Source organism: Lepidochelys kempii, chromosome 7, assembly GCF_965140285.1.
Source record: "Lepidochelys kempii isolate rLepKem1 chromosome 7, rLepKem1.hap1, whole genome shotgun sequence".
Classification (NCBI taxonomy): domain Eukaryota; kingdom Metazoa; phylum Chordata; order Testudines; family Cheloniidae; genus Lepidochelys; species Lepidochelys kempii.
The window spans coordinates 92,595,340-92,739,518 of record NC_136386.1 but is presented as its reverse complement, the minus strand read 5'-3'; the positions used below and the strand labels follow the sequence as shown (position 1 = coordinate 92,739,518).

At 42.1% G+C, this 144,179-nt stretch overlaps 2 protein-coding genes and 1 long non-coding RNA gene across 10 annotated transcripts; 1 reads left to right on the top strand and 2 right to left on the bottom strand.

Moving 5' to 3' along the window:
• The first annotated feature begins 28,025 nt into the window (after positions 1 to 28,025).
• On the top strand, positions 28,026 to 29,949 carry FGFBP3 (fibroblast growth factor binding protein 3). The gene is made up of 2 exons (XM_073354935.2): positions 28,026 to 28,113; positions 29,063 to 29,949. Exon 2 carries the CDS (start codon positions 29,166 to 29,168, stop codon positions 29,931 to 29,933), a length of 768 nt encoding a protein of 255 aa, XP_073211036.1. The 5' UTR covers positions 28,026 to 28,113; positions 29,063 to 29,165; the 3' UTR covers positions 29,934 to 29,949.
• Positions 29,950 to 38,967: 9,018 nt separating this feature from the next.
• LOC140915350 (uncharacterized) lies at positions 38,968 to 41,166 on the bottom strand. The gene is made up of 2 exons (XR_012160138.2): positions 40,346 to 41,166; positions 38,968 to 39,137 (listed from the first exon to the last, which is right to left on the bottom strand). It is a non-coding gene; the product is annotated as an uncharacterized LOC140915350 (long non-coding RNA).
• Positions 41,167 to 57,231: 16,065 nt separating this feature from the next.
• TNKS2 (tankyrase 2) lies at positions 57,232 to 127,471 on the bottom strand. 8 transcript variants are annotated; one of them, XM_073353834.2, is made up of 27 exons: positions 127,177 to 127,471; positions 116,035 to 116,259; positions 115,369 to 115,464; positions 114,979 to 115,015; positions 114,454 to 114,529; positions 112,895 to 112,989; positions 110,168 to 110,234; positions 102,883 to 103,069; positions 101,996 to 102,117; positions 97,497 to 97,588; positions 97,333 to 97,411; positions 92,616 to 92,787; positions 91,881 to 91,978; positions 91,236 to 91,381; positions 88,911 to 89,076; positions 88,319 to 88,538; positions 79,173 to 79,282; positions 77,990 to 78,178; positions 76,931 to 77,183; positions 76,127 to 76,209; positions 75,270 to 75,390; positions 70,657 to 70,754; positions 69,176 to 69,250; positions 66,810 to 66,915; positions 62,060 to 62,246; positions 59,800 to 59,956; positions 57,232 to 59,482 (listed from the first exon to the last, which is right to left on the bottom strand). In XM_073353834.2, the coding sequence occupies exons 1-27, from the start codon at positions 127,376 to 127,378 to the stop codon at positions 59,420 to 59,422; spliced, it is 3,522 nt and encodes a 1,173-aa protein (XP_073209935.1). In that variant the 5' UTR covers positions 127,379 to 127,471; the 3' UTR covers positions 57,232 to 59,419. The 8 variants fall into 8 exon arrangements, with proteins under 8 accessions (XP_073209935.1, XP_073209938.1, XP_073209940.1 ...); XM_073353837.2 differs by having other exon boundaries at positions 91,881 to 91,960; positions 127,177 to 127,470; XM_073353839.2 differs by lacking the exon at positions 59,800 to 59,956.
• Between the last annotated feature and the right edge of the window lie 16,708 nt (positions 127,472 to 144,179).

Sequence of the window (144,179 nt, the reverse complement as noted above, 5' to 3'; positions counted from 1 at the left end):
ACTAGACCTGATCTTTCACTGAGTTCCCAAGGGGGAAGTCAGCTCAGATCTAATATCAAATCATTAGGTTCTGCATTTTAGCAATGGGAGGTTGATCCCAAAGACTCAGATAAGAAATTTTTTTTTTCTCCAAATGTCTCCTCTGTGAAATATGGGGCAATGGTGAAGTATGTGCACACCCTTCAGCAAAGAGACACTAAAGTGGTTGCCCCTGCTGTTTAGCCAAAGGCTTTAGCCTAAGAACAAGGTTTTAGACTATCATAGTGAGAGAAGGCCTATAAACAGGCAGACTAATTTTGATTCTAGTTTTGTACCTCTATAACTAGCTAAGTGATAAGAATACACCTAAATTCTTAAAGTGTAGGCTTTTGCAGACAGGCTTGAATATCTATATCCTAACATTTCCTTCTACTAGGGCATTATCACCTCCACCAAGTGTGTTTATTTGTCAGGGCAGACAGCTTCTTCAGGTAATAGATGACTCTTTAATCTAGAGGTGAAAGGTAGAATGAGATTAAAATGGTTAGAAGCGGAAGATAGACGAATTGACTAGAAATAAAGTGGAACAGTGAGGGTGGAATAGTTTACCACTGGAATAGTTTACCTAGGAACATGTTATATTCTTCATCTCTTGAATTCTTTAAATCAAGATTGATTGTCTTCCTAAAATATATGCTATAACTCAAACAGATGTCCTGAACTTGATATGGAAGTTACCAAGTGTGGCTCTATGCCTTGTGTTATGCAGATGATCAGATTATATTATAATAGTCCCTTCTCACCTTGAAATCTGTCAATCTATATGAAACCATGAAGCAGCCTTCTTCTGGACAGCTAGCAATCTTTTTCATCCAGATTCATCAGCTGCTAGAGACAGTGTCAGAGCACATATGATTTCTTCCCCCACATCATTTTCAAGGACAAGATTTTAGACATGCGACATGACCTGAACCACATTTATAATACACCTCTTGACTGTATAATGTTTTGAGGTCTTAAATTCCTTAAGAGATTGCAGGACAATTTCAAAATTCATTCCTTGTATTAATTGGGATGAAATCCAACTAATCACAGCTTGGATCCTTGAAGGATATTTCCTTTCTGGAACTTCTAGAGGTAAAATGTTCTACATTAATGAGTAGTCCTTGTGAGGGAGTCCTATTCTCATAGCTTTGAAAAAGTGTTGGCAAGCCATCGGTTGAAGAAGTCTTAGTTAATTTGACTACAATCATAATTATAGGTATAAACGAGTGTTTAAACTGCTGATGACAATCGAAGTCCTAGGGAAAATGGCACAAGTGCTGGCTTTTATACTCTTAGTACTTGGTCCTGCAAGCACTTCAGACTGAGTGAGTGTAACACTCACTACCATGAATTGGCAGGATTACTTGCAGTAGTAAGCACTACATTTGATCATATCTATACTTACTACTTCTTTGAGAGCTATGATCTGGGTTATGTCACTGCTACCTATATATTACTCTTTAGACTCAGGCAAATATATTACTACTGTAATCTAAGCTTTTCAGAACATTCCACTAACTACAGCTTTGTCTAATAAATGTAGGTGTTTCATTTCTGAATACCTCTGGAACTTTGAATATCTTTACATGATTTATTTAGTCTCACATACAATAAGGATTGCTGTAGAGCTGTTTTCATATATTTAACCATTCAAATCTGGTCCTCAATAATGTTGAGCTTTTGGTTTATTAAACTAGCAATCCCAAGGACAGAAACAAATATGATATTTTGTATATGATGCTTTGTAACTTGGTTATCTACATTAACCATGATTAAATAGGTTTATTCAAAAGTATAACCATTTTCAAACAAAAAGCAAGAAAATTATCTTGATTGTTGAAGACGAAAAATATTTAGGGGAGATAGAACAACTGCTAATCATATCCAAAGATTAAGCTTTCATTTCACAAGAAACAAGTAGTAGTATTTCAAGTCATATTCAAAAGGTTAAGATTTTATATATAAATACTCAGCTGTTTCATAATATAAAACATAATAACCATATAATCGATTCCTGCTTACAAATAAAAAAGAGAAACGGGTTTTTTTTTAAACACAAACACTCAATGTAAAAAACAGTAATCTGCACATACTGTATATAACACGTTTCATAGAGGATGTTAAAATACTTTAGAAAAGCAATAAATAACATGGTCCCTATTTTATAGGTGTGAAACAGAGGCACCGAAGTTTAAATGAGTTGCCTAAGGTCACAAAGTTCAACACTGACAGTTAAGAATGGAATCCAGGCTTCCTGACTTTAGTTCTATATTCTAACTGCTACACAATGTAATCAGATATTCTTCAAACTTGTGCATTCCTTTAAAAGCCCTTAACAGGTTTTTTAAAATAAAAAACTACTCTCCGTGAGATCTGTATTAAAATCTTGTAATGGCAAAATCTGGTTACCAAGCTCCCATAGATAAAACTCAGTGCAAGTGGAATGAACGTAGGAGTGTCTCTTGTACAAGATAACCTGCAGTCTTTTTGATACCTCTGCACAATTTTCAGCTACAGAGCATATTCCACTGCACAGTCTGAAACAAAAACAACAAGGAGTGGACAAAGACTAACATGACTACCCGCTGAGTCTAAAACAAGTTTATCCTGTCACACAAGATTGTCTAAGCCAATCTCAATGTCACCCTTTTTTGTTTACAGTTTATCTCGGAACACTTTATTCTATACTGGACCGTACTATGTTATTCAGGATCTGCCTGGCTTTATCATATGAACTCAGTTATCACAGGTTTATAATTCAAACATAAAAGTTAATTCCAGAGTGAAACTTTGTACAGAAAACATCAGGCAGGAAGTGGACCTTCTGTAAAAAAATTGTACAAAATCTATTTCCGTGGTTGGTAAGTCTTAGTTTAAATTTAAAAATCCCCAACAATAAACCAAGTGTACTTTTGCGTGATCCACTCCTGATGCAATACTAACATACTTCCTCATAGTTCCAGTGACTCCCCCACTAAATACACCCTGTCCCTAGCTCCAAACAGAGGCCATATCTTAAAGCTGCAGCCATGTTTCTAAAAGAAATTACAAAATAGCATTTCAGCAAGGATACCCAGGTTCTAAAAGAAGCTGATGTGAAATTACTAGGATGCCCATTCCGTCTATTTGTCACGGTACCTGAAAATAGCTTCTGTACCAGCGGGCTTGGAGGATAGCAAATGTTGTACCTATATTTAACCGCGACACAGGGGGGTCACCAACAGAGGATAATGAATGCAGGACTTCTGCATCTAAAAGGATGAGCATATATGCCTGTGCTAAAAGTCTCAGCTCTGTTAACTTGAGGCCAATAACAGATTCATAAACCTCTATGTGATCCATTGTGTAACCACAGGTTACATAAAAAAGGCCCTAGGAGTGATCCAAAGAAATTACAGACAAGTCAGCCTGCTACCTGCCCCTAGTGAGCTTCAAGGCAGTAAGGATCCAGCTCCTCAGAAGGATCCAGCCCATGGTGAGAATAAATTACAATTTGATGCACAATATTTCCATATATCAGCTGTATGTATACACATGAATCAAGAGGAACCTGTGGTAGTAATTGAGGCCAAACAAACCTACTCTACTAGTTAGCCTAACTGGTGAAAAGTGGATAAAGTTTCATGAATGGATAAAATGATTGGTTACTTAAAACTGTTTAAGAAAATGTGAGAAGGAGACAGACTGAATTAATGTAAACAGAAAGGGTCTACCAATACCATTCAAGGACTGGGTTAAGATTATGACTGGTAAACAAAATTGGTTTGGCAGAAATTAGGCTTAATTAGTTTGCCCATCAATGAGAAGGTCGATTGGCAACCTTCAGGGGAGAAAAGTTTTTATTTTTTATTTTTAACCATTACTGCCAGAACACCAGACCTCAATGCTCCACTGGGGATGCTTGACCATCATTGCTGCACCAATGACGACCTGAGCCAGATGCATTGAGATCCTGCTCTGTCTTCCCCTCCCTGATGTACTCTTCTCTATCCCCCATTATCTTCCTCCAGTCCTATCACTCTCTGCTGGCTTTTCACTTGATCCTGAAATCAACAATACTGCATGCCATCAATATAGGGACATTATATGGCCAATCCCACTCTTCCTGGGCTGAGAAGTACCAGTGAAGGAGAGGGACCTCAGCAGATCAACTAGCTGTCTCTGACTCAGGAGGAGAGCGAGGATCCAAAACAACTGCTATCGTGGCTGACCTGCAGGCTCAAAGCACACATCTGACAGACCAACCGCCTGTATCCTGAGAACATCAACAAGTCATATCTTCCCCCATCTTTACTATCCTCTCTCTTCTCTCCCTTCTGTGTCTCTGTTTTGTCTAAAGCAGGAAAGGGATTATCATTCCTGACTCAGAAATGAACAACAGAACTTAACCCTTTCTTCCCAACCAAGGAAGGCTGTTCAACTAAATAAGAGACTTTAACCAATATTCAATATCTCCAAAAAAGGACTTTAATAGGCTTTAAGTAAGTTTGTTTGCATAATTACTCGATTACAGATTCAATGTGTTTTGCCTTGTTTTGATTTTTTTTCTTTTCTGTGTTTCAGTTAATACATTTCTGACTTTTGGCATGAATTTCCTCATATGTTTGCCAAGATGCTACGGTCTCTATATACCAAACCCTGAACCTTGTTTGTCACTGGAAAAATGTAGGGACTGGTCTACACTAAAAAGTTACATCCGCATAGCTATGCCTCTCAGAGGTGTGGATTTTTCACACCCCTGAGAGACCTAGTGAAGTCAACCTAACCCCTGCTGTAGATTATCTTAGAATTTTCCTAAGAATTCTTCTGTCAACCAAACTACCACGTCTCAAGGAGGTGGATTACCTACAGTGATGGGAAACCCATCTCATCGCTGTAGTGGGGGGTCTACATTGACACACGACAGTGGAGCAGCTGCACTGCTGCAGCTGTGCCACTTGTAGCATTTTAAGTGTAGACATAGCCTCAGTGTCCCTTTGATAACTAAGCTCCCAGCGTTGGCAAAACAGCTTGTAACTATGGATGGATCCTAGAAGTAGCATCTTCAACACTCATAGCTAGTCCATTGTCTTGTGATCATCCAAAATACTTGCTGGGAGACTACTTACCTAAAGTGATTGTGTTGCCTTCCTGCTAATTTTTTGAATGGCCCCCTATTAATCTGTCAACACATTTACACAAGAAAGCCCAATAACCCAACAGGAACTGTCTCAATAACCAGGTCACATACCATATTTATGAAATTATTACAGTTCAGTATTCCTAGACTATTACATAGTTGGCCCACAACATGGGCCTCTCCAAATGAGAATTTGACCTCTCTGTCCTAGATATTTGGGAAAAAAACCAGGCCCTCTCCCCAGAAAGTTAGTTAAATTATATGTGATATCAATTTTATTGTTCATTATTCAACTTTAAAGGTATTCAAATTTGAGACTGATAATATGGTTCACAACATTGTTCAATTTCAAGTGACTTGGAAAGCTACGAAGGCCTCTGAGTTGGATGTTACAATGTGCAAATTATCTCCATTAAGCCACAGCAGATTAAACCTATGTTTGATACTTAGCTATAGCTTTAGGTTGTCTTTTCTTTACCCTGTCTTTTGCAATGATGTAGTTTCCACTTATGATGTGCAGACAGTCCAAATCTCAATGGTGGGAAGGTAATTCATTTCTGACACTGCTATAAAGAGATTCTTAACTCATAACTAATTCATAATTCATATAACAATTATATATAGCATCCTATTTCAAATGTTTTATTCTTGCCTTCAATACAATCTCAAGTTTTCTTCCAGGACATTTCAAATCAGTCACAAATAGTACTTGTAAAGGTAATCACTAACTTCACCTTAGTTCAAACCACACAATGTACAGCAGTCACGATTCATATTTTTCAGTCTGCAAGGATGACAGTTTACCCAGAATATCCTTTTCTCTACACAAATATATATATTTACACAGTCTTATTAGTGGTTACATCAGATTATACACATTTAAAGAGCTGGTAACAATAACAGTAGTAGTTTTATTTCAGTTGAAAAGAATTAAAGTAACAAAGCATCATGGCTATTCTTATTTATTTGCCAGAGTCAGAACAAATCTACTGTTCACTACTCAACTGAAAGCAAAATAGTAATGAATGGTATCTGATGAACTGAGCACAAATCCAGAGTTACTACTACCACTACTTAATGAGATCATGCTGTGTTAGGGAGATTTGGAGCTAGCCTGCATGCAGTATGGAACCATAGCATGGAATCCGTCATTAATCTACACTGGTTTCATCCCTGCCAATATGGTAGGATATGACAGCCCAGAACTGCAGCACCTTTCCTGCTGAGATGGAGAGGACAGGACAGGATAACCAAACAACCTGAGACCCTAGGTCAGCCAGCTGGGGGGCAGCAGGGGAGCAGGATTAAGTCATCAGGACTCCTCAGGTGTCAAGCCTTGTGCCTTTGGCTCTCCTGGGGTGGAATTCTGCAATCCTCCTAGTCTCAGACTGGACCCTGGGCTACAGTACCCTATGTATCAACCAGGCTTACCCAGATGTCTGAGTTTGGGCACCTGCAGTTTTTCCCTTCAGGAGTCTGGCCAGTGATGAATATACTGACCACACAACCTTCTTAACCCACAGTATTGTTTATTTAGAGGTAGGAAAAAATATTTTAGAAAAAAACAGGATTTTATAACAAGAAACAGCCTACACATCAGTCACCTAAAAGGCTTATCATCCCCCAATTGCATCCTATGCAAGCCTAACGTCTAACACTCCCAGCAATGTCCTATGTGCCCCGCTGGTTTCCCCCAAACAACTAGTGCTTCTCTTGAGAAAGGTCCCCTTTTAATCCTGCCACAGTTCTTTTGTTCTTTTTCCATGTTCATGGGCCTTTTCTTGTCCTGGTTCAAACCACTTTTGTAGGTTGGCTGGGAACAGAGACAAAGTCGAAGCTAGCTATAGTTCTGGCATTTTCTCTGAACAACTTTTAAGTGTTTACTGAGAAATGGCTTTACTGAGCCTTTTCCTTCCTGCCTGTTTTCTCAGACAGACTCCTATTGAGCTAAACCAATATTGTCATAAAGAAAACACACTGACAACCAGGTCAACATATAGCATTCATAAATAATTACAGAGAAGACTGAAAAAGAAATTCAGCTGTTCTTGGTATGTGTTGGCGCTGGCTATTTAAAGGGAACAGTTACTGAGCTTACATTTATTATTCCATAGAAGCTGACATTGATTTAGGTCAGCACCAATGCCATTTCAAAAGTTAAGGTAATTTTCTTTAATTGGTACTTCCAGTCTAAAGGTTTATTTTAGACTTTCCATTAGAGAGTCTACACTGAGGACAATACCATCATGCAAAAGGAAAAAAACTCCTCTCAACTACAACCTGTGTGAACACAATGGGCCTGATTCTCTTCTCACATGGTGTAAACCAGGAGTAAATTCACTGTAGTCAATAGAGATGCATCAGTGTAAAATTGGTATAAATGAGGTAGAAACAGGCCCAAAGCGCTTCATGAAGTTATTAACAACATAGCTATTCTCATCCAATTTAGCTATGTCACAGCCTAGTAACAACCAACAAACACTAGGATCAGCTTCAGTACACACAGGTTTGTTTTTAACAACTGTTGACAAGACTATATGAAATAATTGTCATACATATTAGAATAAAGGGCTAAGAGGTAATAGTACTTTGACCTTTCTAGTTAGATTCTGATTTGATCTTTTGGTTTAGAACCAGTTTGAAACTGGAAACCAAAAACCAATTCTAATGCTCTAGTTCTTAAAGTTCCCTAAGAAACAAAAAGAGGCAAAAACATCACATGACGTGCAAAGAATGACTAGTCCTACAAAATATTATCAAGAAATGAATGTGTAAACTAACAAAGAGCAGGATGATGAATAGTAAAGAACCCATCAATGTTACATTCACAAAGCTAAAGAGGGAAAGCCTGAAAAAATGAATTATTGTTCTGGTACAAATTTGTTAACTGAGTTGAATATCTGGAGTAGCAAAATGATATTTAGACTCATTTTGTCTTGTTAATAATCTGGATTATATTAGAAATTATGTCTCTACTTGTTTGTGTTAGATCTGGCCAACTATACCATAACCCTGATTTAATTGATAGTACTAATTAGTTTCCATAATTTTCATTCTGGTAAGCATACTCAGTTTGTAGATGTCCTTCAGATTCATGAATTCTAGTACCAACTGAGCAGTGATTTTTCATTAGTGTGCTGCCAGGCTTCAGCCTATATTCTAGATGGGTTAGAAAAGAGACTACTGTTTTATCATAACCAAGAAGGTACCTTACCTGCAGTAGCACGCCTACCTTTCCATTACTTTTGATCTCTCACTCACATTGAGATTTACAGGACAAAGAAAATCCTTTGCTCAGGTAAGTGGCCCTTCAAAAAGAAGATTTGTGAATATGTCACTTTGCTACAGCACCTGCCTCTTACAGTGCACTGCTGCATTTATTCCATGTGATGAGGATGTCCGGGGGCCTTTCGCTTGTGCCCTTTCACATGAGGATTTATATCATACTACTTTTCTCTGTGACTTTCTGCATTCCCTTTGCTAACCAGGCTAATTTTGAATCCATTTGAGATTTTTCCATTTTATATCTATTTTTCTTGCATAATCTTCGAAGAGAAGTCCTAAACCTGGACCGTGACACGTTGTATTGCTAAATTGATTATGATATCACAGACTGATCATATGCTCTTCATCACAGAATCAAGAAAGAGCCTGTAAAGAAGAAATTCCTTTTTAAATAATAACAAAACACAAAAATTAGATAAGTAGCAAAAGCAGAAGAAAAATTAGTCCTTTCACAGGTAGGTAGATTTGTGGTTATGTGTAAACATTTTTCCAGTGTGAAATTCCCTTTTGAAATGTTTGGAAAAAGTTAATTGATTTTAATAATTCAAAATCCATCAGTCACTGCCATTTTTAGATGGACATTATCAGGCACCTATTCTTTCTTGCGACTTCAACAGCCATTGACATTTCCTAACAGGGCAATGTGGCTGCTCAGATCATTCTTTGAGCCCAATTTTACAGTCCCTTGCACACACAAAATTCCCATTGAAGTCAATGGGAATTTTGCATAAGGATCTGAAGAATTAAGGTCCTGCATAGGTGATGTAGCCTTCAGGGGAAAAGAACTAGGCACTCAGCTCTTCATTCCAAGAAGTTGCATCCATAACAGTTGGCAGTTCTACTCTTCCCCACAGACAATACAATGTATTTTGGGGACATCAGCTTATTTCATACGTATTTTCTTATAGAAACATTTACAGCAGCTAAAGGATTCTTCAGTATATTGGGCCCAATCCTTAGCTTCACTAAGGTCACTTTGTGCCACAATAATACATACATTTTTTCAGAGTGCAAAAGCATCATAGTCACATCACAATGGACAGTAAACACAACATACAAGAGTCATTGTCCAGCAATCTTCCCCCATGTTCTGCAGCCTTCACACTGCTTTGAGAAGCATGCAATACCGCATCCTGTCCAGAAAACCACATTGGCAAACCACACTCACCATAGGTATCCCCTTCTCTGGCACCTGACACCAGTCTCTGCAAAATTTGTTTCAGCAACCTTCCTCTGTTCATCTGACCCACATGTCCTGAAAACTCAAGTTTTCTTTGTCTGATCATCTTGATATTAGGTTATGCATCTGGTTATGCTGTAAATTTAGGCAATTACCTCCTTATTAGTCATGTAAAAAATAACTAATGTGCAGCAATCGCTGTAGCATTTCAGTTGGAAGGCAGTAAGCCTCTTAATATCCTGTTTCCTTAATATCCATGGCTCACATGCATATAGCAAGATGCTAGAGACAAGAGACTGCAGCAATTTCATTTTATTCTTCATGGTAATACCTTTGTTTCTCCAAACATGGCGAAGAATCACTGATGCAGCAGGTGAGTCCAATTCTATGTGGGATCTCTAAGTGATGTTTAGCGTCCCTTGTAGTCATGGTACCCAGGTATTTGAACTGTTCATTGCACTCCAAGCTCTCTCAGATTCCATCTGCTAAAATGAGAGATTCAGTGCTGACATTTAAAGTATCTTCTTCACTAGCTTTAGAGTTAAAGTCCCAATGAGATAAATAGAAGATGGGGCAGAGGAGTTCATGCCTTTTCAGCCCTTGTTTCAGATGGTCAGCAGATTCAGGAAGATGATAATCTGCTGATTTGTGTTCAGTCTACACCAGAAGGTTTTCTTTGTAACCATGAGGTTTAAAAAAAAAAAAAAAGTTAAAATTCTGCAGAAGCTGAATGTGTCAGGAATGTGCCACATAAATACATTAAGTGGGCCAGATCTGGTCTAGACATTTGACAACGCTGGTTTAGCGTTATGATCTAGTCTTTAATCTATCTGCATCTCAGGCTTCCCACCTGTAAGAGCGGAACCATTTTCACAGGGGTAATAAGGATGAATTACTTAGCATTTCCATAGCACTTTTAAGATGCAAAACATTTACAAAAGTATAATGTAATCAACAATGGTTCAGTTTGTTTGTTTTTTTAAATTGAGGAAACAATTTGAGTGTTTTCTGTTTTGCACTGTGTTTAAGAAGTGAAGAAATTCCTACTTAAAACAGACCAGTGCTTTCCTATCTAACTAATTTCTTTTTATACATAGTGCAGTTGTGGGACTCTCTGGGCTCCCCTTGTGAATAACTTCTTGGCCCACGTATCTGGAAAAAATAAGAATACTTGAGGTATAACAGATGACAGTTTGGAAAACAATTAAACAAAAACCAGATGGGACAATAATATTTTGTGCATACATTCTTTTTTAGTGCTTCTCGCCACCCCAGCACTGCCAGTGTGAAATGTTCCAAATATAGCAGGAACATGCTGAAAGTTGTTGGAATCTGTTCCTCTGAATACACTGGGTAGAGAATACTGGGACACATTCAAGGCAAGGTTATACTGCATAGCTGTGGGGATTGAAGAGAGTTTACCTGCATGGAGGATATTTATAAAATTAAATCTGAATCTTTGTTTTTCAAAATGTATTTTCCCTACAGTGTAGTTTGTCCCATTTAAAGGGTATTTGTTTCTTCCCAACCGGGCCCCCGATCCTGAATTCCTTGTGCATTGGCACTCCTACTGTAGTCACTTGGAATTTTGGGTGTGCAAGAAATGTATTATGAGGCCTTAGAAGGAAAGCAAACAAGGATGACAGAGGCATGACTAGTTCCTTATTACTAATTTTATATTGCAGTGGCACCCAACAAGAGGCATTTGTTTAGCACGGAGGAGATGCAGTCCCAAATTGATGACAATCTAAAAAGAGAAAGACAGATGAAGGAGAAAGAAAGGGGAACAACTTACAAGTAGAGTATTTACAGGTCACTAATTTTCGGACAGGTGCTCTATAGTTCCCTACATTTACGGCAAATAAAGGATCACTGTTAAAGTAATTGCTTACAAAAGTGGGGTTTAGCTAAACATTTGCTAACTAGGCCCACATTTGGGTCATACTGGAAACTACCCTTCTACAAACTGAATGGACAGGGAAGCTCTTATTTTATTCATTGAATGATACAAGACAACGGAAGTTTGCAACTCCACTTTTTGATCCCTGTTTCCCAATTAGGTAGTGTCTTTCCTTGATGTTTTTTCCCTACAATCTTTTCTATATGGTGCTTATGCATATTGTAGCTGTACATATTGAAAGGTAATGTTATGTTTTCTCTGATTTTGTACAAAAAAAAGTCAGTCAAACTCCATCCAGAACTCTGGTGTATTTGCAAATTATTTAGTGCAAGAGCATCCATAATCTTCCTAGATTGTGAGCTTCTGGGGCAGGACTGTCTTTGCTTGTACACTGGCGAATACAATAAGCCACTAATCCCTGTTTGGAAGCCTGAGTTGCAACCACAATACAAACAATAAATGAAATACAACATTCTACGCAGCCAACACAGTCATCTTCCTTTTTTATGAGAGTATCCAGTTTTGAGAGCTCATTCTTAATCTTTCCCTGTTTGCTGTAGAGGATGTTGATCAGGTGGTTCCACAGTTTCTTCACACAACAGAACCACTAATCCAGGAACCTATCCTTGCAACAAAGCCCATTGCCAACTGTGTCCACATATCTATTCAGGGGGCACCATCATAGGGCCTAATCACATCAGCCACACTATCAGAGGCTCGTTCACCTGCACATCTACCAATGTGATATATGCCATCATGTGCCAGCAATGCCACTCTGCCATGTACATTGGCCAAACTGGACAGTCTCTCCGTAAAAGAATAAATGGACACAAATCAGATGTCAAGAATTATAACATTCAAAAACCAGTCAGAGAACACTTTAATCTCTTTGGTCACTCGATTACAGACCTAAAAGTGGCAATTCTTCAACAAAAAAACTTCAAAAACAGACTCCAACGAGAGACTGCTGAATTGGAATTAATTTGCAAACTGGATACAATTAACTTAGGCTTGAATAAAGACTGGGAGTGGATGGGTCATTACACAAAGTAAAACTATTCCCCACCCCGCACTGTTCCTCAGACATTCTTGTCAACTGCTGGAAATGGCCCACCTTGATTATCACTACAAAAGGTGTCCCCCCCCGCCCTCTCCTGCTGGTAATAGCTCACCTTACCTGATCACTCTCGTTACAGTGTGTATGGTAACACCCATTGTTTCATGTTCTCTGTGTATATAAATCTCCCTACTGTATTTTCCACTGAATGCATCCGATGAAGTGAGCTGTAGCTCACGAAAGCTTATGCTCAGATAAATTGGTTAGTCTCTAAGGTGCCACAAGTACTCCTTTTCTTTTTGATCAGGAAGGTTTTCTGTCTGTTTCACACATTAAGCTTAGTCATTTTGGTCGATGATGGTAAAGCTTGTGGGGATTTTACTGAAACTGATAAGTTATCTTATGGCAGAAATTCAATATTGCTTTGAAATTTTCCACTCTAACCCTAGAAAAAACTAGTCAGTGTTTTGAGAATAGTAATCATCTTTACATTTTGGCTGCCATGCAATTATGGTGGGTTTTTTCCATGTCAAAAAAGTCTGCAAATAATTTAACTGTGTCTGCCAAAACTTAAAATTTCAGAATTTAAAATAAATCAAATTTAACAGTGACCTAGAGAAGAATTCTGGGTAATCTCAAATGCTTGTCTCCTTCACCACCAGAAGTTGGTCCAATAAAAGACATTACGTCACCCAGCTCACCTCTCTGTCTAATATCCTGGGACCAATCTAGTTGCAACAGCACTGCAAACAAATGTAACAATCACAGAGCCCTTTCACGGAGCCTGTAAAATATGATCTCTTATGCCTATAGCGAATGGTGTGTTCAACCTGCAGTGCATGGTTTTATGTTAGCAATCTTCTGTCATCTTTACATTATGCCTGGTGCCTCTGGAATAATAAATGTGATCTTTCACACAATTTGAAACCAGCGTCAGCAACATTTTAATAGCTGAATGTTGCAGAATTGTAAGTCTTTTAAACTTCAGCAGCTCTTCTCATATTAATGCTGAAATATTTTTCATAGCCTTATTATTGTATCTTGTTCATCTTCAAGTGTTATACAAGAAATAAGTAAGAAATGGACTCAAGTTGCAATGTTTGGATCCAGAATTTGAACACCCCAAATTCGGGGGATGTTTAGATCTGGGGTTTTAGCTCAAGGCTATCCCTAAAATAAATAAGAAAAAAATCAGCTGCAACAAGGGCCCATCTTGTTTCCCACAACATTCATCAGTTTTCAACCATTGCCACAGAGTCACACTGTGTGTGAGTATTCACCACAACTGTGAGGATGCATGTTCTGTTTCTTTAAATCTGTTGCAGGAAGTCAGGCAGCACAGGCTGGAAAGGATTCCTTGCCTATCCCCCTTCCCTTCCCCCCGCCCCCCATCAGTGTTAGAAGAAATCAACTCTTTCTGTGATTTTTTTTTTTAACCATTGTCATATGACAGGATGTCAGAAGTTTTCTTATTTATGCTGATTCAAAGTGGGTTAAGAAAAAGCCAGAGTTCAACTTTTCACAAGACTTTCAGTTTGATCAGCCTATGCAATAGCCCTAGTGGAAGGGGCACTTGAGCAGATTCCAAACCACAAAGCTTTACAAAGGAATTTGAAACATAGGTCAGCTCATTACTTTATGTAATGAGGAATGAAGCTGAAAATGTTAGCTATGTGCTGCCCCAGAGGAAGGAGATGAGTAACTATGACATCATTCTTAAAACATTTGATGAACATTTCATTCCAAAAGGAGATATAATTCTCATATGTGAATGCTTTTACCAAAGGGTACAAAGGCCCAGAGTAAGCATGTTAATCTTTATATGAAAAAACAAAGTGACATTAGGAAGAAGAATACATAAGACCTTCTAATAGATGAGATTTTTTAAAAAGGAATTTTCAGGAAAAAATACAAACTTAGAAAAGTTACTGAGTTTACTGTGGGGCAGGAAATACAAGGGACATGGCAATATGAGTTTGTGAACATGCAAGTCAGTCAGAAAGCAAGTAGTAGAATTATTGTGCAAGAAAAAAGGAAAAGGAAGCACTATTAAAATCTCTTAAAAGCACAATTTCCTGAGCACAGTGTAACAGGCATGGCATGGGAGAACACAAGATGGAGGAGTCTGCTCAGCTAATGACCAGATGTTCAGGAAACGTTAGAAAAAAGGAATATGTCTGTCAAAGCAAATAAATCAGGGAGATTCCTATTTTCTGGGACCTCTGTCCAAAGACAACATTCATTAACAGAGTGGGCTGTTAATCTCAAGATTAGCATACTGCTAAATTTAAACAGATTCATGAGCAGAGGTGACTGATTTGTAAAAACTTTTAATGAGGGGAGTCTTAGGGTCTACACTACGAAATTAGGTCGAATTTATAGAAGTCGGTTTTGTAGAAAGTGTTTTTATACCGTTGATTGTGTGTGTCCCCACACAAATGCTCTAAGTGCATGTAGTCGGTGGAGTGTGTCCACAGTACCAAGGCAACCGTCGACTTCTGGAGCTTTGCACTGTGGGTAGCTATCCCACAGTTCCCGCAGTCTCCGTCGCCCATTTGAATTCTGGGTAGAAATCCCAGTGCCTGATGGGGCTAAAACATTGTCGCGGGTGGTTCTGGGTACATATCGTCAGGCCCCCGTTCTCTCCCTCCCTCAGTGAAAGCAAGGGCAGACAATTGTTTTGCGCCTTTTTTCTTGAGTTACCTGTGCAGACGCCATACCACGGCAAGCATGGAGCCTGCTCAGCTAACCGTCACTGTATGTCCCCTGGGTGCTGGCAGACGTGATACTGCATTGCTACACAGCAGCAGTTTATTGCCTTTTGGTAGCAGACAGTGCAGTATGACTGGTAGCCATCATCAACGTAGTCCTGGGTGCTCTTTTAACTGGGCACCTGGGCAAACATGGGAGTGACTCAGCCAGGTCATTTCCCTTGTTTCGTCTCGTGGCGATTGAGTCCTACCGGCAGTGCACTGTCTTTTAACCTGCAGCTAGCAGAAGATGATGGCTAGTCATCATACTGCACCGTCTTCTGTCGAGCACCCAGGTGTTGACGATGGCTAGTGGTCGAACTGCACAGTCTGCTGCCAGCAAGATGTATAAAGATAGATGAAGTGGCTCAAAACAAAAAAAAAGACCAGATTTGTTTTGTATTCATTTTCTCCTCCCTCCCGCCCTCTGTGAAATCAACGACCTGCTAAACCCAGTTTTGAGTTCTATCCTTAAGGTTTTGAGTTCTATCTTTGAGGGGGCCATTCAGTTTCTCACAAAGCCACCCCCTTCGTTGATTTCAATTGGTAAGCCAACCCTGTAAGCCATGTCATCAGTCGCCCCTCCCTCTGTCAGGGCAACAGCAGACAATCGTTCTGCGCCTTTTTTCTGTGCAGACACCATATCACAGCACGCATGGAGCCCGCTCAGATCACTTTGGCAATTAGGAGAACATTAAACACCACACGCATTATCCAGCAGTACATGCAGCACCAAAACCTGGCAAAGCGATACCAGGCGAGTAGGTGATGTCAGCGCGGTGACATGAGTGATGAGGACATGGACAAAGACTTCTCTCAAAGCACGGGCCCTGGCAATGTGGGCATCATGGTGCTAATGAGGCAGGTTCATGCGGTGGAACGCCGATTCTGGGCTCAGGAAACAAGCACAGACTGGTGGGACCGCATAGCGTTGCAGGTCTGGGACGATTCCCAGTGGTTGCGAAACTTTCGCATGTGTAAGGGCACTTTCATGGAACTTTGTGACTTGCTTTCCCCTGCCCTGAGGCTCAAGAATACCAAGATGAGAGCAGCCTTCACAGTTGAGAAGTGAGTGGCAATAACCCTGTGGAAGCTTGCAATGCCAGACAGCTACTGGTCAGTCAGGAATGAATTTGGAGTGGGCAAATCTACTGTGGGGGCTGCTGTGATGCAAGTAGCCAATGCAATCAAAGATCTGCTGATATCAAGGGTAGTGACCTTGGGAAATGTGCATGTCATAGCAGATGGCTTTGCTGCAATGGGATTCCCTAACTGTGGTAGGGCCATAGACGGAACCCATACGCATATCCCTATCTTGGCACCGGAGCACCAAGCCGGCAAGTACATAAACCGCAAGGGGTACTTTTCAATAGTGCTGCAAACACTGGTGGATCACAAGGGATGTTTCACCAACATCAACGTGGGATGGCCGGGAAAGGTACATGACGCTCACATCTTCAGGAACTCTGGTCTGTTTCAAAAGCTGCAGGAAGGGACTTTCTTCCCAGACCAGAAAATAACCATTGGGGATGTTGAAATGCCTATAGTTATCCTTGGGGACCCACCCTACCCCTTAATGCCATGGCTCATGAAGCTGTACACAGGCAGCCTGGACAGTAGTCAGGAGCTGTTCAACTACAAGCTGAGCAAGTGCAGAATGGTGGTAGAATGTGCATTTGGATGTTTAAAAGCGCGCTGGCGCAGTTTACTGACTCGCTTAGACCTCAGCGAAACCAATATTCCCACTGTTATTACTGCTTGCTGTGTGCTCCACAATATCTGTGAGAGTAAGGGGGAGACGTTTATGGTGGGGTGGGAGGTTGAGGCAAATCGCCTGGCTGCTGGTTATGCACAGCCAGACACCAGGGTGGTTAGAAGAACACAGGAGGGCGCGGTGCGGATCAGAGAAGCTTTGAAAACCAGTTTCATGACTGGACAGGCTACGGTGTGAAAGTTCTGTTTGTTTCTCCTTGATGAAACCCCCCACCCCTTGGTTCACTCTACTTCCCTGTAAGCTAACCACCCTCCCCTCCTCCCTTCGATCACCACTTGCAGAAGCAATAAAGTCATTGTTGCTTCACATTCATGCATTCTTTATTCATTCATCACACAAATCGGGGGATAACTACCAAGGTAGTCCAGGAGGGGTGGTGGAGGAGAGAAGCACCAGGATGGGTGGTGGAGGAGGGAAGGACAAGGCCACACAGCACTTTAAAAGTTTAAAACTTTAAAACTTATTGAATGCCAGTCTTCTGTTGCTTGGGCAATCCTCTGGGGTGGAGTGGCTGGGTGGCTGGAGGCCCCCCCACCGCGTTCTTGGGTGTCTGGGTGAGGAGGCTATGGAACTTGGGGAGGAGGGTGGTTGGTTACACAAGGGCTGTAGCGGCGGTCTGTGCTCCTGCTGCCTTTCCTGCAACTCAACCATATGCTGGAGCATATTGGTTTGATCCTCCAGCAGCCTCAGCATTGAATCCTGCCTCCTCTCATCATGCTGCCACCACCTTTCAGCTTCAGCCCTCTCTTCAGCTCGCCACTTACTCTCTTCAGCCTGCCACCTCTCCTCCCAGTCATTTTGTGCTTTCCTGCACTCTGACATTGTCTGCCTCCACACATTCGTCTGTGCTCTGTCACTGTGGGTGGTCAGCATGAGCTCAGAGAACATTTCATCACAAGTGCATTTTTTTCACCTTCTAATCTTCGCTAGCCTCTAGGAAGGAGAAGATCCTGTGATCCTTGAAACACATGCAGCTGGTGGAGAGAAAAAAGGGACAGTGGTATTTAAAAAGACACAATTTCTAGAACAATGGGTACACTCTTTCACGGTAAACCTTGCTGTTAACATTACATACATAGCACATGTGCTTTCGTTACAAAGTCGCATTTTCCCCTCCCCTCTCCCTGTGGCTAACAGCGGGAAACATTTCTGTTCAGCAACAGGCAAAGAGCCCAGCAGGAATGGGCACCTCTGAGTGTCCCCTTAAGAAAAGCACCCTATTTCAACCAGGTGACCGTGAATGATTTCACTCTCCTGAGGATAACACAGAGAGATAAGGAACGGATGTTGTTTGAACGCCAGCAAACATACACTGCAATGCTTTGTTCTACAATGATTCCCGAGTATGTGCTACTGGCCTGGAGTGGCAAAGTGTCCTACCATGGTGAATGGAATAAGGCTGCCCTCCCCAGAAACCTTTTGCAAAGGCTTTGGGAGTATATGCTTTTAAACCATGTATAGTATTTTAAAAGGTATACTCACCAGAGGTCCCTTCTTTGCCTGGCGGGTCCGGGAGGCAGACTTGGGTGGGTTTGGGGGGTACTGGCTCCAGGTCAAGGGTGAGAAACAGTTCCTGGCTGTTGGGAAAAATGGTTTCTCCGCTTGCTTGCTGTGAGCGATCTACAACCTCATCATCGTCATCTTCCTCATCCCCAAAACCTGCTTCTGTGTTGCCTCCATCTCCATTGAAGGAGTCAAACAACATGGCTGGGGTAGTGGTGGCTGAACCCCCTAAAATGGCATGCAGCTCGTCATAGAAGTGGCATGTTTGGGACTCGGACCCGGAGCGGCCGTTCACCTCTCTGGTTTTCTGGTAGGCTTGCCTCAGCTCCTTAAGTTTCACGCGGCACTGCTTCGGGTCCCTGTTGTGGCCTCTGTCCTTCGTGCCCTGGGAGATTTTGACAAATGTTTTGGCATTTCAAAAACTGGAATGGAGTTCTGATAGCATGGATTCCTCTCCCCATACAGCGATCAGATCCCGTATCTCCCGTTTGGTCCATGCTGGAGCTCTTTTGCGATTCTGGGACTCCATTATGGTCACCTCTGCTGATGAGCTCTGCATGGTCACCTGCAGCTTGCCACACTGGCCAAACAGGAAATTGAAATTCAAAAGTTCGCGGGCCTTTTCCTGTCTACCTGGCCAGTGCATCTGAGTTGAGAGTCCTGTCCAGAGTGGTCACAATGGAGCACTGTGGGATAGCTCCCGGAGATCAATACCGTCTAATTGCGTCCACAGTACCCCAAATTCGACCCAGCAAGGCCGATTTCAGCGCTAATCCCCTTGTCAGGGGTGGAGTAAGGAAATCGATTTTAAGAGCCGTTTAAGTCGAAAAAAAGGGCTTCATCGTGTGGACGGGTGCAGGGTTAAATCAATTTAAAGCTGCTAAATTCGACCTCAACTCCTAGTGTAGACCAGGGCTAAGAACAGCCTAGGTAAGTCATTTAACCCATGTCAGCTGTGCTGAGAATTTTCCTCTGCTGCTGTTTGATGTACTTTTCTATTCCTTAGCAAGGAAGCATATGTTCATCTACAAATAATCCCTGGTGTTATAAAACTATTTCTAACTGTCATCTGTTTTTGCCAACAGTTGCTGAAAGGAGGCCAGAAGGAGAATAGTGCTTCATGAAAGCTGCTTTCCAGTGCTATAGCTGGGCTACAGAACTCATTCAGAAGATCATTTCCTTTAGCACAACAAGACAAAACTTTTAAAGACTTCAAAATAAAAATGTGGGTATTACAAGGGAGCTTTGGGGCCTGATCTTGCTAGGTGCCTGCTGACATCAATGGGAGTTCAGGGTGCTGGGGACTTTGCAAGATGAAGCCATAGAGGTCCACTTCTGGGCTTTCCTCTGAGAGGGTTGTAGCTCCTTTTGCAGTGCAAGAGGGCGTTTTTACTCTGCAGGAGGGGCAGGCTGGGAAATATTTAGACTCCTGCCTCTGTACTGTGCACAACTGCTGAGTGCCCAGGCTGGCTTGCACAAAATAGCTATTCAGATAAGTCAGTGTAACAGGGGGCTTGGAAGGCCAGGCCATGTAGGGATTGGTGCGCCTGATGTCCAGCCCGTTGTGTCCTGATCAACATGCCTCAGTCTTTCAGAAAGTGGAGGGAGGCTGACCCACGCCCTCCCACTCCACAGGACCCCTGAACAGGGGGAACTCTGAGAGCGTCCAAAGCCACTGTCCTGGGCTACTTCCTACCAGAGTCCTTTCAGTTTGGGGGAGGACGACCCTTAAAGTCCAGTTTGCTGGGGCAGTTTGTCTCCCATGGATCTGGGCAGTGCCCTGCTGCAGTCCCAGGATCCTTTGGGCAGGGCAACCATGAGTTTCGTGAAGCCAAACCCCACAATGTCTCTGGGCTGCAGTCTCCCAGTTACCTCAATTGCTAGAGGCTAAACCAAATTTAAGTCACTTCAATTCTGAATCAGCATGTCCATATAAGGGTTACAGTGATTTAACTATCTACTATAAAAGTTAAGTCAGATTAATTTTCGTGTGTGGCTGCATATATACAAGCCCCATTATATTTTTAGCTGTTATGGTTGCAAAGGAAAGCTTGAAAATGTGATCCAAATGTAACTGATGCTGGGATGCTTGCCTGAATCTGCAGACAGAAAAAAGAACAGAAGCCATTAAATCCAGGGGGAAACCATCTGGTCTTGCACCCACCTCCAGGACAGGCCTGGCCCCTATTGCTCTGGGAGGCAGCAGGATTGGTTTATTAGAAAGCATGGATGCCCCCACTGGACTCTGTGGTATGGGTCCCACTTGATGAGAGTCAAATGCACCACAGGCCTCTGCTCCTGTCCTTGGCTCCACAGGTCAGACTGGGTTGGAGAGAAAAAGTGGTGATCCTTTCCCAAACACCATCCACCAAAATGAGTTGCCACTCAGTGGATTGAGAAGGTCTATAAATTCCCTTTATTACATGCTTTGATAGTAGTGAAATAGTCAGCAATGCAGACATGCCAAAGGTAATTAACTAGCATTTGAGTTACCATCCCATTGAAATGAATGGGGCAGTTCACCCCTCTTGGTGCTTATTTCTGGCTCTCTGCAAATGCAGGCAGGCACCACTTCATGTGTTTACATTGCATCATGTCAAGATTTTCTCCACTACTATAAAAGTCTCTTTAGAAAAAAAAGAAAGCTTAGATTCTGGAGAACAAGATGGCAGCACAAAGATATACCACATTACAAAGTCACCCCTATTTGAGTCTTGCTTTAACTGCAGGCAGTGTGAACAAATTCGGTGTTTTAGGTCATGTCTGCACTACAGGCATTACAGAAGCACAGCTACTGCACTGTATGGGGTTAATTATCATGAACTTAAAGAAAGGGATGTGTGGTAATAAAATCTGATGATGGTACAGGTCAGAGGAAGAGAGTTCATACAAGAGAATAGGACAGCACAATTCAGCAGGATGTGGTTAGAAAAATATTTTTGATAGCTATGGAGTACAGAAATGTTTTGTTGTATGCACAAAGAGCAGTTATTTCAACTCAGATTCATCTCTCCTGCATGCCTGTACAATTTACTTTCAGGTACTAAACTTGTGTCTGGTGTTTTTAGTGCTTGACACTAGATGTCTCTCTTGTGCTGAGAAATGGTGCTCTTTCAGAAGCAACTGGTGAGCAACCAGCATTTCCAAAGACAGAAAATTGTCTTTCTGCCACACCATATTCTGAACGGTAGGGTTTTGGGACAATACTGCACACTATAATATACTGGTCAAAACCACTATTTAGAATACTGGTACTACGGTGTTTTGGATCACTACCGTAGAGTACTTCTGTATTTTTAAAATGACCTAAGCCCAGGGCAGGGAAAGTCTCTGCTCTGATGGAGCGTTTGGGCTACAAATATGTTACAGCCAATATGTTGGTTTGTTCATTTTTGAGGTGGGTTTTGTAGGGAGGAGGTTAGCGAAAGAGAGAGATGAAGGAAGAGGGGACATTGAAGGGAGGGGGAATATTGACTGGAGGGGGAAAAAGGAGAAGAGGATGGAAGATGGGGGCCATGGAGGACAGGTGGAGGGAGCCTGAAATAAAGCGACGACCAGGAAGGGGGTAGGAAGGAGTTGGTGCAAACAGCCAAGCAGCAGAGGGGAAAGAACGTGGAGAGTAAAAGCCAAACACAGCCCTCAGGCACTGATGACATTATCAGCATCCAAAGCATGCCCTCCCTCCCCCTCGCCGTAATGGCATATCTCTGCTCCTGCCATCTTAGTTTCGGGTGGGGGGGGGGGGAAGACACGGGGACCCTTCCCATCAATTTCTTTCTTCCAGGAGCTTGCAGGACTGTGGGCAGGAGTGCAGCTGCATAGGCCACCCTGCAGTTATAGGTCCAGGGGTCCTAACTAGGAACAAGCAGACATGTAGTTTTGCAACTGTAGCGAGTGAGTACAGTCTCCCTGACAGATGAGGAAGAGAACTGTAACTGCCTGCTGGTGGGCAGAACCGGGATACTTGCAGCTGTTCTGTTGGAAGCAGAGACGGGACAGGAACCAGAACTATAAGAGGCAGGTCCTCCAGCTCAGTGGGAGGAGAGCTGCTAGAGGAGCAGGATGTCTCCCCCTGGCTGCTGGAGCTTGGAGCCGATGGAGGCCACTACTGCGCCAGAGACCCAGAGGACACCTGCCGGTTTTGCTGGCTCTTTCGCCAGACAGCTAAGCTCCCCTTGACTATTGTGTTGCTCGGCCTGACTGCAGGCCAGAGCTCTTACCGGATTGCTGCCCTGCCCTGAGTGAGGGCCCTGGGCAGACCGACTCACTACTACTCTCCCTAACATCAGGCCAGAGCCATTTACTGATTACAGCCCTGTCTTGATTGAGGGCTCCAGGCCTATGGACTTACTGCTACCCTGCCTGACTGCGGGCCAGGACCATTAACTGTGTGCTGCCCTGCTCTGGCTGAGCATCAGGACTACCAGACCCAATTGCTGCCCAGCCTGGACTGAAGGCTGGGGCCTATTACCTGTAGGCTAATTCCCCACTGAATGGAGTCGCTCTAGGAACATTACAGCAAAAGGGTAGGGTCTCCCTCCTGGACAGGGAGAGAACTGCAACCACCTTACAGCAACTATTTTAAAAGTAGTAACGAGGAATCCTTATGGCACCCTAGAGACTAGCAAATTTATTTGGGCATAAGCTTTCGTGGGATATAACCCACTTCATCAGATGCATGGAGTGGAAAATACAGTAAGCAGGTATAAATATACAGCACATGAAAAGATGGGAGTTGCCTTACCAAGTGTGTGTGTGGGGGGGGATCAGTGCTAACGAGGCCAATTCAATTAGGGTGGATGTGGCCCATTCCCTGCAGTTGACAAGAAGGTATGAGTATCAACAGAGGGATATTCCCTCTCCCACTCCCAGTTTTTATTCAGGCCTAGTTTGGTGGTGTCAAATTTGCAAATTAATTCCAGTTCTGCAGTTTCCCATTGGAGTCTGTTTTTGAAGGTTTTTTTGTTGAAGAATAGCGACTTTTAAGTCTGTTATTGAGTGTCCAGGGAGATCAATATGCTCTTCTACTGGTTTTTGAATATTACAGTTCTTGACATCTGATTTGTGTCCATTTATATGCAACTACAGGTACTTGGTGGTTAGCTGTCTGTGGTTTTAGTAAAATGTCTTCAGCCATGCAGCTTCAAGTGGATTTCAAACTAAGAAGCACTGGAACAGTTCAGAACTGAGACTGGAGATCTCCAGGTGCTGTAAGAAGTGACCTAAGTGCAGGTTGTATTTTTCCCACTGAATTAGAAATGGGATAATCCAACACATATTTGTGCATACCAGTTATTTGAATCAGCAGGTGATTTAACCCTGTTTATTTGCAAATATTTAGATGAATGTTCCCAAGCACAGCCCTCAGGCACTGTTCTCAATTATGTTCATGGAAACAAAATCATCATGAATGCTAGTACAAATTTCTTACAAGTATCGACCCAAAAAAGCAATCATGGTACTTGGAAAAGAATTGTTTTATTACAAAAAACCCATATAAGATTAATTGAACAATTACAAATAGAGAACACATAAAAGCCACAATCTATTCCTGGATAATTTATGGACAGAGAAAGAATTCCTCCAGTTTAAAACCAGAATCTGATCAGAATGGCACTACAATTGCTCTCCATGTAACTCATATCGCTAAACTCATTTCCTATTTTCCCCCTCAAACTCACTGGCATTCATGTGGTATGGCACACAACTGCTAAATCCCCTTGTTACAGATTAATTATAAGGCATCTCAGTCCTGCAGTGAAAGATTTTACTGTATATTTTAGTGATTTTTGCAATTCTATTTTATTTTTGTAGTAATACATTAGCACAAAGGGCTTGATGGTATGTAGTAAATTAAATTCAAATGGTCATTGCTGGGGAGTGTTATAAAAAGGCAAAAACAAGCTGAGCAATCATCTTCACTCTATGTGGGTCTTAACAAAAATTTCATGAAGAATTTATGGCTGTTGCATAACTCAGCCACCCATCTTCTGAGCTGGATGAGCAGAAGGCATATGATACTGTCTCTGCACAAGTTGCATTGGTTCTCTGCTTACTACTAGATCCAAGTCAAATTTCAGGTACTCATCTACTAAGCCCTCAATGGAATAGGACCAGATATCTCAAAGATTGCCTCTCTTTCTAATACTGATGACCATTTGGTGGACTCTGATTAATGGAAACCAGGTTTGAACTCCAGGGAGTTGGCAGATGAGCCTTCTCAACAGCTAGCCTAAAGCCAAAGGAGAACTCTCCCAAAAGATATCAATGAGAGTTCTATACGACCAACATCTTCAGAAAATGCTGTGCTAGTCTATTTTATGCACTTGTTGTTCAGTGTCAACAATAATGTGCTTCACAGAAAAACAAGATAAAGTCCCAGCTCTTCAAAACATTCACGAACCAACTGAAGTAGAAGAAAAATGTTGTAGCACACTCCAAAACAGAAGCCAATGATTAACCAAAGAACAGAATGCAAAATTGCCTGTCACTTCTAACCTAATCATACTGAATTCTGTAACTCATGTACAGCACCTTGATACCATGACAACAAGCTCTTTGGAAATGCTTATAGATCTAATACATTTTTGTACAGAATTTACAATATAGATGGGAATGTGAGACTCCTTTAATTCATACTATAGCTATTTGTAAATCAGGCAAAAACACTGGTTCAGACCCTACTGTGACAAAGTTCCTCCTCTACCTTGGTGGGTCTTGCACTTATTGGCGGATTTGCTCGCCTTGAAGCTCCATGGTAGCCCTCAGTTTGGCCGTTTTTGTGAACCCACAGTCCAGGTCAACTCCTCCTATGTCTGACCAGGAGTTGGGAGGTTTGGGAGGAACCCGGGCCTGCCCTCTACTCCGGGTTCCAGCCCAGGGCCCTGTCTAGAGTGTCTCCTGGAACAGCTGTGCGACAGCTACAACTCCCTGGGCTACTTACCCATGGCCTCCTCCCAACCCCTTCTTTATTCTCACCATAGGACCTTCCTCCTGGTGTCTGATAATGCTTGTACTCCTCAGTCCTCCAACAGTATGTGTTCTCACTCTCAGCTTCTAGTGCCTCTTGCTCCCAGCTTCTTACACGTGCACCACAAACTGAAGTGAGCTCCTTTTTTAAACCCAGGTGCCCTGATTAGCCTGCCTTAATTGATTCTAGCAGCTTCTTGATTGGCTGCAGGTGTTTTAATCCACCTGTCTGTCTTGTCTCCAGAAGGATCCTGATTGTTCTGGAACCTTCCCTGTTACCTTACCCAGGGAAAAGGGACCTACTTAACCTGGGGCTAATATATCTGCCTTCTATTACTCTCCTGTAGCCATCTGGCCCAACTCTGTCACACTACCTTGCTTGCATATCTGGAATTCCCAGGGCAATCAACAGGACTTCCAGCTGAAGTTAACCAGAATTTTGAATGCACAAAAAAATACAGGAACAGGACCATAAATTACATTTTCAGCCATGGCAGCTCTTGATACTTCTTCTAGAAGTACTAATAAAGAAGAAAATACCAGCTGGAAGAACAGATATTAGATTATTATTATTATTTATGTAAAGTATTTTGGGGAAGGATCTTTTTGTTCTGTTTGTAAAGTTCCAGCACTATGCAGGACAGGTCCATTACTGGGGCTTCCAGGTGCTACCACAAAACACACACACACACACACACACACACTCTATGAGCATTTAGGCAGACTTTCCCTCCAGCCCTAGAAACCCTGATGGGAAAGCCCCTTTTGGTGATTGTACAGCACACTCATACACAGTACCTTTGCCAAGTATCTTTACTATTATTATTTCTTACCTTAAGTTCCAGGTACAATGCAGCATGGTGACAGGGATCCTTCCTGCTCCCTGGCTCAGTCTTTTATTTAGCTTGTTTTCTTCTGCAGCCTATCCAGCAAGTGAGCTAATTAGCTCATTATAGTCCCCACAAGTGCAAGTGATCCCCTCTAAGGGTACGTCTACACAGGGATAAAAGACCTGTGGGCCAGGCTGGGTTAGATCAGCTGACTCAGACTCATTGCAGTGTAGATGTCTGGGCTCAGGTGGGACCCCAAGCTCTGGGACCCTCCATCTTTACAGGGTCCCAGAGCTCAGGGTCCTGTCTGAACCCAATTTTTCAACCCTGGAGTTTGAGCCCCATGAGATTGAATCAGCTGACCTGGGCTAATCACAGTTTTGTTTTGAACCCTATGTAGATCTGACCTTCCCAACTCAATCACACTACTTAATACCTTCCTACTCTAACTACACCCAGTGTCCTGTGTGTTCTAAGTGACCAGGGTGCTGGCTCCCAAAAGGAACTCTATTTATAACTGCTCACAGCACCCTGTCACAGTCCAAAATTAAAGAAATAGCAAACGCACATATAGGAGAAGCATTCCGAGATATCTTTTTACATATTATTTTATTCTGAGAAAATTACGTTCACCCATCAAATGTTCAAGTTTCAAAAAGTATCCAACGTCTAGAGAATACAGAAATTGTTGCTGATGTAAATTCTAGTAGCCCTTCTGCTCTCTCAGGCATACACGGAGGATTGAGAGGAATGGGGTTGCTCTTGCTTCTGGAAAGGGTGGAGTATTTTTTGTTCAAATGCGATTGTCTGGTTGGGGATTGATTTGTTATATAGATCCAGGCTGGCTTAGACCAGCATTGTCATTATAGTGGTTTTGCACAGGATACATATTTTACATTCTGTCCCAGTACTTAAATCTTGACGGACAGACACTTTCAGGCAAATTAAATAAATGAGTGTTCATAAAAGATATGAGTTTAATTAAAATGGGCAAGATTCACCCTGATGTAGATAGAGCTCAATAACAGTTGTACCAGAATAACTCCCTATGTGTCAAGTATCAGAGGGGTAGCCGTGTTAGTCTGGATCTGTAAAAGCAGCAAAGAGTCCTGTGGCACCTTATAGACTAACAGACATAGTGGAGCATAAGCTTTCGTGTGTGAATACACTCTTATTCTGGAATAGAATTGCCTTCTTCAGATTTAGCTTAATCCACTTTCAGTCACCAAATGCTTATTCTAAAATAAGTGTCCACATGAGAAATTATTCCAGAGTATTAATTCTGAAATAGCTATATCAGTAAATTTCCAAGTGTAAACAAGCCCTAAGAATGATTTCTTTAACATTATTTTGCAGTTTCATCAAAGCAAATAAAACAAGAGTCAATAGCACACTACCATACCAAACAAGTGAATAACATTTGATTAATTAAACACATTGCCTTATAAACAATGCAGCATATAGGTTTATCATTGAATGGAATAGTGTAAACATTATGTCAAAGAAGTTCTGTTGTTCTGTTCTGTTCAAGGACTCCCTCTTGGTGGGTGGGTGTATGTGTATGTTTGCATGCACCAGGCTAGGGAGGGGCATAGCCTGGGGTAGCCACTCCTATGCTATTGATAATACATTCATGCTCCATACACCCCTCTAACAGAGACTAATCCTACATGCAGACTCACACACTTTTCTAGTAGACTACTCCACCTCACACAGTGTACGGTAAGTTTAACCAAAGAAGGAAAACGGGATCTGATTTTGTGAGGAATAGTTTTGTTTTGAGATGTGTTTGTTAGTGAATTCTGGCCACACATTCTCTCTGATGCTGTAATTAGAAATATTTGTTTTCCCATCATGTTGCCAGTGGCCTTGTATCCATATTTACAAACATCTTTCTGTTAAGACTTCGACACTTAACTAATTTAGAGAATTTATTTTGCACTGGGGAATACAGCAAAGAGAAGCTTAGAATGCAGTGAAGAGGTTGTTAAGTTGCTTTAGCCATGTAAGAAAATGAGAGATCATAAAACTTGAAAACAATATTGTAGAGAAAAACCTTTGTCTACCATTGATGGTGTTCTAAGAACCAATCTGCATAGCATAATCTGTCAAAGCAAACACAAAGCAGAGTTTTGTTACTGCAAATGATGGCATTGTCTATCTTCAGTATATCGATTTCCAGTTTGTGTAATAAAACCACAAGTGAATACCTCAGGAACAGAAACTGTTTGTCCTAAAACCACACATCTGTGGAGAGTGCAGAGATGCGGTGCCTTCTGTAATTAACAGTGCCAATTTCTGAATAAGACTAAGAGCAGCACATCCCTGGGTCTTATATTTGATTAGGATTTAGGGAGCACTAATGAATTAATGTTCGCAGAGAGATTTGAAGTAAACAGCTACATTCATGACAAGTATTAATGTCTATTATTACCGAAGGCGCTGCCTCAGCAACCTTTCAGATACGCTTTATAAAGGCGATATAAATGCTTCAGAGGTAATAACAACGACCAAACAAATAGTTATGAATGACTGATCTAGCGGGGCATGCCCAATGCTGATGTGCGTGTGCTTGATGAGAGATGCATATTAATACCAATTAGCCACGCCTGTGGCTGTGTCGCTGTGCTGCATGCCCCCTGCTAAGTGTGCGCCCTGTCTGTCTCTCTAGGGCTCTGGGGATGCCGAGGGCCCCTCGCTCCTTCGCCGGGACTCTCCATCCCTGCTGCACTTGCAGGACAAAAGGCAGCCAGCAGCTCCACTGACCTAATGAGATGAGGGTCTCCCGGGCCGTTCCACTGAGCCTCCTGCTCCTGGGCTGCCTAGGGGGCGCCGCCAGCGGGCAGGCCCGAGGGGCCGGTGAGAAAGCGGAGCGCCCCGCGCCCTGGGCGCAGTCCGGGCAGTTCTCTACCCGGGAGCAGCGTGTGTGCAGCTGGCAGCTGGTCCGAGTGGAGGAGGCCACCGAGCTGCAGCTGAGTTGCCAGGCGCCTGGAGAGGGCGGCAGCGAGGGGCTCCGGTGCGTGTACCGGGGCCAGCCGGAGCGCTGCGCCGCCTACAGCGCCAAGAGCCGCCAGTACTGGAAGCAGATCCTGGGCAAGCTGCGCCGGAAGCGCCACCCCTGCCAGGACAGCAGCCCGCTCAAAGCCCGGCTCTGCAGCAGCAAGAAGGGGCCGCCCGAGGCGCACCTGCGCCTGGCACCCCCCAGCCCCAGCCCTGCAGCGCCTGCGGCCGCCGGGGGCCCCGCCAGAGGCCGAGCCAAGGGCCAGGGCAGCGCCCAGGAGGCGGCTACGCTGCAGCAGCCGGGGGCCCCCAGCGCCAAGGCGATGAGCAGCGGGGCACACGCTGGTGCCCTGGAGAAGCGGGGCAAGGCGAGCAAGAGGAAAGGGGGTCCCGACTCCCCGGTGCCCCCCGAGCAGCGGCAGCCCACGGCTGGGGGGAACCCGGAGCCGCCCACGGAGCTGAGCGAGGACCTGGCCGAGACCTACTGTGCGGAGCAGTGGCACTCGCTCTGCAGCTTCTTCCTGAACTTCTGGAACGGCTGAGGGCGCAGGGCGGTGGCGGGGGAGACGGGCGGGGTGGGGGGAAGGGTCGCACCCAGGCGGGCAGTCGGGTGGGGGGGGGGTAGAGCTGGGGGTAGGAGCGTGCAGCCGTGGGACACCCGGGTGGGGGGGAAAGGTATAACTTACTCATTGGTACTAACCCTGCAGCCGCTGCTCGCCCCCGGGCGGGGGGGGAAGCTGTGGCCAGGCCTTTGCACGGCGGGTTATTGGCTAACATGACTGATCAGTCCCTCCTTCCATACTAAACAGGCACCAAGCCGTGTGTAGTCTGCGCTCTATTTCAGCGATTTCTGCTCTAGGGGTGAGGTGTTGTTAAACCCCTCGGAGATTTTCGGTATTGTCACGTTTACTCGCTGGGAAAGGGCTTCCCCTTGTTCACCAGGAGCAAACATGTGCTAGGGAGTTGTATTGCAGAAGATGATGTGTGCAACATTAATAAAGGTGCAACTCTTGTACAGCAGTGTGTGTGTGTGTGACCCCTGACTTGCCAGAACCTGCTTGTGGCTGTGATGCTACAAGGGAGCCCAACCAAGGAGTTGAGGAAGCAGTGCCTTACCTTAACTGACAGTTAACAGGATTGCCTGAAGGTGGATAAGGGCCAGGAGATCCTGAAAGACTTCCCGAGGTGGCAGGACCCCTACACAGCACTGGGGCAACAGTGAAATTATACCCCTTTGAGTATATTGTGCGAACCTTTCATCCTACTGAAACCAGCCATTCATACAAGACTTAGTTTATTTTCTAGTCTATTGTGAAAAGCTCCAGAGAAACAACAGTCAATATTTATGTGGCTAAATAGCTGTCACCAGAAGCTATTGCTTTCTCTGTTCCTTGGATTCTGGAGCTGCTGAGAAACACTGAAGAGGACCTACTTTCTCTAGGTGCCCTGGGAATATGCTCTCTCTTTTCCTCCACCCATGCAAATAAAACATTTTTCAATTAATATACATTAAAATATACTATTGAGTCACAATTTAGGTAAAAACAACAAGGAGTCCGGTGGCACCTTAAAGAGTCATAGATTTATCTACCCAGATAAATCTGTTTGTTAGGCTTTAAGGTGCCACTGGACTCTCTATTATTTTTGTGAATACAGACTAATATGGCTACCCTCCTGATACTTGACAATTTAGGTACTTTTTTCTTAGCTTATCATTTAACTCTCTTTATCTGGCTGGTATTCTTTTCAAGGTGACATCCCCCCCCCCCTTCACTCTCACCTTTTCATAGCACTTCTGCAGCACCATTTGCATCAGTTTTCAGAAAATAAAGTGAAACAGTTGTCTCTGTTGACCCAGCCTGCACCTGCTTTTCCTCAGGAAAGTGTCAGTTATTACACTTTACTTACTTATGGCTTCACTTATATTTAGTCTCACATTCATATTATTTCCTACTGTGTGTGATTGTATGCCCAGCCATGGAAATCCTCAACCATGTAACTAGCCTTTCCTCAGTACCTTAATGGGACTGCTTGCAAGAAGAAGAAGAAAAAAAGAGAGGGGTTGTTGAGTCAGGTCCACACACTAGTTATGCTGAATTTTGTAAATATAAATGTAGGGCCCAAGCCTACAGCTGCTTATGCACATGAATGATCCCACTGAATTGAAAGTTACTCATGTACATAAGTGTTTACAGATGTAGTTTTAATCCATATTAATTGCCTCTCTTCTCATTTCAAAAGGTGTGGCAATTTTTTTTTTTAATCAAAGACCTGTACTTATAATAGCAAAGTGCTATGTTTTGGCTTGAATAGGATCATCAAAAAGAGCAGCAATATAAACAAAATGTTGATCTTATTATAGAAACCATCAGTGGAAAACCAGAATTGCTACATACTGTGACAAAGTTCCTCCTCTACCTTGGTAGGTCCTGAGCTTATTGGGGGATTTGCTTGCCTCAGATTCACAAAAGCCCTCAGTTTGGACACTTTCATGGCTCAAATCAGCTGTTCACTCAGATAACCTCATCACTGGCCAGCAAGGGGAAAAGGAGAAGAACAACCCAGGCAGTCTCTGCTGATCCACCATGTGGGTCAGGGAACAGCCCAAAGACCTTCCCCCCAGGTGGAACCCACAGTCCAGTTCAACTCCTCCTGTGTATGATCAGGAGTTGGGAGGTTTGGAGGGAACCCAGGCCCACCCTCTACTCCAGGTTTCAGCCCAGGGCCCTGTGGATTGTAACTGTCTAGAGTGCCTCCTGGAACAGCTGCGTGACAGCTACAACTCCTTGGGCTACTTCCCCAAGGCCTCCTCCCAACACTTACTTTATCCTCACCACAGGATCTTCCTTCCTCCTGGTCTCTGATAACACTTGTACTCAGTCCTCCAGCAGCACATCCTCTCATTCCCAGCTCCTTACATGCTTCTCCCTAACTGAAGTGAGGTCCTTTTTAAACCCAGGTGCCCTGATTAGCCAGCCTGTCCTAATTGATTCTAGCAGCTTCTTAATTGGCTCCAGGTGTCCCAAGTAGCCTGCCTCCCTTAACTGGTTCCAGCAAGTTCCTGCTTGTTCTGGAACTGCCCCTGCCATCTTATCCAGGGGAAAGGGATCTACTTAATCTGGGACTAATATATTAGCTGGGGCTAACATACCATGGTGTGATTTAGCCCCCTGTAATCCTTGTGTTCCTGATTTACTGCTGCATTTCTATTGGGTTTCATTTCCCCTACCTTCAACTTTAGCTGGACTACAGAGTTAAGTTTATGAAATAAAACAAGCTAACCCCCCCCCCACACACACACACACACAAATCACTTGTTACAGTTTTGGTTGCACTTTCCTCCTCACCTTCTTTTTTATGCACTCCCTATCCGTGGCCCCACAAAGTCATGGGAGCTCCTGGTCAACCTCCTCCCAGCCCTGGCTAAAATGGCCATCTATAAAACCAGGGTGAGGAGGTTGGCCGATGGAGCCTGCTGTGACTGTGGGGCCTATTTCTGATCCTCTGTCCATTCATGTATCTGGGCAGAGTTCCTCTGTGCGGCATCCACTGACACCCTTGACGCCTTTGAGGAACATTGGGTGCTGTCCGGGGTTCTCTGCTCGGTGTCCCTGTCCAGTTCCCTTTGTTTGACCCTTTGACCACACTCCTGACCCTGGTATTTCATTAGTTGTCCCCTGTACTCACATTTGGTTTCCAGGTCCTGTGGATCCCCCTCTTAGGCTGGGGCGGGGGAGGGGGGGGAAGAATCCTTTAGCTTCCGCCCTCCCACGTTTTGGATTCCAATAGGACTACTTGTTGTACCCAACTGGCCTGGGTCTATCACAATGCATAGACACAGTTATGAAGTGAAATTGTAAAAATGGAATTGGTCAGTTTAGAGGAGAAACTATTAAGAGCCACATGATAGAATGATACAAAATAATGAATGGATCAGAGAAGGTAAAGTTATGAGAGGGTAAAAAGGAGCACTTAATAGAAGAATAAGGGGATGGCCAATGAAACTGAAAAGCAAAACAGTTTAAAACTGATGAAAGGAAATACTTGAAATAAATTGCATGTGGAACTTATTGCCACAAAATATTAAGGCCAAGAGTTTAGCAGGATTAAAAAAGAAGTGGGTGTTATTTGGATAATGAGAACATTCAGTTACTGTAGACAGGGTAATTTATTGTGTCTTGATATAAATCCTCATACTTTCAGGACATAATCAATGACAAGGGGACAGGGCTCAGTAAGAAACTTTTCTTAATGGGCAGATTAATCCATAACTGTCCCCCATGTAGTTTCTTGCACTTTCCTCCAAAGCATCTTATACTGGCTACTGTCAGTCAGCATACTGGACTATATGGACCATTGGTTTGATCTGGTATGGAGATTCTTATGTTGAAAGCAATGGGGAAAAAATCCATGTGTGTTCTTGAAACAGTACCCCAGAGTGCAGCAATTAGACCATCCCACAATATAGAAGATAAGAAATTAGAATACAACATTAAATATAGCTGAGCAACAAAACAATAAACTGTATTTGGCATGCAATGCTATAAGTTGTAAACATCTCTAATGTTTTCACTTGTGATCTCCAGCTGCTAAGCTACTGAAATATAGTTGCTCTGAAGCCTCCATTAAAATCAGGATTGGGGAGAGGGAGAAATATGAAGGGAGCCTATTACATGGAATATTCATTCCTTAAGGGGTTTCCACAGGAACTATCTGTGGATCCAGATAAAACCTCGTTCAACAGAATGGCCAAATCTCCACTGAATAGGTTTAAAAGATGAAAGATTTTGGCACCTTAATATTCTGTTGAATACCATCCTCAATTTGTGCACTTCCTTCCCAAGTCAGACCACATGGAAATTAAAGAATTTACTTACTGAAAACATGTACCAAAATGTGTAAATTTCTTCTTTTTACGTGTCTACTTAAATAACATTTTTTAACAGGCCTATATTTTTCTCTGCCAAACTAGACAGTTCAGTTTTTGCAGGCCAAAAAAAGGAGGCAGAGGCAGCTTTAAAGAGAAGGTATTTTTGGTTCCAAGGAGTGATTTACATCTGCACACAATGAACTTTGAAAATTTTCCAAAAATGAAAGTGTGTAAATCACTCTAGATAAGGACATGAGGAAGGATTGCAGGATTTCCTTAACATTCATTTTGTCACAGGATAAAAAAGACTTGATATAGAAACAGAACAGATTCTAAAAGATTCAAATGCTTCTGAAAAGTAAAGGTTACTTACCTTGAATAGCAACATTCTTTGAGATGTGTCCCCCTGTGGCTGCTCCATGTCATGTGTGTACACCTGTGCACTCCGGATCAGAGATTTTTCTTCAGCAGTGACTGTGGGTATGCAACTGTGCCCTAGGCACCCTCAAGCTCTCCTACAATGCCATACAGGGCAGGGCGGACCCACCACTAACACTCCAGTTCCTTCTCAATTATGAAAGTCCAATAAGAGACTCCAAGGCAGAGGGGAAGGAGGTTAGGTTGTGGATCACCTACAGAGAAACACATCTCGAAGAACTCCAGTTACCGTACAAGGTGAGTAACTACTCCTCCTCCGAGTAGTGTTGCTGGGGTGTTCCCCATCAGGAGACTCCTGAGCAGTACCACCATGATGGAGGAGGGTGCTGATGAGGTGGATTTAGTGCAAATTGTAGAACAGCCACATCAGCTCTGGAAGCAATCACAAGAGCATAGTGCTAGAAGAATGAGTGTAACAAAGACCTGGTGGCTGCTTTGCAGATGTCTGGGATAGGTATGTTGCTCAGCAGGGCAACAGAGGAGTAAGCAATAACTCTCAGAGAGGGGAAAACCCCTGAGGCTTTGTAACAGGTTAAGATGCATCTGGCAGCCCATCTGGACAATCTTTGAGTGGAGATTGCCTGTCCTTTAATTCATTCTGCAATTGACATATAAAGAACCTAGGTTCTTTAGGTGAAGCCCTAAAGAACCTAGTCCTGTCTAGGTAAAATGCAAGAGCTCTTCTTACATCCAGTGTATGAAGGCTCATTTCTTCTTATGAAGAACCCTCTAACCCTACAAAAATGAACTGCATAAATTAGATTATTTAATTGTGGGTAGGCAGTGAGTTATTTTAGCTACACAATTTAAGAAGCCACAGCTACCATCATTTTATCAAATACAGAATTTTATTATATTGTGTGCATAAAAATATTTTAATCATTTACTAGCTAAATTTATGAGTAATTTGCTGGACACTGGCACCCTGAATGTTCTCAGGGGCTACAAAGTTTATTGTGGTGTAACATACAAAAGAAACTCACATGCCTAAGGTCACTATATCTTTTTAATAATAACTTGGCAAAATTTGTTTCACTGGACTTTCCCCATCTCCCATCCCTATTACATCTTTCTCCTTCAGAGTTTGAGAAACTTGCCCAAACCTTCATATCTAACATGGTCTTTTGCTTGAACTAGGCTCACTTCATTTCAATGCATTTCAAGATATGTATCTGGATGGAAACAAAGCACTGAAAGGGCATGACATTTGATATTTTAATAGGGAAGGACAAAAGATGATGCTTTAAGAAATTATAACTTCTATGTCAGTGCAAGATTATATTGCTAGGGAAAGGATTCTGTGGAAGTCAACTGGGAAAAAAAATCTTGATATGGCTAAACTACAGAAAGTTTCCCCAAGAAACTTCAGTGGCCATGAAATGTAAAACAATGTAAATGATGGCCTGAAGCTGTTGCTACGCAACTAGTGCTCCAAATAAATGGTGAAGCAGTTCCAGACCAGTTTGTAGTTTGACAGCTGGAAACAGAGCTGGCTGGTCACATGACAAAGTTTGGGCTGCAGATCCCAAATCTTTGATCAGTAGGTTCTTTTGTTTTTGTGCACAATGACCACAATGGGAATTATTCTTTTCCTAGCTTCTGCCTAGCTTAGGCATTTAAATTGAAAAGGGGGAAGGAAGTGTTGGGGAAGAATGCCTGGGCAAGATGCCACTATTTATTTGTTGAACAATCTAAAAATGTAGTTCCTATTAAGTGTCTCAGAAACTAAATGTTTACTGTAATTGCCATGATGCTTCCTGTGTGTCTTCCTCGTTCTGCTCACTGTCAGGTCTGCCTGGGAGATTTGTTTAGCTTTGCCAGAAGAGACCAGTTTCTGACTTCATCTACCACATTGTTCATACTCACTGGCACTAAAATGTTGTGGATCCATTCTTAGTGCAAAGAACTGGTGTAATGAAGTCTAGTGAGCAATCCCTAGTCTGCTTGGAAGTGCTCTCCCTGAGAGGGTCACTTAAGCATTAAACCTGAATACTCCCTTCAACTTACATGGAAGAGATTGAGTGAAAAACTCACATTAAAATAAGGCCACTGAGTCTTTAATTGTCAATTACAACTAACAGAATAGTAGAGCTGTACATTATCGTGAAAGAGCAAAAGCCATAGATCAGATGAATCTCCTCCATATGAAATTGCAGCCATTTCAATCAATACACTTTATACAGTATGTGCCCACTGTTACATGTAGATTGCTTCAATACATTATGGGTCCTGCCCTATATGTGAACTACTCATGACTTTTATATAAAATAGAAAATACTGGTATCTATACAAGCAAGCGCTTTCTAGGACCCTTTTCTGCAACTCCCACTGAAACATTTCAACTGCTCGCTCACTCTCATTTTGAAACTGAAATCTGTGCAGAGGGTTAACCTGTACTTAACATCTGGAGTTGTGCTCAGTTTCTGACCTCCGCCTTTCAGTCTAAGGTTATACATAAGGATTTTCACAATGATGGAACTGAAAGTACTAGCAGTTGGGCTCCCATTCAGCAAAACGCTGAAGCATGTGTTTAAGTCCCATTGGCTTAAAGTTAAAATTAAGTATGCATTTCAATACTTGGTTGAACTGGGGCCTTAATCAGGACAGCAAAGTTCTTTAATTTTCACAGATCTCTGTGTGAGAAACTGGTTTGAGGAAAGGGAAATCAGATTCATATTTCTCGATAACATGATCTATGTTTAGCTTGTATTGGCTTGAATGAGTCTTTTCCCCTGCAATATGACTCCATTTGTCCTGATGGAATCCTTAGTAATTTCCTCATTAGACCTAACACAGCTCAGTGCATAAACTTGTTACCAGTACTTACCTAGGGAGAAGATTCTACAGTAATATGGTTCAACTGGTGGTCAGTGTCTTCTTGTTATGCACATCCAAGCTGAACATCATTCTACAGCTTGGAAAGTGTAACTACATGTGGGATACTGAGAGACTAAGGTAAACTGTGGAGAACAGAGAGGTTAGTTGTCAGGATTCTGAAAACAGATATAAGCTGTGATTTTAATTGTTTTCCAGCAGCACGCGGGGAGATGAGAGCTTGTTTTGAATTTCAGTCTCATCATTACCTTTACAAATCCATTTGTACACTTACAACTTGGGACAGACTAGACGATCATAATGGTCCCTTCTGACCTTAAAGTCTATGATTCTGTGACAAGTGAGGAGCCAGAGTCTTGTCAAATGATCTCTATTCAGATAGATTCCTATTGGCTACATCCCTATACAACAGTACATATGTAAATTATTTCACATCTAATTAGTTGTAATTAATGTTTTCTGCATGGGTTCAAGATCCAATGGTTTGAATGTGTATCCTCAAAATTTTAAACTTTTTTTCATACATTTGCATTGTGGAGCAGTGCGCCAGAATCAAGCCCTTAACAGAACAATAAGACAGGGGCACTGGACAGCAACAATTTAAATGAAAGCAAGTTGGGTTACTGAATCTTAAGTCTTTAGTGACTTCTCTTTAAATAACTCTAATATAATATTGCCCTACTTTGCTCCGTGAGCCTTTTACTGAAACTCACAGAAAAATCAAACAATACAACAGGCATTTCCGCAGCAGACTTTCCAATTTTCACTACAACCTTACTCCATTAATAATTTGGATTTAAGGATTTCATGCTCAATCCATAAACATAATTACATTTGGGAAGTTTTTAAACAGAAGGTATTATAGAGTTTAGATTAATTTTCCCCGTCACCACAGTGTTTCACTAAGGGAGGGGATCTATCAAGTACAATCATGTAGAAGATATTATACAGCTTTAGAAATAATTCAGGCTCGTAGGGCTTAATGTGGTTTGGTATGTGCCTTGCTTTGTTAGATTTGTACAGTCTCTGTTACCCTCAGTGTAAGGAAAATATTTTGTTCTATTTATTTCAAGCATTCAGAAGGTTAATGATGCATGTGCCTTGGAGGGGGGGAAAGGGCGTGAGAGGGAAGGCTGCACCATCCTTAACTCAGCCCACATTCCAGCTTTCTGAATAGAAGAAATGGCCTGATCGCTATGGTGTGATTTTTACTCATCAAAATGCAGCCTTCCCACAGAACAGGTCCCTCCCGCCTTCTCCTGGAGCACCACGTGCCTCGCAGTCACATTACATTCCACTTGACTCAAACACAGTCTTGAATGATTACAAAGAGAAACACTGAAAATTCTCATGGTCTTAGAAAATTAAGAAAATGCACAAATACAGCAAAAATAACTTCAGCTTCATAACAACAAGGACAAGGTTACACCCTGTAATCTGGAAGTGTTCTTTATTAACCCTTATAATCTGAAATTGTATACATGTTTATGCTCGATATTAATGTGTACCTTATGAAGGGGATGTTGCATGATGCTGGCTTGCTGTACTTGTCTTGCTGTTAGACTGTATTGACTTCACTTTGGCAGAAGTATATTTCAATTGGCTGTAATGAAAAACATATGTAACACTGTAAGGCTATTGCATTCATACAATGCGCCTTTTTTGTGGAGCACAATGTACATAATATTTTTATTATGTACAAACCATAATGAACATTTAAATGTTACTTTTAGAATTTAGTTAGATCACCTATATATATTCTATCATTAAGTCTCAGATGAAATCTAGAACCTTTTAAAATAAAACTCTTTAGGATTAAACCTGATTTTAATTTCAGATTTCTATTTTGGCTAGATTTTCCATTTTAAGACTTCTCAAAATCAGAAGACATTTAATGAAAGAATTTTTATGAACATAACTATGGTAAATAACTTTTTGTAATATATAAATATAAACACACACACACACAGATTATACTGAATTTATCAAAGAAAACAAGTAAAAAAGATTGGAGTCTATAAAAAAAGATCCAAATCTTAAAGTGCAATGTTTTACTTAAGATTTATGCAGAATAGTTGTTAATTTACTGGAAAACTCTTAAAGGATTTGATCCTGCAAATCATACTCACATAAATATTCCTTATTCATATGAGTAGTCACAGTGAACTCAATGGGTTTACTTACATGAGTAAGAACTGGGCCACAAAAGTGTCTGTAGAATATGAGGTCTGAATTAAAAAGATAACAGAATCTTGCACAGTTATGCTTTTCTAGTAGCATTTACTGTAAATCACATTCAGCTTTGGAACTACAATTATATTAAATACATCAAAATCAAACCTCAGCTAATCTAGAGAGACTTTGGAAAGGGAGATCCAATGCAGGAATTTTTCAAAAGCTTTTTTTTTTTTTTTTTTAAAGAATTATAAAACTATAATACACTTCCCAAAAGACCTGCCTTGACCAGCATAATGATTTGCAATGAAGCAGACAAGACCTAAAAGAAATGTACATAAAACATGCACACTGATTGCAGACCATTTTTTTCTTTTCACAGCAAAACCTTTCAAAATTATACATCTATCATTGCTATTCTGTTGACAGGAGAGGATTGAGGCGGTGGCAACACAGTGGAATATCATTTCATGTTAGTAGAGACAAGATGTTAAGGATATAGAAGTAATCTTTTGTCTCTGCCCAAGGACAAACAGTATTAAATTCATATGCATGCTTCTGTCCTGACAGCAAAGGACTTCCACACAACACTTACTGAGGGTTAATAGCTCTTTGAGATTCTACTCTCTAATGTACCTTGGCATGAAATGGTCTCTTGTGATTCATCTCCCCTTTTAATAGTAGCTCCAAGACTACAAGCACTTTTTTTTTTAAAGTTCTTTTATCTCCAGCTGAAGCAATCTGCATTTTCATTGGATCCGAGACCACATAGCGTGAACATTTTTTTCCTTTTCAGTTCTATTCTCCAGCAGCCCTCAGCAGACAGTTAGGCAATCTGAAGAACCTATTGAATACAGGGCACAATGTCATGCCACCCATAGAGGGGCCAATAAGGACTCTCTTTTCGACCATCACAAGGAGAAATGTACATATTGACTGTATTTTAACAGCTTATAGAAGCATTGTAAACCTCTGTGAGTTGACTGTAAATAGTAAAGGAACCTTAAGGGCTTTATTCCATTGTTTTTTTGTTATTTTTTAAATTTACCTTTGCTAAGTTTTCATGGTGCAGGAGTCACACGGGAACATTAAATATCAGCAAACATCTCTCTTTGCACTTCAGAAGATTTGTTTGGTTCCAATTAAAAAAAAATGAAAGCACGAATCCTCGTGTCTGTCTTTGGAGTGGACAGTACAACTCAGAGTTCCCTTCATAACCAGGCCCTCCTAAGACCCAAGCCAGCTATGTGCCACGTTGGTCTGTAAGAGCAGTCCAAGGCTGATCACGCTTACGCTGGCTGCCAACACTCTAACGGTATGTCTACACTGCAGTTAAACACCGGCGGCTGGCCTGAACCTGAACATCTACACTGCAATTTTACAGCCCCAGCCCTACAAGCCCGAGTCAAGTGACGCAGGCCAGCCATGGGTGTTTAACTGCAGTGTAGACATACTTTTAGGGCAGAGGTCATAAGAACATAAGAATGGCCATACTGGGTCAGACCAAAGGTCCATCCAGCCCAGTATCCTGTCTACCTACAGTGGCCAATGCCAGGTGCCCCAGAGGGAGTGAACCCTACAGGTAATGATCAAGTGATCTCCCTCCTGCCATCCATCTCCACCTTCTGACAAACAGAGGCTAGGGACACCATTCCTTACCCATCCTGGCTAATAGCCATTAATGGACTTAACCTCCATGAATTTATCCAGTTCTCTTTTAAACCCTGTTTAAACCTCCTTCACAACCTCCTCAGGCAAGGAGTTCCACAGGTTGGCTGTGCGCTGAGTGAAGAAGAACTTCCTTTTATTTGTTTTAAACCTGCTACCCATTAATTTCATTTGGTGTCCCCTAGTTCTTATATTTTGGGAACAAGTAAATAACTTTTCCTTTTCACTTTCTCCACACCACTCATGATTTTATATACCTCTATCATATCCCCCCTTTAGTCTCCTCTTTTCCAAGATGAAAAGTCCTAGCCTCTTTAATCTCTCCTTATATGGGACCCATTCCAAACTCCTAATCATTTTAGTTGCCCTTTTCTGAACCTTTTCTCATGCCAGTATATCTTTTTTGAGATGAGGGGACCACATCTGTACGGAGTATTCAAGATGTGAGCGTACTATGGATTTATAGAAGGGCAATAAGATATTCTCCATCTTATTCTCTATCACTTTTTTAATGATTCCTAACACCCCCTTTGCTTTTTTGATTGCTGCTGCACACTGCATGGATGTCTTCAGAGAACTATCAAAGATCTTTCTCCTGATTAGTTGTAGCTAAATTAGCCCCGGCTCTGCAGCTCCCATTGCCCAGGAACCACGGCCAATGGGAGCTGGGGGGGGGGGTGCCTTCATACAGGAGCAGCACATGGAGCCAACTGACTGCCCCTAAGCCTAGGGGCCTCTCCATATAACAAGCCAAACAATTATTAGAAATCTTAACACCTCTGAACTCTGAAGATGTTCAAAATCTCTTCTACTTCAGACATTTCTATAACGCCCCTCACCACACCATCTAATTTTTGACATTGTGGCCCAAACCCAGACATTAGTTTTTCAATTAAGGCATCTCAGTAGAATGAAAACCCCAACTCTTCTCTGTGTAATGAAAACCTGAAATCAAAAAGCCCAAAACACCGACAGAGTTATTTTAAAAGCAGTTACAAATAGTAACTTGTGTGTATAGATTGCTATTCTTTCTAGTGGATTAACGCGTGCGCCGTTACTAATATTACCCCTTGATTTTCCTCCAATAACTCCATAAATTGAAAGCCTGAAACCTTGGCAAGTCCCTTTCTCTGCTGCAGCCACACACACTTCATGATACACCTTTCTCTGTCTGTGAGCTTGTACTTGTTCACTAAGTGAATTATGAGGAGTGAGATGTGTCACAATAAGTGTCATGGGACCACCACTCACTTTGAGCTGCCTGGATCACCTGCTTATTTGGAATGGAGCCTCCTCTTGGCTGTGATGAGGCTATGAACAGGTAGGCCTTTAGGGAGACTAGTCATGCAAAGCTTAACACATTTTATAAGGAACTTGTGGGGTTTTTTTGTTTTGTTTTTTTTGGAAAACGGTTTCTACCCCATCAGCTGGATACAACTTATGTATTTTTAACACTCTACTGTTGCAAACAGCCTTCAAGAAGTAACCATGCCTAAACAACTTATTAAGAATCTCTTACCTGTAGTAACGTTTCTTCTAGCTAAGATATCAAGCCTTCATTAGGAACATAGAGAGATAACCTTGTTGCTGCAGCCACAGAGCTAGGACTTCTGATAAGGAGGTTTTCTTTGCTTTTATATTGGAACTGAAAAGAGATTGGCTGAAAAGAGAGGAAAGACTCCACCTAAGTTTCACTCCTAATGGAGGTGAGGCTACAGAAATGGGCCAGAGGGGACTGGAAGGGGAGTGTGGGCAAACTTGCCATATACGGATTACTAGGGGAGAATATCTAACCAATGTTTTTTCAGTTCTAAGGTATTTAACTCTAAGAAAATGTTGTATATATCTTTATCAGTAGGTTTTCAACTTTGTTGTTTAACACTTTCCTTTTCACTCATGCTGGAATATCACTATTACCACAGGCTTGTTCTGTTCTACATGTAGGTACAGTAACTCCTCACTTAAAGTCGTCCCGGTTAACGTTGTTTTGTTATGTTGCTGATCAGTTAGGGAACATGCTCATTTAAACTTCCGCAATGCTCCCTTATAACGTTGTTGGGCAGCCGCCTGCTTTGTCCACTACTTGCAGGGAGAGCAGCCCGTTGGCGCTAGCTGGTCGGGGCTTGGAACCAGGGTGGACTGGCAGCCCCCCAATCAGCTCCCTGCTCCCCTAAGTTCCCTGTGCGGCAGACCGCCCAGCAGGTTATCAATTGCCAGCAGTTCAGCTGTCTCTCGCCCCACTGCCTTGTGCTGCTCCTGCCCTCTGCCTTGGAGCTGCTCCTGGAAGCCTCCTGCTTGCTGTGCAGGGGAGGGGAGAAGAGGGGGACTAATGTCAGGGTGTCCCCCTCTCCCCCTGCTCCTGCCCCCCGCTTACCCCATCTCCATAGAGCGGGAGGGGACACGACAAGACTCAGGATGAGGCAACTTGCTGGTAGCAGCTACTGTCTCAACTTGCTGATCTACTTAAAAAGGCAATATACTTTGAGTGTGGTCAGCATACGTAAAGGGGCAATGTGCATCTCTCTTTCTCTCAGACACACACACACAGGGTGTGTATCTCTGTCTTCCCTCCCTCCATTCCTGCTGCCTTGTAGAGTGTGAGGCTACATTAACAACGTGTTAACCCTTGAGGCCTCAGCCAAGTGCTAGTTCATCATTTAGCAGTAAGGCATTCCCTGGGAAATATCCCACCCCCTTCCACCCTCTGACTCCACCACCTCATCCAAGCTTTACAATCATTGCTGTGTACAGTTTTAAATGGTTTAAAACATATATTATGTATAGTCTTTTATCTGGTGAAAAAAAATTCCATGGAACCTAACCCCCCCTAATTATATTAATTCTTTTGGGGAAATTGGATTCGCTTAACATTGTTTCGCTTGAAGTCACATTTTTCAGGAACATAACTACAACATTAAGTGAGGAGTTACTGTATTGCAAAATCATTTGACTATCAAAGTTGAAGTACATCACAGGGTATATCTGGACTGCAAGGATAAGATGTGACTGTAGCTTGTGTAGTCATACACAACCTAGCTTTTGGGGAAATGCTGTGTACTTTTTGAGGATGGGAAGCATTTTTCTTTAGACTTCTTTAAGTGGTGAAATTAAACTTTTTGAAAACTTTGGTAATTACTTGAAATATTTTTATGTAATGTAGAAAGATACCTTGCATTTAATCTGCCCCCCCGCCATTCTTGGGGGGAAAAGTTAATTCACACTGTCAGCAGGTATCCCTTCCCAACTCTAGTAAGCATGGTTAATGCAGTTTTACATTAAACTTTTCTGGATCATGCAGCTATTGAAGAGCATCCATCCCTGCATAAGGATAGAGTTCACGAACTATAACTAGTGCTCTCTATTTACATTAATGTTTTAATTAGAAAATGTCAGGCTAAAAAATCAGTATTTCTACTTGGAATACTAGGGGAGCTGGGATCTCTGTAAGAAAGCAAGGAGTAACTAAAAACAGTCGGATGTACAGGGAGGGAGGAAATACAGAAATCATGTATTAAAATGAGCCACAAAGACACAATACTAATGTGGTAAGTCAGGGCAATATGCAAATAACTGCATGTCCCAGAAACTCTAATCCTATCAAGAATGCCTAGGATGTTAATTTGACCATCTTTCACAGCTCATAAATCTATCCACTGCAAAGCCAAGCTGCCAGATGCCATCAAGTAGCACTTCTTTCAGGCTAGCGGCTTCAGCATAGATGCCTGGATCATGCCTCAGTAAAGACTAATAAAGAGCTTTGTCTGTGTGGACTTGAGAGCAGCTTCTCACATTTTGCTACAATAGAGCAAAACAGTGGGAAATGTGAATGACTGATTGTCAGAACTGGTGGTCTCTCTTGTGCTGTCTTCGCCATACTGAGCTATACATTTCAAACTGTTAATATGCAGATGAATCTATCTTACTTCCTAACAATTAATAATATAAACTACTGGAGGATTAGTTTATTTAATCCTCAACTATAAATACAAATTTAGCATAGTTCCTTTTATGTTAAGCAGACAATCCTTTTATATTTAAAACTCAAATATATACCAAACTGTTTCTGTTATGGTGTGATTTAATTATTTTATTTCATTCAGTGTTTAGACTGGAAATTATCCTGTTTTAAAGCAGAGTAATTTACATTTTCCTCTGAAACATGCATCACTTCTACCATTCACAGTGTCATTTTAAACTCTGTGTCTAGCAGTCTAGGATTTTGAGTTTGAACCAGGAAACATCCATTCTTGAGCTCTGTGCCTTTAAAACATACTTTTACAGAGTGGCTTTTCAAGAACCCAATTAAAGAGGGTGAAATGACAAAGGTTGTTCGCACCAGGCTTTCACCTTTGCATAACGGGGTTCAAATCTGACTTTGATCTACAGTGAAAGGAGTTTTTCAACGGTTCCCACTGGACATTTGTTCACATCACAAAACCACCACACAGAACTACCACCACTTTGGTGGTAGTTCACAGGAAGAAACCAAGCCAAAGGGCCATATTTGATATTGAAATAGACCTGGCCCTAGAAGAATCAGAGGAAAAAACGGTTACTTACCTTTTGTAATTGTTTTCTTCGAGATGCGTTGCTCACGTCCATTCCACATGCACCGGCGCTGGCTCCGGCGCCCTCTGGAGTGGTGCGCATATGCGCCAGTGTAAGGGGCGCTGCCAACCCTCCTGCACCCTCAGTATCTTCTTGCCGGAACTCCTACTGAGGGGAAGGAGGGTGGGTCATGGAATGGACATGAGCAACATCTCAAAGAACAGTTACGAAAGGTGAGTAACCATTTTTTTTCCCTTCAAGGGCTTGCTCATGTCCATTCCATTGTAGGTGACTCCCAAGCAGTACCTCTGGAGGCGGGTAGGAGTTCATGGATGTGTCGATTGCAACACAGCTCTGCCAAATCCAGCATCATCCCTAGTTTGCTGGGTAATGGCGTAATGCATTGTGAAGGTGTGTATCGACGACCACATCATGGCTCTGCAAATGTCCTGGATGGGGACGTGAGCCAGGAAAGTGGCTGACGACACCTGAGCTCTTCTGGAGTGAGCAGTTACTATTGGCGGAGGTGTCACCTGCACCAATTCGTAGCAGGTACGGATGCAGGTAGTGATGCAGGAAGAGATCCTTTGGGATGACACTGGGAGGTCCTTCATTCTGTCAGTCACCACAGTGAAGAGTTGAGTTGATCTGTGGAAAGGCTTAGTACACTCCAGGTAGAAAGCAAGGGCATGCCTGATGTCTAGGGTGTCCAGAAGTCTATCTTCGTTAGACGCGTGCGGCTTTGGACAGAACACCAGAAGGAAGATGTCCTGGTTGACATGGAACTGCAGCACCACCTTTGGCAGAGAGGGGACACAGCTGGACCTAATCCTGGTAAAACACCCTGTATGGGGCTCCGATGTAAGAGCTTTAATCTTGGAGTCTTGCCTCGCCAAGAGAGAGCGAGCGGCTTGAAAGGAGGACCAGTAAACCTGGAAAACCGTACATTGAGATTCCATTGGGGAACTGGATCCCAGATCGGAGGAAACAGCCCCTTGAGGCCCTTGAGGAACCTGATCGTCATCTTATGTGAGAATACTGATCTCCCCTGGACATGCGAATGAAAGGCTGATAAAGCCGCCAAGTGCACCTTGACCAATGAAAAGGCAAGGCCTTGGAGCTTTAAATGCAGGAGATAGTCTAGGATGGATTGTAAAGAGGCACTAAAGTGATTTTGTAAAGAGGCTCTGAAGCCCAGCAGGAGAAGCACTTCCAATTTGTGAGGTAGGTAGCTTTAGTGGAGGAATTTTCTGCTTTCCAGCAGAACCTGCTTGACCTGTGCGGAGCAGGCCTGCTCCTTGGGACTTAGCCAGGCAGCATTCACCCCGTGAGGTGGAGAGAGAGGCGAGGTTCAGGTTCAGCAAATGTCCGTGATCCTGAGACAGCAAGTCCAGACAGCTGGGAAGAGTTCATGGGGCTGCCACTGCCAAGTCCATGAGAGTGCCGGACCAATGCTGGTGAGGCCAGGCCATGGTGATCATAATGACTCGTGCCTTGTCCTTCTTGATCTTGAAAAGGACCCTGATGATCAGCAGGACTGGCAGAAAGGCATACATGAGATCTCTGACCACGACAAAAGGAAGGCATCTGACAGAGCCACCATTGAGACCTTATAACAAGCAGAATTGATGGCATTTTCTGTTCTGTCTGGTGGCGAACAGGTCCACTTGGGGAGCTCCTCACCTTTGGAAGAACATCCGGGCAACCTCCAAGTGGAGGGACCACTCGTGGTGATAGAAGGACCAGCTGAGGCAATCCGCCAGCGTGTTCTGCACCCCGGGGAGACGAGAGGCTTCTATGTGGGTAGCATACTGGTTGCAGAAGTCTCAGATAGGAAGAGCTTCCTGACACAGGACTGAGAAACAGGCTCCCTCTTGTCTGTTGATGTAGAACATGGAGGCCATGTTGTCTGTCAGTATGTGCACCACTCACCAGATAGAGGAGGAAGGAACACCTCGCATGCCAGGCGGATGGCCTTGAGCTCTCTGACATTTATGTGACACAACAACTCCTCCTGCGACCATAGTCCTTGAGTTTGAGGGCACTAAGGTGCACTTCTCAGCTGAGGTCAGATGCATCCGACACCAGGGACACTGTGGGCTGTGGAGGCACAAATGGAACCCCTTCCATCACTGGATTTGGACTGCACCATCATGGGAGGGAAGACGAGTAACCGGGGCGGGACCATGAGGAGTCTTTCCAAGGGGTGTCTGACTGGGGAATAGACCGATGACAGCCGCATTTGAAGGGGCCTCAGCCGCAGCCTTGTGTGCTGGACTACATAGGTGCATGCAGCCACGTGCCCTAGGAGTCTGAGACAGACCTGAGCTGTAGTGAGCGGGTGTGTGGTGACTTGGGCACTCAGAACTGACATTACTCTGAATCTGGCTTGTGATAAGAATGCTGTGGCTTGGGTAGAGTTGAGGACTGCTCCGATGAACTCTGTCCTCTGAACACTAACCAATGTTCGTTTACCAACGGGCCTAGGGTGCGACAAGTGACTCAGAGCACCTCAATACTGCGCTGAACCTGCCCTTTGGAGTGACCCTTGATGAGCCAGTTGTCCAGATAGGGCTAGATCTGGACCCCCTGATTCATGAGGTAAGCTGTGACTACTGCCTTGCACTTTGTAAATACTCTTGGTGCTGTCGCTAGGTCAAATGGGAACGCTGCAAACTGATAATGTGTCTGACCAAAAACCATAGAAATCTTTTGTGGCCGGGAAATATTAAGATGTGAAAGTAAGCGTCTTTTAGGTCAACGGCTGCATACCAGTCTCCAGGAAGGGGATGATGGAGGCCAGGGAGACCATATGGAACTTCAACTTTTGGAGATATTTGTTGAGGTCTCACAGGTCCAGGATAGGGCATAGGCTCCCTTTGGCCTTTGGAATGAGAAAGTACTGGGAGTAAAAATCTTTCCCTCTTCATTTTACGGGAACTTCCTGCATGGCTCCCAGCCGCAGGAGGGCTTGTACCTCCTGGCAAGCAATTGCTTGTGAGAAGGGTCCCTGAAGAGGGACAGGGAAGTGAGGTTGGAAGCGGGGGATAGAACAAAATTGGAGAGTATATCCTGCTGCCACAGTATTGAGGCCCAGCAGTCCATAGCTATGGCGGTCCAAGCGAAAAGGTAAGGCAACAAATGGTGGGAAAATAAGGGGTGAGACAGATCCTGGTTCGAGGCTGGGAGGTTGCCCTCGAGCGTCCCTTCAAAATGACTGCCTGTTCTTAGGAGGGGCCCGAATGAGCCCCCACTGCTGACAGCTGACCTTGGCGGTGCCTATAAATCCTTGTTCTTTTTGTGGTATGGTTCCGCTCTGGCCTCGCTCATAAACCTCTGAGCGTGTTGAGGCTTAAATTGCTTCCTAGCGTGGGTCAAGGTGTACAGGCTCAGCGAGCAAAGTGTGGCCCTAGAGTCTTTCAGGCTGTGTAATCTGCTGTCCATTTGTTCAGAAAACAGGGCCGAGCCACTGAACGGGAGGTCCTGGATCAATTGTTGGTCTTCTGCTGAGAGGCCAAATGACTACAGCCATGATGCCCATCTCATTGACACCGCCGATACCATGGCTCTGGAATCTGCTGTGTCTGAGGTGGCCTGGAAGGAAACCCTTGCAATCGCCCTACCCTCACCCAGCATGGCACTGAACTCCTGCTTAACGTCCTGCAGGATTGAGTCAGCAAACTTGGCTGTGGATTGTCATACATTAAAATGACATCTGCCGAGCAGGGCCTGGTGGTTTGCTATGCAAAGCTGTAGGCTGGCTGTACAATAAATTTTCCTGCTGTATAGATCGAGTTGCTTGGCGTCTTTATTTTTGGGGGTCGAGCTCCGTTGATCATGCCTGTCATTCTCATTGGCCGCTGTGACTACTAGCGACCGGGGGGAGTAGTGCGTATACAGGTACTCGAACCCTTTTGCAGGGATGTAGTACTTACGCTCTGCACCACTGCAGCCAGCACATCGAACAGGAAGGCCTCTGCTTTGGACATTTCCTCAGCCTTTAATCCCAGGTTCGCTGCGACCTGTCTATGCAGCTCCTGGTGGGATTTGACAACATCCTGGGGCACCGCCTGTGAGGGGCCTGCTACTGCCTCATCAGGAGGAGGAGGAGGCGGCGGCAGCCAGCCCAGGGGGAAGGGTGGGTTATGCGTCCCACCTGCCTGGGGAGCCACATGTCCTGGAGGGAATGGTTCCTGGGCCCCTTGGCCCGACCCAACCTCTGAGCCTGGGACAGGGTGAGACACTGATGCTGAAGGTCTTCCGACACCCCGGAGACTGATAGTACAGTCTGAGGTCCTCCAGCTTGGGAACATGCCCACGGGTTATATTCCTGCCAGGTCCATGGCCACTGACCTTGTGGCCATGCACTTGTAGACTCGCCCGCTGGCTGCGCAGGTGGTGGTAGGTCTCTGGGGGCCATCAAATCCTCGCTGTCAGAGATAGAGGAGCAATAATCTTCCTCTGGTGACCATGTCGGAGTCACCATAGGGTAGGCTTCCCCACTATATCTGGCGGCCTTGAACCTGCCCTTCGGGGAGCGGTACTGGGAATCCACAAAACCATGCCACGTATCCGGCGATCACTGGTGATGTGCATAGGCCCTGCAATAATCTGGAGAGTGATGCCACCTGTTTTGAGCATAGTGTGTCAGTTCCGATGCCCAGGAGTGAGGGGACCATCCGTCACGCAGTGGTGATTGGTGATGGGGCTCTGGTGACAAGGTTCTGGTAACCAGTGTCGTGGATCTGGCGAGGCTCTGAGGAGCGGTGCCAAGACCCCTGAGAGCATCAAGGGGGCTCTGGCGAGCAGTGCTTGGACACTAAGAAGAGATCTCCAGGGCTCCGAGGACTGATGGTGTGCTTCTGTGGCCCAGTACCGTGGGTCCAGTGACTGGTGTCGGGATTCCCAGGGATCGGTGCCTTGACTTCGGTCATCTGTGTTGGGAACTCGATGCCTGGTTGTGGGCCTGTGTTCTGGGATGCAGCTCCAGAGGTTGTTGGCATGGCTTTAGGGAGTGGGATGGGGCCAGGGTATGTTGCCTCAGGGATGACTTGTGCAGGGGTACCATTGAAGGCTTTCCTCTTGAAACAGGTGGGAGGGAGGGGTCCATGGGCCGTTCTTCCTGCGGAGTTGGCGGCACCAGGAGGGAGAAAATATCTCTTGCTATCAAGGCTTCTGGGTGGATGGCACTGTGAGGTACTGCGTGCCTCTAGCACTCTCAGGAGTGGGAGGCAGCTTGTGGGGTGGAGTAGGTCCCATCAGTGAGGCTGTCACCTGGCTGGGTTCCAGGGACAGTGAGATAGAATCATAGAATATCAGGGTTGGAAGGGACCTCAGGAGGTCATCTAGTCCAACCCCCTGCTCAAAAGCAGGGCCCATCCCCAATTAAATCATCCCAGCCAGGGCTTTTTCAAGCCTGACCTTAAAAACTTCTAAGGAAGGAGATTCCACCACCTCCCTAGGCAACGCATTCCAGTGTTTCACCACCCTCCTAGCGAAAAAGTTTTTCCTAATATCCAACCTAAACCTCCCCCACTGCAACTTGAGACCATTACTCCTTGTCCTGTCCTCTTGTCCTGTCCTCAGATAGCCTGAGTCCATCTGGGTTCCACCTGTGCCTTGTCCTTATGGGTATCCGGGGAGCGCCCCCTTCCCATGTGTTTTTTTAGGTCTTTTGGCTGGTACCTAAGGTGAAAGGACAGCCCATGGGAGAAAGTATAGAGCTTCCATTGCACTTCAAAGCAGTTGGATACAGCTGAAGTATGCACAGGCAGCCCTAATTTGGGCCTACACCATGTTTGAAAATCTTACTTCCAAGGATTTTAAATCTACCATGTGAAAAATTTCTTCTTTGTCTCCACGGCATCATTCAGCTATGCTGGAGGAAAATTAAGAATTACTTAAACTGTGATTGAGGTTAAGGAAAATTAGTCCTTCCTCTCCTTGAACCACCAAGTGAGGGACTTCAGACAGTCTTAAAAAGAGCAAGCAACTCTTTTGCCATTTCACCTTTTCCTCTTCAAAAACTGATTTTGAAGAAGAGAAGGGTTGACGGAATCAAGCCAAGAATACAAGACTGATCCATGATTCCAAGATAATCCAGAGCCAGGTCTCCTCAGGAGGCATAGGAGAAGAAGGATAAATTTCTCTTTGTGATAGTCAGTCTCTTCCTCTGCCCAAAAGGTGATGAAAGTGGTTTTGTCAGACTATGGTATCAAATTCTAGAGAACCACTCATCCTAGATATTTTTCCAACACAATTTCTTCCAATTCTTTTAAATAAGTTCTTTCCTACTTACTAGCAATTAGAGCCATAAAATGTGTACCTAAAGTGGAGCAATGATAAATCTATTTTACATTCTTCCCAATTTCCAAATGCTCAGCTGGAAATACTGGATCTAAAATATTGGAACAAATCTGGCAAGAGGATAAAATTCCCAGTAGAGAATCTGCCATCTATGTTAGCAGTAATTTCCAAGAGGGTCTTATCTACATATGTCAGGGAAGCCTACCTCCAGCTGTGTCATGGAAATTCTTCTTGATTGAGTGCTTGCTCATGTCCATTACATTCTAGGTATGTGTGCTCACCATATGCAATGGTGCCGGAAGTTTTTCCTCAGTGGTATCCATAGGGGACCAGCTCTGGCACCCTCTAGAGTGGCCCGCGTATGCACTGGTATAAGGGACGCTGCCAGCTCCCTCTCTCCTTCCCTTCTTACTGCCAGTGACTGTGCTGGAACGCTCCCCTTCATCTAGCAAGCAGTTCCCATTCACAAAAAGGAGTATTTGTGGCACCTTAGAGACTAACCAATTTATTTGAGCATGAGCTTTCGTGAGCTACAGCTCACTTCATCGGATTCAGTGGTTCTTTGAACTTTTTCTTTGTAAACTGTTGGATACAGCTGAAATATGAAGTGCAGTGGAAGAAGCTCTGTACTTTCTCCCACAGGCTGTCCTTTTCATCTTGGTTCACTCAGGAAAAGTGCCATCCCCAAGGTAAAATGGCTGTGCCTAAGGTGGATGCAGTACTGCTTCCTTGAGCCATTATTCAGGGAGGCATTACTGCAGGCATCTGAGGCAAATTGGCAGTCTGTTTTAGTGGTAGGTATTGTGTAAAACTTCTGCACCTGACTTGAAAGACTTTCATATTTATTAGGCTATTCCCACTCTTATTTGAGGAGTTATTTTTGGTAGTCTCACTTTCTTTCACATCACAACTGTTCTGCAATGGTGGAACCTCATCAGCTTTGATATCAAGAGAAATCATTCTGAGTAGCATTACTAATTCAAAGCGATCTGCTTAGATACTTGTTTCTTCCATGGTCTCAATTTGGGATCCGAGAGGTCTTCATCCTCAGAAGAGGAAGATTAAACCCATACTAGATTTTCAGAAATTACCTCTTGTAAGGGAGGTAAACAGGTATTTTTAAGTAACAATTTTCTTGAGCTTTTTTAGTTTTGGTCTGCTGTGTTTGGTCTTTCCTTCTTTTGAAGGAGCGATCTAGACTCTAAAGGATGTGAAGAAAGTGGGCTCTCTCCCACTTCCTCTTCTGTTCGGTTCTGGACAAAGCAGTGGAGAACCTAAGCTTTGCACAGCACACTCAATTCTGGGGATCCTTTCTGAGAGGATGAACAATCCTTTGGAGGGACCCACATGTCATGGTAGGAGGGATGGACTGAGTTCAAGCAGGGTGTTACTCCTTTGAAGGGAGTAATTCCAGTAGGATGGGGCGTGAAGTTCCTCTCCTCCTGGAATAGGGTTCAATCTCTTTCTCAGCAAGGAGTAGAGGGGGAGGATGGAGCATTGCAAGGATAAGAATAATGTCTCCTATGGCTAACATACTCAGGAGATGGGATCTCAGAAGATACCATTTTGTTAGAATGAATAGGAAAGCAAAAAGACCAAGGAACTGTCCAAACACCGGTGTTTATAACAGGCTCTCTCAGGTCACTAATTGTGGTGGAAGGGCCAGAGAGAAAGAGACGAGGGCTTAAATGGAGATGTCTGCCCTGGAAGTGGATCCAGGCACTATTACTGTAGGATCAGTGCTGTTTAACTCAGTCAGGTTTCCTGGAGATAGCTACAGCAATGGTGAAGAAACTGCTGTCTGGGCCCAACACCGTTGGGGGCAAAGGGAGCAACCAGAGGTAAGAGGAACAGGATCAGCTACCCTTTTGGAGCACCCTCCTAAGTTAGTCGCCGCCACCTCCTCAGGAGAAGCAAAAAACAAAAAATACACTCGGGCAAGAAATTACTGGTGAAAGGCATTTAGTGTACTGCTTCATTTTAAAGTGCCATCTTGACCTGTTTTGGGTGAGGGACAGCTGCCAGCTGCAGACCAAACCTGTTAGGCAACACAGAAATTAAATATCCCACCACATCAAACACCAAGGAGGGGAAAGAAAAACAAAACAGGTTTACAAATTAAAGCATATGATCTGTGAATTTGCCTGAGACAGGGCCTTTCCTTGACTAACAGGTCTGGTCCTGTCTCATAGGTAGGGCCCTACCAATTTCACGGTCATAGGATTTAAAAAATAGTAAATTTCATGATTTCAGCTATTTACATGTGAAATTTCACAGTGTCATAACTGTAGGGATCCTGACCCAAAAAGGAGTTGTGGGGGGAAGAGGGGGTCAGAAGGCTTTTGTAGGGGGGGGGTTGCTGCTGGGAGCGGTGCTGCCTTCAGAGCTGGGCAGGTGGAGAGCAATGGCTGCTGGCCGGGAGCCCAGCACTGAGGGCAGAACCACCGCCAGCAGTAGCGCTGAAGTAAGAATGACATGGTATGGTATTGCCTCCCTAACTTCTGTGCTGCTGCTGGTGGGGCGCTGCCTTCAGAGCTGGGTACCTGGCCAAAAGTCGCCGTTCTCTGGCTGCCCAGCTCTGAAGGCAACGCAGAAGTAAGGGTGGCAATACTGTGACTACCCTGCAACTCCCTTTTGGGTCAGGATCCCCAATTTGAGAAACTCTGGTCTTCTAATGCAATCTGTATAATATAGGGTAAAAGCACACAAAAGACCAGATTTCACGGTCTGTGACGCATTTTTCATGACCATGAATTTGGTAGCTGATAGAAATAGAGACAACCCATTGTCTGAAGTGGTAAAGCTGCAGATGTCGGAGAACAGTATTTCAGCATTAGTAGTGGGGGAGTTTTCCCCCGTAGAATGAGACAGCGCACTTGATTGAGAAGTTGATTGGACTGTTCCAATTAACAGCTTAAAAAATACCCTAATTTTACAATACTGGAACACTTAAATGAAGGATTCCAATCCCCCTTTTTAATTTAGTTTTCTGTATATAGCAGCATCTAGAGCCAAAGAAGCTTGGATTAAAAAATATAGGACCACTATGCTAAAGCTGATGAGCAAGTGAGCTCAAGGCAGCCCACTGCCTTGACCAAAACTCAGTGAGCTGGAGGTGCTGAACTTCACAAAACTCTGCACCATGAAATCAGTCTAGTGAGTTAGACATATTAAGCCACTGACTGTGCAACAAATACTCTGTCTTGACAGTCATACAAGCAAGCTAGAGACACTGCATTAATAGTGTCAAGGAAGAGGACTGACATCAGCCCCAGCAGCTACTGGAACTATAAACGTAACCTCACAAGGGCCTATGTCTGACATTGGCTCAACACCTCTAGCTTGCAGAGAGATAGTGAGAATATCCAGACAAGTTAGAGCTATTGACCTCACAGAGGACTTATCCTTGAGATCAACCCAGCAAACTACTGCTGTTCTGCCCGTAATCTTCAGAAACCTGTGCCTTGACATCAGCACCAGAGCAAGATTCTGAACAAGAGACTTCAAAGAAACTTGTGCTTTGAAGTCAGCCCAACAGAGTAGAGGCGTTGAGCCAGTAACCACAGTGTGTCTTGATAGCTTGGCATTTGCTTAGCAAATCTTCAGGTGCTGAGTCAGGAACCTCAAAGAAGTCCATGTCTTGACATCATCACAGAAAGGTACTTAGCTAGTAACGTCATGAAGGGCGTTTCCATCAGGCAGCAATATCAAGTTGTTGAGTTAGTAGCTACAGAGGCTTGTGACTTGACATCAGCACAACAATCTGGAGCTCCTCAGCAACGAATCAAACTAAGAACTCTATGGAAGCTCCCCACCTCTTACAGAGGTCATTCCTTGCTCTTTCTGCCTCTTCATGATCTACAGAAATGAAGATTCTGGAGAATTTGAAGTGAGAACAGCAGGATTGACTGGCTCTTGTCCCCAAGCTTTCCTGACAAATGGTGAGGGTCCCACTCCTACTTCGATTTACTTTAAACCACTGTTCTTTCCATTTTTCTCAGCAGCCAACACTGACCCTATCTGAAATTAGCTCTAATGTACCTAATATTAATGATGGTTTGTATGGTTAACCTTAGTCAGAGCTATATACCGCAGAGAACATTTTCCTGAATTGTTCTAACTTCAAGTAAGAATTAAACTTTAAATTATTTGTAAAGCTTTCAGAAAAACTCTGCTATATTATTTCATTAACTGCAGGTAGGTTGCTATACAATTACTTATTTAAAAATTGTTATATGTAAACAGAGTCACAGGATAGAGTTGTTTTATATATTTATTAAAAACCTAGACATGTTCGGTGCTTTTGAAAATCCCACCTAAGTTTTTGAAGAGCACAAGTCCCAATTAAAGCGAATGGAACTCATGCTCTTCAGTCACTTTTGAAAATTCCACATTACTGTCTTAGTAAAGATTTACATTCCTGCCCTCTAGTGGCCATAACTGTTCTACACCACCAGATAAGAATAAACCTTCTTTGTGTTTGGAAAGCACCTACCACATTCGTGTCTGCTATGGGAATAAAAATATATTTTCAGTGTTACACTAACTGATCTAAGCAATGCTCTGCCTTTACTCATTTAGATAAAATGTACTCTGAAACACCTGTACAGTAAAGGATAGGCAATTGTTTTGAATTCCTGGATTTGGAGATTATTACAGGTTTTACAAAACTGCCTCACACATTCAGGCCAATTATCCCTTTTCAACCTTGACCATTTTTTGGACCAGCTGATAGTGTTTTAAGTGCAGAACTCTAAAAGTAAAATCTTAGTTTAATTCTTCTCTTATACCAAAAGAAGAAAAATTTCTGATCAACATCAATACCAAGCTGCAAATTACTCCAATACTCCACTCTTTTAATCTCTGTTAAGAACTTTTCCATATTCAGAACTACATTATGTTCTACTGTAATCAGTTTATTGTAATATGAATTCTTGTACTCAGAAAGGTTGATTGATTTACTTACATTATGCCTGTAATTACTATCATGCTACCAGAAAACCAGTGAATTTAAATTTATTTAGTGTTAAATGGGTATGGAATGTGGTACAGTACACGTAACACACTTCAAGATGAGTAAAGCAGACCTAATTGCACAAGAGATAAAAGTTTCACCTCAAAAGTCAAGACTATCAAACCATTACAATTTCCACCTTCAGAATGCAAGGTATATCATGCAAAAACTAAAACAGACAAAAACAACATTGTGGTGCCACTTAAATGCTATCTTACCCCAATATTTTACAAGATATGAAGTAATCATCCATAATGAAATATTTTAGCAATGAAACTAAAATATCAACATTTTAATCATATTTACCAGATTTTGCATGACCACCAGTTCCAGCATTACACTAAACCAAGAAGTGGTCAACATCCTGGGAAAAAATACCTTAAATTAAAGCACCTTTTATTCACTGTCAATATTGCTTTCTGCGAGAGTTAGATTTCATGATCTTATTTATTACTCAGATTCTTCACATAATTTTGTACTTTTCAGTACACTTACTCATGGACAGAATAATTACATCGTCACCATATCAGCAAGACGATTTAGTAGTCTTGACTAATTATTACATTTAAAACCATGTTAAGGTTATATGACCTGCAAACAAATTAACTTATGGGACAGAGTCCTAGATGTAGAAATATAACCAATTAAAATATGCTTATTCAGTTTAAAATTCAGCCCATGGTATCAACTATAATTGTCTGCATTTTATTTACATATTTTTAAATATGTAGGTAAAAATTGCAGATGTAGTAAAAATAGAGAATGCAGATAAACTATGATGGGGTGAACAAGAGGGCAGTGCATTCATTTATCTGTAATGTGCCTTGATCAGGTGGTTTATCTCCTTTGCTCCCTTCTCCCCCAAGACATAGTCATGTGATAACTGTAGCCAATAACTGCGTAGAAGAGTAGCTCTTTCTGCTCATGCACAAGTGTTTTATCCATCAAGCTGAATGCAAGAAACTAGGATCCTACAATCCTATCTATTTCACTCAGCACAAAGCACTGCAGCAGCAAGCTTCTATTACTGCTGAAGCTACCAGCCTGAGCATAAACAAGGAGGAAGCATAAACAGAAAGACAGGGATGGTCTAAAGATGTCCATCCACCCCATAATGTTTATATTGTGTGTGCACCCACAAGTTATACGGGCTAACCATGATGTGCCAGAAAATAAATCAATTTATTCATTCTCACTAGACATTATGTATTCAGCTTCCTTGTGTTAATTTAAAGTATTAGGGACTTATCTAGAAAGACCTCCTTGAAGTAAAGTTTCCACCTACATTCAAGGAAAATCATTTATTAGCCATAATTCACAGGATCTAATAGCCTTGAAATAAGACTACTGATTAACTACAGATCTAGTCCAATACAAATTCTAGAAGACAATTTAATGATCATGAAATGTGAAATACTGGTAAACAGGTGAGAAAATACTTCAGTAATCGAATGGAGTGTCCTACTTTCATAGGCCATGATTCTCTGGAATGCATATTTCGTAAATAAAACCACAGGAGTATCTTTTGAAAAACTGTTGAAGCATTGTATAATTCTAAAATGGTTAATTAAAATCAAATTTATATTCTCCACCCTCCCAACAGACAAACCCTGGAATCAAAGACTTCTCCTATTTATGGTGTATGATGAAACATAGATGAACAATGCAATGTTTGGAAAAAAATACTTTGTACAAGGTTGCAGTTCTAAAACACTTATATTACAAAGCAATGTAAATAAATACCATGCTAGTACAAAAGCTCTTATTTACAATTTTACAAATGAAATTGTATTCAGTGTAAATGCAGTGTTTTAAAGAACACAGTATAAGTAAAATGAATTCCTGTGTGGAATATTATAGTTTCTGCTCGATTTCAATGTAGTATTATATAAAAAGCATAGTTCAAGTTAATTTATGCTTATAATTTAATACAGACAAACCCAGTTTACCTGGAATGGTAACTGTTAAAGTGCTGAAAAAGAGGAAGTTTTTGAAATTTTAGAAAACACACTGTACATTATTAAAGCTTTATCAAGTCAAAATGTTAATTTTTTTCACATTTTCTACCACAATGCCTGTGGATAAAAATTTTTCATCAATTCAGTGTAATTTAGAAGTTGTTAGGTATTGGTATCTTCATGTTCAGATCTGTTGATTTCCAAAAGCAATTTGCCTCAAGCTTCCATGGTGGCTTCAGGTTTCATAATCTGGTAAGTAATCAAATATTCTGGATAAGCCTGAAAAGCAAATGATTCAGTAAGGTTAATTTTCTCAGCAAATTCAGAACACACATTTTACAGGATTTCTTGCCATCTGAGGAAAAGATGCAACATTTATGTCAGGAAGAAAGGAGAGCAAAATATCTGCCAGAAGTTTTCAGTAAATAAGGACCTCTGGTTCTCAACTTTAAAAGCTTAGGTTTTATTTATATGCATTGAAAAAGAAAGCCCAATAAATCCAGAAAAGAGGCTCAGTGTCAACGGCATACCAGTGAAAAATGGCATTTGGGCTTCTTAAAATTAAGTATATTTTGACAAGAAAAAAAACCCACTACCTGTTCTCCTCTGTAAATGACGTATTCTGCTAAAGCTAGTCCATTTACACTAGGTCGACCAGTAACTGAATGATGTCCTGGAGGAGAATGAGCCATTTTCATTGCACTAAACTGCAGGAAAGACTTGCCCAATGTTACACGGCAAAACAGCAACTGCCTATAGTAAAGAAAAACTTTTACAACCAAAAATGTTTGGAAAATAGGAAAAACATTTCTTGGTCATTCAAAAGCTTTATTCAGGGAGAGCTGTAACTTTAAACCACTTTAGTCATTTTTCATATTCCACAAATTCTGAAGTTTTATCCATAGTATTATGTTCCCCTTTTTAAGTCCTGGTTCCTTTCCCCAACCTCCAGAGATTTTTCTGACCACACACAATGCATGTTATATTAATAGTTTGTGGAAACAGAATGTTTAATAGTGAACTCAAAAACTGCCACCTTAGTTCTTTATTTTTTGGCACAGTATATGTCACTCAAACAGATGAAGTCTACATAAAAATATGCAGTAGTTCCTGACACTAAAATTTGTGTATCTATCTCAGAGAAGGAAGCCAGATTCAAACTATCATCAGGGCCAACTACAAACAGGTCTACTATAAACCCTGGCTCAAATTAAACCCACTATGTATTAGAATTTGTCAGTATATTAGATGTGGTTGCTTTTTTTCTGTTTTATAAAAAGGGATACAAGGACACATATTTCCTTGTGTATCTCCAACTGGTTATCTAAATACTTGGATAAGAAATGTAATTATGCTTTACACACCACTGAAGTTCGTATGCTTGATTTCTACTTTCTTGGACATTTGCTTTCCGTGGCACAACCAGCAACAGTACAGACTATAAAAGAGGAACAACCAGTGTCCCACATGCTCCTGGAAGGGATGGTCAAGAGACCTACAGCTAGCCTGGAAAGAGAGTGTGGGCAACAGAGAGGACCAGAGAACAGGAAGACTAAATTTCCTGTTTCCTCCCCAAAGGAAGGTGGCTCTTATGGCAGCACAGCTCTTCATACACTCTAAACAAAAATGCATTTGCTGACCAGATGACAAATTGGCTGGTCAAGGTGGTAGCTCATATAGCTCGAATGACATTTCTCTTTGTTCTGTCCAGGAAGCAGCAACTGCCCAAGCGAAGTAAGTCCGGGAAAGGCGTCTCAGCAGCTTTGTAGGTCAACTAAATACTGGAGCCAATATGCTGGGCTGTGCTCATTCAAGACATGTCTTGCCCCTTTTCAAACCCTTCATATAGAGCAAGCAGTAAGTCCCTCTTATCTGATCTGCTGAAGGGAATCCTGAGTCCTCCTCAAATCTAACGAGTGCCATACCTTTCTCTTCTTCGGCTGGGCTACCAAAGAAGCTTGGAGAGTCTTGCTTTGCTTCAAATGAGAAGGGACACAAGTCTTAGGAAGGAAACTGAAGCAAGTCCCAACTACCACTTTCTCTCTCTTTGGAAGCCAGTGGGACAATGGTAGGACAAAGCTGCAATTTCATCACCATTTCTGGTTAAAGTGACAGCCAACAGGAACACGGCACAGTGAGAAAGCTTAAGTCTGCTGAGTGGAGAGGTTTCAAAAGGAGGTGCTAAGTTTCTGAAGCATTAGATTTAGGTTCCAAAGGGTAACCAGAGACACACAAGAAGAATGCTTTTAGGAACCCAGAAACTGGTGGGAAGGGAAGTTCTACCTTGCTCTTCCTCAGAGCACTAAGGATCAAGGTCTGAACCTACAAGGTGGGGTCAAACATTACTGAACTCATCTTGAAAGAAATACAGGATGATCATAATCTCAAGTCATCTAGCGGACACCTCCCTCACCGTGAACCACATAATATGCAAGTACTGTGCTCTTCTAGAAGTTGCCTTGTTTGTATACCGTCTGGCAGAAAAATATTTATTGATCAATTTTTACTGTACCTTTCATACTTTTAAAAATCTCTACCAAATCCTCTCTTCATTTCCAGGCTACACAATTCTGGGTTTTGGGATCTGAAAGGAGGTAAGTCTTGCAATGTCTTTAACTATCTCCATTGCCCCTCCCTGGCTCTTAAGTTTGCACTACAGTTTTAAAGGGTGGCAATCAAAAACTCATATAGCAGTACTATCTGTTTTAACTGTTACTGCATAGGCAGACATCTCTACTGAGCTACAGTCTTTCTTCAGAGACTCTGCTGGGGACTTGATTGCCTCTAACACAAGCTGCACTTGAAAAATCAGATTTCTTGGTATGAATGATTCTGGTACAAAGTATTGTAACTTACCTGTGGCAAGCATAACAAGATCTATCTTTGTGAACTGGGCATCCAGTGCCACCTCCAATTCCATATACATACTGATTGCTTTTGGAAGAGTTTTCAGCAAAATATATCCCAGCTCCAAACATTCCACCTATGTATGCATGTCTCTCATCAAAACCTTTATGAATGATTGCATTCACAAATGGGGAACCTAGAAGTAAATTAATAAGGAAAAACATTTAAATTAATCACCTACAGTTTTTATGTAATCATTAATTATTAAATCATTTCAAAAGCCTGTTGATTGTTATATCCTCCTTGTCAAAAACCCCTAAGATTTACCAGTAAAGTTACCTTTTGTTGAAATAGATAAATTTTCAGCAAGTCAGAGCAACTATGTGATGCAGTATCAGTCTGCCACAGCAAGCATTTAATATCCACTGTATTACAGCAGTGTACGCTGTTACATTCACAAAACATTAGACACCTAGGGACAATTCCTGACCTGTCTTTACAGAGAAAGCTGCATAGGTGCTCGACACCCTTTCTGTAGAGCTTAGTTCTACAAGTCTCCCTGGACAAGTCGGTTTATGGGGGTTTTGGTTGGACATATTCCTGGAGACTTCATCGCATGACATAATCTTTAATCAAATATTAATCTTGAATTCCTGGAGACTCCAGGACAATCCTGGAGGATTGGCAATCCGAGTGTGAATTATGGTGCAGCACTTTGGTGTGCACTGCTATTCATACGAGCAGTGTGTACTGAAGTGCTGCACCATAACACTACCATACGGATACTGTGGGCACAAACTAAAAGGTTCCTAGTTTGCATTAATGTAAACTACTCAGGGGACTTACAGTGCAACACTTTGGTGTGAACTGCTATTCACACCACTGTGGTCCAGCCTGCGGGGCAACGTAGAGAAGCTCACAGATTCCATTTCTTTACAACTCTGAGATTCACTAGAGCTGCAGAGCTTCCTTCAACCCTAAGGCTGTAGTAGCTGCACAGCAGCTCTGCTCACATTCAACAACTGAGGGTAAGGAGAGGGATTCTTAAAAGTATAGAAATGTATGGCTGGAAAGTACCTCGAGAAGTCATCCAGTCTAGCCCCCTGTGCTGAGGCAGGACCAAATTAACCTAGTCCGTCCCTGATAGGTATCTGTCCAACTTGTTCTTAAAAAACACCAATAGTGATTCCTCAACCTCTCCTGGAAGCCTATTCCAGAACCTATCGGCCCTTATACTTAGAAAGTTTTTCCTAATCTCTAACCTAAATCTCCCTTGCTGCAGATTAAGCCCAATACTTCTTGTCCTACCTTTAGTGGATATGGAGAACTGATCACCATTCTCTCTGCAACAGCCCTTAACATATTTGAAGACATCTCAAGTCCCTTCTCAGGCTTCTTTTCTCAAGACTAAAACATACCAAAGTTTTTTAACCTTTCCTCGCAGGTCAGGTTTTCTAAACCTTTTATCATTTCTGTTACTCTACTCTGGACTTATTTGGCCACAACTTTCCTAAAGTGTGGCACCCAATACTCCATTTGAGGCTTCACTAGTGACAATTACTTTTCATGTCTTATGTATAACACACCTTTTAATACATTCCAGACTGATATTAGCCCTTTTTGCGACTGTATCATATTGTTGACTCTTATTTCAGTTTGTGATTATAACCTCCTGATGCTTTTCAGCAATACCACCACCTAGCCAGTCATTCCCATTTTGTCGTTGTGCATTTGACTTTTCCTTGCTAAGTGAAGTATTTTCTACTTGTCTACTTTCATCTTGCTGATTTCAGACTAATTCTCTAATTTGTCAAGGTTGTTTTGAATTCCAATCCGATCCTCCAAAGTCCTTGCAGCCCATCCTAACTTGGTACAATTTGCAAATTTTACAAGCATACCCTCCACTCCATTATCCAAGTCATTATTGAAAATACTGAACAGTACTGGACATAGGACTGACCCTTGGGACGCCACTAGATAGATACAGCTTCCCAGTTTGACAACAAACCATCAATAACTACTTTAAGTACTATCTTTCAGCCAGTTGTGCACCCACCTACTTGTAATTTCATCTAGACCACATTTCCTTAGTTTGCTTATGAGAATGTCATGTGGAACGGTGTCAAGAGCCTTACTAAAAATCAAGATATATCATGTTTACTGCTTCTCCCCATCCACTAAGCCAGTAACTCTGTCAAGAAAAGAAATCAGATTGGTTTTTTTTTCTTGACAAATTCATGCTCACTATTCCTTATCACCCTATTATCCTCTAGTGCTTACAAACTGACTATTTAATAATTTGTTCCTGTACCTTCCTAAGTATTGAAGTTAGGCTCACTAGTCTGATTCCCCAAGTCCTCTTTGTCCCCTTTTTAAAGATCGGTACTAGTACGTATGCCCTTCTCCAGTCCTCTGGAGTCCTCCATGAATTCTCGAAGATAATTGCTAATCATTCCAAGACTACTTCAGCTAGTTCCTTAAGTACCTAGGATGAGTTTCATCAGGCCCCACTGACTTGAATACATCTAATTCAGAGGTTCAGGAACAATGTGAACTAAACTGTAAACTCTGTATATGATGGAAACCACTTAAAGTCCGGGACTATGGCAGTGTTCCAGTACCTATGATCTGATTTATGGTAAATATTTTTTTACCACATCTTCCTCTGCAAAGCAATGTTTAGTTATTTGAGCTGGGTATTGATCATAAAATTTAGTCTTAAGTTACCCATTCAGATTTGAAGGTGCGTTGTTTGCACTGCAGCACTTATCTCTAGAGAGACCTGATGAATTCAGTTTCACAAAGATGCACCTTTTTACTAAAAAGGTTTTTAAAATTACTTGTAAATATAAAGGTAGTTATAGTATTATTAGGACTGATTTTTTCAGAGGAGATGAACAAGAGGCGGCATGACAGAATTGAGACTTACGTAAAATAAGAAATGTTATACTGAAAGTAAATCAAAAACTCTTATTTACCTTCTGTGTAATAAAACAAGGAGACGTGAAATAGAAATAGAAAATGAAAAGTAATAGCTTTTATTTTTAAAATACACAGACTCATTAACTTGTAGAACCATCATAAGATATCACTGAAGTTAAGAGGTTGGCAGGATTAAAAAAGGGGAACACATATGTAAACATCCATTATCACTTTAGACAGATACAGAATTTATAAGGGATATAAGTGCTCATGCTTCAGGACATAATCCAACCACTATTTGACCAGGTTAGGAAGAACTTCCCCTATAGATGGGTTATACCATTAAAGCGTTGCCTGCGCCTTCCTCTGGGCTGATACTGGCTATTATCAGAGAGAGAATACCAAACCACTAGTCTGATCTGGTATGATAATTTCTGTTATTCTTATGCCCATCAAAAGCCTGCATGAAAGAAACATTAAAGTTACACTGTTAAGCACTCAGCTGGGAAATGACAAAGTTGCATCAGCAGCAGCTGACCCCTTTGTATGTAAGCAAGACTATGATCTTTAATTACAAGATCACATACTATTTGTCAGCTATGTCACATTTTTCTACAGCTTTAGATATACATGGTTGGCATCTTTTAATGAATTCTGGCATATACATAAATGATTTTATATGACAAACTATTCTTACACAACACACTACAGGTGAGTATAACAAGAATGATAGCAAAGGTTTGTTGGTGTATATAAATCGCAAGTCTGTCACCAAGGTAGTATAGTTTCATTCTGATCCCAAGTTATAGCTAAGGCAGACTGTGCTACTAATTTGGAAAAAATTGCAAACTACATGGCTGCTGACAATTCCTCAGAGAAGATAACTATGTAAAAAAAAATCTGTCAGAAATATGGAAGACCATTATTATTATAAAAATAGTGTAAGTTTATAAGAATGAAAATATATAAGCTACCACACAAACATGTATATCTGTGGTTATAGAAGAAAATGTTAAATTGTATTGGAGAAGGTTTGCAATCATGTAACTATTGTAATGCATATCCACAAGGGGCAGAATTAAGGTTGGACATGCAATCTTAATTCACATTCTGAAATTAGTCTGAACTATTTTTTTCCAAATAAAAAAATCCAAGGTGCTTACAACGGACACCACTGGACCACCATATCACACCAAATTATAAGCTCTGCAGGAGGGAGCTGTGCAGATTTTACTTCAGTGAACGTGCAGCTGAGTTTCTTACTATGCAGGTAACTTAGCTATTTAGTGAGTCACTGTGCATATGCAGGGGACAATTTTCAATTGGTTATAACTGTCAAATCAAAACTTAACTTCACTGGAGCTCAAGACAACATTTTTGAACAAGGGCTAATATGCCGAATGTAAAAGCCATCTTGGTCAGAGAGTTAGTAAAACAAATTGCAAGAAACCTTCCTTACTCCTACCCCCTTCAAACTGAATCTGCTGACCTGTTTTTCTATTTTTGATCAAACTAAACACCCCCCCCCCCCAAAATCCACACTTTTCTTGGGCAAAGGCAGGAAAATTTCAGCAAAAAGAGCAAAAGATTCAAAGTTACAAGGCAACTGAAAATGGGAATTAGAATAGATACAGCTATAGTTGTCACCTCTGCATAACATGCAATATTGATAACAGGATTTATCAAAATTATGAAAAACTTAACTGATTTACATTTTTATTTCCAGTTGTTAATTATATAGCATATTTACCTAAATTTTTGGCACCAACAAAAAATATTCCCCCTAAAGGTTAACAGCACTGATAATGGAAGAAAATTAAAATTTCAAAGATCTTACCATGAAACAGCATCCTTTCATTTGCATGGTTATGGTTTTCTTCAGAAACTTCTTTCCTTCTGTGAGTGTATCTTTCCCAGAGTTTTTTGTTACACACTTTTTGAATCTGAAATAATTAAATCAGAATTCAAATTCTAATTTGAAGAGAAGACCTTCCAATTTTTTGCTTTATCATTTTACAGACATTTTGATGAACAATGGCTATATCACAATAGATCCACTCCAAAACTGGGAACATGTAGTCAAATTTCTAGAGAAGAAATAAGATCATCTCCCTCAGATTCTAAGGAATCCAATTAGTCTTCTAGCATGATATAGTGAGTAAAATCATCATCATCATCAACTTAAGTTAAAAGCCATTCTGTTCTAAACCACTGTTCAGTGATCTCTCTAAAGTTTTAGACTGACATTTATCAGGCTTACTCACAACTTAAGCATTTTTTGGAAACTTTAAACAAACTAGATAAAAGGGATTTTTCAGATTGCAACCCCCAATCCATCCAAACTTTGATAAAATAATTCTCTCCTTCCATTCAAAGAACTGCTAAACCCCTTCTTTAGATTTCTTTACTGGCTTCCTCACTTTCCATATTAATTCAAGCTGCTTATTACCACCTTTACGGAACTGAACCATGTCCATCTCTGTTCTCAGTCTCATTCTAACTCCTGCCCCTCCAGTCCCGGTGGATAAAAACTGATTATTTTTCAAAACAAATTTGATTTTTTAAACTTTAAATTAAATACATTTTTCTTTTAAAAATAAACAGATTTAAAATTAAATTTTAAATAATTACAGCCTATATTAAGGCCTTACCTTACTATAACAAATTACAACTATTTATATAAATAAAAAAGTAATACGATGTATCAATGAGCCCTCCTCAAATCTTAATGAGTTAAAGGATGATGCTTTTTAAATCAGGGGGAAAACATCTTTCTGAAGTTTTCTAAATATATCACAATGGCCACGTTCTGCATTCGATAGCTATATTATTTTCAGTCATTACAAGGGCTGTGTTACAGGGCTGAATTGCTCCCAGAAACTGAAGACAGGAAATGACTATCCCGTATATGAGAGAGGCTATGCTGCAGAAAGCATGTTTTCCTCTTCCAACCTATATGAATAAAAAGCAGGCGGGAGAGGAGAAGATCTACTAATTCTAAAATCCTGCAGGACAAGGGATCAGATTTTAAACACCTAAAAATGCAGATAGGCACCTTATGGGGTTTTCAAAAGCACTTAAATAGATTAGGTGCCTAACACCCACTGATTTCTACTCCAATGATTTCAATAGGAGTCAGGCACCTAACCTTCATAGTCACTTCTGAAAATTCCACAAGGTGCCTATTTGCATCTTTAATTGCCAAAATCCTTTTGAAAATCTGATGCATGGTGATCGGAAACAATCCGTCAATTCACTAATTACAGTTAATACTTCCTTTGTTTAATAACTTTATTTTTAGAAGCAAAACATGTTTTAATAAGTTTACTTTATCTTATCTATACAACATATTTAAAGGTAACTTTATTTAATAACATTTTTAAATGGAGTTTTTATGCATTTTAATAGATTTCCAATTTCCATCCAAATGCAGCTTGACAGATGTCTCAAGTATAAAATTATCATCGAGAAAATAAGAAAATGATCATTTTCTAACATAATAAAATATAAACATTAAAAATCAGAACAAACGTACATTGAGCTATATAATTGCTTAAATAAATGTGTAGACAGTGTGTATCCTCCTGGTTAGCAAAAAAAAGCACCAACATTAATGTAAAGTCTATAATTAGCAGCAAGTCAACATATTTTAATAGTCATACCAACCAATGAAAATGAACCTCTCTTTTGGAAAGTAACTAAAAAGTACAAACGCAAAAAAAGATTAAAATAGATTATTTAAATCAAAGTTTATTACTTTCTGATTTAAATCTGATTTAAATCACAACCCTGAGTCTCCCTCACTCCAAGCCTTCCCATATGATCCCTCAGCCTCATTCTCTCACTTTTTGCTTTATGCTTTTTTCTCCTGTCACACCCTTAATGTGCAACCACCTCTCAATTTCTGTGTATTAAGCACTCTGCCTTTTGCTTCAAACTTTTCTGCCTTTCTCTGTGAAGCCTGTACGTGAACTTCTCAAACCACTTCTTAATGCCTTTTGGCACCTAATCTGTTTTCCTATATATCTCTTAGATTTCTCTATGGCAGGTCCTCTTCTTTTTATGTGTTTTGTAATGTACAATGTACATTTAAGGTGCTCAATAAATAAAACTACAAAAAGTACTTGATTGTAACAAAATTACTTTCAATCAAAGGGTTGAGAGCATAGCTATCATTTAAGAACTACAAAAATGTGACGGTACCTTCAGAAAATTGTATTTGTTGAACACTCCACCAGCATGCCCACCATCTCTGTGCTCTCGGACTGTACTCTGCATCTGAAGAATAAGAGTTTTATGGCTGTATGTTTTGGACAAATACTCCAATATTCTTAATTATTCTAGTTCTTAATTTACACTATTTACCTTATCACATCTACTTAGAATCACGTGCTGTGCAATTATTCAAATACTGGGCAGAAAGTAGAGAAAGAATTGATTAGAAGCTGGGTCTGGTATACAGGGAAATGACCGTGGTGAAGATTTCCATGCTGCAGAAATAATTTTACTTCAGATGGGGACCTCTCAAGTATGTTACTAGAAGGAGTGACATGAAGAGAGATAAAGGGTCTCTTCACTTACACTTTGGGCTGGAGTAGTAATGTCTAGCTCAAGAAGACACAAAATGTGGTAATTCTCATTGAGTTAATGTACTAAAAACAGACATGCAACAACAGCAGTAAGAGCAACGGAAGGGGCTAGCTGCCTGAGTACATACCTAATGCCTTGGATCGATACACAGCCTGTTGCAGCAGCTACACTTACATTTTTAATATGCCAGTTCAATTAGAGGTAGTGCGGGTATGTCTCCTCAAGCTGGAAATTACACCTCCAGCTTGAAGTGTAGACATACAGTAGCACCTCAAAGATACGAACTCCAGAGTTATGGACTGACCGGTCAACTGAACACCATGTGAAACCGGAAGTAACCAATCAGGCAGCAGCAGACACAAAAATAATAATAAAAATAAAAGCAAATACTGTACTGTGCTTGTATTGCATCTTAAAGGTAGACACATCTGGGCTGCCTGTCCCCACCCCTAACTTCACCCCCACACGCAGGGCACCCACTTACAGCTAGGAGTTGAAGATGCTAAGATTCGCAGGCAAAGCTGTGAGCCCCCGCCGCCAACCCAAGACAGCTGGAGCAGCATTTCTGTGGGTACTCTTTTCAGCCTGCCTCTCCCGGCCAGGGGGGTGTTCCCCCCCCCCACACCTGCTGCTGAGAACGGGTCATGCTGCCCCCCGTCTCCCCCTGCTCCCACCCTGGTCCAGAGGGGGACAAGCTTGCAGGGAAGAAGCTGCCTGCAAGGAAGCTGTCTAGCTGCCTCTGGAACCTGTCCTGAAGTGTGAACCTGGCCTGAAGTGTGAACTGCTGGAGTCAGAGCTGCATTTTGTTCAGAGTTATGAACATTTCAGAGTTACGGACAACCTCCATTCCCAAGGTATCCATAACTCTGAGGTTCTACTGTATGCTAAATTGTGGAAATGTCAAGCATGGATCATAACAATGGGACAGCACTGACAAAGAGAAATGGAATAAGTGTCTTGATGTAAGCTTTAATCCATTATGTAAGCTTTAATCCAATATTTGAGTCTTATATTAATAATCTACTGGAACTCATGCGTCTATCCATAAGTGACAACGCCAAAAAGAATTTGAGATGCTAGGGAGCAGAACATACCTCCTCTTCCACTGACTGAAATTCCTTATCATCAGGAGAGAGATCTATGAGAATTGTTCCACTACCAGAAGTATTCAAAGTCAGGTATGGGTTAAGACCTATAAAGACAATGAACACACATATTTCAGACGCAGAGAACAAAAATTAAAAACACAGGCATAGCTCAATTTCTCAGGAATGAAAACATGGAAGATGCCATATAGAGACAAAGGTCAAGAAAAAGGGGAACATTTGTGATTTTAAAGTTATATTAACTTTCAGTTTAAGTCTCATTTCTGCCATGGTTTTGGGATCTTAAGTAGTTTAAAGTTTTAGTTTTTTAAAACATGTTTTGATTTGCCTTTGTAATTCTGCTCTTCTGAAGATATCATGCAGGATTCTCATTTCATGGCCTCAGCTTCCTAGCTAAACACAGACAGAACCTATAGGTTCTTAATGGTAGTAGTGGTGGCCAGGGGCATAAGCCAACCCCTCATCCCCACAAATGATTGTGCACCACCTGAGACCTCTGCCAACCCTGAAACATTCCAGTCAGTCAGTTCCTAGCTGAGTACCAAGTAAAGGATCCCTAAAGTAACAGGCCAGTCACCTAACATTTTACAGAAAAATCATACCACAGAAGCAGAAAGACTTAAAGTACAGGTAACTGTGACCTAAACAGAAGCCCATCCAAACTCTGAGGGGAGAAGGGGGGGGGAGCAAGTATGTGTGGCTGCTGCAAGACTTCTTTTCCCATCTATCAATAAGATTTCTCACATTGAGCATTAGAGCATCTGCTCAAATACATCAGGCAAGTGGCACTCTTCTCTCTCAGAAGTCACATCATCAGAGAGAGGGTCCTTAAAATGGGATAGAATAAGGTGTACCTTTGTCAGGGCCCCTGTTACTACAAGAACTAGTATCTAGACTAGAAGTTCCCAAACACGTTCCGCCGCTTGTGCAGGGAAAGCCCCTGGCGGGCCAGGCCGGTTTGTTTACCTGCTGCGTCGGGAGCTGCTGGAAGCTGCGTGGGCCGAGGGACGTATTGGCCACCGCTTCCAGCAGCTCCCGTTGGCCTGGAGCAGCAAACCACGGCCCCTGGGAGCCGCGATCGGCCGAACCTGCGGACGCAGCAGGTAAACAAACCGGCCTGGCCCACCAGGGGCTTTCCCTGCACAAGCGGTGGAACAAGTATGGGAACCACTGATCTAGACATATCAGAGCACCTCTGAAGTACCGTATATACTCGATCATAAGCCGGTTCATTTATAAGCCGACCCCCCCAAGATGGACAAATAAAAATGGAAAATTTTTATGACGCATTCATAAGCCAACCCCTATAATTCAAGGGTCAGCAAACTTTGGCTCCCGGACCATCAGGATAAGCTGCTGGCTGGCCAAGATGGTTTGTTTACCTCAAGAGTCTGCAGGCACGGAGGTAAACCTAAGTAAATAAAGTGTCCCGGTGTTCCAGCTGCTTACCCTGACGGGCCAGGACAGCAACTGGTGGGGAAAATTCTTTTTTTGGGGGGGTGGGGGGGAGAGAGAGAAGATGGTGGGAAGGGATGGGGAGAAGCTGGGGGTCAGGGGAGTAACCCCTGTGACCATCCCCCACATGACCCCATCCCTAGCCCGGGACCCCCACTCTCTCCCCATCCCATCCCTTCCCATCTTATCTGGGGAGGGCCAGGGAAGGATGTCTCTGGCCTTGCTGGAGCTGCTCTGGGAGGCTGGGCAGCACGGCTGCAGCATGCTCCAGCAGGCCGGGCAGCACGGCCACAGCCTGCTCTGGGGGGCGGGGCTAAGCGTCACAGCTGCAGCCTGCCAGCCCCAGAGCTGCAGCTGCTTTGGAGGCTGGGGGAGAGCAGCCTGGCCAGAAGCAGAGACACTGGCCCTGCCTCTTCCCTTCTGGCTCTGCTGGCTGTGCTGCCTTTGCTTGCTCCCTCTGTTGGGGGGAAGGGCTGTGTCCCACCTCTCCCCTCTCTATACCTGTTCATAATCTGACCCCCTTCTCTGATGCTTCCCTTTTTTACTAAAAAAATTTGGTTTATGAACGATTATATACAGTAGATAAGACATCCCCTGCTAATTTGGCATGTTCTGGCTGTCACAAGCAGTTCCTTCTTCCTCAGACCTCCCATTTCTCCTTTGAGAAGGGGACCTGATCCATCATTCTCTAGGAAGAAAGTATGCAGAAATGTTTAGAACATACTGACCCAATGGTCTCTGCTGAATTGCATGTGCCCAATTCATATGCTTTGGAAACTACAAATACAGATGTGGGCATGAGAGCATGTCCTCGCTCTAGCATATCCTTGTGTTCCACAAACATCCTAAGCCACAAGGTTGATGTATTTCTGGTGCAGTTGCCACAGAATCTAGTTATCTATGGGGTCAGGATGAGACAAGGTAGTTCAGCATGAAATCTAAGGACTGAAACAATAGTTGCAACCAGACTATGTGCAGAAGGCACCAAAAACTGCTGGTGATGAGATCAGGGCTTCACACACAGGAGAGAGCTAACTCTCAAAGCATAAGCTCTGACCTCTGCACAAGAAATCTCTAACTGTGCTGAGATCTACTTTGGGTTATTTACAGTATTTACCACCTTCACCTGCAAGTGTTTCTAGCTCAGATTATGCTGCAGAGCAGTAAGAGAACTTTAAAGCAGTCCCCAAACCCAGGAAGCCAAAAGTTCAATGCTGACTATCTCCATTGAAAGTTCCAAATACACCAACAAACAACTGCAGCTTGATATGGAGACCACCATCACTTCTGATAATGACAAGAATTCTGAATGAGTTGGCAAGTAACTGGCAATCATTTATTGGATTTAAGAACCCAGATAGGTGCTCTGCACCAGAAGTTCTTATGCTGTGGCCTGCCCAGGATACATGAGCAGGTAGCTGCAGCAAGATACTGGGTTCCTCATCACTGCTCTGGGCAGCTAGATGCAGGTACATCCACAACTGACTGCAGCTCAACACTGGGCCTCCCAGCAATGCTTTTGGCCAGGAGCCCATGATGTTTGAACAGTCAGCAAACACTTGACTAGGAGTTTCCCTCTGGAACTCTCTGCTGGGAGTCTATGCTGACTGGTTTGTGGCTGGAACCTAGCAAGTTATATAAAAGTGCCTGGAGGCAAGACACTTTGACTTAACAAGAAAAGCATCAAAATGAAGCTCCAAAAGAAAGTTCTAGTTAACCATGAAACAATACTACTATCTCCAGGGAAGGGTGCTAAAACACTGATGGAAATGTGCTAAAGCACCAGATCATTGAGCCAAAGTACAGAGACCTGAGGAAAGTTCCACAGCTTGAGTATCAAGTCAAATGAGGCTTCAAGGCAAAGCTCTAAAATATTCAGGTAAGGAGTTGAACATCTAGAGATGACAATGCTAAGGCCTTTTAAGACAAAAAAGCTGAAAATTTCTAAAGAACCTGTGCAAACTGCAAGACCAAGGCTCCAGGGACCAGTTGATGTTCTTTGGCTAGAGTGTTTGACTGCAAATTCAAAGACAATAGATGAGACCCAATTGGAAAGCAAGGACACTTTCTAAAAGGATACTTGTAGCAGTGTAAAACTACACTGGCACAGGAACAGATTGGCCGCTGAAGAGATAGCTCCCACACAGAAGACCTTCACTGACAGCAATCAAGAAGCAACTGACTGTTCAAGGGACAGCTATTGAAGCTCTAGGGAGATACCTGAACATGGTGAAGTGGTTGTCTTGTGGCCTTGACTACTACTGCTTCCCTTAACGGCCAAAAAATCCTTTAGAGTATGGGGAGTTCTGCTTGTTTTATACTAGAGTCCAGATTTGGGAGCGAGAATCCACAGATGGTGTCTAGAGAAAAAAATCCTACCAATTCTAACTAATTTTATTCCATTTCTATGAAATGTAGTGAGACAACAGTAGCCAATGTTTCAATATGACAGAATCAATACACTGTGCTCTTTATTTTTTTCTTCAGCTGTAGTCCAGCAAAACATTTTATTCCTATGATTGTGCTGTCATCAACAATGCTGCAAAATAAAGAGATTTTAGCATAAAACTCAATGCAAGTTGAAGTTGTCAAACAAAGCAGCTATGCTTATTTCAGCTCCACTGGAAAGACACCAACTATTTTTTAAAAGAAAAATATTTAAAAACTTCAATTATCTTTTTGGGAAAAAGGGGACAGCCTGTGTCACTCTGAAAAGTGAATTATTATTTACTATCTGTATTGTGGTAGCTCATAAAAACCCCAGTCACTGACCAGAATGCCATTGTGCTAGGTGCTGTATAAACAGAACAAAGAAATGGTCCCTGTCCCAAAACATTTACAATCAAAATTCTCTAAATCTACAATCCAACTAATGAAAGTAAACGTGGACAGTGACCATTATAAAGGAGTCAAATATTAAAGACAATTGAATGCTGGTGTTCATGATAATTTGTGCCACTAGTGAAAGCTTCTCACACAAGCTTCAGATTGAAAGACAGTGTAGCACAATTTTACATTTTGTTGTATAAAGAACTGCATTATCAGCTCTTTCTACCAAGAGATGATTTGGAACAAAACTGGTAAAGTTTATAAAAATGAACTCTATATTAAAGCAGTATCACTTCATTAATTCAATAAAAATATACCTTGCTGTCCAGAGATCAATCTCTCAACTCCTTTAATGATTTTATGCCTATGTCCATATGCATTGATACCAATTTCCTTTAACTCTTTGTGGCCCATTTCAACCAATACATCCAGTGTTATCTAGAGCAAAGCACAATATAATTTGTTTAGATTGCTGTATACATTTTAAAAAAAATTTCATGACAAATATTTCATTAGAAAGGATCAATTATAACCTCAGAAATAAAATTTATGATAATTTAGTTAGGTTATAAAAAAGAGTAGTGTGTAGATATGCAACCCCTGGAGACCTGTATATTGTGCAGCAGAAGTCAAATTAGGGAAGTTTTAAAACAAGCCATAGTTATGAAGCAAGCTATAAAACAAGAGAAGATATTTTATAAGTATATTAAATTAAAATTAGACTAGAGTCACATTCTGAATGTTTTAATGTAACAGTTCATCCTTGGCTTTGCATCTACTGTCTTCCCTAGCATGAAATTTTGCTTTTGAATAGCATAAAACACGCTACAAGTCATAGTAGAATTGCTGTCATCTTCCCCATTTTTTTGTTCAACACTTTGCATGACTCTACCTAAAAAGGTAGGCCAGTGGTACTGCAAGAATCATTTCCCTGACTGGGAAATTTCACTTTCAGGATATATTACCAAGCTAACAGAATAGTCTACACCTTCGTAATTACTACACATAATTTCATGATATTCACTTCCTATTGACCTCATCACCTGTGCTAACATAACAGAAACAAAAACTTAACCTGTAGGTCTTAAATTGCAAGCGCTATCACTCCTCCCACTTCAAAAAAGGAACACACTGGTAAAGTTTTCTAACCCAATATTTGTACACAGCTACTCACTTGCTCTCTCTCAAATACGTCAATCAGATGTTCAAGTCCAAGATTCCTCACAAACTGATTTATGCTAAAATCTACACCTGGAACTGAATATAAAGAAGAATATATAAGTTACTTTCACATTCATATTATCTACAACACAGTATATTCCATACTTATGCTTCTGCAATAAGGGGAAATACAAGAATTTTTAAGAGACTTGGTAACATTAAGAAAAATATTTAAGTTACTAATAAGATTATATATTACTGTTTCTGGTGGCACCTAGAACACACTAGGTTCTTTATAAAAATAAAAATACATGATCCTGGCTTCCAAAACAAGTAAGTGTTTAGCTACTAGTACTGCATATTTAAGCAATGAACAGAAGTTATTAAAGCAACCTTGTCCATAAATCATCAGTCTTGCAAATACATTAGAACCTATGATACCATTTCATTGTGTATAAGACCATTCCAATAAGTATTTATTTAATTTCTATTTAAAATCTGATTTATCAGTAAGAGTCTATCCGGACAAAATGCCTGAAGACCCCTGTGCAAGAGTTTTTTTTTTTTTGTTCTTTTGGCTATCCGTTCCTTATCAAGCCACAGTTGGAAACAGAGATAATAACAGAAGGCAAAGGTAGTTAATGGATAAATTGAAAATTCTAGTAAGAGCTGAAAAGTACCCACAAAACTCATTAAATTAGATAAAAATACTGAAAAAGAAAAAAAAAATCAACAAAATCATGCTTTATTTAAATTTATATAAACTGCTTAAGAGTCATTAATTCACATCTACAATTAGAACAAAAGAAAACCTCACCTTCCTTTTTCTCTAGAACGGTTGCTCCCTCTGCACTGTTTGTACCAACAACTGAAGGGAGTTCAGAAAAGCTACCAGATAAGTTGTCAAGGCTACTGGCAGCAGACAGACTGGATGGGCTGGATGGAACGGAAGACAGGCAATCAGCAGTGGATCCGGTGGTTTGAGATACATTTATAACCTGAGGTTTGTAACAAGATGGCAACGCAGAAGGAGGCATAGCAGCTGTCAACAGCGTATTAACATCATCTGCCTAAATATCAAAAGACAGTTTATTAAAATGAAGGAAGCCTTCCATGCAAAGTTATTTTCTGGAATAAAGGTAATTAAATACTTGAGAAAAATTAAGCCCAAAGCCATAGCGAATAAATGTGTAAGTAATGCAAACATTTCAACCAACTAAAAAGCAATCTTTCACTTAAACAAGATTTTAAAAAAACTTGTTCTAAATTAAAAGTGCAATACATGAATGTTTTGATATTTGAAACTTTTTTCCGGATAAACACAAGGTCAAACAAAACTCATTACTAGTTTACTTTAAAAACAAGAAATCCCAATTTGAAGCAAGACGATCCATTCAGCATTACTTTGAAAATGTGAAGCTTTTGATTGTATTATAATAATCTAAAACAAAACCTTAAACAGCCTGCTTAAGTTTTATAAAATGAGAAGGTTTTAATAAAGTTAGACTAAATTTCACCTCTAATGCAGTTTTTTGTGGCAAAATATTATATTAGCCAGTAAAATAGGTAGATCAAGTACCCAAAGTAAAATTAAAAATAGATAAATGTCAATTCTGGAACAAATCAGTGTTTGTTTTCTTTCTCCATCAGGCAGTCAGAAGAACTTTGCAGCAATTTTGTGCAAGAGAACAGAGAAAGAAGATGTATGCGGGTGTACTCGCTTGCATAAACACCCAAGAAACCAGAGTTTATAAATTGTGCACTAACTCCAAATTTGTACTTTGAATAAAAATGACTAAAAGCATCTTATATAAACCAGGTGAGCAACCGCTAGCTGCAGCTAAGCACAGATTTCTCAAAAGATCCCATCACTTACGGTGACCAGGTCTAATGGTGTTTGTCCTTCCTGATTTTTCAGAGTAGGATCAGCTCCATGTGCCAATAACAAGGCACAAAGCTGTGTCCTTCCTTTCTGGGCTGCTTCATGCAAAGGTGTGAAAGCCCATTTGTCCGTAGCATTCACACACGCATTATACTTTATAAGTAAAGCTGCTACATCTACGTGCTGGAAAATAAAATATCCTGTTATATTCTGAGATGGTAGTTTAATATACTGAAACTCTCAGAATTATTAAACAACCCTTTTTGTAACTCATTCTGGATTTTCCTAGAATTGATCTAAATTACAATAAGGTCAGAAATAAACACTAACAAAACAGAAGAGACTATTCTGAACTATAATGTACCTGTGTATAATTAAGTCATTTTCTTCCATAAAACTGAAATAGATCAAACCAGAATACCAAATACAAACTCCTTTAAATTGAAGGAGTGCCAGAGGGGGCTTGAATTCAAATCCCTGAATCTGAAAGCAGCCCAGGCTGCATCCAAACACAAAAGGGCCTTATTTCCTGCTTTGGGTTCACAGATGTCTGAAATCTCACCAGATCACCCACAGAAATGTAAGTGAAATCTTTACTAGTGAAATTCTACTAGTATTCACATGTGAAAAGCAGTTTTACGGGACATCTTTTAGGCTGCTTGTTTTTACAATAGTTTTTGAATTACCTTTCTCAACATAATTTCCAACAGTGATTTTACAAATTTAAAAACTATTGCAGAAGTGAAGACAGTTGAATTTGAGCTGCAGTTATAATTAACTAATTCCAAATGAGGTGATATTATAACACAATGACAAAAGCTTTTTAGAGATTGTCAGGCTACATAATTAATGCCAATAAAAGCATCAAGAAAAGGAGTACTTGTGGCACCTTAGAGACTAACCAATTTATTTGAGCATGAGCTTTCGTGAGCTACAGCTCACTTCATCGAATGCATCCGATGAAGTGATGCATCCGATGAAGTGAGCTGTAGCTCACGAAAGCTCATGCTCAAATAAATTGGTTAGTCTCTAAGGTGCCACAAGTACACCTTTTCTTTTTGCGAATACAGACTAACACGGCTGTTACTCTGAAACCTGTCAATAAAAGCATCATATCACAACTTTTTACAAAAGTTTCGAACTGTTCCAAAAAAGATAGTAAGTTAGAGATTCTTACCCCATAAGATGCTGCATTATGTAGAGGAATTAACCCTCCTTTATCCTGTGCATTCACATCAGCTCCATGCTGTAACAGGTACTCTGCAACCTCCAAATTGTTGTAACCAGCTAACAGGCAGTTAAGGGAGGAAGGAAGAGAAAAATCGTCACCAGAATAATTACGATTAAATACAACTTTTTTATTTTTAAATCACATCTGAGGGGAAAAAGTCTGCAAATAAATCGCCAAATTGTGTTATGTTGTGTGAAACCATTTACTACAGCTATGGAACAAATTAATCTTGTGTATTCAATTCCACAATAAGTGTCACTTAATCAATTTGCAAAGAGTACTCCAGTGCTATGTTTTTTTAATAGTTCAAATATTTAAGCAAGCACATACTCAAATTCAACATCTTTACTTGAAAATAAATGTGTTAACTGTCTGCACCTAGACATTTAGCATTGAGTATTAAGATTTTCCAAAATAAAAATTAATGGATTTCAAATCAGCACTGATGTTGGAAAATCTAAACTGTCCTTTTACCAAGAGTTATATTTCTAATAGAGTGAGCATTAGAAAACTTCAGGTAAGCATCTTCATTCTGATGGAGAAGAAAATTCTGCTTCCATTCCTGACAGAAACAGCCCACTTTGGCCCCACCCTTCTCTGTCTCTGTTCTCCAGCAAGTTTTCTTCCACCTTCCTTCACCTCTTCTGCTGAATCCCTCTGAGCTGTCAACCCCTTGCAATCTGCCAGTTCTGGTGGCCCCAAATTAGCACAGTCACTGTACTGGAAGGGTATCAGCTACATTATGTCTCTCCTTGCTGGTGCCTGGTTTTAAGGAGAAATTGGGGAGGCAAGGTAAGCAGGAAGGGTACTTGTCAATAAGGACAGAAATTCATCATTACAGATGAGAATCCTGATTTGGTGTGTCTCACTAAAAACTCACTAGATTTGACAAGATCAGCTTAATAGTTCAGGTTACTACAGATAACATACCTGACACCAAACCAAAAAAGCAATATAAAGAAAAGTTAAGCCACCTAACAAAATACCCTCTATTCCTTTACCAACAGATAGTTAAGCAGCATACGTTTTTACACCTTACTTTTGCGTTGCAGATAACAAACAACTATCTAATAACATTTGTGCATTAACTTACTAGTTTTTTAAAAATAGGAATGTTTAAGCATTAGCTGTAACATCCCCATGCAAATCCACACAAGCCCTGTTTTGTTCAATATCTTCATTAATGATCTGGAGGATGGCGTGGATTGCACCCTCAGCAAGTTTGCAGATGACACTAAACTGGGAGGAGAAGTAGATACGCTGGAGGGTAGGGATAGGATACAGAGGGACCTAGACAAATTAGAGGATTGGGCCAAAAGAAATCTGATGAGGTTCAACAAGGACAAGTGCAGAGTCCTGCCCTTAGGATAGAAGAATCCTATGCACTGCTACAGACTAGGGACTGGAGTAGCTACGCAGCAGTTCTGCAGAAAAGGACCTAGGGATTACAGTGAACGAGAAGCTGGATATGAGTCAACAGTGTGCCCTTGTTGTCAAGAAAGCTAATGGCATTTTGGGCTGTATAAGTAGGAGCATTGCCAGCAGATCGAGGGATGTGAACATTCCCCTCTATTCGACATTGATGAGGCCTCATCTGGAGTACTGTGCCCAGTTTTGGGCCCCAAACTACAAGAAGGATGTGGAAAATTGGAAAGAGTCCAGAGGAGGGCAACAAAAATTATTAGGAGGCTGGAGCACATGATTTATGAGGAGAGGCTGAGGGAACTGGGATTATTTAGTCTGCAGAAGAGAAGAATGAGGGGGGATTTGATAGCTGCTTTCAACTACCTGAAAGGGGGTTCCAAAGAGGATGCATCTAGACCAGTGGTTCTTAACCTGGGATGCACGCATCCCTGGGAGTGCGAGACATGCCAGATTTTTTTAAAAGGTAAATAATTGAAAACACAAATTAAGCACAGGCACGTAAGTACAACTACTTTGTTTCATCAAACCTATGTATTTAACAACATTAGACATTTTTTAACAATTACTGTAATATACAATCAAAAAATATATCTAGGTTTAAAGAACTGACCTACTTCAACGATTTTTGATAAGGGGTGGAAGAACATATTTTGATTTTTTATAAGGGGTGTGAGAAGATATTTTGAGAACCAAGGGGTGCAGGCTGCAGTAAAAGTTAAGAACCACTGATCTAGACTGTTCTCAGTGATACCAGATGATAGAACAAGGAGTAATGGTCTCAAGTTGCAGTGGGGGAGGCTTAGGTTGGATATTAGGAAAAACTTTTTCACTAGGAGAGTGGTGAAGCACTGGAATGGGTTACCTAGGGAGACGATGGAATCTCCTTCTTTAGAGATTTTTAAGGTCAGGCTTGACAAAGCCCTGGCTGGGATGATTTAGTTGGGGATTGGTCCTGCTTTGAGCAGGGGGTTGGACTAGATGACCTCCTCAGGTCTCTTCCAACCCTGATATTCTATGATTCTATTCACCCCATGGCCCCTTGGAATGGCAGCCTGTAACAGTCTTGGGCCAATGGACTTGTCACAGGAGATCCTCCTGAGGTAAACCATGAGAAGCTTATCGGATGCAGAGGCTGGCTCAGTAAGAAAGCTTGGAGCTTAGCACATCAGGAGTTTGCCTAACAGTTCTGCCTCACCCTGTAGAGTTTAGGGGCTGTGACATTGAGAAGAGGACAAATGGAGATTGCTGTGGGGGGGCTTTAGGGAGGGTGACAGAAACAACACTGTCAAATAAAAGCTTTCAAAAATAATGAGACTGGCTTAAATATAATACAATTTAGAAACAAATTGCATTTTTGTTTGCCTACTGATTTTTGAGCCTTTAGATATAAGTCACCCACCCCCAAATTGGGTATGATCATTTTGGATTCAAAGGTCAATTTTAAAGGGACAAAAGTGCCAACCACTCCTCTGGCTGCTTGGAGAAGACTCCACTTATCCAGGTGCCACTCTGTCCTTCTCCCCATCATTATCCTGCTTCTCCCTCCTGTCCCACTCACATTCTTCCTCCGTGCTACCTACAGTCTTATGTCTTCCATCTGCTCCCTTAATATTTGCTCTCCCTATCTCCTCAGTTTCCTGTTCCTCACATTCTCCTTCCTGCCTCTATTTCCTTATACTTCTCCCAACTTACTCTTCTTGTCTTCTCTGTCTTCCCTCCCATATTCACTTGCTCCTCACAGCGCTCTTCTCTGCTTCTTTGGTAGAACACAGTGCCACCATCTTCCCCGAGGGCAGCTAGTTTTCACTATCTTTGCAAAGAGCAGCCTAAATTTCCTCATGACCAGGCTGTATAGAAATGGTGACTATCTTAACTGATGGCAACCTATAGTTTTAATTCCCCTGAGAATAATGAAAAACACCTACCTAGCCAGTGTTAGTTCCAGTCCCACCCTAGGGCAGAAATGTGGAAAAGGTTCCAAGACACGTTGCTAAAATTTGCCTGTCAGTATATTCTTTTATTTTGGGGGAATGTAATTAAAGTATTTTTTGAAAAAAGATTAGACATGCAAATGAAAGGGGCTTAGGGCTGCCGCGAGTAGAGGACGAATTATGAGGAAGGAGATAAATAGGGATGAGTGGTAAGGAGGAGAAAGGGGCTGGGGGAAGGGTTGGGAGTTGCAGTAGATGGGAGGGGAGGGGCACTGGGAAGGGAGACATGGAGATGAGTGGCAAGGGACTGGGGAAGAGCAGCAAGGGCACCTGCCAGTCCCACATTCTTGCTTCCCAATGTGTGCACCATAGTCTGGAAGGGCTATTTCTCCTTGGAGGTCTGAGTCTTTCTCCTTACCTGCACATGTGTGCCAGAAATAGGGAGGCCACTGCCCATCCGTGGGGGTCTGGCCTCCCCTCATGTGAGCCGGGATAAGGTGGTGAGGCTTATCTTTCTAGGAGTGTCTGAGTCCCTCTGCCTACCACCCTTTATGCGATCTGGGGGCTCCAGCCCCTCTGGGGTGCCAGAATTTCTCTCTCTAGCTGCCTCATGAATGCTGGGATCTGGGGGACCTTGTCGGGATGGGGAGTAGGGGGGAGCGGGAGGTGCCAAAGACTTCTCCCTGCAAGCATCTGGGTGAGAAGCTGAGAATAGGCATACCAGGAGCATGCATCAAGAACACACTGCATATCAAAGGCTCTCCAACACTAGGGGTCAAGGGAGGGGGAAATGGGAACATCCAAGAACATGAATGGAGCAGTTCATACATCTCAACACTTTATTCATCTCCATAAGGTGTTCTCATTCAGTTGAGACCATCACATTGAGATGAATAGGTCACTTCACACCTCTCAGAGTCTCCTAGGCTTTCAGGATTATCCTGTCACAGTAGTACATTTCCTCTCTAATAAATCTAACCAAGGGCTTGTCTACACTACCAAGTTTAGTTGACAAAACTTATGACGACTTTTGGCTGTCGACATAAACAAAAATCGCCAAAGGGTGTTCACACTTGCTCCCTCTGTTGAGGGATCATGTCCACATTGGGGACATCATCATCAACAGGATGAGCAATGCACCGTGGGTATGTATCCCACAGTGCAGTGTTGTGGGAAGGAAGAGCTGATTCTCTCCAAGTTCTCCCACAGCCCCCTCAGCAGCTGAGAGCAGCATCATGAGTAGCTATGTGAGCTCTCCATGATGAGGAATGGCAAAGCAGCACATCAGTCTGCCCCCCTCTTCCTGAAGCGGCAGAACGGGAGCATTCCAATTATTTGCTCTCTTTGTTCCCCAAATGGAGCAGCACACAGATACTTCCCCAAGCTTTGAAAGGGGAGGGGTGCAAGGCAGCAGAGATCAAAACACTGAGCAGAGCAATCAGGGCAAGTGTTGTGGAATACTGGTGGAAGACAGTTCTGTGAACAAAACCATCAGGAGTGTCTACGCTGGCTCTTCATCGACAATAAAGGGAGGAGAAAAGACAAAAGTCTCTTGTAGGGGTGGAAGTTTTTTGTCGCCAAACCTGGGCATTTTTCGTGACAAAAGTCCTATCGTAGTATGTACGCTCTTGCTGTTTTGTCACCAAAAGGCAGTTTTTGGTGACAAAACTTGGTACTGTAGACAAGGCCCAAGTCAATGTACAGAGTAACAGCCGTGTTAGTCTGTATTTGCAAAAAGAAAAGGAGTACTTGTGGCACCTTAGAGACTAACCAATTTCTTTGAGCATAAGCTTTCGTGAGCTACAGCTCACTTCATTGGATGCATACTGTGGAAAGCGTAGAAGATCTTTTTATACACACAAAGCATGAAAAAATACCTCCCTGCACCCCACTCTCCTGCTGGTAATAGCTTATCTAAAGTGATCACTCTCCTTACAATGTGTATGATAATCAAGGTGGGCCATTTCCAGCACAAATCCAGGGCTTAACAAGAAAGTCTGGGGGGAGGGGGGGTATTTTTTCATGCTTTGTGTGTATAAAAAGATCTTCTACATTTTCCACAGTATGCATCCAATGAAGTGAGCTGTAGCTCACAAAAGCTTATGCTCAAATAAATTGGTTAGACTCTAAGGTGCCACAAGTCCTCCTTTTCTTTTTGCGAATACAGACTAACACGGCTGTTACTCTGAAACCTGTCATTATGCAAGGCACTGCATTTAGCTGTATGGAGTGGAAATCTATCAACTGCATGAAAAAACTTGTACAGATACAGACAGACATCATCTTCCTTTCCAAATGCAAACAGATGGACATCGTACCAAAAGGACTGAAGGTAAAAAATCCATTACAATCTACATACCATGCAGACTATGCTGACAGCTTGTGCCACAAGCTCTCAAAGAAACTGCGGAACCACCTGATCAACATCCTCTACAGCAAACAGGGAAAGATAAAGAATGAGCTCTCAAAAATGGATACTCTCATAAAAAAACAACCTTCCACACAAACTTCCTCGTGGCTGGACTTTACTAAAACTAGACAAGCCATTTACAACACACACTTTGTTTCTCTACAAAAGAAAAAGGACACTAAACTTTCTAAACTACTACATGCCACAAGGGGCCATAGCAATGGTTCCCTCAACCACCCAGCAATATTGTTAACCTATCCAACTATACTCTTAGCCCAGCAGAAGCAGCTGTCCTATCTCGGGGCCTCTCCTTCTGCCCCTCCACCCCCACGAACATGATACAGTTCTGTGGTGACCTAGAATCCTATTTTCGACGTCTTCGACTCAAGGAATATTTCCAACATACCTCTGAACAACATACTAATCCACAGAGACCTCCCTACCAACACTACAAAAAGAAGGATTCTAGGTGGACTCCTCCTGAAGGTCGAGACAGCAGACTGGACTTCTACACAGAGTGCTTCCGCCGACGTGCACGGGCTGAAATTGTGGAAAAGCAGCATCACTTGCCCCATAACCTCAGCCGTGTGGAACACAATGCCACCCACAGCCTCAGAAACAACTCTGACATCATAATCAAAAAGGCTGACAAAGGAGGTGCTACTGTCATCATGAATAGGTTGGAATATGAACAAGAGGCTGCTCGGCAGCTCTCCAACACCACTTTCTACAAGCCATTACCCTCTGATTCCACTGAGATTTACCAAAAGAAACTACAGCATTTGCTCAAGAAACTCCCTGAAAAAGCACAAGATCAAATCCGCACAGACACACCCCTGGAACCCCAACCTGGGATATTCTATTTACTACCCAAGATCCATAAACCTGGAAATCCTGGGCACCCCATCATCTCAGGCATTGGCACCCTGACAGCAGGACTGTCTGGCTATGTAGACTCCCTCCTCAAGCCCTACGCTACCAGCACTCCCAGCTACCTTCGAGACACCACTGACTTCCTGAGGAAACTACAATCCATCGGTGATCTTCCTGATAACACCATCCTGGCCACTATGAATGTAGAAGCCCTCTACACCAACATTCCACACAAAGATGGACTACAAGCCGTCAAGAACACTATCCCCGATAATGTCACGGCTAACCTGGTGGCTGAACTTTGTGACTTTGTCCTTACCCATAACTATTTTACATTTGGGGACAATGTATACCTTCAAATCAGCGGCACTGCTATGGGTACCCGCATGGCCCCACAGTATGCCAACATTTTTATGGCTGACTTAGAACAACGCTTCCTCAGCTCTCGTCTCCTAACGCCCCTACTCTACTTGCGCTATATTGATGACATCTTCATCATCTGGACCCATGGAAAAGAAGCCCTTGAGGAATTCCACCATGATTTCAACAATTTCCATCCCACCATCAACCTCAGCCTGGTCCAGTCCACACAAGAGATCCACTTCCTGGACACTACAGTGCTAATAAACGATTGTCACATAAACACCACCCTATACCGGAAACCTACTGACCGCTATTCCTACCTACATGCCTCCAGCTTTCACCCTGACCACACCACATGATCCATTGTCTACAGCCAAGCTCTGCGATACAACCGCATTTGCTCCAACCCCTCAGACAGAGACAAACACCTACAAGGTCTCTATTAAGCATTCTTACAACTACAATACCCACCTGCGGAAGTGAAGAAACAGATTGATAGAGCCAGAAGAGTTCCCAGAAGTCACCTACTACAGGACAGGCCTAACAAAGAAAACAACAGAACGCCACTAGCTGTCACCTTCAGCCCCCCAACTAAAACCCCTCCAACACATTATTAAGGAGCTACAACCTATCCTGAAGGATGACCCAACACACTCACAAATCTTGGGAGAAAGGCCAGTCCTTGCCTACAGACAGCCCCGCAACCTGAAGCAAATACTCACCAGCAACCACATACCACACAACAGAACCACTAACCCAGGAAGCTATCCTTGCAACAAAGCCCGTTGCCAACTGTGCCCACATATCTATTCAGGGGACACCACCACAGGGCCTAATAACATCAGCCACACTATCAGAGGCTCGTTCACCTGCACATCTACCAATGTGATATATGCCATCATGTGCCAGCAATGCCCCTCTGCCATGTACATTGGTCAAACTGGACAGTCTCTACGTAAAAGAATAAATGGACACAAATCAGATGTCAGAAATTATAACATTCATAAACCAGTCGGAGAACACTTCAATCTCTCTGGTCACGTGATTACAGACATGAAAGTTGCGATATTACAACAAAAAAACTTCAAATCCAGACTCCAGCGAGAGACTCCTGAATTGGAATTCATTTGCAAATTGGATACAATTAACTTAGGCTTGAATAGAGACTGGGAGTGGCTAAATCATTATGCAAGGTAGCCTATTTCCCCTTGTTTTTTCCTACCCCCCCCCCCCACGTTCTTGTTAAGCCCTGGATTTGTGCTGGAAATGGCCCACCTTGATTATCATACACATTGTAAGGAGAGTGATCACTTTAGATAAGCTATTACCAGCAGGAGAGTGGGCTGGGGGGAGGTATTTTTTCATGCCTTGTATATAAAAAGATCTTCTACACTTTCCACAGTATGCATCCGATGAAGTGAGCTGTAGCTCATGAAAGCTTATGCTCAAATAAATTGGCTAGTCTTTAAGGTGCCACAAGTACTTCTTTTCTTTTTTCAAGTCAACTTAGGGCACATCTACACTAAAAACTTAAGTCAGGCTATGTGTTAGGTCAATTTACGGCCATCATATTAATTATGGTGGCTCATGTCCACACTACACCTCACCAGCAGCTCTTCCACTGACCGAAGAGGGGCAGTGTGGGGGACTGGGGGTTTAGCTGCTCCCCAAGGCTCTGAGCTCCCTGCTGTGAGCCTGGCTGCCCCCACTCCTCACAGGGAGCAAGGCAGTTACCTCCGGCTCCCAGTGGGGGAGCTCTGCACCCAGAGCTCAGGACCCTGAGGTCAGCTGGGCTCTCGCTGGAGGCCCCCCCCACCCGAGGGTGACAGCCCAAGCTGTCTTGTTGATTTCATGGCTCCAGCATGGAGCCGTGGAATTCCCAACAGCCGATGTAAATAACCCAGTGTCTAATGGACATTGCATCACCCTAACTACACAGACATAAGCCCTACACCTCTCATGGTGATGAAGTTATTATGTCGGTGTAGTGGGGCACTTACATCGGTGGCAGCAAGGTTGTAGTGTGTACATTGACATAATTAGGTAAGATCTAAGTATGTACTAATTGTTTAGTATTTAACAGCACTAACCTGCTAAATGTAGTGGCGTTGAATGTCTTCCTTGTGTGTCACGACAATTTACGTTGTCAGGCGAACAAAGCTTCTTTACTCGGGCCAAACAACCCTTCTTGGCAGCATCTAGCAAAGCTGCATCTCCTCTAAGTAGGTCTTGAATATCAGTATCACCATCTTTAACTAGATCCAAAGCAGTATTTCCATCTCTGTTCTTCTTTGTGGAGTCAGCACCATGCTGTAGCATATAAAAGGCCAGGAAGATATTAAGTACTCATCTCACTTTAACTATTGTCAAAAATGGAAATAATCAGAATAAGTACTTGTAGATCTTAGATAGCTTATATACCCCATTGGTAATTTATTTCCATTCACATTCAACTTGTGTAGAGAAAAGCTATCATGTATTCCAAAGAATAAAAAAGTCCACACAATAGTGAGAGGAAGGACAGTGTACCCTTAAAGCGTATTTCTTAATTTAATAACCATTGACTGGAAACCCGACCCGAATAAAATCCAATTTCTTATAGAGCCCTACCCAACACTTCGGATTAAACACAACACACTTATTTCCATCAATTAACCTCCTCTCTATCAACCTGTAGAGTACCTGCAATAGAAGTTTGCAGATCTCGTATTTTCCTTTTGCTGCAGCTTCATGTAAGGGAGTGAATTTCCACAAATCAGCTACATTTACAACCGCACCGTGTTTAACAAGCAGTTCTGCTACTTCATAGTGACCATAGGAACAAGCATTGTGCAAAGGGACAAGACCTCTGAAAACAAGATTAAGCAAACTTCTCTTAATACATGCTACATTTTAGGTTTACATCATTCTGTCAAAAACAGCTCTAACTTTATTACACCATGAATATTCTACAACTTTTCTGAAAACAATCAGATGTTCTGAATTTCTGACTAATATTTATTTTCGCCATTGTGTACTGGTTTCCCTTGTGAACGCATATTTGTCTTCCAATGGCTTTAAATCTTTAACAATCCAATGCTAAAAAATGCTCATTACTTCTTTTGTCAACTAAAGTGGCCTTAATTTTATCAGTGAGGATAACTGTGAACATATGAACATAAGAAAGGCCATACTAGATCAGACCAATGGTCCATGTAGCTCAGTATCCTGTCTTCTGACAGTGGCCAATGCCAGGTACTTCAGAGGGAATGAACAGAACAGGTAATCATCAAGTGATCCATGCCCTGTTGCCCATTCCCAGCTTCTGGCAAACAGAGGCTAGGGACACTTCAGAGCATGGTTTTGCATCCCTGCCCATCCTGGCTAACAGCTATTGATGGATCTATCCTCCATGAACTTATCTAGTTCTTTTTTTAACCTTGTTATAGTCTTGGCCTTCACAACATCCTCTGGCAAAGAGTTCCACACGTTGATTTGTGCTTTGTGTAAAGAAACACTTCCTTTTGTTTGTTTTAAACCTACTGCCTATTAATTTCATTTGCTGACCCCTAGTTCGTGTGTTACAAGAAGAAATAACACTTCCTTATTTACTTTCTTCACACCCATCATAATTTTATAGGTCTCTATCATATCCCCCCCCCCCCCCGTCATCTCTTTTCCAAGCTGAAGAGTCTGATGAAGTGAGCTGTAGCTCACGAAAGCTTATGCTCAAATAAATTGGTTAGTCTCTAAGGTGCCACAAGTACTCCTTTTCTTTTTGCGAATACAGACCAACACGGCTGCTACTCTGAAACCCATCTTATTATCTGTCTCATATGGAAGCTGTTCCATAGCCCTAATAATTTTCGTTTCCCTTTTCTGCACCTTTTCCGATTCCAGTGTATTTTTTTTGGATGGGACAACCAGATCAGCATGCAGTATTCAAGATGTGGGCGTACCATGGATTTATATAGAGGAAATATGATATTTTCTGTCTTATTATCTAACAATGTTGGGAATCATTAGGAAAGGGATAGCTTTTTTGACTGCCATTGCACATTGAGTGGATGTTTTCAGACAACTATCCACAGTGACTCCAAGATCTCTTTTTTGAGTGGTAACAGCTAATTTAGACCCCATCATTTTATATGTATAGTTGGGATTATGTTTTCCAATGTGCTTTACTTTGCATCAACAATGATCTTGCCCAGTCACCCAGTATTGTGAGATCCCTTTGTAACTCTTTGCAGTCTGCCTGGGACTTAACTATCTTGAGTAGTTTCGTATCATCTGCAAATTTTGCCACCTCACTGTTTACACCTTTTTCCAGATAATTTATGAATAAGTTGAACAGTACTGGTCCCAGTACTGATCCCTGGGGGACACCACTATTTACCTCTTTCTATTCTGAAAACTGACCATGTATTCCTACCCCTTGTTTCCTCTCTTTTAACCAGTTACTGACCCAGGGGAGGACCTTCTCTTTTTCCCCATAACAGCTTACTTTGCTTAAGAGCCTTAGGTGAGGGCCTTGTCAAAGGCTTTCTGAAAATCTAGGTACACTGGCTCACCCTTGCCCGCGTGCTGGCTCACCCTTGCCCTCAAAGAATTCTAGTAGATTGGTGAGGCATGATTTCCCTTTACAAAAACCATGTTGATTCTTCACCAACAAATTGTGTTCATCTAAGTGTCTGATATTTCTGTTCTTTACTATAGCTTTGCTATAGTGTGATACTTCTGCTGATGTTTAAAATGCAAATTCTGTACTATATATACACACATCACTATTTCTCACTTGTGTGTTTTGACTGGCCTAAATTACATGATTCAGGTCTTGTAGACTATATAGTGGGTATATTTTAAAGTCCTATAGCAATAGAGAGAGTGAGAATTTCTTATAGCATTATATAGGAAGGATTTTCCAAAGAAATATAAAGTATCTCAAATAAGACAAAACACGAACCAGTCAGCAAAATTCAAGGGCTCAGAACTATCACAAAACACAGACAACATCTTTTGAGTACTTACCCTTTATCTTTTGCATGAACATCAGCTCCATGCTGAAGAAGATACTCAACCACAGACACTCTGTTATATCCTGCTGCAAAGTGAAGTGGTGTGGACTGACGCCCTTCAATATCTCTGCAGTTCACACTCTGAATTGTACATAACTTCTGTGAAACAGACAAAACATACATTACTATACATGTAACAAAATACAAGCATGTAGACACTGGTCATAAAATACTGTTCTGCATATCTGATTTGAAAAATTACTTCTATTTACCATAACCAGAAGATTTAATAATACTCATTATAATCTGTACATGACATTTATTTTGCCAATGAGTTTTTACATAAAGGCTTTACTTTTCAGGGATCCTGTATCCCTGACAGCGCAAAGAGAATCACCTGTTTCCCTCTCTTTAAACTTTTAACTATTGTCAGAACTATTTCTTTTCAATGAAGAACTGAATAGGACTCTTCAGAAAAATGGGCCAATATTACTCTTTAAATCTAACCAGGGGATTTTTGCACAGTACGGGGGAATCAGGACCAGGATCATGAATCTACAGCACTCAGACTGAGAAAGGCTCTCCCTCTTTTTAAGCAACATAAATATAGTTTGACAAAATATGCACCCAAGTAAATATTAAAACTGCGTGTTCTTACTTTTACGGTATCCACATCTCCTGCCTTTGCAGCTTCCAGCAACTGTCGATCTGCATCTGAATTACTTAATGGGATGCCTTCTACAAAAGAAAATAGGGCTATAAAGAAAGTAATTGTTTGTATTTTTAGAGTTTATTTAACTAGAGAAACATTTAAGATCAGACTACTATATAGTACTTCAAGGGCTACTCTTAAATAAATCAGGAAATTCTAGTCAATGTATGTCTTTTCATATAATCCCCAAAATTTAACTTGTGGTTATACCCTTGAATTCACAGGTTTCCAAAATTGTGTTAATTTGCCCCTTGCATTGTCCTCAACTTTGGAAAATTGCAGAACCAGTCAAACTTCCCTATTCAGTCTCTGAATTTCAATTATTCTAAAACGCTTATATATTTAAGCTTATAAATTTATTATTCATGTTTTTTTTCACTGAAAAAAAATCTTCAAGCTATGTATATACTTTCTTACATCTGGCCACAAAGGCAAAACAAAAATAGCTAATATTGATCCTCACTTTTAGCCTAAGAGATTTCTTTTCAGTGACTCTCCAAACTGACTGGAAGTGGCAGGTCTACTAAATATGCAGGAGCAGTCAGCAGATGACAAGCATATAAAATATTTTTTTGCTTGAGCTCAGTGCTATTCCTTAATGGCTGACGATGCAGCAAATGAAACAAAATATGACACCATTTTTTAAATGAACTTATATCCTAAAACAAACAAACATAGTACCTTGTAGTAATTGTTGTACATTTTCATTCCCCATTTGTAAAGCTGTGAAACCCTGCAGTGACACAATTGAGGGATCACATCCAGAGCTCAACAACAATCTGCATGTCTGCAGATGGCCACAATGTGCAGCTCTATGCAGAGAAGTCTGACCAAGATTGTCCAATGCATTAACCTAAAGAGAACATAGAATCTTAAGAATGTAGTTTTACAGGATTTAAGAACATCAGGGACCTTATTTTCACAAATGACCAGGCAGAAGTTCACAATGAGCACTTAGGTCAACAGATCTGACCCCTGGAACCGTGAAGGAGAATCTTGATTTTCACTTTAAAAAAAAAGTTTAACTCATTTCCATGCAAAGGTAACCTAGAAAATATGAAAAATGTAAGCCCGTCACTAATGATGAATACAACAAGCAGCTGGGCTTTTATTTTACAGCAAAAGGGTAGCAGGGACCTAAGGATCCTGCAGCCCTTAACTTCCAGTACATTTATTTAAAATGAATCAGTAAAGTTGGGGTTTTACCCAGAAAATTATTTCACTAACCCTCTCCAAAATCCTTAGGCAGTGCCTGTGCAAAGCAGTCAGATAAAGATGGACACGAATAATTGGTAGCTAGAGGTGTTGGCACAAGTTATATTGCTGACCATTTACCAAATCTTAAGGGCAGCTTTGCTTAACAATTTTAGCCCTCACTTAAGTTGGTACTGCCGCTAACCCAGGCAGCTGCTCTGCTAAGGGTGTGGCTCCCATTGCCACAGCAGCTGCTGTAAGAGGAACTCCCCTCCTTCATCTTACACCAGTACTGCCAGAGGCATGTGGAGAACAAACTACGCAGTCTCCATATGTTTCTCCCCACCAACCACTCCAGTAGCACAAAAGGATGATTGATCAATCTGCCACTGCACAGCTACTGCAACCTGCCAGTCCTCTCAGGGTATGTCTACACAGCAATGTAAGCCCAGGCCTGAGCTCAAGCCTGACTACCCTTGTGTCCACTCACCAATTGTGCTAAACTAGGATTCGGATCTAGGGTCCCAGGACCCTGCAGGGCTGGAGGGTCCAAGCCCTATTGCTTTCCTGCGTGCATGTGACCCTGGCTTAACTTGGGCCCTGTAAGTCCTCCAGATGTATCCCAGAGTTCCTGGTGGCAGAAGAGCTATTACTACCTGCATTCAACCACTTCCTGGCCAACTGCATTCCCACTTCCTGCTCCAACTCCTCCTTGCTGTTGCGTGGAAGAGCCTTGGAGCAGAAAGCAAAGCTGACAGGCGGGAGGAGGCTCCTGGCTGTTGGGGGTCATCCCTCCCCTGGCCTGTGGCCATGCTTAACCAGATCTGCTGCTCTGCCTCCCTGTAGGGCAGTCCCGGCTCCACTCTCTGGCAAGGGTGCCCGAGAAGTGTGCGCTGTGAGGGGAGTGAATGGAAGCCAGCCTCAAAACTCCCCCCCACCCACCCAGGGATCCTTTTTTCCTGCCTCCCAGAGTGTGGCAGGGGCAGGGATAAGGGATCTCAGGGGACTGCTGGAGCACACTGCACACTAGCCCTGGCGATGCACTTCACCGCTTTGCAGTTGGCAGCGGTCAGGCTCTGATGTGTGCGTATTTTTCCTCTGAAACCTTCTTAGGTCAAATATCAAAACAGACAAAAACAAACAGAAAAACCAACCAAACAAAACCACCTTTGTTGAACATCCAATTTTAAAAATTAAGAATTTCAAAGTTTCATTTTGAAAGACCTGGGCAGTGATGTCCTAATGATCCTGAGAACAGGTGCAAATGGGCATTTTCCTGCCAATGTGACTCAGCCTAGAGGTAGAAAGCCCAATTCTCAGGTTAGATGATAGTTCAGTATAAAGCCTTCTCAAACTACAGTCATTCTCCTGAGACAGCCACCAAAGGAGCTAGTTATGAAGTTTATGTACTCATGTGCTCCTTATGGGCACCTGAGTTCCATCAATGGCACCACTACAGTTAGGAAACAGGGTGGGCAGTAGTGTTTCCCACAGTGTAACACATTCGTGGGGCTAGTGTCAACACTAGGGAGTGGGGCGCTAGGCACTCTGGAATAGGATTACTTTGACTCAGATCTGTGCACTGCAGTGTGGATGCCAGAGCCCTAGGTTTGAGCACAGGTCAGAAAATTCTAAGTCTAGGGTTAAAATACAGTATTAACACTCAAGTCAGGGTTCTCTGACATGGGTCAGCTGACTCTAGTCCCACTAACCATAGGATTACATTGCTATGTAGACATACCCTTAGCTTCAACATGGAGTTTAAAGAGCCAGTAGCAGGAGTTCTGCTTCAACCAACATCATGCAAGGGAAGCCTGTTTTCCTTCCCTTCCATATCAGCCAAAGTAGACTAGACATCCTAAAGATACACAAGACACACATTCCCTGAATGACTACCCTGCCCACCACAAAGGGGGACCCACTCTTCACCTGTTTGCCCCATAGCTAGAAGCCTCAATATGACACACTGCTTCTAGGTAGGGGAGCCACCTAGAGAGTGCTCTGTGACATGCTAGGGAGGAATAAACACGGTGGGTTGAGAGTTATTAGGGAAAATGGCTTAGAGTAGCAATTCCCACTCCACATGGCAAATAGCATTACCATTCTCAGTTAAATGAACTAAGAGTTAAAAAAGGAACACAAAATATCTAGTCTGCTCTTGAACACAGCATCTAGGCTGGAAGAGGATGCATTTTTCTTTGAAGTTCAGCATTTAACAACAGGTCTTGGCAAGTACCACAGGTTCAAAAGGAAAATCTTACTGTTTTATTAATACACGTCCAGTGAGGCTGAAGGTACGTTAGACCACTAAAACATGGCCTAGAATGCATTAGAAAAGGGAACTGTGAAAATTCTCAACTGCAGTAATACTGCGTGAGACAAACGTTCATTCCTATTACTCTGCATATAGGGACATATTCAGTATGTTACTGAAGTTTAAGGAATTTAACGGCATATTACGCTGCATTAGTAGGAGCATTGCCAGCAGACTGAAGGAAGTGATTATTCCCCTCTATCCAGTTTTGGGCGCCCCACTACAGAAAGGATGTGGACAAACTGGAGAGAGTCCAGCAGCAGGCAACGAAAATGAGTAGGGGGCTGGGGCACAAGACTTATGAAGAGGGCTTATTTAGTCTGCAGAAGAGAAGAGTGAGGGGAGATTTGATAGCAGCCTTCAACTACCTGAAGGGGAGTTCCAAAAGAGGATGGAGCTAGGTTGTTCTCAGTGGTGGCAGATGACAGAACAAGGAGCAGTGGTCTCAAGTTGCAGTGGGGGGAGGTCTAGGTTGGATGTTAGGAAAAACTATTTCACTAAGGGGGTGGTGAAACACTGAAATGGGTTACCTAGGGAGGCGGTGGAATCTCCATCCTTAAGAGGTTTTCAAGGCCTAGCTTAACAAAGCCCTGGCTGGGATGATTTAGTTGGGGTTGGTCCTGCTTTGAGCAGGGATTTGGACTGGATGACCTCCTGAAGTTTCTTCCAACACTAATCTTCTATGATTCTATGAATTTTGAAAGTTAGTTACACTTTTAAACTACTTTTACTGAGGAACCAAAAGCCAATTTCAAAAGACATTTGTGACAAATAATTAACTATGACAGTTAAACCTACTGCTTGTGAGAGTTACAGTCAGAGCTTGAGGGGGGAGGAGCCTGGGTCTCATATATTATCCCCACCCTCCTCATGTCACTGTTTAACTACTAAACAAGAGGCTTTGTCTATATCAGCTAATATTGGCCATTCTGACTTGAGAACCTCTGGATTTTTCTAATAACTAAAAAGAAAAGGAGTACTTGTGGCACCTTAGAGACTAACAAATTCATTTGAGCATAAGCTTTCGTGAGCTACAGCTCACTTCATCGGCATCGGATGAAGTGAGCTGTAGCTCAGGAAAGCTTATGCTCAAATAAATTTGTTAGTCTCTAAGGTGCCACAAGTACTCCTTTTCTTTTTGCGAATACAAACTAACATGGCTGCTACTCTGAAACCTCTAATAACTAAGTCATTCACTAACTCAACCCTACAACAAGTAGCTTTCTATTCTCTAGACTTCTCTGTTTCTCTCAATAGCCATGTCAGAAGCCATATAGCAGTCAGCCTGTAATCAAGTTCCAAAAATCAGAATCCTGAGTCTTTATTTTAGCAGTCTTGTTCAATGTGATTACATTAAGTGGCACGCCCTATTTCCATACTTCCTCTATGTGAAAACTTGACCAAAATGCGGTGCATTATAGCAGCTGTGCAACATTATGACTTGATCTTAATTATTGCCAGTGACATCATTTAAATTTTTCTCCATTTTATCTTTTCAAATTTAAGTCCCAGATCTCTTACATACTATTTTTCTAATTAGTTTATCTGCTACCTCCTCTCTTGTTGTGTTTTTGTAAAACACGTTCACAATTCTACTGCTTGTAATTAAGCACCAAATACATCTTTTTTCTGTACTTAGTGAAAGTAGTAGAAATTAGTAAAACTATACTGTTTTCTCTTTTAAAACTTGACAAAATGTATGAAGTCGATAAACATAGTTCTATACGAGTGTGTATATCATCTCTCTGTCTTGCATATGTAAACATGTATACTTACAAAACTAATTCTATGCACAATGCTGAATTTACAACTGCAGTCTGTCATCTTTGTGCTACAGTGTTACATCTTATAGATAATTCTAGCCAAAGAAATACAGGAAGTAATTCATACCTTAGCTTCATGCTTCACAACAACTTCAACAACATCATTATGAGCTTTTTCTGATGCCACATGGAGAGGTGTCAAGAAGCTTTATTAAAAAATAAAAATTACAGTTAAGTTGTATGCTATAAAATTATCCTGAACAATTAATAGCATCCATCAGTAGCACTCACTCTTTTGTCTTTTCATTGATGTTGGCTCCTTTTCTCAGAAGTAATTCACAGACTTGCTTTCTCTTGGGATACAGAGATGCAGCAGCACAGTGCTAAATATTTCAAAATTGCAGCATTAATAATGATCTCGTTATATATAGCATTTTATTAGTTGCTAATGACTGGCAAACTAAAGCAAGATCCTGTATCAGGAATTGCTAGAACAGACCCATGCAGAGTATTATTAATTTCAATGGGACCTACATATGGGTTCAGGGATTTGCACCATAGCTTTCCAACACAACATTTAACTAAATTTCTAACACTAAGTCAGAGATTCTAAGGCTAGAAGGTCTATCTATTCTGACCTCGGTATAATATAATAATGTTGGGGAAATTAATGAACACAGAACCAGTAAATTGAAAAACAGGCAGATAACATGTTCTATATTTCCTTTATTAGCTTAATATAACTGCAATTAGACAAACTGGGTAACAAGAAGTTACATTTGAGAAGAGAAAATATCTTAAGGATAGAGTCCTCTCTCACCAGTGGAAAACGTGATACTGCAGATCTATTGTTGATACATGAGTTTGGGAGCAACACTTTTAAAGTGGGAGACATTATCCTGTAACAATATCCTATTACAATGCCATGATTTCTGTCCAACTAAACGGCTGATGAAGACTGTCACTGTACCTCAGGGATGTTACTGCAATAATAGAACAATTAGTATATATGATTGTCCTTCTATGTTTAGATTAGCTTGGAGAACAGTCCTACTGATTACTTCAATCACAGAGCAGCCTTCAATACTTTTAAGCTTACATAGTATCTTACTCCTGAGGGATTTAGTAATTAATATATTAATAATCAGAGGCATAGGTTCTAGAAATGGCACATAAATACATGAAAGGTATATGAGCACTTTGATGAAACTGATTCAAAGTGCTTTAAAACAAGGAATTTAGGCCCATTTTTAAAGGTATTCAGGTGTTGCTGTGCTCAGAGTTGCAACACCTAACAGATCTATGAGCCTAAGTCTCATGTTCAAAAGAGATTTAGGAGCCAAAATCCCATTGATGGCCAAAGAGTTTTTGGCTCCTAAGTGACTAAATCCCTTTTGAACAGGAGACTTAGGTGCTGCAACGCTGAGCGCAGCAATGTCTAAATATCTGGGCCTTAGTCTCAATATTTATAGTAAAGCAAATATCTCCATTTTACAGATCAGGAAACAGGCAGAGAGTGATTAAGTGACTTGCTTAATGTCACATGGGCATCTGGACCAGAGGGAACAGAACAAAAATTTCTGGACTTCCCACCTTACCTTTAGATCACCTGTACTCCTACACCCCAACAATTAACCACAAGCTGGTCTGTCTCCATCTTAACAGTTCCAGAATAGAAAATTATAACTAGCAACCCGGAGTTGAGATGTGTGTGGTCTATAACTATCAAAGAGTTATGTTTGTATGTCTGATTGATAACCTATAAAAAAAATACCAAGACTGATACCAAGCCAAAAGAAAAATCAACTAAAAACTCTAATATTAGTGTATGGGAGAAGATTCTCAGTATAGCCCACTTAATTGAGGTGGACAAAGTTTGGTATAACAGTGCCTAGGACAGGGGTCTCAAACTCAAATGACCACATGAGTACTAATGCATTGGCCCAAGGGCCACATCATTAACACCCCACCCTTGCTGCCCCTGGCTCCACCCCCACTCCACCTCTTCCATGAGGCCCTGCCCCTGCCCCACCTCTTCCTTGCCCCCATTCCAATCCCTTCCCCGAAGTCTCCACCCCAACCCCGCCCCCCTCCCTGTCCCCAGGGGGAGCAGGAGGGGTGCAGGGTGTGGTGGGGGCTCAGGGCAGGGAGTTGAGGTGCAGGAGGTGTGCATGGCACGGCAAGGGGCTCAGGGCAGGGAGTGCAGGAGGTGTGCAGGGTGCAGCAGGAGGCTTAGGGCAGGGAGTTGGGATGTGAGGTGCAGGAGGGGTGAGGGGTGCAGGGCGCTGCAGGCAGGGGCGCAGGAGTGCGGGGTGCGGCAGGAGGCTCAGGGCAGGGAGTTGGGGTGTGCGGTGCAGGAGGGGTGCGGGCTCCAGCCCCGCGCCACTTATCTAGAGCAGCTCCCGTGCGCACTGGGGCCAGGGCAGGCTTGCTGCCTGCCCGCCCTGGCCCCGCACCTCTCTGCTCTGCTCCAGTCCAGGAAGCAGCCGGAACCACGTCCCGCCGGGGGAAGGGCCTGCGCTACGGCACACAGCTCTGTGTGCTGCTCTTGCTGCTCCTCCAGGTACCTCCCCTGAAGCTCCCACTGGCTGCGGTTCCCTGTTCCCGGCCAATGGGAGCTGCCGGGGGGGCTGGGGGGGGGGGAGCAGCGTGTTTTTGCCTGGAAGCGAGAGTAACACACTGAGCCCCCTGCCCCATCCCAGAGCCACAGGGGCATGGTTCCGGCTGCTTCAGGGAACGGTGCGGGGTTCGCGGTGCCACGGGGTACGCAGAGGTGCACGTGGGAGGGGGTGCGCAGGGAGCTTAGTAGGCCGCACAAAAGAACCTTGTGGGCCGCATGTTTGAGACCCCTGACCTTTGAGAAGGACTTTGAGAATCTTGAAATCTATGTTAATTACAAAGATGGATCAATAATTTGTACATATTGGATGAAATCCTGGCCTCAGTGAAATCAATGAGAGTTTTACCATTGACTTCAATGGAGCCAGGATTTTACCCATTTTATTTCTTTGATTTGAGAATCAGTATAGTGAGATTTAGATTTGAAGGCTGAACTTATAAAATTACTCAAATAGCTAGCAACAAAATGTATTTAATTATTATTTATATAACTATATTAGGAAATCTAGTTTCAGGCTCTTAATATTTGCATAGATTTACTAGACTAAATTCATCCCTGGTACAAGAAAAAGGGCAAGGGAATTACATTAGTTGAATCTGGACCATGTAATCCAGTATTTCTGGAAACAACTCTTTTCAGGAACTGTAACTAGGTCATACCTAGGACCCTACTAAATTTCAAGGTCATACAATTTAAAAAATTGTCAATTTCTTGATTTCAGATATTTATATCTGAAATTTCATAATGTCGTAATTGTAAGTGTCCTGACCCAAAAAGGAGGTGGGGGGTGGGTCACAAGGTTATCGTACGGTGTTTGCGTTACTGCTACCCTTACTTCTGCTGGCAGCGGCACTGCAGGAGCCCAGCTCTGAAAGCAGAGCCACTGCCAGCAGCAGTGCAGAAGCAAGGATGGCATGGTACCGTATTGCCACCCTTACTTCTGTGCTGCTGCCTGCAGAGCTAGGCCCTCAGCAGCCACACTCTCCGGCCGCCCATCTCTGAAGGCAACAGTGCAGAAGTAAGGCTGGCATCGTATGGTATTGCCACCCTTACTTCTGCGCTGCCTTCAGAGCTGGGTGCCTGGCCAACAGCCACCAAGCTCTAAAGGCAGCGCAGAAGTAAGGGTGGCAATACCAAGACCCCCCCTAAAATAACCTTGTGACTCACCCCGCCGTGCAACCCCTTTTTAGGTCAGGACCCCTTTGAGAAACATTAGCCTCCCCTGTGAAATCTGTATAATATAGGGTAAAAGAACTCAAAAGACCAGTTTCATGATCCATGACACATTTTTCATGGCCGTGAATTTTGTACCATGGGCCATATAAAGGATATTACACAATACCATTTTCTGTTCTCTTTCCTCATCTCCCTTTCCTTTTACTTTGTTTGCCATTTCCTCTCTGTCTCCCTCAACGTATAATAACTATCAGAATAAAGTAATCAAGAGCAAGAGTGGGAATCAAGCATGAGTTTGTAATGATCAAGCCACACAAATCTGATTTATTTTAACAATTACTAAAATTACTAGATGAAGGTGCCAAACACTTTTCATATGGATTGAAAACTGGTTGGATTCTAAGCAAAACAAAATTAGGATAAATGGCTGTGTCAGGAATACAGGCAGAGAGAAAGCTGCCTACTGCAGTGCTGCAGCAGTTGGCATTAGACTTAGCTTATCTTTATTCTTTCAACTCACTGATGAAACATTCATATGAAATTACACTGAAAAGTGAAACGAACACATACAAGGATAGAACTACAAAAGCCATTTGAAGAGATTAGAAATAGGAGCATACAGTAAGTGTGGTTCAACCTGAAAAAATTGCAAGCTAATATATGTAGAAGAAAACTTAGAAACTCAAGTATTCAGTGGATTGAGACAAATGACAGTGGTATAGATAACCTAGAGAAAATAGACAAATTCGTTACAACCTTTCACTGATATAGTAGCAGAGAATTATCCTGCAAGACTTGACAGGAATGTGAAAAGTTTAAATTACAAAGGACACTCTAGATGTGTTATCTTAACTTATTATACACTACAGTTGACTTGCCAGTCTTTACAATGTCAGGTTCTCAGAAAATGGAATTTGTGTGTTTTAAAGCATTGCCCAACATATTTAGTTTAGCATCTTAACATCTTAAATCACTAATATATCTGAAATATTACCAATGCTGTTTCATGAGTTTGAGGATGCTTGAAATTCACTGTTTCCAAAGATAGATATTTTTTGATGCGAGCTACATCTGATTCTCGTGCCGCCTGTAGCAAGGAGTGACCTTTGAATTCATCTAGAAAAGAAAGATTATATTCTTAATCTGGTCTGGAAAGTATTAAAGGGATTGTTCGCTTCTAGTAGGGGAAATCCTGCTCTCAGTGCATGGTAGAGACTTTAGAAAGCCATTTCTAGTAATTTACTGTACACAGGTTCATTATATGATGTAGCCCAGCACTCTATATACTCCAGAAAATTGCTACTTTGTCCATGCACAGGCTGAGCATGAGGATTCCTTAGCTATGCCAGACAGAACTCATGTCCCAATTCTCCAATTCAGAAGTTGAGAGAAAGTGATAGCATTTCATCTTCAAAACAAATGTATTCATAGTTCTAAGTAATTATGCTGGTGGATTTTTTTGTTCAAATGACCTTTGCTGAAGAGAAAAATGATATTGCTGGGAATACGTTTTTTGAAAGATCATAGGGAGAAGTGGGGAAGCAGCAGGAAGAAAACAGGATTCTAGGAAAGAAAAATCTACACAAGCCATTACAGCCACAAGACTGTTGAATAGTAACTAAAATCAGTTTTTAAACCTATGTTCAAAAGGGCCCGTTAGTTGTATATATTTGAGACTATTTCATGTTTTAGGATAATACAATCTTCAGGCAGGCATTACACAATTGTTTTCAAAATGTAAACACTTTCTTCCCAACTTAATATCAGTGTGATACTGTTTATGAAACTTAAGGCACTCATTACAAAGAAAAACTAATCAATTGTAGATGAGCTATGAAATGCCATCTATCCTATTCATTTTCACATTCACTTTATACTCACATGCCAATCGTTCTTTTAATTGAGGTGTTGGGGCTAAATCAATGGTGCTTTTATTGTGACAGTTCAACAGTGTTGGATCAGCACCATAACTTAACAAGAGAGAACACACTTCCACCCTGTTCTTAGAAGCTGCTTCATGCAGAGGAGTGAACTGCCACAGATCCATAGCATTTACACATGCTCCATGCTGGGAAAGTTACAAAAACAAAGGAGACTATTAAAGAAAAATTGCAATTATTAATTGCCACAAAGCAGACAGCAAGATAAATATATAACTATATACATGCACACAGTTTCCAAGATATTTTTTTCAGAAATATCTATTGTAAGTCCTTTTACAGTCCCCATTACCATACTATCAGAGTGCCTCATAATATTTAATGAATTTATCCTTACAACACACCTGTGACGTAGGGCAGTATTAATATCCCCATTTTATAGATGGGGAAGTGAGGTACAAAGAAACTAAAGGCCTAGTCTACACTAGAAAATTAGGTCAGCATAATGACATCACTCAGGGGTGTGAAAAATCCAAACCTGAGTGGCGCAGTTAGGATGACCTAAATCCCAGTGCAGACAGCGATAGGTCATAGAATCATAGAATATCAGGGTTGGAAGGGACCTCAGGAGGTCATCTAGTCCAACCCCCTGCTCAAAAGCAGGACCAATACCCAATTAAATCATCCCAGCCAGGGCTTTGTCAAGCCTGACCTTAAAAACTTCTAAGGAAGGAGATTCCACCACCTCCCTAGGCAACACATTCCAGTGTTTCACCACCCTCCTAGTGAAAAAGTTTTTCCTAATATCCAACCTAAATCTCCCCCACTGCAACTTGAGACCATTACTCCTTGTCCTGTCCTCTTCCACCACTGAGAATAGTCTAGAACCATCCTCTCTGGAACTGCCTCTCAGGTAGTTGAAAGCAGCTATCAAATCCCCCCTCATTCTTCTCTTTTGCAGACTAAACAATCCCAGTTCCCTCAGCCTCTCCTCATAACTCATGTGTTCCAGACCTCTAATAATTTTTGTTGCCCTTCGCTGGACTCTCTCCAATTTATCCACATCCTTCTTGTAGTGTGGGGCCCAAAACTGGACACAGTACTCCAGATGAGGCCTCACCAATGTCGAATAGAGGGGAACGATCACGTCCCTCGATCTGCTCGCTATGCCCCTACTTATACATCCCAAAATGCCATTGCAGGGCACACTGCTGGCTCATATCCAGCTTCTCGTCCACTGTCACCCCTAGGTCCTTTTCCGCAGAACTGCTGCCTAGCCATTCGGTCCCTAGTCTGTAGCTGTGCATTGGGTTCTTCCGTCCTAAGTGCAGGACCCTGCACTTATCCTTATTGAACCTCATCAGATTTCTTTTGGCCCAATCCTCCAATTTGTCTAGGTCCCTCTGTATCCTATCCCTGCCCTCCAGCGTATCTACCACTCCTCCCAGTTTAGTATCATCCGCAAATTTGCTGAGAGTGCAATCCACACCATCCTCCAGATCATTTATGAAGATATTGAACAAAACCGGCCCCAGGACCGACCCTTGGGGCACTCCACTTGACACCGGCTGCCAACTAGACATGGAGCCATTGATCACTACCCGTTGAGCCCGACAATCTAGCCAACTTTCTACCCACCTTATAGTGCATTCATCCAGCCCATACTTCCTTAACTTGCTGACAAGGATACTGTGGGAGACCGTGTCAAAAGCTTTGCTAAAGCATAGCTATGCTTTGCATAGACAATCCAGGAAGTTTTTGGAAAGCGTAGGGGACAATTTCCTGGTGCAAGTGCTAGAGGAGCCAACTGGGGGGGAGCTTTTCTTAACCTGCTGCTCACAAACCGGGAAGAATTAGTAAGGGAAGCAAAAGTGGATGGGAATCTGGGAGGTAGTGACCATGAGTTGGTTGAGTTCAGGATCCTGACACAGGGAAGAAAGGTAAGCAGCAGGATACGGACCCTGGACTTCAGGAAAGCAGACTTCGACTCCCTCAGGGAACGGATGGGTAGGATCCCCTGGGGGACTAACATGAAGGGGAAAGGAGTCCAGGAGAGCTGGCTGTATTTCAAGGAATCCCTGTTGAGGTTACAGGGACAGAACATCCCGATGTGTCGAAAGAATAGTAAGTATGGCAGGCAACCAGCTTGGCTTAACGGTGAAATCCTAGCAGATCTTAAGCATAAAAAAGAAGCTTACAAGAAGTGGGAGGTTGGACATATGACCAGGGAAGAGTATAAAAATATTGCTCGGGCATGTAGGAAAGAAATTAGGAGGGCCAAATCGCACCTGGAGCTGCAGCTAGCGAGAGATGTTAAGAGTAACAAGAAGGGTTTCTTCAGGTATGTTGGCAACAAAAAGAAAGCCAAGGAAAGTGTGGGCCCCTTAATGAATGAGGGAGGCAACCTAGTGACGGAGGATGTGGAAAAAGCTAATGTACTCAATGCTTTTTTTGCCTCTGTCTTCACGAACAAGGTCAGCTCCCAGACTGCTGTGCTGGGCATCACAACATGGGGAATAGATGGCCAGCCCTCTGTGGAGAAAGAGGTGGTTAGGGACTATTTAGAAAAACTGGACGTGCACAAGTCCATGGGGCCGGATGAGTTGCATCCGAGAGTGCTAAAGGAACTGGTGGCTGTGATTGCAGAACCATTGGCCATTATCTTTGAAAACTCGTGGCGAACGGGGGAAGTCCCGGATGACTGGAAAAAGGCTAATGTAGTGCCAATCTTTAAAAAAGGGAAGAAGGAGGATCCTGGGAACTACAGGTCAGTAAGCCTCACTTCAGTCCCCGGAAAAATCATGGAGCAGGTCCTCAAAGAATCAATCCTGAAGCACTTACATGAGAGGAAAGTGATCAGGAACAGTCAGCATGGATTCACCAAGGGAAGGTCATGCCTGACTAATCTAATTGCCTTCTATGATGAGATTACTGGTTCTGTGAATGAAGGGAAAGCAGTGGATGTATTGTATCTTGACTTTAGCAAAGCTTTTGACATGGTCTCCCACAGTATCCTTGTCAGCAAGTTAAGGTCGACAGAAGAATCCTACCTCTTGGGGAGGTGAATTACCTATGACAACAGAACCCCTCCATTTGGCATAGGTAGTGTCTACACCAGAGGTCGACAAACTTCGGCATGCGCCCCATCAGAATAATCTGCTGGCCTGCCGCAAGACATTGTGTTTAGGTTGACTGTCCACAGGCACAGCACCCCACAGCTCCCAGTGGCTTGGAATGGGGAACCTTGGCCACTAGGAGCTGTGGGGGGCCGTGCCTGCGGACGGTCAACCTAAACACTTCTCACAGCCCGCCAGCAGATTACCCTGATGGGCCGCATACCAAAGGTTGCCAACCGCTGGTGTACACTGAAGCGCTGCAGTGGTGCAACTATGCCGCTGTAGCATTTTAAGGGTACACAAGCCCTAAGTGACGGGCACAAGGTCACAAAGAAAGCCAGAGTTGGAGCAAAGAATTGAGCCTAGGTCTCCCAAACTCTAGGCTAGCTCTAGCCACTGAATCATCTTTCCTCTCACTATGATCACCACTATATTATCATCCTTCCATCATTATTGTCTACATAACTGAATGGTTCTTTAGCCTAAGTAACAGCTACCATTTCCCAAGAGGAAGTTGACAGTTTTTGACAAAATGATAAATCAGTCTGTGAACACAAGAAAATGTTTAGAAACTCAGTTGCTTTAAGGCAACTTATATTTACTAAGAGTCACATTTTTTAGACATTAGTATTTTGTTATGTAACAAAAAAGGTTAACAAAGTCTATTGCAACACTAATCCTCATCCTGTCACTTGCCTTCAAATGCTGAGAAGCACTTCCTTTGTTACAAATTGTCAGTCAACATAAATCTGCTAACACAGCAAGAAAATACTTATTCAATAGTTTGAACTTTTAACTAGTTTTAAAATACACATTTAAAACGAGTTGTAGATTCATTCCCCCACAAATCATCAAAATGTAGTAGTTTCGGATTAGAAATAAAGTTGTGACATGCCCAGGACAAAAGAGTCTGTATTTTGTATCTACTTGAGTTACATATTTTTCTCCTAAAAATTTAGTCATTCTGTACATACTTCTATACTTACCTGAAATTTTACACTATAAAATAAACTCCAGGTAAAAATCTAAGCTAAATTAAGGTTTTAAATAGTTAGCAGTTACTTAAGGAGAAAAATATTTAAAATATTGTTTTAATAAAATCCTGTAAGTGCCAAGTTAAGGTTAAACCTAAAAATCTTAAACATGCAAATGCAGTTTTAGTCATCCAATAAGCCTTAAGTCTGATGCCATGCCTATGCTTTCCATTATGGAGAACTGTAACATCTGTGTCTAAGATAGAGACATTTCAATGTAATTTTTTATAAGAACACTTCAAAAATCCTCTTTATATTGCTTGCTTGTGAAGTCAAGGAATTTTTGAAATTTCCATTTTTTTAACATGTATATACAGTAGAACCTCAGTTACAAATGCCTAGAGAATGGAGGTTGTTTGTAACTCTGAAATGTTTGTAACTCTGAATAAAACGTTATGCTTGTTCTTTCAAAAGTTTACAACTGAACATTGACTTCATATAGCTTTGAAACTTCAGTATGAAGAAAAATGCTGCTTTCCCTTTATTATTTTTAGTAGTTTACATTTAACACATTACTAGACTGTATTTGCTTTTTTTAAGTCTCTGCTGATGCCTAATTGAGTACTTTCAGTTCCAAATGAGGTGTGTGGTTGACTGGTCAGTTCATAACTCTGGTGTTTGATACGCTGAGGTTCTACTGTATTATGTAAGCATTACCACCACCATCTGGTATGACCCTAAGTATTGGTTTGGTTCTTAAAAGTTTTGTACGCCCAGATATAAGCATCCATGTTAGTCTCAGAATACAACATGACATTTGATACACCAAATGGTGTATTCTGGAAAAGCTGTGGAAACCTATCTTTTCATAGTGGTCTAATTACATTCTTAAAGAAGGCAAGAAAGAAGTGCTATAATGTAAACACAGGTGCACACCTGCATAAGTGTATTTTGAACTACTGAATGCAGTTTAGATGTTTCAGTTTACAATTTATGATGATAAGACCAACAACAAGAGTAAAATAATCCAGTTAAACTACTTCAAGTTTTAGCAAGGCTATTTCCTGGGAAAAAATTGTTTAGGACAGGGCACTGGTAAATACTATCTAAAACTTAGTTTAAACTGGGAAACTGAGAAAAATAATTGCATCAGCATCCAGCAAGTTTCACCAAGCACAGAACAAATTTTTTCAAACTTTGGGTACATCCATTCAAAATTGAGGATTAGGTTCCATCTATCCACTGTATCAAAGTAGGTCTTCTGCTACAGAATGCAGCATGATCAAATGGACCTGAATTGGTAGTCTGCAATTCTGCATTCTTCTGATTGCTTAATGCTTCAAGCCTACAACTCTGCACGACTATCGTTTCATATAATCAAATGTTTTCAATATTTATATAACATTAAAAACTGAAATATGAATCATGACATGTATAACTTTCTTGAGAAAATACCACACCAAAATGTAGACAGACATTCCCATGTTCAGTATTATAATTACATGACACCTACTGCAATTTACTTTTTATTTGTACAACCCTACCTTATTAACCAAAACTTAGCTAAAATTGCGTGCAATTATGAAGCAGTTTTTAAAACAGAAAATGCCTTAAACTGGGACTAATTAGTTTTTCCCAGGGGTGTAAAAAACCACAATTTTACTGGTAAAAACCACCTCTGGTAAATACCATGCCACCCCTGATATTCTGAGTCACTCATGCAATGAAACTAGATACACTTCTCTCCTAGTTGGGGAGGTGGGAGTGGGGCAGAGAGGTTTGTGAGCAATGACACAGGGTCAGAGTGAAGGCAGTACTGTTCATTTCCACATGAGACTGATGACTTTTTCAGCGGTTCAACATTAAATGAATATTTGCAATCTCAAATATAACTTGAATTTTTTCATGGGCCCTTCATGCTCTGCTTTCTCCTGTAAGAGAGAGGGTTTGTGTGAGTGTGCGCAGAAGTGTCTTGCCAGCACTTCTAGGACGCTCTTCTCACATTTTATTGAAGAAACAGGAAGTGCCTATAAACATTCAATATAGGGTACAAAAGAGGATAGCAGGGAAGGAAAGTGTGTTTGTAAGGATAGAGTTTCCATGCAAGCAGATAATACACAAGGGGTAGTAAGGATTCTGTAGTTAGGCCCCAACGCTGCACCACTGAACTGGAGACCAAAAGGATGTTTTTAATAACCCTGCAAACTAATCAGTGGCTGAAGTTAAGAAAAAAGTTCAAAATGTCAGAACTGGTGCAAATAGAGCCATCTCTCAACATTTTAGTTCACTAATTTTTATATTCTCTAGATACAATAAAATTTGTAAAGATTGCTAATTGTTTAAATGTTATGTCTGGAGTATATACAGAATATATAAACACAAGTAGTTAAGGTTAATCATTTTTCCTATGTATTTTTTTCTTTTTCTTTCCTTTATCTCCATCTGATTGATAATTACTGTAACAAATCTAGCTGTAGGCTCTGAGGGAATATTTTCCAGGCTCAGAGACTATTATAAACAATAAATATTTCTGATTTATTATAAACAATAAATATGTCTGAGACGGATGAATGTCACTCTTTTCAAGACCCAATTCTGCAAATTTGTGTGAGCACATTGCTGTGTCAATGCAGAGCCCCTGTGGCTTCAATGGGACTCCACAGATATGCATTGTTGTGCCTGCATGCAAACAGTTTCAGGATTGGTGCCTTAATTTGTACAGGGCTGGAATAAGGCTTACAAATTATCTCTTTAGACAACAACTTTTTAAAAAGCTTTGCTAAATCTTTGTTTACATCTAGAGTGCTAGAACTATTGGGTCGGTATTTCTACAATATTTTAAAACCCTAACAATTCTAGCCCTACACTAATCTTACAAGCCATCATGACACCTCCATAACTTAAAAGTAAAGTGTATTTCCAAATGCTGACTTCCACTGCAACTCCATCTTGATACGAACAGTTCAAGTTTTAAAGTGGCAGTGCATTTCTATAACAAGCTTTACAGGGCATGCTTTAACTTATTCTGGGCAGGAGAGTGAAGTGAGTGTACATATATCAAATTAACCTACCAACTCTGCCTGTCTTTTTTAAATGATTTTAAATACAAGAAGATAAGTGACACTCAAAAAACAGAAAAAATTCACAATAGAAGAATTTCACCCAGTTTGAAAGAGGAATGAAATTAAATACCAACCTTTACTAGAAGTTCTGTTACTTCATAATGACCATAGGAACAGGCATTGTGAAGTGGCACCAAATCTCTAAGCAGTTGGGGGGAGGGAGAAACATGTTATATGCGCTTGGGTTACAAGTATGTAAACTCAGTAAATTACAAACAACAATATGTAGCTTTCTATCAATTCTAAAAATTAAAAAACCCAGCTATCCCACTGAAAAGTGATGGGAAAACAGAGATATGAGACAATAACCTCCAAAGTTATTGAAATCAATGTCTGTTTAACATACAATAAATTGCACAATGAATTCCATAATCACATGGAAATTGCATTGTATTTGTTGTAAGTGACTTGGTTCCAGAGATTTTATGAAATTAAACAGTAATTACACTACGTGGAAAGCACTGTATTGGGAGAACTTATTTCAAGGAAGACAGTAATTTTTCCTTTATCCCTAAAAAGTTTTGTTGCACAATCTCTTTTCTTTAGCATGCTAAAGAAGTCTGACTGGTTTAGTGTTAATATCACTGAGCAAGGTTCTGTACTATACATCTAAGAACACAGTATAGACCTTGCCTCCACAGGGAGGGAAAACTAAGATGGTTTAAGCCACCTCTGCTCCCTCCTGATCCTGTTCTGGTAGCTGGAGAAGCACGTAATGTAATTTAGACAGCCAGGAAACTCTATCATTGCAAGGGTAGCAATGGACTGACAAAGGTTTCAAGTTTACAAGGGCCTTGCAACCCTTTGATCTGGCAGCTGTTCTATCCATCCTGAAGTGATATGTTGGGAATAAAGACTTAAGATTCTATTTTCTATAATTTCAGCCTATTTATTCATGATGTTTAAAAAAGGTTTCTAGAGACTAAATATTTTCTGTAAATTTGTATGAATTTACCATGTTTCAATTAGCATTTCTATACTTAGCAATAGCAAAAGTTCCTTATATGCTAAGTGAATGCTTAGAAATATATTACTCCTACAGGAATTCTGTGCCACTGTGTGTGGGCGGAATTCATGTCCCCCACAGATTTCTTTGCTTCCCTGCAGAAAAATGACTTTCTGACAGGGAAGCAAGGGGAAGCTGCAAGAGCACCACTCCCTAGCAGCGCAGGTACAAGTTTCAGGCATCTGGAGGAGAGGTAAATCACTGGGGGATGGAGATCAGCTGCTAGTCTTGGCTGGGCTGGAGACAGGAGAGGACAGGACTTCCTCTTCCCCTACAAGGAGTGGCTGGGGCTGTGTCAGACCCACCCCCAGAAACTTCCGCTAGCTGCAGGAAGGTCAGCATCCTCCCCTGCTTCCTGCCCCCATCACTTCTCAGTTGTGGGGGGAGGGGGTCACTGTACAGGAAGCTGCTCCCCCATCCACCCAACTCCTGTGCATCCGGACCTCCCATACCCAGACACCCCTGCCAAGCCTTACCTGGTATATCCAGAAAGCCCCCTAGCCCTCCATACCCGAACCCCACCCCACTGAACCTCAACCCCTGCATCTGGAGCCGTCTGCACCCAGACCCCCTGCTTCCAGACCCCCATCCCTGCTCCCAGACCACTGCCCACTGAGCTCTCTGGACTCATACTCCCACCCTGATGCCCCAATCTCTGTACCAACCTGAGCCCCCACATCCAGACCCCCACACCACTAACTAACAATTAGCTGCACTCTGACCCCCACCCCACCAAGCTCCACTCCACCAGCACCAAGACCCCCCTCGTTGAGATCCCCACACCCAGACCCCTCCACGGAGCCCCAACAACCTTCACCTGGAAGCCCCTGCAGAGTCCCATTGCCCCTGCACCTGGAACCCCCTCAAAATGAGCCTCTGTGCATCCAGATCCCCCCCACACCTAGACCCCCCACTGCGCTGCCTGCACCCAGATTGTCCCACACAGAATCCTCTCACCCCACATGTGGATCTCCCCACACTTGGATCCTGCCTGGTTGAGCCCATCTGCCCCACACCTGGTGGACCTGACGCAGAGGGGCATGGCCCTAGGGTATTTCTGGGGCAGGCCCAGGCCTCTTGTGCTGTGTCAGGTGCAGCCTCACCGCTTTGTCCATGTTCTGGGGGTAGGAGTGCTGCAGGGTGATCTTCCACCTTTGTGCAGCCAGTGGCTGTGCTTCCCACTGCCATGCTGGAGCCTCTGCATTTATTTATTGACAAATAAAACACACAGAATTTTGCAGATTTTTAAAATACTGTGTATAGAATTTTTTATTTTTTGGTGCAGAATGCTCTCAGGAGTAATATATTATCAAATTCAGTGTTTGGGAAACAAAAATAATGTTTATTCTTTTGAGTATAACCTTTTAAAATGAGAAATCATGGGAATCCAATCAGAAAACCATTTTCAAAGTGAAAGGGGTCTTCAAAGGAAAATGAAAACTGAACTAACCACACATGTGTACTGAATTTTGATAGGTATGGTATGAAAGCATTTTTTTTAAAATGTAAGCCTTTTAAAGTCTTTTGGACATACACAGGCTGGCAGTTCCTCTCTTAGAATGAATATGTTTTATGGATGATTCAGTATTAGTTTTATTGCTTGGCAGGTTTCTCATAAGGTTGTGACCAAAAATTAGAATGTCACAATTATAAAGTTAGAGATGGTACATCTGCCTCAACTTTGAGTTTTCTGGTATTTGTTCCAGGTCAATTTTTTTTTTTAACATTAGAATTCTTTATTACACGTAAAAGTACATTATTGATACATTCTAAACACAAGTGAAAGAAAACTCACCCTTTATCCTTGGCATGTACATCAGCTCCATGCTGTAGTAACAGCTGCACAATCTTAACCCGGTTATACCCAGCTGCTAAGTGTAATGGAGTTGACTGGAGAGAGAGAATGAATCCAAATTATAAGTTCAATTATTAACTAATCAAACATTGTGAAATGTAAAAGGAATACAACTAATTAAGTTATCTGAGTCCTCAAAATATTTGTACCATCAGCAGAGAGAGAATGTTTGAACAGTTATTTAATAAGTATTTGTGTAAAGGACATTTTTTCCCTACCTGCTCACTCCCCCCCCCGTGATTTAGTTACCATCAATACACATTGCAAGGCTTTACTCACCACTAATACATTCAGGCAAACAACAACTACAGTGACAGATTTTTGGGCTCTGCAGTCAGCTCCCACTTCCTCCCAGGTTAGTCCTTCCACAGATGTGCCAAAGCCCTCCCCCTGAGGCTCCCTCTGTGACTTGGCTGTTACCAGCATATAGTGCCAGATTATAAACAGTTCTCTTTACCAAGTAAGAAGTTAATTTTAAAAATAAGCCACAGTGACAGTTAACTGTGCTGGAGAGAAGACTGTGATTATATGCAGAACAAACAGAAAAACTTCACCTTATCTTCCATCTGAACTCCCTAGGCAGACGACTGCTCTATGATCTGTCCAGTCAGTAGGCATGGGAGTGTTTAGTAAGGAGTACCGAGCAAAAGGCCTGAAGCAACAGGATTTGCACAGAGATGTTTTCTTCATTCAGGCTGTGGATAGGTTCATCAACTTGAGGGGATTGCACAGTTGGACCAGATTCATGCTCCACAGGGAGGGGGAAGTAGTAGTATTGATGCTCAGACACTTAAAAGCTTTGGAGAGCTTCAAATATCCAACTGCAAGGTGTAACACGTAAGAAACTGGCTTGGGGAAAACACAGAAACTTAAGGGAATGAGCCCATACAAATATCTAAATGGGAACCATGACAGGGCTATAGATAGCGACTTAAACCTTCAGGAAAGCTATGGGTTCAAACTAATGAAATTTCAAAAAAATTTTGGATGGGAATTTTGGCATTTTTAGCCAAGATACCCTTATCCTGCCAGGAATAAGTCCAGACCCTGTAAATGTAGCGTAAACTCTACTGTAAGAAGAGTGACGTCAGAGCCAGTGCCAAGTCTTGGGGACACAGGATGGAGGTGGTGCAAAAGAGGAGCATGGATACAACTCTTCAACTCACTTGGCAACTATTAGGATCAAAGAGGGAAAGCTTTTGTTGTAACTTTGACATCAGCACAGCTGCAGAGAAGGTCAGTCAGCATAAGAAAGTTGTTCTGCCACTACTCCTTGATCCAGAAGACAAATGCAAAAAGTGGTGGATATAGTTCTTTTTAAGCAAAGAAGAAAAGTATCTGACAGTTGCCACTGTCTTCAAACACAATTTTTTAAGTACAAGTTGAATATGACATACCAAAAATCTGACTCAAATGGTAGTTTTAAATGTAAAGAATTAAATCTAAATGTTAACATTTCAAAACAAAATGTCTTTAAATGTGGCTTTGAGCTAAAATACCTTTCTGCCATCACTTGCATGACAGTTGACATTTAATGGTGTAAGAAGAGCCATCATCTTTTCTTCATTACCACCCCTAGGAAAAAAAAGATTGTTTAAACAAACATGGGACATTTTGGCCAATTGATACTGCATATAAAAACAACTTTAGTTGCTTTCACTATTTACAGTGTTGCACAAATAGCAGAACCAACAAAACAGCTATTTGGGATGTTTCAAACCTACTAAAAACAACTTCTACAAAGGATTTCAAATTATACAATATGAACATTGACATATTACAAGCCAGTAGCTACTGTGCATCACATCATATATAGCCCTGAGCTATATGCTGGGACTCCATTAGGACAAGGTCCTGAGGTAAGAGTGCCATAATTGTTTTATTAATTTCACCCAAAAATGACTGCCCAAGGCCTAGTATGTACTCAGAAAGCAAACTTAAAATTAATTTGTATGTGTTATTAAAAAGTGGGTTATTCTGAAAATAATGCCATATGCAAATTGTTTTCTACATTTAATACATACCTGGCACTTTCTAAGAGTTCATCCTTCTTGTATTCACCTGAAAGTGAAGAGAAAATGATTTCCTTACCTATCGAAAGCATAAAATCCATGGAAAAAAGCTTTTATGATCTAAAGTTTTCTGCTTATCCTCCTCTTTCAGTATTTAGAGAGCAGTCTCCAGCTGTTTCCCCTCTTTAAAACAATTAGCACTTTGTGCTCTTGAAATTCTGATAGGTTCTGTCACCTATACTTGGGGTCTGGCCACAAATAAATAGAAATTAAACTAGTATTTAAGAAAAATCCAACGTATTACTTTTGAAGCATATTGAAGCATAAAAGCATATTACTTTTGAAATAGGAGCACTGGTAGCCATAATCTATCAGTTACAAATTTAAAAAGACACCACTTACCAGTCAGCACTACTTTGGCAGATGGGTCTGCTAAATCCAAAGCTGTCCTTCCATCTGTATTACGGATGGCTGGTTCAGCACCATGCTGCAGCAGTACTATAAAATAGCAAAGTCTTTTATGTGAAACAACTCTGATAGAAACTGGGCTTTTGAAATATGGCTTGTCATCCCACCAAGATCCATCAACAGAATGGCCCAGTTGGGGAGGCACAAAAGACCTAAGTCATTATGTTAAAGTTTCTGTTGCTTCCATGTGTTATGGGGACCAGCAGCAGGGCAGGATAGATGGGTCTAAGACAGAGTGTGGGAAGAGAGAAAGACCACTTAGTAGTCAAAATACTACTCCTAAAATAAATCCACTTTACATGACTACTTTTCCCCTGCCCCCACCATGTAATTCTCTCCACCTGAGAGAGAACCATATAAGGCAGCAGGGGGATTTTTGCATTTCTGTAACATGTAGTATGTGTCAACAGATTTTTATATGTCAAGTTTCCGCTCACAGTAAATTTTTTGTTTCTGTGAGCATGAACCTGACAAACCAGAATTTAGTGATGGGCAGAGATTGGTGTTTTGTTTTGTTTTGTTTTTTTTTATTAAAGAATTGGGCTTTGCAAGGTTTTAATCTCACACAAGTCAGTTGAGGGGGAAATTTGATAAAGTTACCTATGCAGACATCAATCTTGCCCTTAATGGCAGCTTCATGAAGAGGAGTATAGTTCCAATTATCTCGAGCATTAGGATCTGCACCATGACGCAAAAGAAGATTGACAACTTCAGCGTGACCGAAAGAGCAGGCATTATGAAGAGGAATGAGGCCACCATCATCTCGTGCATGGACATTGGCACCACTCTGAAGCAAATATTCAACTACATCCTTCCGACCAAAACCTAAAACAAGAAGATGACTCTGTATAAACCACTAGGCATTGAAAGAATCAGAAAGTCCAAGATTAAAATTAGAAAAGCAAGACACTTAAATAGGGAAACTGCTATAGAAGAAACCACAACTGAGTTCTCTGCTACAGCAGTACTTTTATTGAAACCAACGTATTAAAATTAAAAACCCTACATCTAATGCTAAAGAGTATACTGATACTACACCTACGTGTATATAGTCTAACTACAGCTATCTTGGTCAGAAAGGCTAGAATAAACAGTAGTAACCTGAAAATATCAGTGCAGGACGTCGACAAGCATAGGGAAGAAAGATGGTTGAATGCTTAAGGTGCCCCAAGCACTCCAGAAAACTAGGTTAAATTCTCTGCTCTACTACAGATTTCCTCTGTGAGCGTGAGCAAGTCACTAAGACCTTGTTTATACACACAACTACAATTATATCATTGCAAGCCCCGGTGTGGTCTCTCCACTCCAGTCCCTGCTTCCCCCCTAAAAATACTCTAAGGCTCTCATTCTTGGTAGAGCCCAGACTACAGACCATGATCTCCATGCAACAAGTTAGTTAAGCTGCTACCTCTGAGAGGTGCAAGCAGCATCAGGGGGAAGCAGAGCGATTTCCTCTGTGTGCAGCACCAGACAGTCTGGGTGCCATGGTTTTCCAGTGATTCACGCTTTTCTGGTGTTTCAATTTACACACACACTATTGAGCTGCATATTAGACCTTGCTTCACTTGGCCAATGAATTATAAGAACATTCATAGTCACCAGAGAATCAGAAATATATAAAGAATATATACACCCATTAGGGTTGGGCCTTTGACTGGTCAAGAAATAACTACTCAGCTGACCAGCCAAACATTGCCAAATGATGTAAAATATGGTTATATTTTAAAGAACTAATTTAATAGAATAGTAACAAAAAAGAATATAACGTTATGGTCTCCACTAGGCATAGCCTTAGATCAGTGGTCTCCAATCTTTTCATGCACAAGATCACTTTTTAAATTTAAATGCAACCCAGGATCTACCCCTCCCCTTCCCTGAGGCCCTGCCCACTCCATCCATCCACCCACCATTGCTTGCTTGCTCTTCCCCACTCTCACTCACTTTCACTGGGGGAGGGGGTTGGGGTGTGAGAGGGGGTGAAGGGTACAAGCTCTGGGAGGGAGTTTGGGTGCAGGAGAGGTGCGGGCTCCTGCTGGGCAGCACTTACATCGGGTGGTGGCGCAGCAGGGCTAAGGTAGACTGCCTGCCTGCCCGCCCTGGCCCCATGCCACTCCTGGAACCGACCATCACGCCCCGTTAGGGTGGGGCCACGTGGCTCCACGTGCTGCCCCTCTCTGCAAGCACTGCCCCCGCAGCTCCCATTGGCTGCAGTTTCCCATTCCCAGCCAATGGGAGCTGCGGGGGCTGTGTTTACAGGCAAGAGCAGCACGTGGAGACCCCTGCCCAGCCCTTCCCCTCCTTTCCCCTCCCCCGGGGCCTCAAGGGCATGCTGGCTGCTTCCGGGAGCAGCGCAGGGCCAGAGCAGGCAGGGAGCCTGCCTTAGCCCCACTGCACGGCCGGACTTTTAGTGGCCAGAGATTGTGATACTGGCAGAGGCTCCAGGATCGACCAGTTGATTACGATCTACAGGTTGGTGACCACTGCCTTAGAGTCATACTTATGCCTAATTACAAAAAAAGTTACTTTACTGAGTTATTTTAACTCAGAAAAATGCAAACACACAATCAAATGAAGCTCTAAAAAAATGAGAATTACTACCTTTTAGCAATTAGATGCGTATGTTATTCCAGACTCAACGGTTACAAAAGAAATATGAAATTAGAAATAAAACTATAAAAGGAGAGTCATTTTTAAATGCACCTATGCTAGCTAGGTAGCAGGCCAACTCCTCAAACCTCTTGCTTGCATCATCTGCTTCATCTATATCTGCCAAAACACAGCAGCATTGCCTTCGTCTGATAATTACTGAATCAACTCTTCATCTGCCATTTTCTTCTCTAATCTTGAACTGTGATACATGCTCACTAGCTTCCCACTGGAAGTCTTCAGTCTATTTCTTGTTTTTGAAAATTTCTCCTCAATCCTATCCATTTTATTCCACACATGTAGTAGTACAAAGAAGCACTAAAAGAATTTCTGCCACTGTAGCTAGAGTGCAAGGATGACGCAACCCTTACCACCATGACGAAGGAGCAACCTGTTCTGTATTCAACTGCTGGGATGGTACTCCATTGTTTTAGGACTGAACTGGATGTGTCTTGCTTTATAATTTTCTACCTCCATCCAAACTGTTTATATATCCTTTGAAATTTGCAACAGACACTATGAGGTCACGAGATTAATCAAATTCATCATCAGCAAAGCCCTGGCCCAGGAACTGTGGCTCAAGAAGGCAGGCAGCATTATGGGTGGAAATGATCACTTGATTTTTTTCAGCGATATTTCGTATATTTGTTTTCTCTTGAGCTTTTGTAAGTGGACTGTATTCAGTATTCTCACAAATAAGTTAATGTTCAGGTACTTTTTCTTGGCATCAGACAATGCAGAACTATCATTTTCCATATTTTGAGTGGCTATGGCTTAAAGCAGTGAAATAAATTTTGAGTTTTGCATCCAAAAATATATTGTCAAGAATGTCAGTAAGGATTACTCTTCTACTCCTTCAACAGCAGCTGTTTGAGGAGCCTTCTTGCTTATTTGAAGAACACAGACATTTAACAGAAGATGTCCATTGTACTGAGTAAGCCTTGTCATACTCAGATGAAACTGAGAGCTGTAATAAATTACGCTATAAAATGGCTGCTGGGCATTTGATTTTGAAAAATCTGATGATGCTTTTCTCTTTTGGCGTATGATGAGAAAGCTGACATAATTTTCAACATCACCAGTGAAAAGCTGCATCATATGGGCAGCACATATGTAACACAGATGGTGTGGATATTAATTTTTCAACAAAGCCCAAGCAGCTCTCATATTACCCACGCTGTTGGTCACAACCAAAATAACTTTTTGTGGACCCAATGCATTGCTTTTTTTTTTTTTAAAACTGGTCAGCAATAATGTTGGGCAATGTGGTGATGATCAGATGCTCAGTAAAACACTGGCTGCTGACTTGTCACTACGAAGTTGATGACTCACTCATTGCAAATATTACTCCATCATACACGAGACACATGTGAGGAGCTTGCACAATATGAACAACTCTTTTTCAAGTTGCCTTCTTTGTCATTCAAAAAACGTCCTGCAAATATTTGGTACTTTGTAAATTGGATGCAACCTATAAAAAAAATTCTAGCATATGAGGATTTTCAACTACATGAAATGGTGTCCTCATGACATAAATACATCCAAACACACAATCAAAGTCATTTTCTGGTCATTATTAGTTCTATCCAAAAACCTCTTTATCAATTTGATGAATATCTGAAGACTTTCCAGGAGTAGGAGTTCTGAAGCTGATAAAGTAGAAAAATTCTTATTAGAAGGTGAAGAAATGAAATCAGCTTCACTTTCACTGTCACTCATATCTCTTCATCAAAAGGCTCCATGCTTCATAATGCTGCTGTTGAAGACTATGTAGAAAGAGAATGCACAGTAGAAAAATTTCTCCTCCCCGCCCTCCCAAAAGTGACTGCAATAATCTCTCTAACAGTGGCTGGACACATCACAAGAATTCAAGAAGTGTTTCTGTATTCTGTCTACATGTTACATACTCAGAACAACAAAACTTGCACTCAACTTTAACAATTTTTTTCATGTTCACCTCTCGTAAAAAAAGTTCATAAAAATGATTTTGGCTTTCCCTGACCCTGTCGTTACAATTATAAATGCATCACTATTTCTAAAATGCTCTCTCGATTAAAAAAATATCTCTTGTACTTAAATCAAACAGTACCCATTCAGTTCTATTTCTAACTACTGCTGTTCCAGAATACTTAAGACAATAACAATGTCTTCAGGCATGCCGCCCCCTCCCTACAAAGACCCTTAAGGTGAAGGCATGCTGGTAGACTGACTTATGCTAATGGGGATTGTGCTAGTCAGGTGTATGAACACTGCAGCACTAGCTGGGACTTGGGCTAGACACCTGGGCTCAGACCCGGAGGATAGGGTAGGCTAAAGCTGGGGTAGCTAGCCCAAGTCTTTGCTGGTACTGCAACATCAACAGTTATTTTTAACACACTAGTGTGAGACCCTCCAACACAAGTCCCACTGACATATACTTACAGATTCTCAGAGGGAGGGCAGCCCCTTCTCCCTGCAGCAAACACAATGGACTCAAAAGGCAGGAGAAACAGAACAGGAAGGGAGTAGTAGCCTCTACAGAAATGCAATGTCACATCTCCTTCAGCAAAGAATTTTTTCATAGATCAACATGGCATAGCTGGGGGTATGTGAAGAGGCTTTTTGTTGAGGGGGAGGAATGAGTGCTTATTTACTTGAGCTTTTAATGTACATTGTTTAGCTTTGCTGAAGATCAGAAAGGTGTTGGGGGTTTTCTTTAAACTGATTTTTGTTAAGAGAGGCTTAGGGCTAGTCTACACTGGCAATGCTAAAGCACTGCCATGGCAGCACTTTAACAAGAGAAGTCTCCCTGCACTCTAAAAAAAAACAACCAAACTACCTCTGCAAGGGGCGTGGCTCCCAGTGCTAGTGCACTGTCTACACTGGCACTTTACAGCACTGAAACTTGCTGAGCTCAGGGGCGTGTGTTTTTCATACCCCGGAGAATGGAAGTTGCAGAGCTGTAAATTGCCACTGTAGACACGCCCTTAATGGCTGTGCCTCTTTGCTCCTTGTGTTGGGGGAGGAGGTTTAATAACTGAACAGTCCTATACCTACCTCAGTCCTTTCTGAGTTAACTTCTGTATGTTTGTCTAGTAAATTTAGATTGTAAGATATTTGGGGCAGGGACCATATCTTTTGTCTTGTTTAATGTGCTTTGCAAACCACCATGTACTCCAGTGCCTTAATATACAAATAAAGATCTTCACACAATGTTTTCCTTGAAGATTCCAGATAATCAAAATGCTCATCTTTCTATTAATTCACCTTTCCCCAACCAATAGCATTAGCATGAAATAAAATGAATGATTGACACTTAAGTAGGCTTGCTAACCGATGGCACTATGATGCAATCAAAAAGGTAGGCCCAGGCTGCTGCCTACATTAGAGCGTTCCTGCTGAAATAACTGACCATGTTTGACTGGTCAAATAACAGGTGGCCAACTGACTGGCTTGCCAAGTCAAAACCGCATCCTTAAAAGCATAATCCATCCATTAAAGCAGGGTGTACACATTAGCTTTTATAATGGTATAACTATTTTGGTTAGGGGTATTTTTTTGGGGGGGAAGGGGGGGCTTGTTGTACCAATTTTCACTATACCAGTGTAGTTAATGAAGTACAACTTTTGTGTTTAGTCAAGTCTTAACTTCCTGGAATAAGGAAGAAATAGGATACCAGAGTACTTAACTATTACTCTGATTTGGTATGAAAATTCTTATGAGCTTCCAAGTATACTGCAACACCTCTGAACATGTCAGCAGCAGTGTTTAAACCTGGGATCTCTGAATCTAAAACCATGAGCCTCTCGATTTCTGAGGAAAAGATCCAGTTAGCTTAAAGGCTGCGAAGCAAAAATGTCCTTGTAGTCCAGCCACAAGTGGGGGGAACGGATGGCCACACTGCAACATGTAATACACAACTATTTTAAAAAAGTGATAATGGAAGGATGAAGTTTCTGGAAGGAAACTTAAAACCTCAACAACAGCAGCTTCCTTCAAAAAACATCTATGTTGGATAGAGGCTAGATTTTTGTTTTTTTTTTTTACTGTAGAGTACCTATATTTAAGTTTCATAGGAAAAAATGTTAAACTAAATTGTGTATAAACATTAAACAAATAGAAAAATTAGTTATGAATATGCTGGCACTTAGCCTATTTTTAACATACTTTTACTTGAACTTTCTTGGTTTGGAAGTAAACTGGGTTCTGTATTCTAATTCACTGACCAAATTTTGCTGCAGCAAAAACTTGGGTTTTTGGTTTGGTTTTCATTTTGTTTTAAAGATATAGAATATAGGTCTCTTGAAGAGCCAATGTCTCATTTCTCTAGTCAGTCCTTTTTCCAAGCAGAGAAAAAGAACCAACCACAAGCTTTTATTACTGACCATCCGGTGGGGGTGAGAGAACGTAAATCTTCCATCTACCAAAAACCTCCCAACAGACAACTTATTCAAGTCTGTAAAGGTCAACATTACATACGGAAGATCCTGATTGAACGCAAGTAGATTTCTTACCAATTTAAAGTTTTCACTGTCTCCCCATTCATTGGCTCAAAACAAACTGAATGTCCCCCACTTATAAAATAAATGTGGTTTAATTCTGAAATTGTACAGTGGGGGAAAATTTAGTGACTTTGCACAGCTACAATTTCAGGAAGTTCACCACTTCTATATTCAGTGATCCCTAATACAATTATACATATCTGAACAAAAGTGAAGCATGAACAGATTTTTATTTTTTTTTAATTAACAAGTGAGGCTTTACATTCCGATTAAGTTGCTGGCAAGCAAAAAATGTAGCCAATTTAACAAAGCACTGCAAAATTCTACTTGTCTGCTCATGTGGGGCAAGTAATATTTTTAAGTAAAATATCAATTTTTGTCCACCATGGAGTGGACAAGCAAATTATGCCTAGGCTGGCATGTGACAATTATGCAAGCCTGGTTTAATGTGATCTTGCACTAACACAAGCCTAAATTTATATAAAGCAGTTTTGTAATGGTGTTAGTCCAATGCTGGCTACATCTTAACTATTAACTATTAACTTAACTATTTCTCTAATTGAAAATGCACCAGCACTGCAAATCTCGTCCATTTTTTGAAGTTTTGACGGCTCTCTCTTTTCAAGAGGCTAGGATGACTTAGGGCACTTGCTCATGTATATCCTAGTCATAGAACTAAATCTTACAGGATGTGATTGATGCCTATGAAGGTCCTTGAGGCACTTCAGAATCACCTTTATCTCTACAGAAGAGGCACAAGTTTTTTTTTTTCCTGGAGAAACCAAAAACCTTAGTGAGCAGTGTAGATTGATTTTTAAATGATGATTTAAATCACCAAGTGGAAAAACTTAAAATTAAATCAACTTTCCAATTTGTACTTCCTTTATTTTCTAGAGAGGTGCATTATCATTGGTTGATATAACCATTAAAGCAGGGGTTCTCAAACTGGGGGTCACAAGGTAATTACATGGGGGTGTGTCACAAGCTGTCAGCCTCCACCCCAAACCCCATTTTGCCACCAGCATTTATAATGGTGTTAAATATACTTTAAAGTGTTTTTAATTTATAAGGGGTGGGGGTCCGCACTGAGAAGCTTGCTATGTGAAAGAGGTCACCAGTATAAAAGTTTGAGAACCACTGCATTAAAGCATGCTGATTTACAACTAAATAGAGCCTTTATACCAAATTAAGTACATCTTTCTGCTGCCTAGGAGAGGTACACATCTATATATTTATTCAAGCAATCATGCAGTTACTGATGACAGCTGAGGATCTTCCTCTGTCTACTTCTGTGATAGGTCTTATTCAGACTTTTACTTGACTGACTTCCTGGACTTTCCTCAGATTTGAAACTGATTTATATCCGTATTCTCTTGCTTCTCATCAATTCTAACAGTATTTATGTATAGTCACTAGGAGAGGCTCCTGTGTCCTCTTGGCATTGGGTTAATTTCCCTGCAAGTTATTTGTATACTTTATTGCCTAGGAGCTGTAGTCAGGGACCAGGACCCCACTTACTAGTTGCTGTACAACACAGACGTGAGGGACAATCCCTGCTCCAAAGAGTTTACAAACTAAATATATCTGTTCCTCATATCTTCCGGGGGTTTTGTTTTGTTTTTAAAACTGAATGTTTAGCTCCTAGGAAGGGCATTCTGGCTACTACAAATCCCTTGAATCTGTGGCATTTTCTAGTTGTCAAGCTCCATGACAAAGGGTTGCCTGCCTGCAGATCATCATCCTCAGACCAGTCTACACCTAGAATTTAGGCTGTCAATGCTCAGGGGAATGAAAAATTCATACCTCCTGAGACGCGCCACCTCCTCTTAGACAAGTGGATTAACTAGAGTGACAGAAAAACCCTTTCATCAACTTAATGAGTGTCTACACTATGGCCATAGCTGTGCTTTTGTAGCATAGACCTAGCCTTACACATGCCCCTAACTTTTGCTAATTGGACTTGATTACATGCCTACTTTGTGCAGACAGTGACACTCTTGACTTAAGCTTCAATACAACTTAACTGCCCTAGGTTCATCTTACGTGTGCAATGGAGTTAAGAAACATCAAGATTAATCTCCACCAAGATCCCCTGCTTCATTGTTTCCAGATAGCAGCACATGCATGAGAACAGCAAGTTCTCTCAATCCTTTTCAGTTAGACCAGGAAGAAGAACAGAAATCCATTATTTAAGGAATGGGAGAGAGAGGCTGCATCTTTTTAAAGTCTAAGCCAGAGTGACAATACAAGGGAAAAAGAAACACACATTCCCTGGTATAGTGCCATCATCTCTGTTGCAAAGCAACAACCTACAGGATAAGTACACTTCTCCCGAACTGAACTAAACCAAATAAAAAAGGTTGCCTAGCACATGCATTAATACAAAAGTGTGCACACCTAGCCTCATTAACAGAGGTTCTGCTGTGCAAAACTACAGCAGAGCCTTTGTTACCACTTCCTGGTATGTTACTTCTATCTTAAGTAGTCCAGTAATTCTCCAGAGACAGAAGACAGAGAGAGCAGCCCTTATTATTCACACTCTGAATGACGGAACAAAAAAACCCCAAACACGAGTTTGCTACCAATCACATTACTCTTTTTCATTTACTAGAGTTAGGTTCACAGTCGAAAAGTTCCATCCAATGGAAGGCTATAAGTCCGAGGTTCTCAAACTGGGGGTCAGGACCCCACAGGGGATCACGAGGTTATTACATGTGGGTGGGGGGGTCGCAAGCGGTCAGCCTCCACCGCAAACCTTGCTTTGCCGCCAGCATTTATAATGGTGTTAAATATATAAACAAGTATTTTTAATTTATAAGAGGGGTCACATTCAGAGGCCTGCTATGTGAAAGAGATCACCAGTATAATAGTTTGAGAAACATGGCTATAAGTATATCTTCCCAAGAGAGACTGACAGGTAGGTCTCTCCACCAGAAAGATCCTGCAGTTCTGGGAGGGAAGACATCAGTAACAGCCTTGTAATCCTCCTGTGTTCAGGAACCAAAGGGAGGAATATGGAACACATGGCCTCTCCCAACATCTCTGCTACCTAGTGGCATACATCACCTATCTAAGTGTGATTTATTTAAGGTTATTCAGAGTCTTTAAAGTTCCACTGGACAAAACTAAGCAGGGTTATTCTTATCTAGGCACTTACAGAGACTATACTGGGAGCATCCCTTCAGTAATTAAAAATAGATTACCTTCTAACTCCCAAGCCTGTAGTAGAAATAGCTTAACTGGCTAGCAAAAGAATTTGAGTTTATGAATCAACTGAAGGTGTGCTGTGTGTAAAGATCTTATTGAAAGAAATGAGTTTGGTACTTAGGTTTTGAAAGCACGAGGAGTTCCATAGTTTATTAAAGTTGTCTTAAGTGTTCATAAGCTTCCCTTTAATGGTAAACTATTTCACAGTTTCAGTGGAACACAGCTATCTTGCAAGAGGCTTTCAGGTAATTAGGGCTAATCCCATGAAGGCCTTTGAATATGAAAAGTCACACCTTCCGCAGGACTCTCTTCAATGGGGAATCCAAGCAGAGTGGAGCAGCAAGGCTACATGTTCATAATGACCTATGTTTGGCAAACAATGGGCTACTGATTTTGTACTATTTCCACCGTGAGTATTTATCCCTAGAAATGAGTTGCAATATACAAGCCTAAAGAGTCCACATAAGTGTTAGACTTATGTTAGCTACAATTAGATTTGTGCCTGAAGCGATAGGGCACAATCTCCTTGCCAGTTGCAATGACTACTTTGTGATGTCATGGTTATTTAGGCATCCAAAAGCACTGAATCCAAGCGACACCAACATCATCTGATGAAGTGAGCTGTAGCTCACGAAAGCTTATGCTCAAATAAATTTGTTAGTCTCTAAGGTGCCACAAGTACTCCTTTTCTTTTAACAACAACAAAAAAAGTGTGGGACTTACACTGTCTGACAGGTCCTAGTAATAGAGGGCAGTTTTAAAATCAACATGAGCTAAGCTAGTTCTCCTCAACTCTCAGTCCAGATACTTAAATACCCTACTCACAGTAGGACATAAAGTATCTCCTAACATTTCAGTAGAGCAGAAAGCATTAATACTCCAATTTTCCAGAGGGGAACCAACGCAGTTCCTGAGAGTCAAAGGACTTTACAAACAGGAAGTTTGGAAACACAGCCAACCTCTGACCTCAGATCGCCTGAGGCCTGATCCAGCACCTTAGCCAGAAGGCCATACCAGTCAGCGGCCACCGTCTTCCGCTCAGCTGGGCAGGCCCCAACCTCTGTGGCGCTTGGGACTCTCACCATCACCAACTGGGTGTCTGGCGCCCAGCAAGCAGGGCGGATCGCCAGGCTGGCGTGTGCACAACGGGGTGGGGGTGGGCAACCCCCCTCAACGCGCGTCGCTGAAGCACGGACACAGCCCCTTTCGCGGAGATACGCTGTGCAGAGCCACGAGCCCCCAGCGCCGGCCGCGAGCGGAGCCGACAGGGCCAGGCTCCCGGATTCGCGCTTTGGCCAGTCACCAGGCGGCTCGGGCCGGGTGCGTGGCACAGCCGGGCGCGGGCTGGCTCCCACACAGGCCCGGGCGGGAGGCGCCGGCCCCGCCAGAGCAGACGTGCGCCCGATACCTGCGGCGAAGTGCAGGGGGCTGGACTTCCTGCCCGCCGTGTCCCTGCCGTTCACGTTCTCGGACCGCACCAGCCGCTTAACCCGCTCCACGTCCCCGTTCCTGCAGGCCTCGAACAGCTCCCGGGCCGGCTCCGTCGCGGGCCCGCAGCCCGGCGCCTCCGCCAAGGGGGCCGCCCCGCCCGCGCCCCGCCGCCCGGCCATGGCGCTCCCCCTCCCAGCAGCAGCGGCGGCGGTTCGAGTGTCTGTCACAGGCCGCCCCCCGCCATGGCCCCGGCCCCCGACACGCGTCGCTATAGGTGGAAGCAAACCCAGGTCAACCCCGGCCAGACTCCCCCCCCCCAGTTCCAGCGGCCTCAACCAGGCACGCCGCGCGCGCGCGCGTGCGTGCGCCCGCCTTGGGGGAGGGGCTAGGTGCGCGGCACATAGAGCACGCGCAGAAAGGACGGCCGCCACCAGACTAAACGCCAGAGCATGAGTATTGCTGTGTGCGCGTGCGCGAGGCGAGGCTCGGAGTCGGCGGTGATATAGGCAGGGGCGGGGCCGATTCAGTGTGAGAGCCCAGTGGTGAGGTGAGGGGCCCCTCCCGGCGCACTAGTGCCTCGGCACCTCAGGGCAGGTGGTGGGCGGGCCTTTGCTTCTGACGATATAGCGATGGCCCTTGTGGGGCCCGAAGCACCATCCGGCGGGGCTGTGGTGGCGCACCGGTGTCATGGCTCAGGATAAGGCAGTCTGCCCGTGGTGCCATGCGGCCGCGTGCCTGCTGCTCCAAGGCAGCCCGGAGCGCTCCTGTGGACATAATAAAACCATCTTCAGCAGAGGGGGTAGCTATGTCTCCAGGAGACGCTCTCCCCCGGATATAGCGCTGTCCACACTGTGCTTAGGTCGTGGTAACTTACCTCACTCAGGGGGTGGCTTATTCACACCCCGAGCAACAGAAGTGGTTGTGTACAAGCCCTGAGATGAGTAAAGTGCGGGTCAGGATTCTAGTTGCATTTTACTGCCTAAATCACTACATCCTCTTTCTTCTTAAATCTCCAGGGCCCCTAGTGATTCTATACACAGAGGACCAAGGCATAGGTTAGATGAGGTCAAGGGCAGCCCAGGTATATAATTTTTAGGTGGATGCTGCCCATAGTTTTCTGGTAGGTCCAAAGAGACCATAGGCCATAAAAGTAATCACAAACTGACTGTATACCACTTGGCAAAATGGCTCCTTTAATCAGAGAGAGCTGGATGTGTGTGGAGTCAAGTAAGAAGTGAAGTCAAACTCATGGGCTTGGGGCTTGTATACTACCATCTATCTCTCTCTAAGGCACCAGCTGAGTCTAGACTTGTCTTCACTGTTTGCTTGGAGTTTATAGCTTGGTAAAACTAAAGAGCCTTCACTGTTTACCTGGAATAGCTCACATGCATTAGTGACAAGCCCTCTGTTGGCAGGTCAGTCCATCAGTCTATCACTCACTGAATTCTTCTTAAACAACTGTGAGCTGCTCATATTCAGGAACGAGGCTTTGCTTTCTTGAAGAATAAGCTTTATTTAACCAAAATTGCTGAAATTTAAACAGGAGTTTCAGGTCAGATTGTCACGTGCACAGTCTGCAGTCCTCCATTCTCTTGGAATTTGTGGGCAAAAAAGCATCAGAAGAGTAATTTTAAAAATCAGGCCTGTTTTTGGAGGACCTATATCTTTTGTCAAATTACCCTGATTTTACATCAGATATTATATGCCTATACTTGAGGTGGCCTACCAGTTTCCATGGCACTCTTCAGAGGCATGTGTATTTCACAGCATTTTATAAAGGTGGCTCTTAAATAGAAAGTTTGCTGCAGTCTTAACTACGAGGCAGGTGTTCTCACAGCAAAATTTTTTTGGTGGTCTCAGAGTGTGGCCACTGACAATCTTTCCTAAAATACGTAATTAACTTTAGGAAAAACAAATAAATATGCATATATATATGTCCAAATCATTGTAATTTATTTATGTAGGGGTTGTTTTTTTGCAGACTCAAGAGCAAAAATAATGTACAGTTGTCTCTTTTCTTTACGGGAGATAAACAGAATAGAAACACAAATAAAGTAAAAAGAAAAGGAGTAATTGTGGCACCTTAGAGAGACTAACCAATTTATTTGAGCATAAGCTTTCGTGAGCTACAGCTCACTTCATCCGATGAAGTGAGCTGTAGCTCACGAAAGTTTATGCTCAGATAAATTGGTTAGTCTCTAAGGTGCCACAAGTACTCCTTTTCGCGAATACAGACTAACACGGCTGCTACTCTGAAACAAATAAAGTACTTTTTTTTTTAAAGACTTGCTAGCTAGCAAGTCTGCTACTGTGAAAAAGTGATATTTGTATATTTGTTAATATTACTTTTCACGGCAGACTTACTTGTGCCCAGCAAGCAGAGGGACAAATTAAACCCTGGATGTGGAGGTTGGTAAGGAGGCAGGAGGGCTAGGGGCGATGGAGGGAGGGGGAGGAGGCAGCGTGGGTCAGGGCAATGCGGGCAACGTGAGTCCAGGGCTGTAGCCTGGAGTCCTGCTGCAAGACTGGGGTCTGGAGGAGGCAGCAGGGGCCAGGGACAATGGGGGGTGAACCCAGAGCTGAAAGCCCTGAGGCTCGGGGATGGAGCCTGCCACTGCATGGCTAGAGCCTGCTGCCCACCACCCAAGAGCTGAAGCCCATAGCCCAAGCGTGCTGGAACAATTTTTATAGTGGGGGCGCTGAGAGCCATTGAATCAAACTTTAAACCCTGGATATAATGGAAACCACTTCAAGCCAAGGGGTGTGGGAGCACCCTTAGTTCCAGCACCTATGCACAAGCCCCACCGCCCCCAGGAAGGTGGGGAACTCACACTGGTCACCTGCTCCTATAGTGTTTGTGGCTCCAGAAGGGGGCAGGGACCAACCCCTGCTGGCGATCCCAGGGGAAGGGTCACTGCTTTGCCTCCTCTCTCCCCCCACAAATCACCACCATGAAGATGTGGCCGCAAGAAAGCCCGTGGCCGCATTTGAGAAACACTGCATAGGGCAGCTAAGAGCCCACTTTAATTTCAGCTAGATCATGGAACTGACCTATGGCTCACAGGACCCTGTGGACTTGCAGGGCCTGAACTGGAAAGGGGGGGAAAATGGTTAAAATGTTTTTGTGCTAAGAACTTGATTCTTCAAAGTGCTAAGCATTCCGGCAAGGTGCTGCACATCCTCAGCTCCTTCTGAGGTCAGTGAGAGTTGAAGGTGGATCAGTCCTTTAATAGCTCCCTCAATCTTGCTGTTGGGGGCATTACACCACATCAGAATACCTTCAGTTTATTCATTAGTATATTTTATGTGAAGGTCATCTTTAAAGTTCAGGTTTCAGAGTAGCAGCCATGTTAGACTGTATCCGCAAAAGGAAAAGGAGTACTTGGGGCACCTTAGAGATTAACACATTTATTTGAGCATAAGCTTCCGTGAGCTACAGCTCACTTCAAGCTTATGCTCAAATAAATTTGTTAGTCTCTAAGGTGCCCCAAGTACTCCTTTTCTTTAAAGTTCAGTAATTTTCTCCAGTATATTGTAGGGCAGCTGAATTCAGAAAAAATGGAGCCACATTTCTGGTCACCATTTATTAGTTACATCACAAACTATAAAATAGCAACTAATACACACTGTAGCATATTAGTAAGTAAAGTTAGTGGCTTGAGATAGCCTCAGAAAATACAGTGACATCTTTAAAGTGTCTATAGATTTAAAAAAAAAAAAAGTTTGGTTTGTCACTAGAGGGCAGAAAAATACAAGATGAAAACTGCTTGTGCAAGCCTGATTTATAAAAGGGAAAACAATACATTTCCTATTTCCTTGTGAAAATAAAGGTTGTGCATGTGGGAATTCATATGCAGGGACATCTTTAATGTCAATCTGCTTGGCAGTCAGTTAGCTTGAGGGTTTTCAACTATTATCCCTTTTAATTCCCAATGAATTTCCCAAATCTTTCCAATTAGTCCCCATAATGACTTGTAGTGCTGGTAGAAGCAGTGACAGCTGTAATGTTGCTATTAAAAATCTCAAAGTGTCAACCAGTATTTTTCATTTCAAAAGAATAATTATTAAAATGCACTTGCTTTAGGATTTCCTATGGTAAGACTCAGAAGAGCAACTCTCTTGGTTGGTACTCAAGATCTGGACATTGTGAAATGTGCTTTCCAGTCAAAAATTCAAAGGTAACATTTCTGACTACTGTGCTGGAGCAGAGCATGGAGAATCTAGCCCATAAAACAAACAAAAGTACTTATAAGGAAAACTAAGGGAGTAGACTTTTAGTTAACTATTTATTATAAAACAGAGTCATTGACAGTCTGAGTTATTTTTTTCCCATAAGTTGTAGGAGAGGCTGACTATCAATGAGAGAGAAGGGCAGTACAGATTGTATGTTAACGTGAGCGTACAAACATAGATATTTTTAAAGCTTCAGGGGTTTTTTAATCAGATCATTTGATACATCAAAGAGGACATCTGATAATCTCATACAGGCAGCCAGTTGTTCCCTTCTTCTTAATTCCTGCCAACCACTTTTATCTAGTTGATATTTGTTTTTTATTTGCTATCTTTGTGTGATCAGCAGATGGGGGTGTAATGGAACAACATTAGTACCAGAGGCTGTGGAGTAATGAAGAAATTATAGAATATTTAGAGCTCAGAAACCTGACAGACAGAGTTAAGCACTAAGAGTGAGCACAAGGGAGTTTGGACCAGTTGTATACGAAGGTGGTTATTCCAGAAGGGATATAGTTGTGAGAGGTAGAGAAGCTATGGTGACAGGAAATTCAAATAGTTAGAATATTGATAGCTATATATGTGGTGACCATGAAAACCATTAAGTGATTTACCTCTCAGATATACAGGTGAGAGATCATATAATACATCTAGATAAACTTCTAGGCAGAGATGGGAGGAGCCTGTGGCTATGACACTAATGATACAGAAAGGCAAAAGACTGGTCATGAAAGATAAATTGAGATTACTAAAAAAAAGCTTTAGGTCCAGGGCCTCTGTGTGATAGCTTTCTCTGAAATTATTCCAGTTCTACACACAGGGCCAAATAGACAGGGGAAGCTTCAGGGATTCAAAGCATGGGGGTAAAGAGAAAGGTGTTTTTAGGTACTGCAGAACTTTCTGGAGAAGGGAGAGCTTTTATCAAAGACGTGAGCTCCACTTAAGCCACACCGGAAACACAGACTACTGGTACTGAAAATTGGCAAGAGTTTGGAGAATTATCCAAACTATTCACTGACAGAAAGCCAAGAGTTGCTGAGGATTGTTTAAAGTCAAGCAAAGACATCTGCTAGAAATGTTAGTGATAAAACAGAATTCTGTATCCAGTACTCAATAGGATGGGAGGAGGGACAGATTGAGATCAAAGACCTACATTCCTGAAGAGTAAAAGGGTGCCAGAGCCAGAGTTAAGGAAAAAGAGTAAAATAAAAATAAGCCCAAGCTAAAAATAAAGGGCCAGAATCTTGGCTGAGAACTGCTTGGCACAGGGGCCATTTACAGGTCCTGGATTCTTTGGCCCATGTCACAGGACAGTTCAGAACAGCCTGTGCAACTGAGAATAGCTAGAATACAGCAGTGCTCTGTCCATGCCCCTTCGTGTCCTTGCATTCCCCCTAAACTGGAGCCAGGACAGGGAGGAAAGGTGGCATCAGAGCTATGCCCGCTTTAGGTCAGCAGTGCAGGTTCTATGCCGAGTACCAGCAAAACTCTCAGTTGATCAGATTTCACCACTTTTGTGCCTTCAGCAGCACAAAGGGATCAGAATGAAAAAAAGAGAACCTGGCCCCAAAATTGTAGATATTGGTAAACCGGTGCAAGAAGACAGAAAGCAAAAACAGCAAACTAGAATGCCTACAATGGAAGAGAAGCTTGGCATAAGAGGCATTTCTGAAACACGTAGGAATGAAAAAATAAATCAGTTGGGTACTTGGCTTATAAATTATACAGAACAGATCATAGAGATGTGAGAGTAGCGCTATGCTTAAAGGATTCCATGGAATCTAGTGAGAGAAAAAGTCTGAGGAGAGAGGGCTATAGAGACAATCTGAATGGATTCATAAAGTTATATGAGTACCAATATTTTAGAAGAATTTTACTATTAACCTCCTGATCAGGAAAGGGACACTGATTACCCAGTGTCAGGGAAGATCAGAGAGGCAACTATTGTCTAATAAAAATAGTAGTAACATGTAACTTCATTTACTCATGCATAAACTGGCTAAGTGTCAATTTGGGACAAAGTTTAGAAAGGCAATTTCTCAATAATTTAAATGATGGCTTCTTGGAACAGCTCGTTCTAAATCACACAAAGAGGGAGATGGTTCTTGATTTAGTTCTGAGGTAACACACAAGAGTTGGCTAAAGTAGTAACTATAGTGTTGGTACCAAGTAATAGTGAACCAATATAATGAAGTTCAACATCCTTGGGAGAGGGACCAGACCCAAAATTAGCACTGGACACTAAATTTTAGAAAGGCTGATCTTGATAAAAAGGGGAAAAAGAAGACTAAAGGATACTAGTCAAAAAAGTCTTAAAATCAAAAGCAAAAACATGCTAAAATCCATATACTCAACATGCTGGAGGCTATATTTGGTTGTTGGCAGTTCTGAAATATATATTAAAAAAATGGGTTGGGTTGAACAAAAATGTTTTGTTCGACCTGAAACTAAATATTTTCATTTTGGGCATTTTTTACCAAAGCAAAGGAAATGAAGGCTTAGATTAATAAACTGAAGGAGGAGGTTGCGGCCCCTTACAACCAGTAGCCCAGTGTTTAGGAGGCTTACTTGGCATGTGTAAAACACAGGTTTGAATATTTGCTTTGGAGCAGATACTTGAATCCAGGTCTTTCCCAGCTCCCAGGCAAGTGCCCTATGCACCAGGCTATTGGCTATTCTGGGCCAATGTCTCTCAGCATATGTCTACACTGCAACTGGGAGCGTGCTTCCCAGACACATGCTAAAAGTAGTTCTGTGGCCATGGTGGCTCAAGCTAGTCATCTGAGTACAAACCCATCTGACCTTGGGAGGCCAGAGCCAAACTGTTATTTTTAGCATGTTAGCTTGAGCAGAGCTATCGCGTCTCTGGCCTTGTCTACACTACCAAATTTTGTTGCCAAAAACTGCCTTTTGGGACAAAGGCAGTTGTGCTGCTTTGCCATTCCTCAGCATGGAGAGCTCACATAGCTACTCATGATGCTACTCTCAGCAGCTGAGGGGGCTGTGGGAGAACTCGGAGAGAATCCCAAGATGCGCAGCGATCAGCTCTTCCTTCCCACAACACTGCACTGTGGGATACATACCCATGGTGCATTGCTCACCCTGTCGATGATGGTGTCCCCAATGTTGACATGATCTGTTGACAGAGGGAGCAAGTGTGAACACCCTTTGGCAATTTTTGTTTTGTTGACTTCTAGGTGTGGACATAAGTTTTGTCAACAAAACTTGGTAGTGTAGACAAGCCCTCTCTCTCTTCTCCTGCTGGGAAACATACTCCCAGCTGCCATGTAGATATGCCCTTGATCTCTCCTGCTGAAGCTGTTTCATTTTGTATAAATAAATAAATAAATAAATAAAATACTCATTGGACTAGGGACTGGAACCTGGGTGTCCCTCTTCCAGATGACAGCCCCAAACCCTGGGCTATATAGTAATTCTCACTCTTCTTTTCTGGCCCAATGACTATTCAAGAGAGAAAGAATGCATCACACAGTTCCAAAGTTTTTCCATTTTTCTTTTTTGTTTCAACAGAAACAATTCACTAAAATCAACATGAATTTGCAAAACGTTTCAGTCAACCTGAATCTCATTTTTCAGTAAAAAAAGTTTCAAAAATTTCATTCCGAACTCTTACCATAAGTGAGTGACAAAAGGTATGCAAACCCCAAAACAAAAAGAAAGCAAGAAGCAAGGTTCAAGAGATTACTGGAATCAAACAGGAATCCTTCAGAACATGGAAGTCCGGTCTCTCTGAAGCCAATAGAAATTGACTAAGATAGAAAACAAAGAGTCAGAATAAATGGTCAATTTTCAACATGGAAAAAGGTTATCAGTGGGGTTAATATGCTAGTGTTGTTAAGTGTTAGTATTGTTTAAAATATTTATGAGTTACTTGGAAAAGGGGATGAGCAGGTGTCCAATCTGCAGATAACTCAAAATTATTTAGGTTGTTCAAATAGGCTAGAAAATAATACTGAAAATATTATAATGCCATTGCGTAAACAAAGGGTGCACCATCATGTGGAATACAGTTCTGCTTTCATATAGCAAAAATAAGAGTCTAGAGACAGATGACAAAAATTATTAGAGACACAGAAAAACTTCAGTACCAGGAGAGATTGAAAAGATCAGGTCTGTTTAGAGAGGAAATTAGGTCTGTTTAGGAGTGCTCCTGGATTCCTCACTGACACCTAGCTCTCACATAGCAGTGTCTGTGATGAAAGCTTTCTACATCTCCGGTTGGCTAGGAAACTCCTTCCCATCCTGGCAGACAATGACCTGGTCTCAGTTATACTGAAAGAATGAGCCACACATGACAGATGTTATTCATGTTACTTTATTCACTTCTGGAAGATGCTCAGGTACTACAGTGATGAGGATGCTATAACACCTGTATAAAAAACAAAGACAAATAAAGGGGTGGGACACGATGCATATAGACTAATGAATGGTATAAAGACAGTAAATCAGATGTTCAAATTACAATTTATTACAATACCAGAACAAGGGGACTTTCAGTGAAATAGAAATGCAACACATTTAAAACAGATAAATGATGTACTGATTTGTAATATTTTTATGACTCTTATGTGTGCCTCACTTTTTCTTAGATGTTGCAGCGGGGGGAAAGGATTAAAGTTTGCTCTCAGGAAAAGCTAAGAGACATAGATGTATGTAAAAAGAACGAGGAGTACTTGTGGCACCTTAGAGACAAAAATTTATTTGGGCATAAACTTTCATGGGCTAAAACCCACTTCATCAGATGCATGTAGTGGAAAATACAGTAGGCAGAGAGAGAGATATACACACACACACACACACACACACACAGAGCACATGAAAAGATGGGGGTTGCCTTACCAATGTTAACGAGACAAATCAATTAAAGTGTGTGTGTGTGTGTTTCACCTCCCCGTCTGGGTGGAATTAAGAGAGTCATTAAGGAACTGGATGAAAGCGCCCCGGATCAACCAGGGGTCCAGCAAGATTATGGAAGCTCCAGTGACTCATGGATCCACACTCCCAGCAGGAAAGCCAAGCTGAGACCCCAGCTCAAGAACAAAGAGCTGGGTGGGGGATAAGTGTTGGCTTCTGGAGGAAGCTGAGAGCTCTCTCACCTGGAAACTGACTAAGGAGATCAGTCTCAGAGAGACACATAGAGCCTGAAAATGGAGTTCACTGCAGCTTGGCTGGGGTGGGGGGAGGGGGAGCAGGGGCGGCTCTGGACTGACCAGAATGGACTATGCTTTAACCTTTATTTTTCTGTGTAACCTAAGGCCTTCCTGTGCTATGTTCCAGTTGACTAAAACCCTACTGTTTTGAAAATGCTGTTTAAGTGTCACAGTAAATACTTGTTTACGTGCATTAATTCCAGAAGAGTGTACAAGTCTCTGCCAAAAGTCTGTCTCAGTTGGACTCACTGAACAGAGATCATGGTGTGAAGCAAGAGTGCTAATGGCCCCAGAGGTTCACTCTCAGGAAGCAGGGAGGCCATGTGTCCTTCCCTGAAGGAAGAGTAAGACCCCTTGAGGGCCTGGCACATTGAAGAGGTTCCTGGAAGAGACTGTACCAAAGCTGGGGGTGGAGCACTGATCCTGTGGATCTGTGACAAATGAAATTCTTTAAAAAAAGAAAAATAATAAAAAGCAAACATAGCACATGATTATGGATACTGAGGGGCCACCTGATAATAGTCGTCAAATATGGTAAGCGCTGTTATAAAGAGGATGCCGATCAATTGTTCTCCATTTCCACCAGAAGTAGGACAAGAAGTAATCAGCTTAATCTGCAGCAAGGGAGATTTTGGTGAGGTATTAGGAAAAACTTTCTAACTATAAGGATAGCAAAGTACTGGGATAGGTTACGAAAGGAGGTGGTGGAATTCCCATCATTGGAGGGTTTTAAGAATAGGTTGAACAAACACCTCTTCAGGTCTTCTTTGAACTGAATACCAAACCTTTACAGTGGGGTGGAGTTCTGGTACTATGGGTACCTGCTTTAACCCTCTTCTTGATAGGCCCTTTTGTTGGTCCTTCCTGTAACAGAATCCCATAGATCTGTTGTTATATCCGCTGGGCATTAAACCAGCTCCTCCATTTAAATTTCACACATTGGGATTTCCCTTTTCAAAGACTTGTGACATAATCTGGCCAGGAAAGCCCTAGAAATGTATTAGGAATGATGTTGTTCCAGGAAGAAGGATTGCTAGGAAGAGATGGGATCCACCCAACGAAGAGAGGGAAGAGCATCTTTACAGGCAGGATTGCTAACCTAGTGAGGAGGACTTTAAACTAGGTTTACCGGGGGATGGTGACCTAAGCCCAGAGGTAAGTGGGGAATTGAGATACTCGGAGGAAATACAAGGTGGAGGGTACAAGATGGGAAGCCTCCTGATTCATACTGAGAAAGTAGGGCAATCGGCTAGTTATCTTAGGTGCATGTACATGAATGCAAGAAGCCTGGGAAACGAAGGAAGAATTGGAAGTCCTTGCACAATCAAGGAACTATGATGTGATTAGAATAACAGAAACTTGGTGGGGCAGTTCACATGACTGCAGAACTGTCATGGATGGGTATAAACTGTTCAGGAAGGACAGGTCGGGGAAGAAAGGTAGAGAAGTTGCATTGTATGTAAGAGAGCGGTATGACTGCTCAGAGCTCCAGTATGAAACTGGAGAAAAGCCTGTTGAGAATCGTTGGGTTAAGTTTAGAGGTGAGAGCAACAAGGGTGATGTTGTGGTGGCCGTGTGCTATAGACCACCGGATCAGAAGGATGAGGTAGACGAGGCTAATATCAGGGGGAAAGGAGTCCAGGAGAGCTGGCTGTATTTTAAAGAAGCCTTATTGATTGCACAGGAACAAACCATCCCGATGTGCAGAAAGAATAGCAAATATGGCAGGCAACCAGCTTGCCTTAACAGTGAAATCTTTGGTGAGCTTAAACTCAAAAAGGAAGCTTACAAGAAGTGGAAATTTGGACAGATGACTAGGAAGGAGTATAAAAATATTGCTAGAGCATGCAGGGATGTAATCAGAAAGGCCAAGGCACAATTGGAGTTGCAGCTAGCAAGGGATGTGAAGGGTAACGAAGGGTTTCTACAGGTATGTTAGCAACAAGAAGGTGGTCAGGGAAAGTGTGGGACCCTTACTGAATGGGGGAGGCAATAATGACAGATGATGTGGAAAAAGCTGAAATACTCAATGCTTTTTTTGCCTCGGTCTTCACAGAAAAGATCAACTCCCAAACTGCTGCACTGGGCAACACAGTATGGGGAGGAGGTGAGCAGCCCTCAGTGGTGAAAGAACAGGTTAAGGACTATGTAGTGCCCATCTTTAAAAAAAGGGAAGAAGGAGGATCCTGGGAACTACAGGCCAGTCAGCCTCACCTCAGTCCCTGGAAAAATCATGGAGCAAGTCCTCAAGGAATAAATTCTGAAGCACTTAGAGGAGAGGAAAGTGATCAGGAACAGTCAGCATGGATTCACCAAGGGCAAGTCATGCCTGACTAATCTACTTGCCTTCTATGACGAGATAACTGGCTCTACGGATGAGGGGAAAGCAGTGGACGTGTTGTTCCTTGACTTCAACAAAGATCTTGACACAGTCTCCCACAATATTCTTGCCAGCAAGTTCAAGAAGAATGGGCTGGATGAATGGACTATAAGGTGGATAGAAAGCTGGCTAGATTGTCAGGCTCAACAGGTAGTGATCAATGGCTCCATGTCTAGCTGGCAGTCGGTATCAAGTGGAGTGCCCCAGGGATCGGTCTTCGGGCCGGTTTTGTTCAATATCTTCATTAATGATCTGGAGGATGGTGTGGATTGCACCCTCAGCAAGTTTGCAGATGACACTAAACTGGGAGGAGAGGTAGATACGCTGGAGGCTAGGGTTAGGATACAGAGGGACATAGACAAATTAGAGGATTGGGCCAAAAGAAATCTGATGAGGTTCAACAAGGACAAGTGCAGAGTCCTGCCCTTAAGATGGAAGAATCCAATGCACCGCTACAGACTAGGGACCGAATGGCTAGGCAGCAGTTCTGCAGAAAAGGACCTAGGGGTGACAGTGGATGAGAAGCTGGATATGAGTCAACAGTGTGCCCTTGTTGCTAAGAAGGCCAATGGCATTTTGGGATGTATAAGTAGGGGCATTGCCAGCAGATCGAGGGACGTGATCGTTCCCCTCTATTCAACATTGGTGAGGCCTGATCTGGAGTACCTTGTCCAGTTTTGGGCCCCACACTACAAGAAGGATGTGGAAAAATTGGAGAGAGTCCAGCGGAGGGCAACAAAAATGATTAGGGGACTGGAACACATGACCTATGAGGAGAGGCTGAGGGAACTGGGGTTGTTTAGTCCGCAGAGGAGAAGAATGAGGGGGGATTTGATAGCTGCTTTCAACTACCTGAAAGGGCGTTCCAAAGAGGATGGATCTAGACTGTTCTCAGTGGTAGCAGATGACAGAACGAGGAGTAATGGTCTCAAGTTGCAGTGGGGGAGGTTTAGGTTGGACATTAGGAAAAACTTTTTCACTAGGAGGGTGGTGAAACACTGGAATGCGTTACCTAGGGAGGTGGTGGAATTTCCTTCCATAGAAGTTTTTAAGGTCAGGCTTGACAAAGCCCTGGCTGGGATGATTTAGTTGGGGATTAGTCCTACTTTGAGCAGGGGGTTGGACTAGATGAGGTCCTGAGGTCCCTTCCAACCCTGATATTCTATGATTTTATGATTCTATTTAGAAAATCTGGACATGCGCAAGTCCATGGGTCCAGATCTAATGCATCTAAGGGTTCTGAGGGAGTTGGCTGATGTGATTGCAGAGCCATTGGCCATTATCTTTGAAAACTCGTGGCGATCGGGGGAGGTCCCGGACGATTGGAAAAAGGCAAATACACTGCTCATATTTAAAAAAGCGAAGAAAGACAACTCGGGGAACTACAGATCGGTCAGCCTCACTTCAGTCCCTGGCAAAATCATGGAACAGGTTCTCAAGGATCCATTTTGAAGCACTTGGAGGAGAGAAAGGTGATCAGGAACAGTCAGTATGGATTCACCAGGGGCAAGTCATGCCTGACTAACCTCATTGCCTTCTATGATGAGATAACTGGCTCTGTGGATACAGGGAAAGCGGTGGATGTGATATATCTTGACATTAGCAAAGCTTTTGATATGGTCTCCCACAGTATTCTTGCCAACATTAAAGAAGTATGGATTGGATGAATGGACTATAAGATTGATAGAAAGCTGACTAGATTGTTGGGCTCATTGGGTAGTGATCAATGGCTCAATGTCTAGTTGGCAGGCGATATCAAGTGGAGTGCCCCTGTGGTCAGTCCTGGGGCCGGTTTTTTTCAACATCTTTATTAATGATCTGGATGATGGGATGAATTGCACTCTCAGCAAGTTTGCAGATGACACTAAGCTGCGGGGGAAAGGTAGATATGCTGGAGGGTAGGGATGGGATCCAGAGTGACCCGACATATTGGAGGATTGGGCCAAAAGAAATCTAATTAGGTTCAACAAGGACAAGTGCAGAGTCCTGCACTTAGCAAGGAAGAATCCCATGCACTGCTACAGGCTGGGGACCGACTGGCTAAGCAGCAGTTCTGCAGAAAAGGAACTGGGGATTACAGTGGACAAGAAGCTGGATATGAGTCAGCAGTGTGCCCTTGTTGCCAAGAAGGCCAACGGCATATTGGGCTGTATTAGTAAGAGCATTGCCAGCAGATTGAGGGAAGTGATTATTCTCTTCTATTCGGCACTGGTGAAGCCACGACTGGAGTATTGCATCCAGTTTTGGTCCCCTACTTCAGAAGGGATGTGGACAAATTGGAGAGAGTCCAGCGGAGGGCAATGAAAATGATAAGGGGACTGGGGCACATGACCTACGAGGAGAGGCTGAGGGAACTGGGCTTATTTAGTCTGCAGAAGAGAAGAGGGATGGGGTTTGATAGCAGCCTTCAACTACCTGAAGGGAGGTTCCAAAGAGGATGGAGCTAGGCTATTCTCAGTGATGGCTAGGGTGACCAGATAGCAAATGTGAAAAACTGGGACGGGGGGGTAATAGGAGCCTATATAAGAAAAAGACCCCCAAATCGTGACTGTCCCTACAAAATTGGGACATCTGGTCACCGTAGTGGTGGCAGATGACAGAACAAGAAGCAATCGTCTCAAGGTGCAGTGCGGGAGGTCTAGGCTGAATATTAGGAAACACTCTTTCAGTAGGAGGGTGGTGAAGCACTGGAATGGGTTACCTAAGGAGGTGGTAGAATCTCCATCCTCAGAGGTTTTTAAGGCCCGGCTTGACAAAGCCCTGGCTGGGACTATTTACTTGGTGTTGGTCCTGCTTTGAGTAGGGGATTGGACTAGATGACCTTCTGAGGTCTCTTCCAACTCTAATATTCTACAGTTCTATAAGATCTTAATGGAGGGGCCCAGCAAAACCAGTGCCAGTATTATTGCATCTTACACAATGGGATGGATCAAAGGTAGGAGTACCTGCTTGTCAGAGAGTTATCACAGAAAGGGAGAGGCCTGGATAGTTTATTAGAAGACATAGGGAGGGAAGGAACCCGGGTGGATAAAATCAATGATTCTTTTTAAAACAATAAAAAAAATCAGATTTTTTTGATAAAATTCTTTTTGAGGAAAAAAACCTATCTAAAGATAGTTTTAATTAAGATACATTATAGCTCAAAGATATCTCATAATGGAATAGGGATTATAAATTCTAATTCTATACTATGAGACAACATATTCATGTAATGTTTAAGAAAAAATTTGTAAATGAGTTTCAATAGTTCATGGATTAGGGACCCAATCTTATGGTTCAGGGGCTGCTGTATAGATTATTTAGGTTAATCTTTCTATCTACCCAATGGGACTCAGTGCTCAGTTTAGAAGATACCACCAGAGATGCTTCGTTTTGCGGTTCTCAAACTGTGGATTTGTGTCTCCAGAGATAACATGCTTGTTAACAGCAAAAATGTTTTAAAATAAATAAATATATAGAGTTGAGAAATAACAGACTTCAACCCTATTGTCCCTCTGCAAATTTGTGTACACAGAGTCAATCCCTTACCTCTCGCTAGAAGTGCAAAGTTTCAAAAAGTTCAATGAATAGAAGATTGTGGGGACGGAATAGATCTGGACAAACAAAAAGTCTGGAGATAAATGTGAGAAGGTAGGGACAGGCAGTAGAAACAAAAGTCAAACTGTTTGAGCAGCATATTCCAGAAGTCTTGAGGTCTTTCTTGAGGGTGAACCATTCAAGAAATATATGTTTGCTGATGATGTTTTAAAGAAAGTCACACCAGTGAACTGGTGGAAGTCACTTAAGCACTTGGATTCAGAGACTGTTGAAGTGATAATCTCACTTTTAACAGCAGTAGCTTCTTCTGCCGATGTAGAAAGAATATTTTCTTCATTTGGACTAATTCATTCCAAATTGAGAAATTGTTTGGGACCTGAAAAAGCAAGAAAGCTTGTTTTTCTTTCCCAGATTATGAACAAACAGGAAAATGAAGATTAAGACGACTGAGTTAGCTGCAAAAGCCAATATTTTAAGTTTCTCATGGTGACCTGGCTGACATAGTCTATTTAATTTTTTTTTAAATATTTCATTTAACTATTTTAGTTAAAAAAAATTTTTAACAAAAACAAACCTAATTTTAAAAAACTCGAATGTTTAACTAAATTCAAATTCAAAATTCACCCTGGAAGGAACTAACTGGAGGTCATGAGTATGAATGAGGAGGAGCTGTAGACAGGAGATGTGGGGCGGGATGGGTAAACCGGTTCAGTCAATTCTAATCAGAATATATAGAGAATTATAAGAATTATAAATTATTATAAGAATTAGTCGTAGAGAGCCAACATATTCCTTTTACAAACTCCATTTAATTTCCTGAGAAAATGCTTGTGATTTCACTAGTGTATAAGCCATAAGCCAGACATAAGCCTGGCCTTGACACCACAGGAAAATTAAAAGAAACCCAAGTAGTACACAGAAAAAAGGGGCAGGATTTCAAATACAATAAACTATAATTCTTTTAGAATCTGACAAGAGTAAAAAAAAAAAAAGGGGGGGGGAGGGTTCAGGTAAACCATGGGAGGAGAGGATATTCTTCTACAAAACCCCAAGAGTTAAAATTGAGAGCCATTTTGTCACTCTCTGCCAGATTATACCAACAGTTTATATAACTGACAATACCACGCTGATATCTTCAAGTCCAAAAAGAGAGCGAGAGAGAGAGAGATTGACACCTCCCCACAAAGTTTGTAACACCAGAACATCTTTTGTCCTGATTGACTCTGTGCAGTCTAGTGCTGGTTACTGTAATTCATGAGTAATTTTATTGGTCATACTTTCCACATTGTCTAGAGGGAAAATTCAATGGAGTTGCTGCTTTCTGCACCACCCAGGTGCAAGGACTTTTTGGGTACGTTAGAATACTCTCTACAACATGTACTAGGAGGCAAGCAGCATGTGACACATAGTTTGCGATCAAGAAGTAGGGTGACCAGATGTCCCGATTTTATAGAGACAGTCCACAGATTTTGGGTCTTTGTCTAATATAGGTGCCTATGATTCCCTGCACCGTCCCGATTTTTCACACTTGCTATCTGGTCACCCTATCAAGAATTTCTAATCAGCAGACTAGTACATGACAATTGTTGGAGACATTCATATTTATTCCAAGGTAAATTCCATTACTGGAAAATAATGATGTGGAAAAGCACATTAACATTG

Coding starts and splice junctions, on each gene's coding strand:
- TNKS2 (XM_073353834.2), bottom strand. CDS start 127,378: ATGGCCGGGCGGCGGGGCGCGGGCGGGGCGGCCCCCTTGGCGGAGGCG. Junction 115,016..115,368: donor TGCCAAAGTAGTGCTGACTG/GTAAGTGGTGTC, acceptor CTTCACTTTCAG/GTGAATACAAGAAGGATGAA. Junction 102,118..102,882: donor ATTAAAAGAACGATTGGCAT/GTGAGTATAAAG, acceptor TTTCTTTTCTAG/ATGAATTCAAAGGTCACTCC.
- FGFBP3 (XM_073354935.2), top strand. CDS start 29,166: ATGAGGGTCTCCCGGGCCGTTCCACTGAGCCTCCTGCTCCTGGGCTGC.